The sequence below is a fragment of the Schistocerca piceifrons genome, chromosome X (assembly GCF_021461385.2).
Source record: "Schistocerca piceifrons isolate TAMUIC-IGC-003096 chromosome X, iqSchPice1.1, whole genome shotgun sequence".
In the NCBI taxonomy this organism is placed as follows: domain Eukaryota; kingdom Metazoa; phylum Arthropoda; class Insecta; order Orthoptera; family Acrididae; genus Schistocerca; species Schistocerca piceifrons.
The window spans coordinates 897,326,095-897,470,273 of NC_060149.1; the positions used below are offsets into that span (position 1 = coordinate 897,326,095).

At 41.7% G+C, this 144,179-nt stretch overlaps 1 protein-coding gene across 1 annotated transcript; it reads right to left on the bottom strand.

Moving 5' to 3' along the window:
* Positions 1-25,641: 25,641 nt before the first annotated feature.
* On the bottom strand, positions 25,642-77,786 carry LOC124722937 (delta-aminolevulinic acid dehydratase). The gene is made up of 8 exons (XM_047248098.1): positions 77,464-77,786; positions 74,685-74,829; positions 45,800-45,898; positions 45,556-45,673; positions 35,842-36,074; positions 35,571-35,687; positions 33,653-33,752; positions 25,642-25,836 (listed from the first exon to the last, which is right to left on the bottom strand). Exons 1-8 carry the CDS (start codon positions 77,586-77,588, stop codon positions 25,766-25,768), a joined length of 1,008 nt encoding a protein of 335 aa, XP_047104054.1. The 5' UTR covers positions 77,589-77,786; the 3' UTR covers positions 25,642-25,765.
* Positions 77,787-144,179: the final 66,393 nt, after the last annotated feature.

Genomic DNA, 144,179 nt, shown 5'->3' on the forward strand with positions numbered 1-144,179 from the left:
CCCTTCTACTTTGGCCATCATGTTATTTTACTGCCCAAATCGCAAAACTCATCTACTATTATTTGTGTTCTCATTTCCTAATATCACCTCCACAGCATCGCCTGATTTAATTCAACTACATTCTGTTACTGCTTATTTTACTTTTCTTGATGCTCATCTTATAACCTCTTTTCAAGACACTCTCTAATCCATTCAACTGTTCTTTGGCATCTCCGGCAAAACCTCAATTTTTTTTTATGTCTCCTCCCTCAACTGCAATTACTTTTCCCTATGTCTCCTTTACTAATTGTTGAATGTACAAATCAGGGATAGGCAACAACCCTTCTAAACTACTGCTTTCCTTTCGTGTCCTTCGACTCTCATAACTGCAATCTGGTTGTTGTACAAGCTATATATAACCAATCACTCCCTATGCTACCTTCAGAATTTCAAATATTGTTTTCCCATAAGCATTATCAAAAGTTTGCAAATGCTATAAACATGTTTGCTTTTCTCTAATCTGTCTTCTAATATAAGTTGTATGTTCAGTATTGACTCGCTTGTTCTTATATTTCTCCAGAACACAAACTGATCCCTGAAATTGGCTTCTATCAGTTTTCTCATTCTTCTGTAAATGATTGGTGTCAGTATTTTGCAATGATGACTCATTAAGATGATAGGTAATATTGACACCTGTCAGCACCTGCTTTCTTTGGAATGAGAATTACTACACTCTTCCTGTGGCCTGAGGGTATTTTGCCTAGTTAATGTATCTTGCACAGCAGGATAGCAATAATTATGAGCAAAAATTATCTACTCCGAGTGCCTTGTTGCCATTTTGTAGTTTCTGCCAATCTCATTTTTTACATCTTCATTCCATTTCACTTGCTTCATTTGTTCCATTTTCATCAGTTAAATTCAATATCTCCTGGGTTATCCAAGGCTTTCTATTAGCTCTTGTCTTTTTACCAATTTGATCATCAACTACTTTCATCGTTTCATCTCTCAAAGCTACTCATTCATCTTCTTCTGTATTTCTTTTCCCCGTTTTAGTGAATCAGTGCCTATCCCTAATTTCTTACCTTTCTGCAATGTATTAGGTTTTAATCTACGGTCCATGACCAATAAGTTGTGGCTGGAGTTCATATCTTCTCCTGCAAACATCTTACAGTTTAGAGTTTGGTTTCTAAATCTCTGCCTTACCATTATACACTGGTGCACAGAACTTAAGGGTGAAAGTAACATATGCATGATGTGTCACTACCAAGTAAATATGGCCAGTATCAGTAACATGGGAAAGGTGATTGCAGATTATTTCCATTTTGGGATGCCTAGCAAAAAAACTATCTGCCTGCAGGACATCACAGGTCCAATTTGAACCAGTGCATGCACACTACGAGTCTGACGAATATAGAAACAGTAAACAAAGCCAGAAATGACTTAAATTTATTCTTAAGGAAATTATATTTGGACATATTATTAGTTAGGCTGTTAAATAATTTAACTTATAACTACTCAGGAGAACGTCGTTATCAGGAGAAAGAAAACTGGCATTCTACGGATCGGAGCATGGAATGTCAGATCCCTTAATCGGGCAGGTAGGTTGGAAAATTTAAAAAGGGAAATGGATAGGTTAAAGTTAGATATAGTGGGAATTAGTGAAGTTCAGTGGCAGGAGGAACAAGACTTTTGGTCAGGTGAATACAGGGTTATAAATACAAAATCAAATAGGGGTAATGCAGCAGTAGGTTTAATAATGAATAAAAAAAAATAGGAGTTCGGGTAAGCTACTACAAACAACATAGTGAACGCATTATTGTGGCCAAGATAGACACGAAGACCATGCCTACAACAGTAGTACAAGTTTATATGCCAACTAGCTCTGCAGATGATGAAGAAATTGATGAAATGTATGATGAGATAAAAGAAATTATTCAGGTAGTGAAGGGAGATGAAAATTTAATAGTCACGGGTGACTGGAATTCGAGAGTAGGAAAAGGGAGAGAAGGAAACATAGTGGATGAATATGGATTGGGGGAGAGAAATGAAAGAGGAAGCCGTCTGGTAGAATTTTGCTCAGAGCATAACTTAATCATAGCTAACACTTGGTTCAAGAATCATAAAAGAAGGTTGTATACATGGAAGAATCCTGGAGATACTAGAAGGTATCAGATAGATTATATAACGGTAAGACAGAGATTTAGGAACCAGGTTTTAAATTGTAGGACATTTCCAGGGGCAGGTGTGGACTCTGACCACAGTCTATTGGTTATGAACTGTAGATTGAAACTGAAGAAACTGAGAAAGGTGGGAATTTGAGGAGATGGGACCTGGATAAACTAAACCAGAGGTTGTGCAGTGTTTCAGGGAGAGCATAAGGGAACAATTGACAGGAATGGGGGAAAGAAAAACAGTAGAAGAAGAATGGGTAGCTCTGAGGGATGAAGTAGTTAAGGCAGCAGAGGATCAAGTAGGTAAAAAGACGAGGGCTAGTATAAATCATTGGGTAACAGAAGAAATATTGAATTTAATTGATGAAAGGGGGAAGCATAAAAACACAGTAAATGAAGCAGGCAAAAAGGAATACAAACGTCTCAAAAATGAGATCGACAGGAAGTGCAAAATGGCTAAGCAGGGACGGCTAGAGGACAAATGTAAGGATGTAGAGGCTTATCTCACTAGGGGTAAGATAGATACAGCCTACAGGAAAATTAAAGAGACCTTTGGAGAAACGAGAGCCACTCGTATGAATATCAAGAGCTCAGATGGAAACCCAGTTCTAACCAAAGAAGGGAAAGCAGAAAGGTGGAAGGAGTATATAGAGGGTCTATACAAGGGCGGTGTACTTGAGGACAATATTATGGAAATGGAAGAGGATGTAGATGAAGATGAAATGGGAGATACGATACTGCATGATGAGTTTGACAGAGCACTGAAAGACCTGAGTCGAAACAAGGTCCCTGGAGTAGACAACATTCCATTGGAACTACTGATGGTCTTGGGAGAGCCAGCCCTGACAAAACTCTACCATCTGGTGAGCAAGATGTATGAGATAGGCAAAATACCCTCAGACTTCAAGAAGAATATAATAATTCCAATCCCAAAGAAAGCAGGTGTTGACAGATGTGAAAATTACCGAACTATCAGTTTAATAAGTCACAGCTGCAAAATACTAATGCGAATTCTTTACAGACGAATGGAAAAATTGGTAGAATCTGACCTCGGCGAAGATCAGTTTGGATTCCGCAGAAATGTTGGAACACGTGAGGCAATACTGACCCTATGACTTATCTTACAAAATAGATTAAGGAAAGGCAAACCTACATTTCTAGCATTTGTAGACTTAGAGAAAGCTTTTGACAATGTTGACTGGAATACTCTCTTTCAAATTCTAAGGGTGACTGGGGTAAAATACAGGGAGCGAAAGGCTATTTACAATTTGTACAGAAACCAGATGGCATTTATAAGAGTCGAGGGAGCATGAAAGGAAGCAGCGGTTGGGAAGGGAGTGAGACAGGGTTGTATCCTGTCCCCGATGTTATTCAATCTGTATATTGAGCAAGTAGTAAAGGAAACAAAAGAAAAATTCGGAGTAGGTATTAAAGTCCATGGAGAAGAAATAAAAATGTTGAGGTTCGCCGATGACATTGTAATTCTGTCAGAGACAGCAAAGGACTTGGAAGAGCAGTTGAATGGAATGGACAGTGTCTTGAAAGGAGGATATAAGATGAACATCAACAAAAGCAAAATGAGGATAATGGAATGCAGTCGAATTAAGTCGGGTGATGCTGAGGGAATTAGATTAGGAAATGAGACAATTACAGTTGTAAAGGAGTTTTGCTATTTGGGGAGCAAAATAACTGATGATGGTCGAAGTAGAGAGGATATAAAAATTAGACTGGCAATGGCAAGGAAAGCGTTTCTGAAGAAGAGGAATTTGTTAACATCAAGTATAGATTTAAGTGTCAGGAAGTCATTTTTGAAAGTATTTGTGTAGAGTGTAGCCATGTATGGAAGTGAAACATGGACGATAAATAGGTTGGACAAGAAGAGAATAGAAGCTTTCGAAATGTGGTGTTACAGAAGAATGCTGAAGATTAGATAGGTAGATAACATAACTAATATGAGGTATTGAATAGAATTGGGGAGAAGAGGAGTTTGTGGCACAACTTGACAAGAAGAAGGGACCGGTTGGTAGGACATGTTCTGAGGCATCAAGGGATCACAAATTTAGCATTGGAGGGCAGCGTGGAAGGTAAAAATCGTAGAGGGAGACCAAGAGATGAATACACCAAGCAGATTCAGAAGGATGTAGGCTGCAGTAGGTACTGGGAGATGAAGAAGCTTGCACAGGATAGAGTAGCATGGAAAGCTGCATCAAACCAGTCTCAGGACTGGAGACAACAACAACAACAACACCCACAACAACAACAACAACAACAACGGATGGAAAAACTTAAGCAATGCTGTTCTGTAATAAATAGTGTGGATATTACAGGTGTTTTATGGGTGTTAGCTGTGAGCATATTACAAGCAGACTAGAGGCCTTATTGGCCGCTATTGGTATGGTCAATGCATGACCTTAATTGTTGGCTTGACTCATTATCAGAGGGGTGGTACATGCACTGTAACTTTAAAGGCAACACTTGTAATGTACAATTAATTCTAAATCCTTTTAAGTAAATACACAAGTCACCGAATAATATTATATATTACTAAAATGGTTGGAAAAGTCCACAAGATTAATGATATTGATGAAACCAGAGCGTTATATTTTAAATCAAATACATATTTATTGAATGTTTGTCATTCAGGTGTGAATGGTGGGGGAAAAAAGCAGTTAAACAGTAATTACTATATGTAGTGTGAGCAGAGCACTGAATACAGAAACTTGGGCAAACAAAGTTCATTTAACTGCACATTAATTCACAAAACTGAAAAAACGCTCAAAGGCCGAAAGTGCAGATCCTCACTATCAGTCATGATTTTTGTTGTCCTGAATACACATTAATACAAATATGTAAATGATTATAGTTCACACAGTCAAATACTGTAAACAAAGTTCTTAAAGTCATGTAAAATCAGTCACTGAAAACACAGTCAAAGACTCTAAGTCCAGTGAAAAGTTCGAGTCTCACTCATGCTCCCAACAGTTATTCCAAGTCCAATGAAATCTACATGGTTACTCAACCATACAACCTCTCCACACACACACACACACACACACACACACACACACACAGATGCACAAAAGATAAAGATCTAATTCTCCCCCTACTCTCCCTCAAATACTCTGTGATGGCACACACCACTGAATGATAACCACCATATACATCTAAATATAATTATACATACATGTAAGATACTTAAAAACAGAAAATTATGTTTATTTAGTGACCTCTTGTTAAGATATGACACTACTGAACATGTGGTGGAAAAAAGGTTCACACAGCTTACTTTCATCTGGTTTTACAGTTGACAAAACTTGCGTAAAATTATAAATAAATATGAAATAGTAAATTGTGAGTACCAGTCCACTAGGAATAATAGTTAAGGATCTGGGAAACTCGTGCGGCCTTCATACTATCTGTAACTATGGACAATTTACAGTACTGTCACATTTGCAAGTAAACTTTTAATGAACTTGTCTAATTCCTTGTACTTGCGCACAATTTGTAAAGTGGCTTGTTGTGGTGTTTACATTTCATATGATCATATTGTTCCACTGGTTCACTTGTCACTAATTTTATAATCTATTGTAATTAAAATAATTTCAACGATCTTATTATTTATCCTAGAATTGTGCTCGAGGTTGCAATGAGTTTGTCTCATCACTTCAAGCTTTCTGGTGAACTTGTTTTTTTCTGAACCATGTTTGTCAGGTCAATAACATCCACTGTCTGACAAGGAAGTCAAGCACCTAGAAGACATGTTTGAATGTGAATGTAACTTCATACATGTACGCACCATTGTGGGTATATAAAAAATTAGTTTCAAATCTCTCCGACAGGAAAAACGACCATCAGAATGCATTAATGTTGTTCGTGCTCAATGTGCTTCACTTTTTTGTCAGGCAGTGTACTTTCACTAAAATTAAAATATGCATCTTTCATTTCATACATCTTAGTGACAGTTCTGCTGTGTCCGCCCCCAGTCAAGCAAACACACTCCAGCCTCGGGAAAATCTGCTTCTGACACTCAGACATCAGCTTACCTGCATGCCTTGTTTGTTCAGATAGCCACCGCAAGCTTTCAAAACACTCATCACCACCTCTCAAATGTCACAACATTTATTCATGCTTATTGTGTCACATTTCCAAGTGCAGTTTGCAAGGAAGTCATTAGCAAACAGGATGTTCTCACAAATATGAACACTGGGTAACTTTTTTAAACTGAATGGGAATATGACCTGATTTCTTCTAGCTACAAAAGTACTGGCAGCCTTTTTGGTGTGTCCTACAGAGTTTTTTGCTAGTGGTTGAATTTATTTGCTGGATTAATTCACATTCAATTACAGAACTGAAGTATGTAAAAAGCTCGACTCACTGTTGACATGTATGTAATTTGGTGAAGCTCACACAAAGCATAGCGGTCTTTTTTCAAGACCCAGTATTGCATCACATTCTTGCAAGGAGGGGGGTGCATTTCATAGTAACAGTTTCCTCTTTTCCTTATTTTGTGTAAAGCTCATAATCATATTTATTGAAGTATCTACTACTGAGACTTTGGACATTCTATTGGCATGTGTCATTAAAATGCTGGTGATATCTGCAAAATTAGCTCCCTTGGTCCTTCCCCTACTTTGTTGTAGGGTCATTCCATTTCGCTTTTGTTGAAATTTATAGAGAATGTACCTAATGGATCTGCATTAACTTCAGATCAACCTGTGACTTGGTGTAAGTACTAGAGCAGATTTTAAAAGGGCCACTTTCTTCAGAAATGTAAACACATGATAAAAAATCAAATCTGGCAAGCCACTGTTACTGATCTAACAGAGGTATGATCATGTAACTTCCCATGTTTATACCTTTTGTGCTTAACACAGAAATAACATTACTGAAGATCGGAAAGCAATGCCCATGGTACAATCTCTCTTCAAACTCACCAAAGAATTCTTCTGCAACAAATTTTTCCCCACATCTGAAAAAGGAATAGGTAGTGAATAAAATGCACTGGAACTGTACTTGTCAATGCATTGACTGTAAGCCTGTCAGAAAATTCCCACTCTAAAGTTATCAAAAGTACAAAATTTTGCATTTACTTGACAACATTTCTTAAAATGTCAATCATTTGTCATGAGGGTTGGAGACAGGCAACTCCACTAATGCACTGCAGATGGCATGATGTGCATATCGACACCCCTCGTGTAAATATCTATGACTACAGTCAGTCCATGTGTGGTCACCTAAGCCTAGTGTAATGGTATTGTACTGTTACTGAGTTGGCAGACATGGTTTTGTGTGTAGAAAAGCAAATGTAAACTACAGAATCTGATAGGCTACATCACGCCAAGTATCCACATATGAGACATCAAATGCACACCATGTTTCCAAGACAGTTAATAAATGCACACTGTGGTGTCACTGCCAGACACCACACTTGCTAGGTGGTAGCCTTTAAATCGGCCGCGGTCTGGTAGTATACGTCGGACCCGCGTGTCGCCACTGTCAGTGATTGCAGATCGAGCGCCGCCACACGGCAGGTCTAGAGAGACGTCCTAGCACTCACCCCAGATGTACAGCCGACTTTGCTAGCGATGGTTCACTGACAAATTACGCTCTCATTTGCCAAGACGATAGTTAGCATAGCCTTCAGCTACTTCATTTGCTACGACCTAGCAAGGCGCCATTATCATTTGCTATTTATCTTGTGATGCACGTACCGTCAGACCGATGTTCACCAATTGTGGATTAAAGTTAAGTATTCCAGCAGCTACGTACTTTTCTTGCTAGTATAACTCCTTTAACTGTTCCAGACCTCACGCCAGCCTGCGTGAGCTTAAACGCGTGCCTTTCGGCTACCCGTCACTGTGGATTGGCTGTCTTGCCAGTCCACAACACACACCATGTTTCCAAGACAGTTAACACACCTGTGTGATTCAACAGCACCCGTGTACACTGTATTTCTGAGAAACAAGCTGCTCATGTTAGTGGAAGATGTGCAACTTGATCTTCCTGTGTCTATGTCATTCCATTATGGAGCCTCAATTCACACACTGTTCGTTAAATGTTGGATTGAACATTTCCTAAAATATGTATAGGAAAAAGAGGACACCATTTTATGACCAGTTCGTTCATCCAGTCTGACATTTTATTCCCTCTAGTGTGATAAACCTTAAACAAGGCACATGAAAAGAATTCTCACTGCCCACGATATTGTTCAAACAGATACTATAGAACTTTGTGTAACAATGTCATGCCTGTGTATAATCTGGTGGATGCCACTTTGAACACTTTTGTGATTGTAACACCTAGTGCAGATCAATAAGTTTATTATAAAAAAACGTGATCACTTGAATAATAATAATAATTATTATTATTAAATTATCATCATCATCATCATCATCGTCATCATACTGTATAACTTGATGCTGGCGTGCAGAAGATATTAAAACTTTTTTTTTTGTATATTTACATTTTCCTACCATTTCATCATGTATCTACACTGAGGTGACAAGAGTTGTGGGATACCTCCTAATATCATGTCAGACCTGGCATAGTGCAGCAACTCGACATTGCATCGACTCAACAAGTCATTCGATGTCCTCTGCAGAAATATTGAGCCTGCTGCCTCTACAGCCATCCATGATTTTGCAAAAGGGCTGTGGGTGGAGGATTTTGTGCATGAACTGACTTCCAGATTACGTCTCATAAATGTTCAATGGTATTCATATGTCAGGTAATCTGAATGGCCAAATCATTTGTTCAAAATGTCCAGAATGTTCTTCAAACCAATCACAAACATCTGTGGCCCATTGACAGCCATAAACATTCCACCGCTGTTTGGGAACAAATGGTCTCCAAGTGATTGAACATAATTTCCAGCCAATGACTGGTTCAGTTGGACCAGAGGACCCAGTCCGTTCCATGTAAACACAGCCCACACCATTATTTGGAGCTACCGCCATCTTGCAAAGTGCTAGTTGATAACTTTGGTTCATGGCTTTGTGGCAGCTGCATTACATTCAGACCCCACCATCAGCTCTTACCAACTGAAATCAAGTCTCATCTGACCAGGCCATGGTTTTCCAGTTGTCCAGGGCAGAGAGAGAGAGAGAGAGAGAGAGAGAGAGAGAGAGAGAGAGAGAGAGAGAGAGAGAGAGAGAGAGCTCCTTGAAAGAAATGAGTGTACAACAGTTTTGTTAACTTATTCCTTTATTCTCATAACTATTTCTCACAATTTGGAAGATTGTAGGCAACATTCAGCCCCTACATCCCTAATCAAATTGGAGCACAGAAGGCACTAACAAAATTAACATCATGTCTACATAATTACTCTGCAAGCCGCCATGTGATGTCTGGCATAGGATTCTTTATACCAATACTAGTCATTTAATTTCTCTTATCTTCATGGTCCTTATGCGAAATGTGTATTGGTGGCAGCAGACACTTTCTACAGTCAGCTTCAAATGCCGGTTCTCTAATTTTCTCAATAATGTTCCTAAGAAAGAACTTCGCCTTCCTTTCATGGCTTCCTATTTGAGTTCCTGAAGTATCTCTGTAATACACTCTAAGACAAAGAAAACAATGCACCACAAAAAAATTTCCTGATGGGATGTAAATCAGTACGCATAAAAACAAAAGATTACAATTTCAGAAAATTTGGATGATTTATTCTAGTGAAAGAGCTTCACAAATTGAAAACATCAACATGTTGGTCCACTTCTGGTCCTTATGCAAACAGTTATTTGGCTTGGGATTGATTCATAGAGTTGTTTAATGTTTTCCTGAGGGATATTGTGCCAAATTCTTTCCAATTGGTGTGTTAGATCATCAAAATACCAAGATGGTTGGGAGAGAGATGATGGCCTTACTGGCCACAGTAGAATTTGGCAAGTACAAAGACAAGAAGTAGAAACAATCACCATGTGCGGGTGCACATTATTTTGCTGAAATGTTAACTCAGGATGGCTTGTCATGAGGGGCAACAAAATGAGACATAGAACATTGTTGACATACCGCTGAGCTGTAAGGGTGCAGCAGATGACAACCAAAGGGGTCTCGCTCTGAAAAGAAATGGCACCCGAGACTATTACTCTTGGGTGTCAGGCTGTATGGCAGGCGACAGTCAGTCAGGTTGCTACCCCACTGCTGCCTGGGGCATATGCAGACACATCTTCGCTGGTCATCAGTGCTCAATTCAAAGTGGGACTGACCAATTAAGACAATTTTACTCCAGTCCATGAGACTCCAGGCTGAAGACATGTCTGGGGACACCCAGGACCATTGTGGGATACCAACCTGACTACCTTGGCCAGCAAGGTCATCAGATCCCTCCCCAATTGATAATATATGGAGCATTATGGGCAACATCCTCCAACCATCTCAGGATTTTGATGATCTAATGCACCAACTGGACTGAATTTGGCCAATATGTCAGGAGGGCACCCAATATCTCTATCAATCAATGCCAAGCCAAAGAACTGCTTGCGTAACATGTTATTGACTTGCCCAATTTGTGAAGCTCTTTCTGTTGAATAAATCATCCAATTTTTTGAAACTGTAATCACTTGTTTGTCTGTAAATGTACATAACATCTACAGATTTCCATCCCATTTGGATAATTCCTTCCTGGTGTGTTATCTTTCTGTCTTAGAGTGTACTTGCATTTTGATCAAACTACCCAATAAAAAATCTAGCAGCTCACCTCTGCATTACTTTGATTCTTTCTTTAATGCAAGCTGGTGGAGAGTCCACTGGAGCAGTACTCAACAATAGGTCACTCTGGTCTGCCCGGTTAGCCGTTCGGTCTAACACACTGCTTTACGGGTGGGAAGGCGTGCCGGTCCCCAGCACGAATCCGCACGATGGATTAGTGTCGAGGTCCAGCGTGCCGGCCAGTCTGTGGGTGGTTTTCCATCTGCCTCGGCAAGTGCACACTGGTTCCCCTTATTCCACCTCAGTTACACTATTTTGGCAATTGCTGCACAAACATTGTCTCCACGTATGCGTACACCATAATTACTCTACCATGCTCACATTTGGCATTATACTCATCTGGTGTGAAACGTTCCTGGAGGGGGGGGGTCCACGGGGGGCTGAACTGCACAATAACCCTGGATTCTGTGTGGGGCGGCAGTGGGGTGAGTGGACTGCTGTAGCCTGTTGTGGGGTTATGAACCACTGAGGGCTACGGCGTGGACGAAGCCTCTCTGTCATTTCTAGGTCCCCAGTTCAATGCAATGCAATGCAATAGGCCACTCTAGTGTTTTATAGTTCGTCTCTATTACAGAAGAGCTACACTTTCCTAAAATTTTCTCAATAAACTGAAGTAAACCATTCACCTTCACTACTAACATCCTTACATGTTCATTCCCTTTTGTATTACTTTGCAATGTTATGCCTAGACATTTGTATCAAGCAGTGCACTACTAACACTGTATTTGAACATTATGGGAATTTTTTCCCCACTCATTTGCTTTAACTTACACTTGTTAACATTTGGAGCAAGATGCCATTCATACAAAAACTACAAGTCACCTCTTATCCTCCTACCCATTTAATGACAACATCTTCCCAAACACCACAGCCATAAATTGCTACTCACCATCTGTCAGATAATTTTTGTGTATAGATAACAATACCAGTTTTATCACACTTCCCTGGTGCACTCTTGTTGACGCCCTTGTCTCTGGTGAACACTTGCCATTGAGCAAACATATGGGTTTTATTACTTAAGAAGTCTTTCAGCACTCACATATCTGGGAACCTATTCCATATGCTTGTACTGTCATTAACAGTCTTCAGTGGGACACCTTGTCAAATGCTTTCCAGATATCTGGGAATACGCAATCTGTCTGTCACTCTTCATCCATGGTTCGCAGATTATTATGTGAGAAAAGAGCAAGCTAAGTTTTGCACAAGTGATGCATTCTAAATCCGTGTTTATTTGTGGACAAAAGCTTTCCTGTTTGAAGGAAATTTATTATACTCGCACTCAAAATATGTTTACGAATACTGTAGCAAAACAATGTTGTCGATACTGATCTGTAATTTTGTGTGTGTATTCTTTTATCCTTCTTATACAAAGGAGTCACCTACACTTTTTTCCAGTCACTTGGTATGACTGTGCTGGGAGAGAGATGAATCATAAATGCAAGCTAAGTAAATCACCAATACCATAGAGCATGCTCTTGATAACTCAATTGGGGTTTCGTTTGGTCCTGGTGACATTTGTTTCCAACTACTTCAGCTGCTTCTCTATGCCCAGGGTGCCTATTACTGTGCCCTTCATACAAGAGAGTGTGTGACCGTCAACTGTTTGTGTGTTTGTTCTCTCCTCCTGTGTGTGTATGATCTTAAATGTGAAATTTAAAACTTCAGCTTTCCTTTTGCTGTCTTCTATTGCCACATCAGCCTGGAAAACATGACCTGCACACAAGAAGAATGTCACTAATTGTAAATTTTTTTGTACCTGCATTATTTATCAGTTACAGTCATTCCATTATATTGTTGCTGACTGCCATCTGGAGATGTGAGACTGTATGAGCTTGTGATTGTGCACATTTGTCCACAAATGTTGTCTATATGTATTTGTTTTCATTACACAATAAAAAATAAACGTAGCAGTTAATCTATGCTATTTATGAAAAAAGTGACATCAATTTAAGTTATTGCCAGAATCCTCATCATTTTCTAGAATCATTAATTCCATTAGTTATGAGGTCAAAGCACTGATGACAAAGTTTGGTGTACTGCAAACCCTGCCTGCATCAAAGCACAAGACAGGGTCTACACATTACTTGGCATCATAATGTGATAACGGAACCACACTGAAGTTCTGTTAATTTCCTGTGGATAACAATCAATTTCAAACAGTCTTGGTATAATCAGATTGAGAAATGTTATGTAAAACGAGTAAAGGCATATTTTCTGAGGAAATAATGCCTCTGTTAGGATCCCTGTGCTCAAAGTAGCTTATGCCAGGATACAGTCATACAGCATATGACAACATACTGTGGTGCCACCAATAGGGTGCAATCTATGTTTTAAAGCCACAAAAAGCACAGTGTGAATAACACACAACATGGCACCCAGAGCTCATTGTGGACCCATCTTTTAAAAACCTTCAAATTATAACGCTGCCACAATTTATTCCATAGTTTGTGATGCCTGTCAAGGGAAACTATCACAGCTACCAATAGTATGATATGTGCTACAAGTAGAATACAGTAATTAACATGACCTACTAAAATAACATATAAGTGTTTTCTGTACTAACTGATTAAACTCTTCCATGTTATATTTCAGTTTACTGGAGAACCACCACTTCTAATAGAGAAATTCCAAATTTTGGAATTGCGTGCTTATGAAGCACATGGATTTTTAGTTGAGGCAAAGACAATGGTGTGACTGAAAATATGTACTGATGAAATTTAGGAATTGTGAGCATTAGAATAATCCATACAATACTTCAACAATTGTTAATTTGTTGTATTGTTTATACCAGTAGTGTATTTGCACTTTAAATGCCTCTGATAATCTTCGATGTTTCTATAAAGAGAAAAATTCATTCATTCAAAAAACCCACCATTTCTTGTTTTTTCTTTCAAATTTTTTATTTTCAGTACCAAGTAAACCTTGGCAAGTTCAAGTGTAGATCTCATGTTTATATGGATAAGAACCTACTTGTTCTTCAGTTCAGATTTAAAGTGCTTGAGTCATCTAATGAAATCAGTCTCTCATATTGTTCTGCAATGAGATCTGGAGCCAAGTCTGTAAAAAAGTAACTTGGGGTGGTACTTAGTTCACTGACGTGTTCCATGAAAGATAGTTGATTAAAGATTTATGTAAAACCTACAGGGTATTTATAATTAAACTTTTGCTAGTTAAGAGGACCTCCATGGTAAAAAAAATTATTGTAATCCAATGAAACTTCGTGAAAACATTTTTAAGGACATGTGGAAGAGAAATAAGCAATAAACTACTGAGAGAAACCCATTTTTATTTCCACATAGGAGGGTAGCATCTATTAATGGTGTACCATGTTTACATTCCAGGTTACAAACGTTGCTCAGTGTCACGACAGCCTGGAAGTTTGTACGGATACCAGTTCCAAATTGTTCACAGCATTTTTTGAATGGTTGACCATGGAATGTTCTACTGTCATGACACAGCTTGGGTACTGATTGGAGGTCACACAATCTGTGGCACAATTGGCTATTGGCCTCTCCCAGGATTAATTCCCAAATAGCCAGTTAATTCTAACTTCTGAATCCTGTTCTTCAACCCCGGTGCAGAAAGAGGACCTCTGCATATTCCTTTAACGTGTTCATTCCTTTCCTCCAGTCCATGTTCTCCTGCTATTTTTCCTTCTTTTCTACTATTGAATTCAAGTCTCACATCACAACATTTTCGTCTCCCTTAAATGAACAATTTCTTTTATCTCATACTTTTTCCAATTTCTTCCTCATCTGCAAAATTAGTAATCATGTACACTTTTACTATTGTGGTAGGTAGCCGATTTGTCTATGTTGACTATGATAATCCATTCACTACTGTACACATGGTAGGTTACTTGCAATTTCATTTCCTTGTTCTTTTTTAGATCAATTCCCGTATTTGGTTTTGTGTTGATAATACTGTACTCACAAACCAGACATTCTGTCCTTCCTACCATCATACTTTAACAATTCCCTCTACACCTAACCTCAACCTACCTTTTTCTCTTTTCAAGTTCCGTAACATAGCTACATGATTAAGGGATCTGACATTTCACCCACTGACCTATACAACACCAAATCCATTTTATTTCTGTAAATTTCCCCCATGACACCATCCTTTTGTAATTCCAATCTTGAGAATTCTCCAACAGCTTCTGCAATCTCTTTAGACCACTGATGCCTAGTTTTTCAAGTATAATGACCCTAAGAGAACGTAACTGTCTTCTGCTGCAAGTATAATAATCTTGGAGATCTTCCAAACAATATAAAATCCCAGTTCCTCAGTCAACTTTTGAAACAACTCTGAAGACAAAAGGTAGCCAACATACTCTACTGATCACTGTTAAGAAGAGAGAGGCTATTAGAAAACAGCCCCAGTCACAGTGTTCATCTAGGACAATCCACTGCAACAGGAGGAGAAAGAGGACAGTGGGAGCTCAACAACAGATTGTGAGGTCCATGTGAAAGTATGTACTGTGAGCTGTGCTGCTTAAATGCATTGGTTCTCCAACACTAAAAAGGAAACGGTCCAGTCCGGCATTTCGAAATCTGCCCTGGAAATTTTTATACAGGATGAATACACCAAAAGAGACACAATGTCAAAATTTTAGCTGCTAAGAAACACAAAATATTTTTTAAAAAGTCGAAAATTGCCAAACTGGTGGCTCACCTGATGGCTGGAGAAATGTATACCCGTGCTGTAGCTGTTGCAGGTAGGGAATAGACAACAAGGCGGGCACATATCCTTGGTTAAGGGCACACTGATTGTAGTTTCTCTTACACAAGTGTTCACAGTTGCCATTCGCTCAAATTTGCAACTCATTTAATATCCATAATAATTAGCAGTTGGCTTTGAGGTATTGCTAAATGTTATCGATGGAAATAAAACTGAATTAATTTTCTTTGTGATTTCTTCATATATGCTTCCTAATAGTGTCTGTGTGTGCATATTCCAGAGTTTCACAGTAATGTGGAATCTAATTAATTTTTTTAACCTTGGAAAAATAGAATATGAAGAACGTGGTGTGCCATCAAAATCATCTCGTGTTATTCATTAGTTAATTTCTTGGACATTCATTCAAATGCTGTTGACATTTTGTTAGAAATTGTTGAAATACAAATATTAGAAGACACAGGAAATAACTCTGATTCTGTGAATTTTGTTCAAACCATGATTGTTGAGATAATTAAAAATCTAGAACAAAAATAACTTACCTTCCAAGCCCAGAGAAAACATTGCATAATAGCTTTCAGTGACAAAGAAAAAGCTGTCAGTTTTTTTGTTGAATGAAGGGGGAAGAAAATGCTTGAAGTTAAGTAGTGTGCAAAGCTAGTTTCATTTCATAAAATCTGAACACGAATTGTGTAACTGGAAGATAGATTTATATGAAGTGCAAAAAATGCATCAAAATGAAACTCGAAAAAGTATGAAATAACAACTATTTGAAATGAAACTTCCTGGCAGATTAAAACTGTGTGCCCGACCGAGACTCGAACTCGGGACCTTTGCCTTTCGCGGGCAAGTGCTCTACCAACTGAGCTACCGAAGCACGACTCACGCCCGGTACTCACAGCTTTACTTCTGCCAGTACCTCGTCTCCTACCTTCCAAACTTTACAGAAGCTCTCCTGCGAAACTTGCAGAACTAGCACTCCTGAAAGAAAGGATACTGCAGACACATGGCTTAGCCACAGCCTGGGGGATGTTTCCAGAATGAGATTTTCACTCTGCAGTGGAGTGTGCGCTGATATGAAACTTCCTGGCAGATTAAAACTGTGTGCCCGACCGACACTCGAACTCGGGACCTTTGCCTTTCGCGGGCAAGTGCTCTACCGAGTTCGAGTCTCGGTCGGGTACACAGTTTTAATCTGCCAGGAAGTTTCATATCAGCGCACACTCCGCTGCAGAGTGAAAATCTCATTCTGGAACTATTTGAAAGATTTAGAACTACTTGTGAGAACCTGTGCACTGTTACCCACAGAGATCTATGAGATTGGGCACTCTGAATTACACGTGAGATGAACATTATCGATTTACAGGCTTCTTCAAGCTCGGTAAACACATTCAGGAAATTATATGAAAAGAAAGACACAAAATTACAAAGTGTATCTCACGAGGTCGTCAACAGGTAACTGTATCTGTATTCAGGAACCTCAAGGCAAATTAGGACCAATAATTAAAAAAATAGCCTTTAGTTGCAAAAATCTTAATTGATGTCGCAAAATCTGGAAAAAAGGGAGAGAATAATTTTCTGTGTTCCATCCAAAACACCTTCTTACCAGTTGTAGAAATTAATCTGTTGTTTTTGTTGGACTCTTCACCTGGGCATCATAACAGCTTTGTCTTTAGAAAGATGACAAAAAGACTGTTAATGTAATTCAGATTCCACCCAGAAATAATAGTGGAATTCAGCCTCCTGATAAAAAAGCATTTTTCAGAAAATGCTATTGAAAATGTGCACACAATATGAAAATGTAGAAGCTGTTGATCTCAGTGGTACAGGATGTAGATTTCACGCTAAACATGGACTACACTTAAATGGGCTAAAGGGGCAGCTTGTGGTGGAAAATATAAGCAGACATATCGTCAAGAAATGGGGGACTAGCCATACAATATTGAAGAAAATAGATCCACCTTCCCATTTTCTCTGTTCACCAAAACTTCAATCATCTCCCTCTTATGCAGAAGTGGTCCACAGCTCACTGAAAAACAAGATTCAGACTCCAATAACTCAAAAGACGACTTCAGGCTCCCATACAAATATTTTTATGGACAAATCCTTACCAAGCAAGAATGAGGTTAGTGAAGTAATAAAAACGCCTTTAGGGATCTGTAATATTAACATAAAAAAAAAAAAAATCAGTATTGGTAATCAAATTGCAGCAACAAAGGTCTTTCTGTTTGCCATCAAAATATTCAGTCAATACGAAACAACATTTTATATGTAGAGATTTCACTGAATACAGAACTCCACTTCATCAATGTTCTATGCATTACAGAGCACTGGCTAAATATGGACCAAATTGTCTTTGTATATACCAAGGCACATACTAGCAAATTATTTCTGTAGAAACAGTTATAAAAATGGATGTACTGTAATTTTTATCAAGCAAGGTCTAAAATATAAATCTATTAATGAGTTTCAGCATCTCAACACAAAATGGGACTTTGAGCTGGCACTCATCGAAGTCAGTGAGGCATATCAGTTGTAGCTTGTATTTATCACTCCCCAAATGGAAATCTGACTCATTCCTAAATAAGCTTAAATATGTGCTAAACAGAAGCCATCTAGAAAAGAAATCAGTAGTGCTGTGTAGGGACTTCAACAGATTTTCTTGGAACCAGCAGAAGAAAAGAGCTATTCCTCAACCTCGCAGATACTTTCAACTTAAAACAGGCTATGACAACCCCACCAAGAGCCACAAAAACTACCCTGGATCAGATATTTGTGAATACAAACTGTACTGCAAAATGTATAAGTACAAGACTTAGTGACCATGAAGCTCAAGTTGTTACCCTCCAAAGATACTTGTCCACAGCTCATGGTCAAACAACCGCCGCCGCCGCCGCCGCCGCCGCCGCCGCCGCCGCCGCCGCCGCCGCCGCCACCACCACCACACGCTACCTGCTGTCCACCCAGAACTACAAAAGAACTGTGACAGCAAGAAGTTTCAACACATATAATATTGAAACCTTCAATTCCCTACTATCAGGAGAAAGGTGGGAATAAATTTACAAATATGACACCAATAAAAAGTTCAACAAATTCTCTAGAATCTTCAGTGATTGCATCCTTCCTCAAAATATACGTAATAAGAGACACTACTCCAAAAGCAAAGAGTTGGATAACAACAGGCATCAAAATCTCAAGTATGAAGAAAAGAGAATTACTCATATACAGAAAAAACAATAACAACTAGATTCAGAAATATCTTCAAATCTGCAAAAGAGTTACATGCCAGAGGGGTAAAAACCTGATAAGGTCATAGCAGGGTCAGAAAATAAAATGCAAACAGTATGAAAAGTAATATACAGAAGGAAGTCAATAAAGTGTCCCCTAAAATGGAAAATACCACTCTGAACCATGAGAACAAGAGTGTAACTGATCCCCAACACATTTCAAATCTTTTCAGGTGTTACTATGTAGATATCACAAATAATTTAATAGTCAGTGACAAAAAGGATGCTAGAAAGAAACAGAAAAACAAAGTGCAGACATGTTTGTCTTCAATCTATGTTTGCCTAACAACTCCAGACGAAATTATTTGTGCTGCATCAACTTTTAAGAAAAATGTCATTAGGAATTGACAGTATTCCTGATTGCATCATAAGGCAATGTATTACAAGCATTTCTCTGGCTCTTGCACATATAGTCAAGTCATCTTTTCTGACAGGCACATTTCCAGACTGTTTAAAAATTGCTAAAGTGGTCCCTGTTCATAAGAAAGGAGACAAATCAAATATAGAAAACTATGGACCAGTTGCCTTACTATCGGGCTTTACTAAAATCATACAAAAAGTAATGTTTAATAGGTTAATGACATTTTTAAAAGAAAAAATTCTCACTGATACTCAGCATGTATTTAGGAAAAATAAATCAACAACTAGTGCCACCTATGATGTTATACACAATGCCTTGCAAACACTGGACAAAAATGTGCCCCTGGAATTTTTTTTAGGTTTAAATAAAGCTCTTAACATACTGGAGCACAACATACTGTTGGATAAACTCCAAGTATATGGGCATTACAGGAATTGCACTAAAACGGTTCACATTGTACCTGACATTGACAAACAGGAAACAGAAAATACAAATAAAACATGAACTAAAGGAAAATACTAGGCTATGTTTCTCTGATGCAGAAATTCTATTAAAAAAAAAAAAAAGGGTCCCTCTGGTATCCATTCTTCCATTCTTGGGCCAATCCTCATTCTCCCACATAGAAACAATTTAGACCTAAACATTGAGTTACAAACAAATACTTTTTTTGCAGATGACACGAGCATCCTGATTACAGGAAACACATCAAGTCAGCTTCAAGCAACTGTAAATAAAACTACAGCACAGCTAAACAGGTGGTTTGAAGGGAATAAACTACTGATAAAGACATACAAAAAAACCTAAATTTCTGTTTAAAAGGTGATTCAAACAATCTTTAACAAAATTTCATCTTCTATTGAAACAAAGTTTCTAGGCATATTGCTTCAAAATAACTTCAAGTAGCATGCACATAGACACAAAACAAATGGAACAGTAAATAAAATATGTTATAGTCTACAGATACTCTCTGTTAAAGCAAGTTTTATCACTGTCTGAATTACCTACATTGCTCAATTCCATAGCATCCTACTGTACAGAATTATATTCTGGGGTAAGACCATCTAGTTCACTCATTTTCCTAACCCAGAAAAGAACTGTAACAGCAATGCAACATGCTTGACAAACAAATTCTCACAAACCCCTCTCTCAAAAGTTGTCTGTCCTCCCTCTTCCCTGTATGTACATAGTTGAAATGTGTAAGTATGTTAGAAATAATTTAAAAGACAAATGAAAATTTTAACACCCATGGGCATGACAAAAGACAAAATGAAAAACTACATCTTCAGTCAGTAAGGACATCAACCTACAAAACTTCCACAATAAACAGTGATATATTAATTTATAATAGTCTTCCACATCATATCATCATTCATACTCTTTTGTAAAACCATAAGGATGTTCTTATTAGATGATTGCATTTATTCAATAGCAGAATTTTTAGAACATTTGAAATAAAAGACTGGAAACAAGACAATGCAACTGCTGCAAGTAGCACACGCTCTTTTGTGGATCAAGTTAAAATTTATGTATCTACTGAGATAATACCGTATTTCTACTGTGTTGTGTTGTGTTTGTTCTGTGTTCTACAATTTGGAAAGATGTTTTTGATGAATGAAAAAAATTGTCAAACAATATAATTTCCAATACCTCTTTGTTATTTCAGATTCATCAGTGGTTCAGTATTGTTCAACTTCAGTCATTTCTGCAATGTCAATCTGCATCACCACATGTCACAAATTTGATCAAGTATGCCTGGTATGTAGCAAATATGCAGAACAATTGTCACAACCATTTCTTACACCAGTTCAGTTCCATATAAATGAAACTAGTAATTACTGTGATGTTCCTCAATGAATTAATATTTCGTTAGTTGTGCCTAGTCTATGGAAAACATTTGTTTTCATCACCCAGTAGACAATGGACATTTTTGTGATTATTACAGGGAGTAAACAAGGAACTGTTTCATAGTTAGTAAAATATACATTATTCAAAAATCATAAGAACTGTGCTACAGGAATTGTTATAAGATACTTAATGTCAACAAATGAAAGTCCCAATTGATGGAAGCCATCTGTAATTTAACATCATACACTGCCTTTATTTTGTTTCCTCTGCTAATAACTTGTGTAACAAATACACTTGCAACTGTTTAACTGTCAATATGAACTGCAAGTTATTCAAAACACTAATGATTTGAGATATGTTTGGTATGGTTTAAGTGCTTCAAGTTTGTGTGTATGCAATGTGGACTTCACACTACATTGCATTATGTTCTTATTTCATGGCTGCATCTGCTTATTTGCCAATCCGCACTAGGAAGGAAGGGCTGTACAAACCACTGTTATAAGCAGTTCTTTGTATGGCAAAAGTGAGCAGCTTTAATACTATATCTTTGAACATTTGCAGTGCACCTTAGCAACTAAAATTTTGACAGTGCATTTTTTCATTGTATTCTTTCTGTGTGAAAAATTTCTGGATAGGTTTCGACATTTCAGACTGGACCATTCCCCTGTACTCAGAGAGAAGTTGAGCTCTGTTGTTAATCATCTACTGGACTTGTTTGTGCAGCACCAGAGCAGGTTGTGTACATTGAAGTCTCCCAATAGTTGAAAAAGGTGGAAGCAACTGGTCCACTGTTTGAACTAATTCTGGTAAATGTCTTGTGAGAAACTGATGTTGCATATTGTTACGAGTTTCTTATCAATACATGTTTTTATAGTATTAATGAATTCCTTTCAGAGGAGTAGAATACTTTTGTTTGCACAAATAGTATTTATATGTATTTGTAATCTATATATATTTTTGTTTACAATTTTTTGAACAAAGTTATGAGAGGAAGTGCAAAATATGTATACAATCCAACACAAATCCTTGTATTTGTCTATGGAGAATAAATATATTGGTACATAAACTGCAACTGGTTCTGATCAGTGTCTAGAAGAACATTTCACGTTAGACAGCGGCCTACCAGTGTGTAGGCATATCTACAGAGCTTGTAGTTTCTAATGGGAGAATGGTGATCTGGAAACTGTCTCCTGTAATACAACAAAGTCAACACGACAGGTTGCAGTCAGTCAGTTTAATTCTGGTAAGTGACAATAGTAGCTACTAAAGTTCCAGTGTAGTGTTGGCACTGTTTTGGCATATGGTCATTTGGATGAAACTGGGGAGAATATAGACTCTGGGAATATTTTATAGGCATTTTTATGCAACCTACATTGGAAGTGCAAAATTTGTTTGTTTCCTGGTTGTCAGGTGGGATAAGGTTGGAATTAGGTGATGGCCACTGAGGCAAATTTCAACTTGTGATTTTTCATTTTATTCTGGTATGGCACAGGCTCATAGGATACTCCTTCTGCCTTATGCTCAGGGACAGAAGATGTGCACATTGATTTGCATCCTGCAGACTGTGGCTCTTTTAGTCAGTTTGCCAGTCCATGTACATCTCTGCCACAAGCACTCGGCTGCCCACAGGCGGGCACTGGATGTGCAACACAGTGATATGAGGCATCCCTCCCCAGACAATCCACACTTCTATTAAATTTGGAAAAATACTGTGGTTCCACACTGAAGGGAACTATTGATGCTTTAAACTGAAAGACGTGTTGTGGTATTTTAGCCAAATCATAATGCCAACTTTGGGAGCCAGTTTTGGGTGGGACAATCCTCATGTCTAGTCGCCTTTTATGAGAAGCAAGAGTTACCACAGATTTATTGTAACCTTCAACTTCACAGGGAGATCTGCTGCAAAGTGGAAGTTCCATTCCATCAAACAAAATTTTAAGAGCCTTCTGCCAGCTAGCTACCATTATGGTGAAGCCTTTCAATACATCTGAGAGAGAGAGAGATAGAGAGAGAGAGAGAGAGAGAGAGAGAGAGAGAGAGAGAGAGAGAGAGAGAGAGAGAAGGTAGGTCCAGAAAGTTAAGAGTACTGAACCTCTGATGCTCAAAGGGATTTCTTTTCTGATAAAGTTGGCAGCACTGGACTCAAAGCCAAGGTGTTGGTAATAGAATGCATGTATATTTGTCTCAGTCAACTGGAAACTTTTGTTGTAATGTCGTGTTGAACTGAATGTGTGTATTCCAAATTCCACCAGCTAAGAGGTGAGGCACATAAACCCATTTCTTCTTACCAAGAGAAATGCACTGTGTAATGGGACACCCTTTTCTAACATTACCTTTATTTTTATAGAAATAACCTATTCCATTTATACTATCTATTCTTGTATAGGTGAACATTATCTCGATTGTTTAAATAAAAGAATTTCAAATTTCATATAATTTTATATACAATGTATTATATTTCAGGCTAAAATGTATAAAAAGAAATTAATTTGGCAGTACTATGTATGTACTCTTCTTTTAGAAATATTTGAAATTACAAAATATCAGGCATACTTAAAATTCATATTATTAATTGCACAATCTAACACTAATAATTAAATTTATTTCTGGATTCATTTATACGATAATGATATAACTTGGTTATGATTCTTCTTTCGTCAAGAAATTTTGTAAGCTCTTTTAATTTGTAAACTCTTTGGAATATTGTGAGTACTGCAGAATGTGAGGAGTAGTGGGCATGCCTCTGATGGAAACAGATGTATTTATATTGAAGTGTTGGCAGAAGAGCCAACACTGTGTTGCTAGAGGAGGCCGAAATGCACGCGTTTAATTACACGCTGACTGGCGTGAGGTCTGGAACAGTTAAGGGAATTAATAGTAGCAAATAAAGTATGTAGTTGACATACTACTTAACTTTAATCCACAATTGGTGTACATCGCTCTTGACGGTACATGTTATAATCTCAATATCAAATGCTATGGCGCCTTGCTAGGTCGTAGCAAATGACTGAGCTGAAGGCTATGTTAACTATCGTCTCGGCAAATGAGAGCGTAGTTGTCAGTGATCCATCTCTGGCTAAGTTGGCTGTACAACTGGGGTGAGTGTCAGGACGTCTCTCCAGACCTGCCGTGTGGTGGCGCTCGGTCTGCAATCACTGACAGTGGTGACACGCGGGCCCGACGTATACTAACGGACCGCGGCCGATTTAAAGGCTACCACCTAGCAAGTGTGGTGTCTGGCGGTGACACCACATATATGATCGACACTAACAATGTAATTTGTAATATTAAGTGGAAATTGTAAAGACAGTGTGATATTTAATAAACTGACAAAAAACAAAATTCAAGAAATATACACGCAAATCTTCATCAGTTATTTAGTCACGTTAAATCAAAATTTCAGTTGCCAGAATGTACCCCTACACGCAAAAAGTGGAGCCAACAATAACAATAGAAAATGAGGATAAATAAAAAGGTTTTCTTTTGTATATCTTAAGTCTCTCTAAGCTTTTGAAAATAGTGAAGAGACAAAGAATTTTAACGGTTATATGTGTGAGGGTAAGATTACAACTGTTCCAAATTTTTTACTAAATGAAAACTGTTTATGGGAATAGTGTGATTAAGCATACAGAAGTGCACGTGGGGTGTGTAGTTTACAGCAAACAGAATGAATGTTCATGATGAACACAAGAGCCAGTGTTCCTCATCATGACTCGTGAGATGGTGATGTTTCTTATTGATTTTTTGCTCCTTGTGGAAACAATTACTGCTGCAAGGTACTGTGAAGCCCTAAAGAAACTACAGAGGTAAGCACAGGACATAAGGGAAATTTTAAGGAAGGGCGTATGCTTCCTGCCTGACAATGCGAGTCCCTGCAGAGCCAGTATCGCAAATGTAACTCTGATTCATCCGGTTGGGACATCAACCACTCTGATCACAGCCGTAATCTGGCACCTTCAGAAAGTCGTCTTTTGAGTTCTCTGAATATGTTTATGGGTGGAAAAAGGCTTTTCACTGACAATAACATCCACAGGGCCATCAAACAAACTGTCAAAGAACCTGTCATCAGAAAGGTCATCCCTCGGCTCAAGAAGTGCACTGAGAACAAAAATGACGTAACTCCAAAAGTAATATTTGAAGTACATCTGTAAATTATAAATTACTCTTTAACTTATTGCCATTTTGAGTTTTAAACAACCGAGTACTCAATTTCTGGACATACCTCATACCATGGTTGACAGGAATGGAAATTGAGAACTTGTAACATTGCAGCATGTCAGCAATCATGCATAATTTAATGATTATAAAGAATTCGCCTCGATTGCAAATAGAAACTGGATGTTGACCTAGGTTTTGGCATGGTACACACGTACCATTTATTTTAAATTTTATGCGAGTCTTTTGCCCTTTTGAGTGTTCTCTATTAATGTTGGACCATGCCTCTTTAGGCAGTTTGTAGTTTTGGTGCGTTCCGAAGAAGGCATGGTTATCCATGTCGAAACCTAGGTCAACATCCGGTTTCTATTTGCAATTGAGGCAGATTCTTTATAATCATTACAACAATGGAAATCATCTAGTGACAATAGTTTTCAATGTAATTAATCAAATGCTCTGGTAACAACTTTTAAAATTCTTTAATAATCCAACACAATATAAAAACTGATTATCATAATGATAAAAATACCAAGTACCATACCAAAAAACATTCTTGTCTAATCCGACTATTTTTATATACTTTTTTAGTATTTGGACTTGGGAGCCAGCCAGTCCAATATTAATGGTGTGAAGTATGTGATAATACAATCAGCACCTAAAACAATTTAAAAAAAATATTAGTTTAACAGAAGTAATAACAGAAACAATATATAGGCCTACTACAGAGATCTGTGAAACACCACAGTTCTACGCAAGTTCTATCCCAGTCCACAACTAATGTCCCTTATGCCAGGAGACATACTGGTACTTACCATGGGCATATCCTAAGGGAATCCCATAGTCCATCCAAAGAAACTGTAACTTAATAGTTAATAGTAGGCTAAATAACACTATAAGATTTCAGTTTTTTTATGGAACATTTTTTTATAATATGAATACTTAACACCATATCAACATACTGCTAAAAATTTAATTTTGTCACTGGGAGAAAATCTAGTAATCGTGATTGTGATAATATAAGGAAATGACAAATACATTGATCAGCCAAAGCATTATGACCACTGCCCACCTTGAGATTGAATGCTACCAGGTGGCACTGTGGACACATGATCCAGTAAAGGAAATATATAAGTGGAGCAGATGCAAATGGTGAATCATTCTAGTGACAAAATGATGCACAAAAGGGAAAAACCACTAAAATAAGTGACTTTGACAAAAGGCCAATTGTTATTGCCCGGCACCTGAGAACAAGCACCTCGGAAACTGCAAAACTGGTTAGCTGTTCACATGCATCTACGGGAAGTTGTTGAAGGATGATGAAACCTCAAGTAGCCAACAAGGTGTTTGACATCCACATCTCATTACAGAATGAGGAGGTAGGACACTTGGCCACTCTGTGAAGCAGGATAAGCAGCAATCTGCGACAGATCTGTTGACACAGGAAAATGCTTGTGCAAGCACACCATATAGGCCTAAAGACATCGTCAGTTACAACTGCAGTGGGCACCAGATCATCCAGATTGGACCACGGATCAATGGCAATGTATCACCTGGTTTGATGACTCACATTTCTTGTTACACTAGGTCAATGGTTGTGTCCAGACACATGGCCATCCAGATGAATGCCTGCTCGATGCTTGCACTGCACCACTGATGCAGGGCATTGGGGGCAGTATTACACTATGGGGGACATTCACCTGGACTTCCATGATACTTGTGGTAGTATTCAAAGGCACCGTGATAGCTGTGGACTACACGAACATTATTGCATAATGCCTGTAACCCTCCATGCTTGATGTCTTCCCCAATGGTGATAGGATTTTCCAGCAGGATAACTGTAAACGTCGCAAGACTGGATTATGCTAAGGTGGTCTGAGGAGCCCTACAGAGAAATCACATTTGTGTCTGTCACCACATTTGTCAGATCTGAATCTGATCAAACACATCTGGGTCACTATGAGGTGCCATTTCTGTGCCCAAAAACCACCAGTTTGTAATTTATGGGAATTGTGTGACCTGTGTGTAGACATCTGGTACCACATAACTTCAGAAACCTACCAGGGACTTGCTGAATTCATGCCCTGAAGAATCGCTATTGTACTGCATGCTATTTAATGAGTGATCATAATCTCTTATTTCATCAGTAGTGTCGGGCTTACCCTTCTTAAGAACACTGTAAATTTATTCTTCTAGGTAAGGAAGAAAATTACAAGATTACTTTGGAAGGCTGCAGCTGTTTCAGTATCTTTATCATTACAAATACATACTACATGGTAGAATCATACATTATTCCATTAGTGTAAGAGTCTAACATCAGCAACTTCAAAAACTCGCGCGCCCACACACACACACACACACACACACACACACACACACACACACACACACACCAAAGATGTCTCAATAATTTCACTTGTCATTTAAAAACAAACAATAAGAACTCCAGGTTGGAATATCAACAATATTAGGGAAAGGATAGACTGTTTCTCACCATAAAGATGACCCACTGAGTTGCAGACCAGCATGTAACATGGGTAATAGTATTTTCATTGAGCACATCTGCAACTCAACAGGTCATCTTTATGGTGAGTAGCAAGCTATCTTTTTTCCTAATACTGCTGTTCATTTTCATTAATTTTGACAAAATTATAACAAACTACTAATTACTGCATTTCCTAGTTGCAGTAACACTTCACTTTTGTTTGATTAAAATGTTGTGTAGTATTTTCAACACTGCATGGGAGAAAACTATCCCTTGCACTAGTTTTCAATTATAAACTCCTTTGAAAAAAGGTTCTTCTTCAATGTGCAGTTGTATCATGGTTACAATACCACATAAAAATTCTATAAAGTTCAAAGAACACCATGTGGCCACTGGTATAGGAACTAGGCCTAAGCACAATGAGAAACTCAGGCAGGAGAGTACTGCAAATGTTAGAATAAGGAAAGGTTCTCATAAAAGTATAATTAAAAATAATGTAAGTATATTTCATCAAAATATTGGGAGTTTAAAGAATAAAATAGATGAGATTCTGATTTGTTTAGAAGATTTAGAAGCTGAGGATGAAATAGAAATACTATGCCTGTCTAAGCATCACATTGTTACTGATATGGATAAGGTAAATGTAAGTGGATATAAGCTCTGTGCACATGTAATTAGAGAAAATATGGAGAAAGGAGGAGTTGCCATATATGTCAAAAGTTATCATTGTACAGAAAGTATAGAAACAAAAAAGTTTTGTGTAGAGAAAAATATAGAAGCATGTTCCTGTGGGCTTAAATTAAATAAAGGCACATTTATAATTGTAACTGTATATAGGTCTCCAGCGGGAAATTTTCATCTATATCTGAAAAATTTGGACTCCTTGTTGTGCTATCTGTCAGACAGGGGGAAGCAAATTATTATTTGTGGGGACTTCAATGTAGATTCTCTGAAAGAGGGTAATAGGAAAAATGACATTGAAGTATTACTCGGTTCTTTCAATTTGACACCCGTTATTGATTTTCCTACTCAGGTGGTAAAGGATAGCAGCTCACTGATAGATAACTTCTTTATAGACCAAGATAAGTTTAACCAGATAAATGCTCAGCCTGTTGAGAATGGTCTTTCTGATCATGGTGCACAGCTGGTTACAATATATGACATAGCTCCATTCAGCAGTACTAAACAGTCCTCCAAAGTAGTACTTTCAGTCAACGATTTAACAATTGCAAATTTCCGGGAAAGCCTACAGCTGGGATGAGGTGTACCGTGAACCTGATGCCAATTTAAAATATAATTTATTTCATGACACTTTTGTAAATGCATTGGGAAACTGCTTCCCCAAGAAAATAGTTAAATATACTCTTAAGAAACCATGTAACAAACCATGGCTTACTAAGGGTATAAAAATATCTTGTAACCGGAAAAGGGAAATGTATCTGACAGCAAGAAAGAGTAGTGACCCAGAAACTATCAAACATTATAAAAACTACTGTGCTATATTAAGAAAAGTTGTTAAAAATCCAGAAGTATATGTATCATGTCTGAAATCAGCAACTCTGATAATAAAATTAAAACAATTTGGAATATTATTAAAAGAGAAACAGGTCAACCCAGAGCACAGGAAGACAGTATTACCATCAAATTGAATGAAAACTTTACAAACAAAAAGTCAGAAGTTGAAAATATTTTTAATAATCATTTTCTAAATGTTGTGGATATAGTAGGATCCAGGTGTTCATTAGAAGATGCTAGGCAGTTAATGGAAGAGGCCATACCTATGCAATTTGATACAATTGAAATCTCACCCACTTCTCCCTCTGAAATTAGGAATATAATAAACTAGCTTAAAAGCAAAAACTAACATGGAATTGATGGCATTTCCAGAAAAATACTAAAAGCTTGTTCTCAACAGATAAGTAAGATTCTCAGCCACCTGGAACAGGGCATTTTCCCTGATAGACTGAAATATGCTATTGTTATACCTTTGCATAAAAATGGGGGTAGATCTGATGTCAACAATTACCGTCCAATCTCCCTTCTAACAGCTCTATCCAAAATTTTTGAGAAAGTAATGTATTCAAGAGTAGCTTCACATATCTGTAAAAATGAAGTACTAACAAAATGTCAGTTTGGTTTCCAGAAAGGTTTTTCAACAGAATATGCCATATATGCTTTCACCAATCAAATTTTGAATGATCTGAATAACCGGACACCACCCATTGGGATTTTTTGTGCTCTCGCAAAGGCTTTTGGTTGTGTAAATCATGAAATTCTGCTAGACAAGCTCAAGTATTGTGGCATGAGTGGGACAGTGCACAAATGGTTTAATTCGTACCTAACTGGAAGAGTGCAGAAAGTTTAAATAAGCAGTTCTCATAATATGCAAAGATCAGCACATTCCTCAAACTGGGGAACTATCAAGAATGGGGTTCCACAAGGGTCGGTCTTGGGTCCTTTGTTGTTCTTAATATATATTAATGACTTGCCATTCTATATTCATGAAGAGGCAAATTTAGTTCTCTTTGCTGATGATACAAGTATAGTAATCACACCTGACAAACAAGAATTAACTGATGAAATTGTCAATAATGTCTTTCAGAAAATTACTAAGTGGTTCCTTGTAAACGGACTCTCACTGAATTTTGATAAGACACAGTACATACAGTTCCGTACAGTAAATGGTATGACGCCACTAATAAATATAGACCTTAATCAGAAGCATATAGCTAAGGTAGAATATTCAAAATTTTTAGGTGTGTCCATTGATGAGAGATTAAATTGGAAGAAACACATTGATGATCTGCTGAAACGTTTGAGTTCAGCTACTTATGCAATAAGGGTCATTGCAAATTTTGGTGATAAACATCTTAGTAAATTAGCTTACTACGCCTATTTTCACTCATTGCTTGCATATGGCATCATATTTTGGGGTAATTCATCACTGCGGAATAAAGTATTTATTGCACAAAAGCGTGTAATCAGAATAATAGCTGTAGTCCAGCCAAGATCATCCTGCAGACATTTATTTAAGGATCTAGGGATATTCACAGTAGCTTCTCAGTATATATACTCTCTTATGAAATTTGTTATTAACAACCAAACCCAATTCAAAAGTAATAGCAGTGTGCATAACTACAATACTAGGAGAAAGAATGATCTTCACTATTCAAGATTAAATCTAACTTTGGCACAGAAATGGGTGAATTATACTGCCACTAAAGTCTTTTTGTCTCTTACCAAATAGTATCAAAAGTCTGACAGATAACCAACAAGTATTTAAGAAGAAATTAAAAGAATTTCTGAATGACAACTTCTTCTACTCCATAGAGGAATTATTAGATATAAATTAAGAAAAAAAATAAAAATAAAAAAAAAATAAAAAAGTTGTTGTATTAACTTAATTATGTTGTTAAATTAACTTAATTATGTCGTGTATTGGAAAATTTGACTCGTTCAACATCATTATGAAATATCGTATTCATGATCCATGGAACTAGTATTAATCTAATCTGATCTAATCTAATCTGGCATTTAGGCATTTCACTGTTGTGGGGAAAACTACTGTTTGATCACTATCATGCTGAACATAGTTTAAAAAATGTAAATATCGTTTTCCAAAATATAACTATAGATGATTTGCTTTTTTTCCCTCAAGGTCTTCCTCAGTTTTATACAGCAGATATTCTGCTCCTACAAAATGAGAATTTTTATGAACACTGACTCATTTACTGCCTCTGAAAATCTCACTGAACTATTTCTGGTGACAGCCAGCCATTGCTTGTGAATGCTCACATTTCTTCTTCTAACTCTAAACAACTGTTCTCAGGTAATTCACTCTACACCACAAAATATAATCTAAATCAAATCTATTTTCAATTGACTTCACTCTCAATTAATGCAAGTAGTCCATTATTTATGAAATTTAAAATGTTCAAATGTGTGTGAATTCCTAAGGGACCACACACACACACACACACACACACACACACACACACACACACACAAGGAATAGAAGCTCCGGCAGGAGGAGCCGCGCAGGCAGTGACATGGCACCTCAAACCGCTCGGCCACTCCGCGCGGCATGAAGTTTAAAAATTACAGAAAATACAACTCTGTGCATCATACAAAACTTCATCAGAATGATTATAGGGGAGGGAGCAAGAACACTTAAAAAATAGAATAGGTTGTTGTTAATCACAGCTACTTTATGAGCAACATTTATCCTCGCACTGTCTTCTCTTAAAATTACACTGCTAGAAAGTAAGATTTACTGCAAATTTTATCAAAAGCTACAGAGAACATTATTTTAAATAACTATGACTTTTTTGCACTGGTGACTGTGCGTCTCTAGTTAAAAAAGTGCTATCCTGACATTTGTTATTGGCCTTTTGACACTGATTTAATTTGGGTATCAGCTGATGTGTCACCCCTGTGGCTAACACTGTAAAATTATAGCACATCATATATAAAGTGCTCAACTATGAATAAAGCTTAAGCTTACTTATGTTGCTTTAAAGGTCATACTGCAGTTTCTGATTGCCACTGTTTTAATCCTACAATGTTCTTTGTGGTTTTAACACTATGCTTTATCTATGTAGGAGATGCCTGCCACTGAAGTCCCACAGCTTGCAAACATTTGTACAGTACACTTAACTGAATCTTCATGCTCCTATAAATTTCAGTACTTTTTAAATCTTGTGTCTAGAAACTAAATTTGTACCTGTCTGACAAGACTTTTACAAAGAGAGAATTTTTATGCTGCTGTTCCAATGGTATTTGCATGTTTGTACACTGTTGTCTACATTCTGAACACTAACAACGTTTACAGTTTACAGGACAGTAACACAATATTAAACATTTTATTAACAATTTAAGGTTTGCCACTTTCATACTTTTAAATCATAACTGGGTAGCCATATGCTCAAAGTATCTCCGATTTCTTGAAGAAGATGACTTCTCTCTCCCTCTCTCTCAACTACACTATACATTTTCCATCTTTTCATCTATTTTTAATCATCATCTATGGACTGAAGTAGACACACTGCTTACTAGTGTATTATATTTGATCTCCCCCACCTTTCTGCAAACCCCCCCGTATCATTGCGTCACCTTGTCCTCAACATGTGGGCCCTCTCAATGAGTTACCTGCCCTTACTTTTTCACATTCCCAACCTATCCCTCTCTCCTCCCCAATGAAGGAACTGTTAGCTCAAAAAGCTAGGGCGGTATATCTGCATTTATGTCTACCTATCAGCAGTACTGACAATATGTCTCCTAAAGGAAAATACTGGCCTGTAATTCTGTCTTAGCCATTTTACAGTTTTCTCACATGAATCTCCCTTTTGATATGAAACATTACACCTGAATTTAAAAAACAAAAGACAGAAAAATGTCTCGCATATCATTCTCAGTCTGACATAATAGCAGAAAAGCAAGAAGTCAGAACTTTTCAACATCCACCTCACCTTTATGAAAGAGTTGATATTTTTAAACTAGCTACCTTCTGGTACAGATTCTAAGTATAATATTAGCTTACGCACAACTACTTAATTTTTTGTTAAAATAATAACAATAACATTATTAAAAATAATAATATTTTGTATGAGCTTCACTAATATTATTACACATTACGAGGAAGGTTATTTGGAACTGCTCATTTTAGTGGATGGGGGTGGGGCAGGTTGGTTTTGTAGCACATCAGACAGCATCCTATTAGGTGAAACTCAACCGTTTGAACAAACTAAGAATAAAATATGTCCATGGCATATTTGAAAATAAAATCAACTGTGAATAAAGAGAGTTTGTCATTGTAAATTATTATTGAACATACATAATTCCTGAACAACAACAACAACAACGACAACAGCAACAGCAACTACAAACCACCACTATTTTGAGAGTTAGCCTCAGTAGTCTCTTGATTTTTTTTTTTTACTCACAATTCATATTTATAACGTTAAAATGTTGTATATCCAAAGCAACATACCTGCTCTTCTCATTGCAAGTAATACCTCTTCTAATGCTTGTTTCAAATCCAACGCACCAGCCTTTGCAGCATGATACAGCATTGCATATTCTCCTGATACCTATAAAGGAGGAATCTGAGAGAACATATTTCAATAGAGGAAAGGAAACTAGGATAAAGAAACATACAAAGGGGAACCCAGAAGTAAAGATAATTATCATCCTGCAAGCAGAGGATCAGAAGAGCAGAAGTGGGAGACTATTCTGCTACAGATCTCCACAATACACTGTTTTTAATTACTGGCAAACAAATTTCTGTGGAAGTATCTGTAAGGTACAAGTACTTGCCTAGTTTTACTGCTGTAGAAATGACAAAACTACATCCTAACATCCAATTTTATCAAAAAATTTTATAAGCAATGAGACCTAATCTAATACGTGTGACCCAGAGATTGAGGAACAATCACACCTGAGGAAGACTACTTCATACTGTGTCCAACGGTAACTGATGCGGGATTGATGAGCTGCTCCGTGCTCATGTGATATACTTGCAAATGCACTGTGCATGAATTCTGGCATTATATTCCGGTCATTAGGTTTGTGGGGAATAAATGGAGAATAAATAGTATTCATTTTTTGCCATGCAAAACTGGTAAGAATCAATGTAGAAACCATATTCTTTTTCTTACATAAAAGGAATAGTCCACCATGATTTCTTCCCCCCAAGATACCACAATTACACAGCTTTACACCTTTCAAATGTTAAAATGGTTTTATGGGACACTGCAGAAGCAAATGGCCTGCATTGTGGTGCATTAAGGATTGACTGCTACTTTACAGCAATACTTCTGCTCACTCAGCATTTGTCCCTAGCTGTTTTTGGCCAAAACTAAAATCACAACTGTTTTAGACCCGTTCTAATCACCATATATGGCTCCCTGCATGTTTCCCTATTTGTTAGAAGAAAAAATAAGTCTCAAATGGGAATTGTTTTCATGACATAGATGTTGTGAAACAAGATCCACCAAACATTTTAAAAAGCATTATGAAAATTAGCACCTAGTGCATAGCACAAGTTCCTTCCAGCAGAATCTGTCAGTACCACCCACCCCCAAGCAGGAAAGGAACTACTGGGCTCAATCATAACAGAATAACAATATATTTCTCCAGCAACATATTGTCTGTGACCCATTTAGCATACATCAATATTGTAAACGAGGTATTCAAAAATTTACCCACTAATTTAACTTCTTTTGAAACTAACCAGATGGCAGATTTCACATGATCATTAATAGTGTGAAGTATCACATAATCATAAGGAGTCACTTGTAAACAGCTACAGGAGTATGAACAGTATTTCTGCAGTATGGGAACAGGTGAAAGAAGAATGCTGTTTATCATAGCAAAAGACAGTTGAATTTATTGGGCCTGTTCACGGCAGCAGTTCACATTATGCTGCAGTTTTTTGAAGTGCGAAAGCTTTGTTCTTCATGAGTTTCTCACCACTAAATGAGTAGGTGATACATTGTGTCTAATAATTAATAAAGCTTGGTTATGATCCTAAGATTTGAAAGTCGCATGTAGTGCCACATGAAAGGCATTGTTACGAATAATGAAACCTATTTTTATCATAATAATGTTACAACCTCAGCAGAAAACAGGTTGCTCTATTGTCCTCTATTTTAACTGTGTGATTAGCATTACGGCTTTTACCAAGAGAAATATTTTAGAAACAAAAAGCTACATAAATATACATGTTAACCTGACTGTAAACCACTAGAAAATTTTAGTAATTTAAGTGAACTTGAGACAACACAAATTAAGTTGAATAAATAGTAATATTAATTCCCTGCATAATTAAAGCATAAAAATGTAAAAAAAAGAACCAATTAGAAAACTTCCAACAAATTTCTACAATAGGTGAAACTGACTTTCCTCACCTGGAAAACGAACAATGGGTATTCCGGATGGTTCTCTTTTGTCTTCTTGACGATGTCCAAATATGGTAGCCCTGGTTTGACCATTAACATGTCACATCCTTCTTCTACATCACGTGACTTCAGGCACAAAAATAGTGAAAGACATTCAGTAACAAATAGAACAGTGAATACAATAAAAAACATAGTAAATTTACTATTCTTGATTATGCGTAAGGTTGTTTTCACAGGATATATCAAACTGATATAAAACTGCAACAAATGTGTTACATACACAGGCCCTTGCTGCTAATCCTTGACTGCCAGGTGGCAACTGGTAGCATTTTCTGTCACTGAACACAGGAGCTGATTTTGTAACAGAACGGAATGGTCCATAAAACCCTGATGCAAATTTGGCAGAATATGATAGAACAGCAACCCGATTACCAAATCCAGCTTTGATAAGATACTCCTTAATAGCACCAACACGGCCATCCATCATGTCAGATGGTGCAATTATATGTGCACCTGCAGATCAATAGAAAAATTGGAATTGCAGTCTTTTGAATCTGTCACATTTGATACTGTTAAGTAATAATGATAGCCTTATGTAAACTTCAAATAAAATAAATATAACTCACAGTCCTTACCATCACCATCTCAAGCTAAACATCTGCTTGACACTGAGGATACTTGACAAGTACTTGCTCTCTTTGACAAAGGTAGGAGAAGGAATCTGCTGTGGCTTTTCATAAGGAACTATCATTTTGTTCACCGAGTGTAGTGATATATCGAAAACAAAGTCTACATCTGTGTGGTCACACCAAGATTGAAACCATGGTTCTCCAATTATGAATCCTGTGTTTCATCGCTGTACCATCTCTCACAGTGCCATGATATCTGGAGGAAAAAAGCTGCTGGCAGCAGTAGCCTTCACAAGATGAACAAATAAAATATTACAATTTAAGATGAAGTCTACTTTGGGTTAAATGGGTTAATTTACTAGCTACAAGCAACAGTATGGGCTACTGCTTGCTGCCAACAAAGCAAAACATAGTTCCATGAAGTCAGAATGTAAGCAGTGTTTCATAACATACGAAATGTTTCTGAGCAGCTGCCAGTGAATTCAGCAATTGCTGATACAAAGAAATAGCTTATACTCATTTGTATTATGCTTTGAGGGACTGATATATCATTTGGTGCAAATGCAAAGAACAAGAAATCAACACAAATTATCCATAGAGAATTTAAAAAAAAATCTTTAGAAAGCTGGACTAAAATTTTTATGTGCTTTGAATGTGACCCAAAAGCTGACAAACTGGTTGAACTAAGAGGTACCAACTCCCACTTACAATGTTTCCCTCCCAATGTGCCAATGTCAGACAATAGCATTTCATCATACATTACAATCTATAATGGACATCGGCTCTTTTCCTTTACACACCTGCCATTAAATCTAGCTTTGTATGACAGTTAAAATCTAACAGTTTACTAATAAATATACCTGATTGCTGTTCAACCTCTCCTTCATGATATGAGGGGCAATCTGTCCTAAGAGTCATATTGTAATTTAATCCTTGATTTTTCATTGTTCAGCAAACATGTATGTTAGTGAAGTGTATTTAAAGAGCTTTTTGGTACAGTTTTTGTTAATGGGAAAGGAAATAAAAATGTCAAGCCCTCATGAAGATGATATTCAGTAAATAAAATAATTTTAACCATTTTCTCCTCTGGTCATTGCAAGTAACAACCACTTAAACCTTCACTCTTAAGAAAAGGAGAACCATTTCTTATAAGGATTTGGAACTTCTAAATTATGAATAAGATCTATTAAGATTAGTAAATGCAATATGTGCTGCATAAATTACTGTCTATATATCAGTACCAGAACCTTGAATACCACCCTACTACCAACTGACTGTTCATACCTTGCATACTACTGTCTCCAGGCACTATTCTAGAATCTGTGTATGAATGCTGTTGCACTATGTGGTAATCAATGTGTAAAATTCTTTGCTGCTAGTCATCTATGGAGATGTTTATTTGCTGACGTATTCTCCAGAACTTTGGAGTGATACATGGAAACAGATTCCCACAATTATCTGAAACACGAACGACACTACAATGGTCAGTACTACATTATCAGTGTAAAGTCTTAATTACATTCATTAATGTAGAATCAGAAACAGAATTATAAACAGGCACTGGGTCCACTTGAAACTGTTGCATGTGTTCCTGCATGCTTGCATAGAAACTTCACACAGTCACTGGACCTCTTTTCAGACACTAATGTGAAGTGTTCAAGAAAGACCTGAGAAACAAACCTGCTGGCAATAAGCAGACCTCAGACCTCTGTCTATTTTCCAATGGAAACTGCTGTAATAATTTAAGAATTTTACAGTATAACGCAGTTCTTCTTATACCCTGCACATATAAAAGCTTTTACAATCTAATGTTCTTTATATTTGTTTGTAGGACAGCACTATTACCCTCTGTGCATGGGTAGCTCTTTGTACAAGGGAATGCAAGAGTAGATTTATAGGCCTGCTCACTACTTACATTTTCCAGGAATATTTACAGGCACATTTATTTTGCAGTCATCAATTACTTTTTCCAATGGTTTCCTATTTGATGACTTCAATGGATGCAATGCTATGTCACAGTAACAGTGCAGTTACAGTGTCTGCAGCTGTTGTGCTGTGTGCCAACATTGGTAATAAATTGCATGATGACAATGGGAACTGAACACAATGAATCAAAAATCAGTTGTCGGCAAGGCCATTCCATGTCACGACAAAGTTTAGAAAAAGTTCCTGAATGACCATCGTGGATTTTCCTGAAATTTTGTATGAACATTCACACATGTTCCCAATGAAAATTGGTACAGTTTACTTTCATCAATGTAATACTTGCAGAGATATAGTCATTTGTTTGGCCTCCATAGTACAGCTATCAACAGTGCACACGAGTTTTCAGAACTTTGACACAAATAATATCCCCAGCAATATTTTCTTGAAAGGAAATAAACTACGCCATCTTGTACAACTTTTTGCGTTCTCTTAAATGAAATAATAAAAAAAGATTTACCTAGCAATTTGCATGTGGATAATTTGAAGCAAAGTCTGCTGAAAAAATAGCTCCTTGAAAAAATGAGAAGTTTAGCTTTTCATATATTTGGAAGTAATTGCGGGGTACACCTGAAACTTTGCACATAATAACTTACCAATACAATGTTTAAAATTTCATTCTCCTACTGCTTTCCAATAGTTTACAAATTGAGGGAAAAATTGTCAATTTTTCAAAACACCAAAAATGGCTTTTTTGGGCCACTTTTAGAAAAAAAAGTCTTCTGTAAACTTTTTTAAAGCCTTTTCATTAGAAAGACCATGTTATACACCACCTAAATGACTATTTGGTTTTGTAATGTGGGCAAACAAGAACCTAAAAAAAGTCTGTAAAGATGGTGGTTCACTGAAAATGGGCCCATATTCTGCTGGTACTCAAATCTGACATCTCTTACTATGTTCTGCAATTGTTTACTATCCTCAGTGGAAGATACTATCAAAAGTCCTGGCGACTATGAAATGAATTCGAGTCAGAAAAACTGCATGTAAGCAGGCCTTTTTTTTTTTTGACATTTCTACAGCATTCAGCTCTCCAGATTTTGTTTTATAAAAAATGAAATGGAATAAGGAAACCAATAAAAAGAATATTTTCTCTTTCTTGTGGCTCTAATAGTCTGAGGTAATCATATTTGAAAAGTGTAATTTTTTTGATTCTGTCTAATCAAAATGTCTTCCCAAACAATCCCATCAGTGACATCATCTGCCCTGGCTGTATTCTTCAGTAAATTAATGAAACCCATAAAAAAAAAAAATCAAGCACCCTGATGCAAGCATACGCTTAGAGAGGCCTTTCTAGCTTCTGACACTTATAGAAATCCATCATCAGTTTTGGGTTCTATGTAAAAAAAAAAAAAAAACAACCTTGTCAGGTCTGGGAACCTGTGGTAAAGAAACTCACCTGTGGCTGCTGTTGCACAGCTATTGGGTGTGGCCCCTGCAGTGATGGGGTTATGGGTTTTCTCACTTTAAAAGGAACCAGCAGTGGTTAAACCAATATGGACCAAATAAACACACTTTTGTACTATGATCAGCCAAAACACTGACCACTGTCCATTGTTATGTCTGATGCCACCTGGTGGCGTTGTGGGCTCGTGAAACGCTAATAAAAGAATGTAAGTGGAGCAGACACAGATAGGGGATCACCCTAGTAAAGATATGTGCTGCAAACGGGGTAACCCATTGAGATAAGTGACTTTCTCAAAGAGTATAGCCTGTGAACCAGTATCTCTAAAACAGCAAAGCTGGTAGAATTTTCATTCCTACTCTTGTGAGCATCTGCAGAAAGAGGTTGAAGGATTACTACCACTAGGTGCAAATGGTTTGATGTCCATGAGCCTTCACAAACCATGTGGTTTGGAAGCTTGTTTGTTCTTAAAGTAGGATAGATGGTGATCTGTGGCATCTCTGCCAAAACAGCACAATGCTAGTGCACAAAAAAGTGTTTCTGAGCACACTGTTAATTGTACATTTTTCAACATGGAGCTCTGCAGCAGATGACCCCAACATGTTCACATGTTGACCCAAAGATTACAGTGGGCACAGGACCATCGAGATTCGACTGTTGATTGACGGAAATGTGTCGGCTCTTTGCATAAATCACATTTTTGCTACACTAGGTTGGTGGTCGTCGCCACAAGTGCCGCCACTGAGGTGAAAGGTGGCTCGAAATATGCAGTGTGCCATGGATGTGGGCTGGTGGAAGCAGCATTATGCTATGGGAGACATTCTCCTGTGCTTGCATGGGACCTATGGTAGTAACCGAAAACATGCTGACAGCCGTGAACCATATTCATCCCTTCACATTTGATGTCTTCCCCCATAGTGATGTGCTCTTTCAGCGGTATAATTGTATGTGTCTCTGAGCCAGAACCATGCTACAGTGGTCTGAGAAGCACTATAGTGAACTCACGTTGATGTCTCTGTGCCCAAATTCGCCTGATGTAAATCCTAGGGAACCCATATGGGTCACTATCAGGCACCATCACCACGTACACATACCAGCGGCTCATTATTTACGTGAATTGCATGACCTGTGCATAGACATCTAATGCCACATTCCTCCACAAACCTACCAACAATCTGTCAGATCTCTGATATGCAGAATCAGAGATGTATATTATTCCAAAGATGGACAAACATGCTATTAAGGAAATGGTCATAATGTTTTGGCTCATCAGTGTACAATTTTCCATGTGTACACTGATACTCCACATTAACTTAACTATGCTAACACAATGTACGCTATACTTTAGACCAGAATTAAACTAGCCCTTCAGCAGCATTACACAATAGAAAACACATACTAATAATTCTCTACAACTTGAATCCATTCCAAAAAGAAGTCGGGAAGACTGCTGTGAACTTCACCTGCAGTCTATTTACACACTGTGTACTGCAGTTGTTCTGCAACAATTACTACCATAATCTCCACTACTTCCATAATACACAGTTAAATTGTGAAGTTTATAACCAGTTTGATTTTGTAGTTATAGAATAAAGACATACTGAAATATGTCATGACAAGTTGTGAAAAAATAAACCCCTCTTTTGAAATTTTGAGTCATTTGGACTTTATCTCACTTCCTCCTCACTGCTTTTAATATTGCCCGTCCCAGAAAGCACTAAATAACTGTAGAACATAGTAAAAGATGTCAGATTTGAGTACTAGCAGAATATGGGCCTATTTTCAGTGCACTTCCACTCTGCCCTGCCACTTTTAAGAAAAAATTGCCAGAGGTATTGTGTCTCAAATTGCTGAAAACTCATGTGCACTGTTGACAGCAGCACTATGGGGTCAAACAAATGACTACATCTCTGGAAGTATTGAATTAATGATTATGAAACTTTACCAATGTTCACTGGGAACATATGTGATTGTTCATAAAAAATTTAATCAAAACTCATGAGGGTCATGTGTGAACCTCTGAACCTCTTAGCATGAAATGACGCAGTACCCAATCAGAATGTTTGTTCATAAATAAAGGTAGCTTGTATTCTGTTCTATAAGATTAGAATTTACCAACACTGACAAAATTTTTTGGTGGAATAAGATATACAAGTAGCTTATTGCAATGACGAACATGTATCTGGGGCTATGTTAAATGTCAATTTATTGTGGCAATAACATTTTTCCGCTGAGATTCATTCTCTTCAGCAACACACAACCAAATTGTAATATTGCAACTTAACCTATGACAGACTACATTATAGATCAGTTTGTCAGCACACATGGTCTTTTTCCAGATCTCCGCATTAAAAGGAAAAGTAATTAATTGGTATCTTCTGCCAAAAGTAATCATCAGATTCGATGATTCTGACTAGCTACTGTATACTATCACCTGATTGACCACGATCAACATCAGCACGCAACTCAATGAGTGCACTTCAGTCCCCATCACCCTACCAGTTCAGATAGCAATCAACAGCTGCATATAGTATCTGTCTTAAACTTTAACATAATTATTACTAAAATCATGCTAAAAATATTGGCACAGATCAACTAAATTTTCCTTCTTTCATAGAAATGTATCAGACTTGCCAATATGCCCACGTATATCTCATTAAAAAATAAATAAATTAATCAATTAATTAAAAAATAAAATAATAATAATAATAATAATAATGCTTAATGCACCAAAATAATGTTAATTGAGCAAATGAAGCAACAAATTCAAATACTTGAAAGTAATGTTAGCAGCCAACTAAGTTTATTTTCTTCAGGTAATTGAGTTAATAACACACATCCACATCTGGTTTAAGGTCCAAGCAGCACAAGCAGCTGCATGGGACACCAAGCTAAGAGGGGTGCCAAAGGTGCCCCTAGCACATCATTTGTACAGGGGCATTCCATAATTAGCAGCAAAAACCACCCACTTTAACACTTGATGGATTTAGATTTATTTTTAAAGACATTACCAAAATCCCAAGTAACAGCAACTAATGTTTAAGGAAGAGAGGGAAGGGTGTCAAGGGCAAATAATATATCATTCATATGGAAAAATATGAGGCAGCAGGATGCAGAACTATGTTGCTTGTCTACATCTACATCTACATGATTACTCTGCAATTCACATTTCAGTGCTTGGCAGAGGGTTCATTGAACCACAATCATACTATCTCCCTACCATTCCACTCCCAAACAGCGCGCGGGAAAAACCAACACCTAAACCTTTCTGTTCGAGCTCTGAATTCTCTTATTTTATTTTGATGATCATTCCTACCTACGTAGGTTGGGCTCAACAAAATATTTTCACATTCGGAAGAGAAAGTTGGTGACTGAAATTTCGTAAATAGATCTCGCCGCGACGAAAAACGTCTTTGCTTTAATGACTTCCATCCCAACTCGCGTATCATATCTGCCACACTCTCTCCCCTATTATGTGATAATACAAAACGAGCTGCCCTTTTTTCCACCCTTTTGATGTCCTCCGTCAATCCCACCTGGTAAGGATCCCACACCACGCAGCAATACTCTAACAGAAGACGAACAAGTGTAATGTAAGCTGTCTCTTTAGTGGACTTGTTGCATCTTCTAAGTGTCCTGCCAATGAAACGCAACCTTTGGCTCGCCTTCCCCACAATATTATCTGTGTGGTCATTCCAACTGAAGTTGTTTGTAATTTTTACACCCAGGTACTTAGTTGAATTGACAGCCTTGAGAATTGTACTATTTATCGAGTAATCGAATTCCAACGGATTTCTTTTGGAACTCATGTGGATCACCTCACACTTTTCGTTATTTAGCGTCAACTGCCACCTGCCACACCATACAGCAATCTTTTCTAAATCGCTTTGCAACTGATACTGGTCTTCAGATGACCTTACTAGATGGTAAATTACAGCATCATCTGCGAACAATGTTAAGAACTGCTCAGATTGTCACCCAGGTCATTTATATAGATCAGGAACAGCAGAGGTCCCAGGACGTTTCCCTGGGGAACACCTGATATCACTTCAGTTTTTCTCGATGATTTGCCGTCTATTACTACGAACTGCGACCTTCCTGACAGGAAATCATGAATCCAGTCGCACAACTGAGACGAAACCCCATAGGCCCGCAGCTTTATTAGAAGTCGCTTGTGAGGAACGGTGTCAAAAGCTTTCCGGAAATCTAGAAATACGGAATAAACTGTCGATAGCGGCCATTACTTCATGCGAATAAAGAGCTAGCTGCGTTGCACAAGGACAATGTTTTCTGAAACCATGCTGATTACGTATCAATAGATCGTTCCCTTCGAGGTGATTCATAATGTTTGAATACAGTATATGCTCCAAAACCCTACTGCAAACCGACATCAATGATATAGGTCTGTAGTTCGATGGATTACTCCTACTACCCTTCTTAAACACTGGTGTGACCGGCGCAATTTTCCAATCTGTAGGTACAGATCTATCGGTGAGCGAGCAGTTGTATATGATTGCTAAGTAGGGAGCTATTTGTTGTGACAGTGCCACGAGATTTAAAAGTGCCGCCACGTCAGTACGCGAACACGGCGATAGAGGCGCTCCGCAGCTCGGCCGAGCGCAGGAGTGCCACCTGGCTATGAACGGTGCCGGCCGCATGTCACGGCACGGCAGTCGAATGACAGATACGGAGTTAGTAGCATGTAACCCGCTATTGTTTCTACTTTGGTGTATCCACGCAATTTATTAGTGATTAAAGGTTATAACACTATTGTATCAGTGTAATCTGAAAGGAACCTAATCTGTATACAATCTGGACCTGAAGATTTAGACTTGCCCGTATCAAGCGATTTGAGTTGCTTTGCAACCCCTAAGGTATCTACTTCTAAAGAAACTCATGCTAGCAGCTGTTTGTGTTTCAAATTCTGGAATATTCCATTCGTCTTCCCTGGTGAAGGAATTTCAAAAAACTGTGTTCAATAACTCCGCATTAGCGGCACAGTCGTCGGTAACAATACCATCGGCACTGTGCAGCGAAGGTATTGACTGCGTCTTGCCGCTTGTGTACTTTACCTACGACCAGAATTTCTTCAGATTTTCTACCAGATTTCGAGACAATGTTTCGTTGTGGAACCTATTAAAGGCATCTCCCATTGAAGTCCGTGCCAAATTTCGCGCGTCTGTAAATTTTAGCCAATCTTCGGGATTTCGCATTCTGAACTTCGCATGCTTTTTCTGTTGCCTCTGCAACAGCGTTCGGACCTGTTTTGTGTACCATGGGGTATCAGTTCCATCCAATTTATGAGGTATGAATCTCTCAATTGCTGTTGCTATTATATCTTTGAATTTGAGCCACATCTCGTCTACATTTGCATAGTCAGTTCGGAAGGAATGGAGATTGTCTCCTAGGAAGGCTTCTAGTGACGCTTTATCCGCTTTTTTAAATAAAATTATTTTGCGTTTGTTTCTGGTGGATTTGGAAGAAACGGTATTGAGCCTAGCTACAACGACCTTGTGATCACTAATCCCTGTATCAGTCATGATGCTCTCTATTAGCTCTGGAGTGTTTGTGGCTAAGAGGTCAAGTGTGTTTTCGCAACCATTTTGTGTGAAAAAATATTCTTGAACTGGCCCTATACACATGCTACTGTATGGTACCTTTGCTCCATTGAATGTAACTGTACATCTTCATATAAAATGACAATATCACTTATCAAAATGTACATAAAAGCTTATAAAGCTACTCAAATTAAATACTACCTCTTGGTTTCATGCACACGAGACGGTTCTGCTGTATATAAATTTCTTAATTAGGCCTACGCCATTATGTGGGTGGAAAAGCAGGGGGAAAAACTTAGCAGACTCCAAAGCAGCACAACAACCAACAAATTACTTAAACTGTGAAAAGCTTTTCACATACTTTCTGGAAGAAACACCTAAATATCATACTTACAGATTGTCTGGTTAAACAGTTCACTTACCAGCATTCGCGTATGATACTGCAACTTCTGCAATTCTTGCAATACTTGCTTCATTAGCAAGGACACCATCCTTCATGAGCCCACAATGTCCATGACTAGTATAGGAACAAAGACAGACCTATTAAAAGAGAACACCACTGAAACATAGAAGTTGTTGTATTTCAACTGTTGCATCACACACAACTGTTGCGTGATGCATTGCACTTTCAATGAGGAACTCAACAAATAACTTCAAGGTACTTACATCACAAGCTATGACCAAATTTGGAAACCAGTTCCTCAGTCTTGGTAAAGCCATCATCACTGGATTCTTTACTGAGTCTGCATGACTTGCTTTTTCATCCTGAAAATGTTAACCAAAAGGCGCTTATATTTGAACTGTGCCTGGGTGAGCATGATAGATCTAATTACATTACAAAGGCCACACAAAACTAATAAGGAATATTCAGTACAAAAATCCACAATAAGTTAGCAAATAAATGAAGCCACTGGATAAAACACATCAAGCAAGATGGCTACGGGATTAAGGCACTTTACTCATTTTAGAGGACCCAGGCTCTAATTCCTATTTTGTTATCCAGGCTTATATTTTCCACAGTTTCCTAAAATCAGTTAAGGTGAATTCCAGAACAGCTCCTTTCAAAAGGACATATACAGTTTCTTTCCCTGTCCAAGTAGGTTGGGGGAGATGGAGAGGAGGTGGTAATAATGTTTGATTCAGGACAATCAACAGCATTGTTATCAATGGCCTGATGAATATAAATACATGGATTTTTTGTGAACTGAGCAAAGAAGTCCCTTCTTACAAATAACATTACTGTAATTACCATGGAAATATAGGAGCAATTTTTTCATAATGTGTGACAATGTTAACATTTGGGAGAGAATGAGTAGAAGCCCCTTTAGGTCGACCTATGGAGTAACGATGCACCACACCACACACTTATGTCCATGCAGCCAAACTCTATACAGTCTCAACTTGGGTGCATTTCACAGCATTCCCTCCACCATTCTGAATCTAATATTAAAAGTGGAGTAATATTATAAAAAAAGAAAATTTACACATATTTTGTCGTTATAAAAACTGACAATCATGATACTCTGCGAACTATGGATGAAGAGTAACAAGCAGGTTCCATTTTCCTAGATTCCAAAAAGCATTCGACATGATATCCCACTTCAGACTTAACGAAGGTAACAGCATATGGAATAGGTTCCCAGATAACTGAGTGGCTCGAAGACATCTTAAGTAACAGAAGCCAGTGTGTTCTCATCAGCATATGCTCATCAGAGACAAGGGTATCATTGGGAGTGCCTCAGGTGTTGTGACTCGCCGATCTTTCAAAGTGTCACTGAGCAGTTACGCGCGTCCTCTACATGCGGCGCTGTCTGCCAGCCAAGCAGCAGCAGCGCCACCTAAGTGGCCAGCTAGCCAGCGGCCGCTAGCCTCGGACTCAGTTATGATTTGACTGTTAAAGTGTACACACGTCATACTCTGTTTACTTGATCTGTGACTTTCATGTATTGCGTCTTCCTTGAAATATATTTGTTCAACTTGAAGTTATAACAATTGGCAACGAGGATGGGATTTTTCTTTTCCATCGTTGACCCACATGTTTCCATGGCTACTTTAGAGCACCTATTGCAAGGTCTCATAGAAAAGCAAACGCTTCTCACAAATGCGATTCGTGATTTCGTCGCGGCATCAAATGTGGGGCGTCTCTCGTCGTCGTCTCTACCTACTTTTCCTCCTTATGACATGAAATGCCAAGAAGTGCTGTCGAAGAAGTTTTTCATAATCATACGAGTCTTCCGCCATCTCGTCGCAGACGAACAAACATGTAAGTTTCTGTTCCTTTCATGCTGCCACTATCATCAATTCTCAGACGTATCTTCAGTTGGGTTCTCCAATCCTGTCACCTGTCACTAGGCAATTACGGACTTACAATAAACAGAAGATTTCTCTCTTGGGACAATTTGAAGCTGAGGTATCTTACAAATCTGTCGTTCGCACTGTTCCCGTATTTGTGGTCGACCATAGTAATGCAGAGAATCTTTCTGGTTTCGATGCCTTTTGCGTTTTTGGGTTCTCCATAGATGACTGCCAATAATGTCTCTCATGCTATTCCTTATGCTCAACTGGATTCCTTGTCGACGACATTTTTGTCCTTTTTTTCTCCTGGGTTAGGCCGTGCAAATCAATACCAATGATTGCCATTCGGGGTCACCAGCACCCCTGCTCTCTTTCAGTGATTCTTGGAACAATTATTGCTCACTGTCCCTGGGTGTATAAATTACCAGGATGACATTGTTGTCACTGGCTCCACCACTGACGAACATCTTCAAAATCTCCGCACACTATTTCATGTCTTACAGACTGCTAGTCTTAAGTGTAATCATCAGAAATCAAAATTTTTTCAGGCATTTATCACGTACTTGGGGTTTCAACTCTCTCGGGATGGTATTCGTCCGCTTCAGCAAACTGTCGCTGCGATCGATGCAGACACCTTTGAGCCAAATAAAACTGAAGACCCTGAGTAGATGTAGCCTTTGAGTAAGATTTAGATTTTTAGGTTTTGGAACATATGGTTATGAACTGAATCAGGGCCTGGAGCCATATCGTGAGATGGGGCAAGACCCATAAGCCCTTAAGCAGTTCCTAGTCAGTGAAAGGTTCATTATATAATTTGGCTTTGTGTTGAGTGAAACATTGGGGGATGTCTTCAACGTTATGTTCCTGCAAAAAAATAGGTAGTCACGTAAGAAGAGGATGCCAATGTTGTCACGAACTGTACTGCAAGGTGTATAGCAAGAACCGAAGCATCAGTACAATGACTATCCTGAAGAATAAGACCTGGAACAATTGTCGATCTTAGGTTGGCGTGAAAAAATGTTTATCTAATTTTTAAAGACATGTATTTTGCACTTATTTTTGGTAGATTTGGATGTTACAATATTTAATCTTACTACAATAACCCTGTGGTCACTAATTCCTGTATTCATCATGAAGTTTGGTATTTGATCAGGAGTGAGTGTCGCTGAGAGGTCTAATATGTTCTTATGACCATTTACATTTTATGCAAGTTCCTGAAGTGACCACTCAAAATAAACTAGCAGCAGGAATGGCTAAAATCTTCCGTGCCAGCCTACAAAGATTTGGAAAGCCATTGTATGATTTGCCTGTCATTAGGTACAAGCTCATGTCTGAAAATACATTCAGACATTCTCAGGTGTGTAAGCCTCAGAAGACCTGTCTTCAAATCGCTTTTCTTGGACCATGGACTTTTATTCATTTAAAGACATTGTTTCATTTTGTGCAACTAGAAACAGAATCAGATAGGTATATTTAATAAAAATCACGGTCACATGACTTATAATAATTAAAATGTCAAAGCTGAGTACTTTTCCCCCTCTGCTATCTAAAAGTGCACTAGTTGGCACATTAACATAGACTTAGTACCTCCTATTTACATTATTTGAGACAGAAACATGTTCACAGTGTTCATACATTACCACATTACTTCTCAGCAATTACAGAAGCTCTTGCCAGATAACGTCCACATCAAACCAAACCAAATTAAACAATATCAACAAAAACACACCATGAATATTGTTTCCCTTCATTCAGTGGTACTACATACATAGCTGTATCAATGATATTCTTCACTCAACACACAAAACCTCTGTGGGCATACTGTCATCTCTGTGGATTGTGCTCACCATGCACATATTCACAAAAGAGTCTTGAGCCCCCTGAGGGGAAGTGGGTGAAATGTGATTTTTTTGTTTTGTTTTTTCTCTCATTCATTATTTACAGTGCTTTTGCCACCATGACTCTGGAAGCATCCAGGACGTCTCCTGCGGTTTTCCAGGCTGTGATGGCAATGCGGTATTCATTGTTTCACCCAAGATTGGTTGGTTGGTTTGATTTTTAAAGGGACCAAACTGCATGGTCATTGGTCTCTTGTTCCATTGAACCAAGTCCATGGGATAAAACGGAAAACCAACAGGACACACCACAGGAATTCAAGATGGACGAAAAAAATCACACGAATCTGAACACTCTGGGGGCAACAGAAGACAAGAGAAGCACATACACACAAGAAACACGCAGAAGAGCTTGAAACAGTAGAGCCGATGTCTTGGGCTGGCCAATTACGAGGATAAAAAAGGATGAGCCAGCCACTCTCCAACACATTAAAATCTCTTACCTAAAAGTTCTAGGTTAGAAAGCACAGGGAGACAAAGGACAGGAACTAAAGCTTCAACCGAAGAATAAAAACCAGCATCACGTAAAACCAAGTTAGCCGTGGAGGCATTGTCTCCTAAAATTGAAGGAAGTGTGTCAGAAAGATTAAAATTCCATCTCAGAACATGTAGATGTGGACAGTCCAACAAAATCTGGACTACTGTGAAATGGGAACCGCAGCGACAACATGGTGGGGCCTCATGCCAGAGAAGATAGCCATGCGTCAGCCAAGTGTGACAAATGCAAAGGCGGCAGAGGACCACAGAGTTCCTGCGAGAAGCCCACAGAGAAGACTTCCACTCATGTGTGCTCTCCTTGAGAGCGGAGTTTATTGAGTGTAATTACGTTGCGCCATTCAGTATCCCAAATCCTGAAAACTTGCACCGAGCTTCCGGCCGCTTCAGCCACAGTGTGTTCCAGGTAGCATGCTTTCCCTCCATTGTGTGCTTCCATCTTTGCGCTCACTATACGAATGGATATTTGACACCCAAAATCCAGCACAGTAGCTGAGGTCAGGCTTGGGTATAGCAATCTCCAGAAGTGGCTTATGAGTGGCCTGTTTGGCCAGCCTGTCAATGAGCTCATTTCCCAGAATTCCAACATGCCCCAGGGTCCATACAAAGACCACTGAATGACCAGACCGTTCAAGGGCATAAACCAACTCCTGGATAGTTGCTACCAGAGGAAGGCGTGGGTAGTACTGATCAATGGCCTGCAAACCACTCAACAAATCACTGCAGACCAGGTAGGACACACTGGGGCAGGAACAAATATCTTCAAGGGCACGAGAGATGGCCACCAGCTAGGCAGTGAAGACAATGCAGCCATCCGGCAAAGAGAGCTGTTTGATATGTGCCGAGTGTGCATAGGCAAAGCCTACGCGACTATCAACCAGTGAGCCATCAGTATAGATGACTTCAGAACTCTGGGACGTGTCAAGAATCGATAGGAAGTGACTGCAGAATGCCTCAGGAGGAACGGAGTCCTTATGGAAACACAATAGGTCCAGCCGTATTTTTGGTCGAGGCATACACCACGGAGGTGAATGTTTATGGACCCACACAAGACGCTGTAAAGGACAGGACTCGAATTCAGACAATAGGGAGCGGACACATACAGCGATCGTTATCCCTGACTGAGGTCGCCGTTTCAGGACATGAGCCACCGTGTTTGCGAATAAAAGGTGGTAATTCGGATGCTGAGGCAAACTATGGATGTGCGCTTCATAGTTGGCGAGCAGTTGGCGGCACCTGATGTGCAATGGAGGAACTCCAGCCTCCACTAGAAGACTGGCCACTGGACTCGTTCGAAAAGTGCCCGTCACTAGACTAACCCCACAGTGGTGCACAGGATCAAACAACTTCAATGCTGCAGGCGCTGACGAACCATACGCTACACTCCCATAGTCAAGTCATGACTGAACTAGGGCTTTGTAGAGCCACAGCAGCATAGAGCCATCGGCCCCCCAAGTGGTGTTGCTCAGGCAGCGGAGGGCATTAAGATGCCGCCAGCACTTTCACTTAAGCTGACGAATGTAGGGGAGATGTTAGCTGGACGTCGAAAACCAGTCCTAAAAAGCAATACGTTTTGACTACACGTAGTGGATGGCCATCAAGAAAAAGTGCAGGGTCAGGATGGACTGTCCGTCGCCGATAGAAGTGCAAAACGCAGGTCTTGTCGGCAGAGAAGTGAAACCCATGGGCAAGAGCCCATGGCTGCGCAGCGTTGTGTCGGTATCTGGGCCGACACCGTGAAGTTGAGATGGCTGAAAAGGCAAGCTAGACTAACGCAGACGGGCGTGAAGTACTGGAACAGGATACGTAATTAATGTTAGGAAGAAAAGTACGGAGCAGGTTTAATACTTAACTTTACTCATTCCTTGTGGTACATCGATCTTGACGATACACAGAAGACTTTAAGTACAATCACTGTATGGCTAATGGCGCCTTGCTAGTTCGTAGCCATTAACTTAGCTGATGGCTATTCTGTCTCTCGGCTAATGAGAGAGAAAGGCTTCGTACATCTGGTCGGTAGCTAGGTTCTCGTACAACTGGGGCGACTGCTCTCTCGTATCACGAGACCTGCCTTGGTGGTGGCGCTAGGTCTGCGATTACACAGTGGCGACACGCGGGTCCGACATGTACTAAATGGACCGCGGCCGATTTAAGCTACCACCTAGCAAGTGTGGTGTCTGGCGGTGACACCACACGCAGTCCGAATGGCTCCCTGGAGTCGGCGTTCAGCAACACCAATGGCTGAGGAACTGAAGTAAAGGCAGAAATCGTCAGCATATAAGGAGGGCAATACTGATGGCCCTACAGCTACTGCTAGGCCATTTATAGCGACTAAAAATAGTGGAACGCTCAATACAGAGCCCTGCGAGATACCATTCTCTTGGATATGGGAGGAGCTAAAGGAGCCTCCAACTTGAACACGGAAGGTACGGAGGGTGAGAAAGTTCCACAGAAAAATTGGGAGTGAGCTATGGAGGCCCCACACATGCAGCGTGTCAAGGATGTGGTGGTGCCAGATCGTGTCATAGGCCCTTCGTAAGTCAAAAAAGATGGCTACGAGATGTTGGCGCCTGGAAAAAGCTGTTCAGACAGTAGACTCCAGGCACATGGAGGCTAAGCGCAAAATCACCCTGGGATGGAGCCAGAATGCCCCAAGACTCCAGGAGCCAACACAACCTCTGGCTCACCATTCATTCGAGTAATTTGCAGAGAATGTTAATGAGGCTAATGTGGCGGAAGCTGTCCAATGCAGCAGGGTTCTTCCCAGGTTTCAACACTGGGACAATGATACTATCTTGCCACTGGGACGGGAACAATCCCACAGCCCAGATGCGATTCGAGAGAGAGAGAGAGAGAGAGAGAGAGAGAGAGAGAGAGAGAGAGAATCTGACTCAGTGAGGCCACAGACAGATGTTTGAGAAATTGAGAGTGAATTTGGTCAGGGCCTGGAGCTGTGTCAGGGCAATGGGCATGGGCACTGAGGAATTCCCACTCAGTAACAGGAGCATTGTATGGCTCAAGGCGGCATGACACAAAAGACAAATGCTGTTGTTCTACTCACTCTTTCAAGGAATGAAAATCTTGTTGATAGTGTTCAGATGCAGGTGGGGGAAAAAAACTCCTGAACAGGCCATGAAGGCCCAACAGTACTGACTGGCCTCTGTGTCATCCTCAGCTCATAGGCATCACTGGATATGGAGGAGCATGTGGTCAGTACACCGCTCTCCCGGCCGTACGTCAGTTTCCGAGACCAGAGCCACTACTTCTCAATCAAGTAGCTCCTCAGTTTGCCTCACAAAGGCAGAGTGCATCCCGCTTGCCAACAGCACTTGGCAGACTGGATGGTCACCCATCCAAGTGCTAGCCCAGCCCGAGAACCGGTGTTAGCACTGCGACAAGGCCGTTGGCCTTGCAGATGCAGAACTCCGAGCAAAATACTCAGTGATTTCACTGGAGTAGGTGCACACTACCCCATTTACTGAAATCTGAGCAGGGTCAGGTAACCATAAAGGCGGTGAATCCGAGTCCACACCTGAGAGACAGGGGTACAAGAACCAATGGAGAAAACATATCTTTCCCAACACTCTTGCTTCTGTCTTTGTATCAGGTGGCAGGCATGGGCTCGGAGCCGCTTAAAAAAGAATGAGAGTCTCCAATGATGAATGCCCCTTATGTCATTTGAGGGCCCACCTACGCTCTTTGATGGCCTCATCAATTTACGGCAACGACCAAGGCACAGTTTTACACCGAGGGCACCCAGGAGAAAGAGGAACTGCCTGTTCTGCAGCTGATACGATCAACACAGTGACTCGCTCGACCACCACATTAATAGCGCCATGTGCGGGAGTGTCAACAGTGACAGCAGATGTGAAAGCCAGCCAATCGGCCCTGTTAAGGGCCCATCGTGGCAGACATCCAGAAGTGTGATACTGGGGTAGTGACAGGAAGATTGGAAAGTGGTCACTACCACACAAGTCGTCGTGAACCCTCCAGCAGACAGATGGTGAAAGTCCTGGGCTGCAAAGCAATAGGTCAATGGCCGAAATAAGTGCCATGAACCACACTGAAGTGTGTGGGGTCTCCTGTATTTAAGAGGCAGAGGTCGAGCTGAGAGAGAAGGTTCTCGACATCTCTACCCCGGCCAGTAATCACGGAGCCACCCCACAAGGGCTTATGGACATTGAAGTCCCCCAAAAGTAGGAATGGTGGGGGAGTTGGGAGATCAGATCCGCCACTCCGTTAAGAGGTACTTCTCCATCCGGAGGAAGGTAGACATTGCAGACTGTAATATCCAAGGTCATCCTTATCCTCACAGCAACAGCCTCTAAAGCTGTATGAAGAGGCACTGATTCAGAATATACAGGGTCAGCTGCTGCCACCGGCAGAGGGCTAATGGCTAGGAACATTGCTTCGGAGGCATCGGCAAGAGCTAGGTCCTCAGGTGACACTAGAAGCTCCACCTAGTCATCAGACGCAGAGCTTGTAGGTAGCGGTGGTGCGGGTGCCACCACAATTTCCTTGGTCTTAGGGGTTGTCAGTTTCGATTTCTCGCGCTGTTCCTTGGGTTGCTCTAGCTGGGAGGGCTTCTTTGAATCAGTCTCTGGGACTGACAGGACCACGAAGCCCTACGACCAGCGACCTATGGTTTCTTCAGCCACTGGTGGATATCTGCTTTGCCACTGGTAGGAACCTGGGAAGGGAGTGACTCAAGGGTCCCCTTTTCTAGCGAGAGAAGCCGAAGAAGACTTACGTTTCTCTGGCTTAGAAGTGGGGACTGATGTCCCTGATGGTTGGGGAAGGGGGGTGGGGGGAAGGTGCTGCTCCCAGAGAGGGAAGTGCCCTCCCACCATCAAGGGGGCAGGAGTGGTTTTATGGCTTTGAGAGCTGACTGCAGTTGGTTCAACGGATGGGGCTGTAACACTAGTGACAGTGGCGGCATAAGATGTTGCCATGCACATGGGATGGAGCCTTTCAAATTTTCTTTTAGCCTCAGTATAGGTCAGTCGGTCCAGGGACTTCTATTCCATTATTTTCCTTTCCTTCTGTAGAATCCTACAGTCTGGCAAGCAAGGGGGATGGTGCTCTCCGTAGTTAACACAGATAGTAGGTGGGGCGCGTGGATTATTGGGATGGGATGGAAGCTCACAATCTCAACATATGAGGCTGGAAGCACAGCAGGAAAACATAAGGCCGAACTTCCAACAGTTAAAGCACCGCATCGTGGGAGGGATGTATGGCTTGACATCACAGTGGTAGACCATCACCTTCACCTACTCGGGTAACGTGTCACCTGCGAAGGCCAAGATGAAGGCACTGGTGGCAACCTGATTATTTCTCGGACTCCGTTGGATGCACCTCGTTGTTCTAAGTTGGCGTGCAGCTCGTCATCGGACTGTAAAAGAAGATCCCTGTGGAAGATAATGCACAGGATCATATTTAAGCTTTTATGGGGTGTGATAGTAACAGAAACATCCCCCAATTTCTTACAAGTGAGTAGTGCCCGTGACTGAGCAGAGGATGTTGTTTTTATCAAGACTGACCCTGTCCACATTTTTGGACAATCCCTCCACCTCCTCAAACTGGTCCTCTAAATGCTCTACAAAGAACTGAGGCTTCATGGACACAAAGGATCCCCCATCAGCTCTCGTACATACTAGATACCGTGGCGAATAAGTCTCACTGCCATTCTTAGCCTGTCGTTCCTCCAATGGTGTGGCTAGGGAGGAGAACAATTTGGGGTCATATGTATTTGCATTAAATTGAGCCATTGAACACTTAGACTGCTGGCGGCTGGCCACCAGCAATAGATGACGTACCACACTTCACTGCGGGTCATCCGCCATGATGCCACCCACTCCAACCAGGGGCTCTCCCCATGGGCACCACCCAGCCACACCGAAGACCACCTGGCAGGATGGTCTTTGCTGGGAGTCCTGATGCCCCAGGTAGATGGGCATCTACCCCTCGGCATACGTGGGGAGTTAGCAGCTCAGGCATCAGCAGTGCGATCCCTGTGTTGTCAGGGGGCTACCACCGGCTGGCTACTGTACTGGATTTTGGGTGTCGAATATCCATTCGTATAGTGAGCGCAAAGATGGAAGCACACAATGGAGGGAAAGCATGCTACCTGGAACACACTGTGGCTGAAGCGGCCGGAAGTTCGGTGCAAGTCCGATTGCATGACGATAGTGAGTGTGCCAGATCTTAGGGCATGATGGATTTATGATGCATCACATAGGGCGTCCTACCCCAAATGGTACGCACTATCAGAAAATTTTGAAAAATGGAGGTCAAACCCTTTAGGGGACCATCACATTAAGGCTGAAACGTTTGAGACTCATTTTAGTTGCCTCTTACAACAGGCAGGAACAACTTGGACCTATTCTAACCCCCGAACCCGCAGGGGTAGTGTCACCAAGAAACAGGCTGTTTGTTTGAGTGCTTCAAGGTCTCTGGTGCCACAGCATCGTGCTGCATTAAACCTTCAGTATGACTTACACAGCCCGATTGCCGTCTCTATGTTCAAACCTAACTAATGGAGCATGTGGTATACATATCGTTCTAATGAGCACCTACTTCAGAAGCTTCCTTTAGGGGTCTCTTCCATGTAATCAGTTAGGGAAGTGGACATTTGAGTACAGATCAGTGTCCACTTCCCACTCTGCAATAGCTGTGGTGGCAGATAAAACAGAAGGAAAGGTCCATGGTGACAAATGACTGTGGCTGGGATGAAATGCACTGCTCAACATCTGTTCAGAAGACAGGTGTTTTCTGGTACAAGAAACCCCCAAGAGCACCACTCCTGGAGCAGCTGTTGTTGAAAGCCCAAAGAACATTATATGCATTAAAATCCTCCCTCACTCCTTCCCCCTCCCCCATCAGGAACGAGCAGATGAGATGCTTATGAGAGCCTTCGTATCAAATGGGCTACTCATTTGGCCACCATGTACACTGTGCAACACATTTTCGAAACCCAATAACTATCTTTCATTACAAGGCAGATGTTTGAAATTTGCTCAAAGGGCCTACAATCTTCCTCTGTAATGGTGCAAAGGCTTGGTGCCCTTTGATGTTGCCCTCGGGCTTGGCAATGCTTTAAACAGCAAGGACTCACAGAGGAGGAGGAGGAGGAGGAGGAGGAGAAGAAGAAGAAAGCTCAGAAGTTGATGTGAGGTGTAAGATAGGTTAATGATGTCACATTGGCACCAAATTTCACCACAATTGTACCCAATGACACTGAACATCTCACGTGATGGGAAGGTCGCCACACTCCTCCTTACCCACATTTCAGCCCTTCCTTTCATGCCTCTGTGACAGAAGTCAGAACCACCATGGCTAGTGATTAAATACATGGTTTCATTATGGGTGGCCACAAAAAACATTTCAGACACACCACTGCTCAGAAGTCATGGAAAAGGCCTCAGTGGGTGGCATAAAGTGCATCAATGAAACCACCCCTGCCCTTGGGGTGCTGATTCCTTCACATTTTGTAGTTCAAAATAACAGTTCACAGTGAATGAGCAACAGGACAATGTTTTTGACAACCTTAGACACTGCTGACTATCCTTGGCAATTCAACCTTCTCTAAGGACAGTGTGAGGCTGCAAACCCATTGAACATAGTCTGCCCCCTTTGGAATGTGCCGTGGCGTGACGTGGCTGTAATGCCATAGCATACAGGGTGGAACCACTAGGGACCTTTCAAAATCTTTTTCTGATAGCTGAATGTAATCTGAAGCAGCAAAAAGTGCTTTTTCAGCACTAATGTTTTGCGGCCTCTTGTGATGTGATCGCTGGGAGCAGGAGAGAGACCTGGCATTGATGTGTGAATAAAAGGGGATAGGGTCCCTCTAAGACTTCCAGTTCAGCAACACCTCTGTACCGTCTGTGCACTCTTGTTGGCACTTTAAAAATGAGCGTGTCCAGAGGCAGTCATTCACTGTTTCCTTGGCAGTGGTGCGACAGGAGGGCTGAAAAGCATAAACACTCTTTGCTGCTTCAGATCACATTTCATCAAATGGTTTTGAAAGGTCCCTTGTGGTTCAACCCTGTACGCCACAATTGTGCCCAGTAACACTGTGGACTAAAAATGATTATCGGGCTACACTCCAAAGGGGTAAATTACATCCAATAGGGTTGCAGAACCGCAATATCCTTTGAGACAGGTTGAACTGTCCAGGGGTTGCCAGCAGTGTCAAAGGTTGTCAAGAACACCATCTTGTTGTTCGCCATACTGTGAACTGTTGTTTTCCTCTGCGAAATGTGTGGGTCACTGCCCCAAGGGAAGTGTGGTTTCCTTGATACCATTTATTCCATCCCAAGGCCTTATTATGTAGATTCTGAGTGGTGGTGTGTGGAAATGTTTTCCTTGGCCACCCTTATGGAAACCACATGATTTTGATCTCCATCATATGGGCATCAAGAGGAAGAGTGAAATGTATGTAAGAGGGGGTGTGACAACCTTTCCATTGTCTGATATGTCTACAATGGTGTTGGACAGAATTGTGGTGAAATTTGGTGCAAATGTGATATCATTAACTCGTCTTACAACCCACATGAACTTCTGAGCTCTACTTCGACCATCATCAGTTATTTTGCTCCCCAAATAGCAAAACTCCTTTACTACTTTAAGTGTCTCATTTCCTAATCTAATTCCCTCAGCATCACCCGACTTAATTAGACTACATTCCATTATCCTCATTTTGCTTTTGTTGATGTTCATCTTATATCCTCCTTTCAAGACACTGTCCATTCCATTCAACTGCTCTTCCAAGTCCTTTGCTGTCTCTGACAGAATTACAATGTCATCGGCGAACCTCAAAGTTTTTATTTCTTCTCCATGAATTTTAATACCTACTCCGAATTTTTCTTTTGTTTCCTTTACTACTTGCTCAATATACAGATTGAATAACATCAGGGACGGGCTACAACCCTGTCTCACTCCCTTCCCAACCGCTGCCTCCCTTTCATGCCCCTCGACTCTTATAACTGCCATCTGGTTTCTGTACAAATTGTAAATAGCCTTTCGCTCCCTGTATTTTACCCCTGACACCTTTAGAATTTGAAAGAGTATTCCAGTCAACATTGTCAAAAGCTTTCTCCAAGTCTACAAATGCTAGAAACGTAGGTTTGGCTTTCCTTAATCTTTCTTCTAAGATAAGTCATAAGGTCAGTATTGCCTCACGTGTTCCAGTATTTCTACAGAATCCAAACTGATCTACCCCGAGGTCGGCTTCTACCAGTTTTTCCATTCGTCTGTAAAGAATTCGCGTTAGTATTTTGCAGCTGTGACTTATTAAACTGATAGTTCGGTAATTTTCACATCTGTCAACACCTACTTTCTTTGGGATTGGAATTATTATATTCTTCTTGAAGTCTGAGGGTACTTCACCTGTCTCATACATCTTGCTCACCAGATGGTAGAGTTTTGTCAGGACTGGCTCTCCCAAGGCCGTCAGTAGTTCTAATGGAATGTTGTCTACTCCTGGGGCCTTGTTTCGGCTCAGGTCTTTCAGTGCTCTGTCAAACTCTTCACGCAGTATCACATCTCCCATTCCATCTTCATCTACATTCTCTTCCATTTCTATAATATCGTCCTCAAGTACATCGCCCTTGTATAGACCCTCTATATACTCCTTCCACCTTTCTGCTTTCCCTTCTTTGGTTAGGACTGGGTTTCCATCTGAGCTCTTGATATTCATACAAGTGGTTCTCTTTTCTCCAAAGGTCTCTCTAATTTTCCTGTAGGCAGTATCTATTTTACCTCTAGTGAGATAAGCCTCTACATCCCTACATTTGTCCTCTAGCCATCCCTGCTTAGCCATTTTGCACTTCCTGTCGATCTCATTTTTGAGACGTTTGTATTCCTTTTTGCCTGCTTCATTTACTGTGTTTTTATGCTTCCCCCTTTCATCAGTTAAATTCAATATTTCTTCTGTTATCCAAGGATTTCTACTAGCCCTCGTCTTTGTACCTACTTGATCCTCTGCTGCCTTCACTACTTCATCCCTCAGAGCTACCCATTCTTCTTCTACTGTACTTCTTTCCCCCACTGCTGTCAATTGTTCCCTTATGCTCTCCCTGAAACTCTCTACAACCTCTGGTTCTTTCAGTTTATCCAGGTCCCATCTCCTTAAATTCCCGCCTTTTTGCAGTTTCTTCAGTTTCAATCTGCAGTTCATAACCAATAGAGTGTGGTCAGAATCCACATCTGCCCCAGGAAATGTCTTACAATTTAAAACCTGGTTCCTAAATCTCTGTCTTACCATTATATAATCTATCTGATACCTTTTAGTATCTCCGGGATTCTTCCATGTATACAACCTTCTTTTATGATTCTTGAACCAAGTGTTAGCTATGATTAAGTTATGCTCTGTGCAAAATTCTAACAGACCGCTTCCTCTTTCATTTCTTACCCCCAATCCATATTCTCCTACTAGGTTTCCTTCTCTCCCTTTTCCTACACTCTAATTCCAGTCACCCATGGTTATTAAATTTTCATCTCCCTTCACTATCTAAATAATTTCTTTTATATCATCATACATTTCATCAATTTCTTCATCATCTGCAGAGCTAGTTGGCATATAAACTTGTACTACTGTAGTAGGCGTGGGCTTCATGTCTATCTTGGCCACAATAATGCGTTCACTATGCTGTTTCTAGTAGCTTACCCGCACTCCTATTTTTTTATTCATTATTAAACCTACTCCTGCATTACCCCTATTTGATTTTGTATTTATAACCCTGTAATCACCTGACCAAAAGTCTTGTTCCTCCTGCCACTGAACTTCACTAATTCCCACTATATCTAACTTTAACCTATCCATTTCCCTTTTTAAATTTTCCAACCTACCTGCTCGATTAAGGGATCTGACATTCCACGCTCCAATCCATAGAACGCCAGTTTTCTTTCTCCTGATAACAACGTCCTCTTGAGTAGTCCCCGCCCGGAGATCTGAATGGGGGACTATTTTACCTCTGGAATATTTTACCCAAGAGGACGCCATCATCATTTAACCATACAGTAAAGCTGCATGATGCCCTCGGGAAAAATTATGGCTGTAGTTTCCCCTTGCTTTCAGCCATTTGCAGTACCAGTGATAAACATAGGTCAAAATTAAAATTTATATTAAATAGAGAATGAAGATAGAAAGTGAAAGGATGGGTGGGCATTTGTGGTTGGTTGGTTTGTTTAAAAAGAGCGGGCGGGGGGGGGGGGGGGGGGGGCGGAAGGTATTGGAGGGGGGGGGGGGGGGGGGCGGGCGGAAGGGACCAAACTGCTAGGTCATCGGCCACTGGGAATTTGTGACTTCCAGGTTTGCAGGGCATTGTGGAAATGCAATTGTGAAAGTTAAAAACTTGTGCTGGACCAGGACTCTAACCCGGATTTACTACTTCTCATGAGCAGTTGCCTTAACCTCTTTGGTCATTTGAACATGGTTCCTGACCGACTCAAATTTCCAACTTATCGCATGCTTTAAGGAAGTGTCCCTCAACCATCACCTTCCTACTCGTAAATTACTGCATGTTTAGAGCTTATGGACACTCAACGGCAAGTCACCAGTGCACAAATTACTGATTCCCATAGGAGTTCAGATGATATTAGTGTATAGATCAATACCATTGTTACATGTGTTTTCAAATTGTTGCAAAAAGGCAATGGTCAGTACAATAGCTACCCCTTTCTTAGAGCACAAATTATCAAAAATTCCAAGTGTGTTTTCATGAATGGCTTTTCATTTGACTGGGCAATACATTATTTGTTTCAAGAGATTGTGGAAGGTATTCATGTGCGCAGCTTGTGGTCGTGCGGTATTCTTGCTTCCCACGCCCGGGTTCGATTCCTGGCGGAGTCAGGAATTTTCTCTGCCTCGTGATGACTGGGTGTTGTGTGATGTCCTTAGGTTAGTTAGGTTTAAGTAGTTCTAAGTTCTAGGGGACTGATGACCATAGATGTTAAGTCCCATAGTGCTCAGAGCCATTTGAAAGTATTCATAAAAACTATTGGTGACGAGAAGACTCTGTGAAAAAGGCTTTTTACTGAGGAGACCATGGTATATTGCTAACTCTGAAGGCGTTCGATACAGTTCCGCACTGTCGCCTGATAAACAAAGTAAGAGCCTACGGAATATCAGACCAGCTGTGTGGCTGGATTGAAGAGTTTTTAGCAAACAGAACACAGCATGTTGTTATCAATGGAGAGACGTCTACAGACAAAGTAACCTCAGGCGTGCCACAGGGGAGTGTTATGGGACCATTGCTTTTCACAATATATATAAATGACCTAGTAGATAGTGTCGGAAGTTCCATGTGGCTTTTCGCGGATGATGCTGTAGTATACAGAGTAGTTGCAGCATTAGAAAATTGTAGCGAAATGCAGGAAAATCTGCAGCAGATAAGCACTTGGTGCAGGGAGTGGCAACTGACCCTTAACATAGACAAATTTAATGTATTCCGAATACATAGAAAGAAGGATCCTTTATTGTATGATTATATGATAGCGGAACAAACACTGGTAGCAGTTACTTCTGTAAAATACCTGGGAGTATGCGTGCGGAACGATTTGAAGTGGAATGATCATATAAAATTAATTGTTGGTAAGGCGGGTACCAGGTTGAGATTCATTGGGAGAGTCCTTAGAAAATGTAGTCCATCAACAAAGGAGGTGACTTACAAAACACTCGTTCGACCTATACTTTAGTATTGCTCATCAGTGTGGTATCCGTACCAGATCGGGTTGACGGAGGAGATAGAGAAGACCCAGAGAACAGCGGTGCGTTTCGTCACAGGGTTATTTGGTAACCGTGATTGCGTTACGGAGATGTTTAACAAACTCAAGTGGCAGACTCTGCAAGAGAGGCGCTCTGCATCGCGGTGTAGCTTGCTCGCCAGGTTTCGAGAGGGTGCGTTTCTGGATGAGGTATCGAATATATTGCTTCCCCCTACTTATACCTCCTGAGGAGATCACGAATGTAAAATTAGAGAGATTAGAGCGCGCACGGAGGCTTTCAGACAGTCGTTCTTCCCGCGAACCATACGCGACTGGAACAGGAAAGGGAGGTAATGACAGTGGCACGTATAGTGCCCTCCGCCACACACCGTTGGGTGGCTTGCGGAGTATAAATGTAGATGTAGATGTAGAATTAAATTAGAGCAGCATGGAATTTATTTGGAGTTATTCCAGAGCTCTCCCTCCTATTTGAGCTTTTTTAGGGTCAAAGTGACACCACCTGCCAACAGACGGCAAAAAGAGGATCATACGAAGGAATGGAAGAGCTAGCAGGCTGAGGCAGGAGGATGGCAGCCTTGGCAGCAGTGTCAGCAGCCTCATTCCCCTTCAGATCGACATGACCAAGAACCCACATGAACATCACAGTGGCTCCCTCAACAGTGAGCAAGTGGAAGCTTTCTTGGACCTGTTGCACTAAGGGATGAACTGTTTACAATACACAGAGGCTCTGAAGGGCACTGTGAGAATCTGGGCATATGACAATCAAAAAGCCTGTGTCACTGGATGTATTAGGTGGCCTGAAAGAGGATGAAGAGCTCTGCTTTAAATCTTGAGCAGTGTTCCGAAAGCAGACACCAATTACAAAGGCAAACCTGACACAATGGTCAGTTGGTTGTTTTCGGGTATAAAGGGACCAAACTAGAGTGTCATCAGTCCCTTTTTCCTGACGCAAGCAAGGCTCAAGGTACAAAAACACCAAAGTACGTTTGAGAACGTAAAAGGGGGAAAAGGAATGGGGAACCACACCTAAAATGAAAACGAGTGGTATGAACAAAAAACGGGCAAAACATACATCACAAGGAGAAGTAGAAGAGGCTATTAAAGCCATAGAGCAGATGATCTGGGCTGGCTGATCACAATAATAAAAGAGGATGACCCAGCCACTCTACAACACATTGAAACGTCCACCCCAAAAAGGCAAGGCGAGATGAGCACATGTAGGGAAAAGACTAGCACCAATGCAAACAAATGCAAAGAAAGTGCGACATAGTTAAAATGGAGGGAGGGTGGTGGCCTTGGAGAGAAAGCTAAATGCCCACCCTTAGATGGTATAACACCCCTCCCCCCCCCCCCCCCCCCCCCACGAATAAAATGTAAAACTAAATCTGCTGTTGAGGCATTTGCACCCAACACTGAAGGCAGGGTGCTGGGAAGGTTAAAAATACACCGCAGAGGGGCTAAAAGTGGGCAGCCCAACAAGATATGGACGACAGTCATATGTGAGGCACAGTGACAGTGAGGTGGGTCCACACAATGGGGGAGGTAGCCATTTGTTAGCCACGTATGGCCAATGCGGAGTCGACAGAGAACCACAGAGTCCCTGTAGTCTCCTTAATGGCATGTAGTTTGTTGTACATACCGAGATTATGCCATTCCGTCTCCCAAAGCTGAAAAACCTGGCGGCATAACAATGATCGCAGGTCAGTTATGGGAATGCCAATCTCCAGAAGTGGTTTCCGTGTAGCTTGTCGGCAAGTTCATTTCCTAGGATTCTGACATGGCCTGGGGTCCACACAAACACCACAGAACAACTGGACTGTTCCAGGGCATAGATAGACTCCTTGATGGTTGCTACCAAAGGATGGCAGGGGTGGCACTGGTTGATAGCTTGTAGGATGCTGAAGGAGTCAGTACAGAGTCCCGGTCCCGGTACATGTCAAGAATCGAGAGGAAGTGATGGCCGTGAGCTGCAGGGTTAACTGAGTCCTTAGAATCATGTGAAAGGTTCAGACGAAGCTTCGGCCTAGGTGTACATGAATGAGCCTTGCGTATAAGTGGTAAAGGCAAGGACTCCACTTCAGACAGAAGAGATCGGGGAGATGAACCGCCATGGGTGGGAAAAGGAGACAGTAATTCAGATGCTCAGGAGAACTACGGATGTGTGCAACGTAACTGGCAAGCAGTTGTGCATGCCTAACCTTCAACGGAGATACTCTGGCCTCCACCAGAACACTGGTCACCGGATGTGGTGTCACCGCCAGACACCACACTTGCTAGGTGGTAGCCTTTAAATCGGCCGCGGTCCGTTAGTATACGTTGGACCCGCGTGTCACCACTGTCAGTGATTGCAGACCGAGCGCCACCACACGGCAGGTCTGGAGAGACGTCCTGGCACTCGCCCCAGTTGTACAGCCGAATTAGCCAGAGATGGATCACTGACAACTACGCTCTCATTTGCCGAGACGATAGTTAGCATAGCCTTCAGCTACGTCATTTGCTACGACCTAGCAAGGCGCCATAGCATTTGATAATTAATATTGTGAAGCATGTACCGTAATGAGAGATGTTCTGTAATTGTGGATTAAAGTTAAGTATTATATCAACTACGTACTTTATTTGCTACTATTAATTCCCTTAACTGTTCCAGACCTCACGCCAGTCAGCGTGTAATTAAACGCGTGCATTTCGGCCTCCTCTAGCAACACAGTGTTGGCTCTTCTGCCAACACATCACCGGACTCATCCTGAAAGCTCCCGTTGCCAGTCAAATGCCACAGTGGTGCACTGGGTCAAGTAAACGCAATGCCGAGGGTGCCGCCGAACTATAAACCAGACTCCCATAGTCAAGGCGGGATTGAATAAGGGTCTGTACAGCAGCAGCAGCGTAGAGCAAGCTGCATCCCTGTTGGTGTTGCTCAGGCAGCGGAGGGCACTGAGGTGCTGCCAGCACTTCCGCTTTAGCTGATGAAAATGAGAAAGTCACATCAATTGGGCATTGAAAACCAGTCCTAAGAATCAGTATATCTCCACTACAGTGAGTGGATTGTCATTAAGGTAAAGTTCTGGCTCTGGATGAATGGTACGACACCGACAGAAGTGCATGACACACTACTTCGCGGCTGAAAACTGGAAGCTGTGGGCTAGAGCCCATGACAGCGCCTTGTGAATGGCTCCCTGTAGGCACCGCTCAGCAACACCGGTACTGGAGGAGCAGTACGAAATGCAGAAGCCATCTGCATACAGAGAAGATGTGAGAGACGGCCCGACAGCTGCTGATAGAGCAATAATGGCCACTAAAAATAGTGATACACTAAATACAGAGTCCTTTGCGACCCCATTTTCCTGGATATGCGAGGAACTTTGGGAGGCACTAACTTGGACATGAAAAGTATGGAGGGATAGGAAATTTCAGATAAAAACTGGGAGCGAGCCCCGGAGACCACACTCATATAATGTGGCAAGGATATGTTGTCTAAAGATCATGTCGTAAGCTTTTCGTTAATCAAAAAAGACGGCAACTAGGTGTTAGCACCTGGGAAAGGCTGTTGGGATGGCAGACTTGAGGGAAACTAGGTTATCAGTGGTAGAGCGACCCTGGCAGAAACCGCCCTGGCATGGAGCCAATAGGACACGTGACTCCAGGACCCAACCCAACCGCCGACTTACCATACATTCTAACAGCTTACAAAGAACATTGGTGAGGCTGATGGGCCGATAGCTATCCACATCTACGATCAGATCTAACAGTCACTTTGCTGGTTAAGAATCATGTCAAGTCGCCGTTGTGTAACCTCAACCATGCTTTCACAGTTGGGAGGAATTGTATCTGTTTACAGAAAAAGATGGTATTGCAAAATGTTTAGTATGTCACAAAACGCTGAATTCTTTTAGGAAATTTAATTTGCAGCGACATTATATGTCGTACCACGCGAAAGACTACGGAAGTGGAAAATATGATGGACCAGATCGTGCACAGGAAGTTATTAAACTTAAAAGAAAGCTATCTGAAGAAGACCTGGATGACGAAGAAAAATAAACTGAGGCAGCTCTCAGAGTGAGTTACAAAATTGATTTGCTTTTAGCAAAATCCCTGCGCCCCTTCACTGATGGCGATTTAATAAAAGAATGTTTGGTAGTTGCAGCGGAACATTTGTGTCCATCTCAAGTTGAACAGTTTCGGATTGTGCCATTATCTAACATGACCATTATGCGTTGCATACAGAACATGACAGACGACGTCCAGAGCAAGCTTGCAAATATCTGTAAAGATTTTATGGCTTATTCTTTAGCTCTGGATGAAAGTGTTGATATCACTGGAACAGCGCAGCTTGCCATATTTATTAGAGGTGTTAAAAGAGATCTTCAGGTGAGGGAGGAGCTCCTCGGTGTAGTAGCCATGAAGAACACTACAACCGGAGGTGATATTTTAAGTAGTATTGAAGAAAGTGTTGAAAATATAGGATTGTTGTGGAATTCTTTAGTTTCAGTGTCTACAGACGGTGCACCAGTGATGACAGGGAAATAATCAGGTTTCGTTGCGCTGTTGAAGGAGAAAATGCAAAAACTGACCATGCCGAATGAAATATGGGGCGTTTACTGTGTGATCCACCAGGAAAACTTATGTGCAAAGAGTATCACTCTAAAAAATGTAATGAGTGTTGTTGTTCGTACAACCAATTATATAAGGAAGCATGGGCTACAACACAGGCAATTTAAAAGCTTTCTTGAGGATGTAGAAAGCCAGTGTGGCAGCCTGCCTTATTACAGCGAGGTCCACTGGCTTAGTCGTGGCGAATTATTAAATCGATTTTTTTGCCTATTAGATGAGATAAATATGTTCATGGAAATAAATAACATGTGTGTTCCTGAATTGAAAGAGCCTTCATGGAAATGTGATCTCGCATTCTTAGGAGATTTAACTAGCCATCTGAGTGCTTTGAACATTCCACTACAAGGTAAAGATCTGCTAATTACTCGTTTCATAGATCGAATACAAGCTTTTAAAATGAAACTGACACTTTGGGTGAGTCAGCTGGAAACAGGAAATCTAGCTCATTTTCCTAAATTATCATCCATGCAAGATGTTCACAAAGACTGTGAACGTTATTCCCATAGTTTAGTTGCCCTTAAGGAAGAATTTGATCAATGCTTTCACGATCTGACAGCAATAGACAGTGATTTTGATCTGTTCTACTCTCCATATTCAGCGAATATTGAAGAGATTCGTCCTGAGCTGCAACTAGAAATTATTGACCTGCAGTGTGACAGAGAATACAGAGAAATTTCAGAACAAGAAAAACATTTTGGAATTCTACAGACACTTTCCTCAGGATAGATTTCCTCGTTTGCACAAACTGGCGGCTACAATAATATCAATGTTCGGTTCCACGTATGTTTGTGAACAACTGTTCCCTGCAATGAAATGTAACAAGACGCGCCTGAGAAACGCATTGTCTGATCGAAATTTAAACTGCACGCTGCGCCTACGATGCACAAGAACAATTACTCCGAACATAGACGCAATTGTAAAGGGCAAAAGTACAAGATAACCGAGAATCTCACACTTCAGTGACACCTTTTATTGTGTAACAGTTCACAAATTAATACGAATGTAGAGGCATACACTAAGCTAATAAAATTATGTGGCACATGTACATTCTCCTTTATTTGTTTCAATTGTCGCAGTAATAATTCGTGAGTGATATCCCTGCAAATGGCCGCGAATTTACATTGACTGTTGGCAGCTGTTGTGTGCCCCACGTGACTCTCCCCACTCTCAGCTCTGGTCCGGTAGTGGGGGTAGCATTGCTCGTGCTGCTCCGTGCTCGCGCCTTGCTGCTCACAGCTTGCTCTGTGAGCACGTATGTTGTGAAGCCCTGGTATAGAGGATACCAGACCTTCAACAGGTGCCACAGACTTTCTTCAAGTAAAAATATATGGACAGCCTAGTATTTCCACAAAAAACTGTTCATGACATGGGTCGTCAAAGTGATGAGACAGTCAACTGCAGAATGGCATGCTCTAAATCCACACTGTGCAGTGGTTACTAGATTGCGAGACTCGAGTCACCATACCAGCTCGCCATGAATTATACATGCCATCACCTTGCACACACAGCTGGTGAGAGAAATGTATTAGTAGCTAGAAGGAAGGTGTTTGCCCTTACTGGTCTTAGGTATGGGTATGACACTGGCTTCATGCCAGCATCTGGGTAATGTGCCATCTGACCAAATGCAATTGTGTGTATGAAGGAGAAAGTGCTTGTCCACAGGAGCTGGAACATCTGAATGTGAACAAGTCCGGTCCTGGAGTGGAAGATTGAGATGAAGTGAGAGCACAGTCTAGGTCCCTCACAGTAAAGACAGAATTGTAGCATTCACAATTCTGAGAGGAGAAGGGTATTACTCGATCTAACTCCATACAGTGCCAAGGAGGGAACGTGGGTTGATAAAGAATGGAGCTCAAAATCTCCACGAAACAGTGGTCTAATGTGTTGGAGTTAGCAATAAGGTCCACAATGACATCACCTGCTAAGGTCAGGCCAGTAATTGGGGAATGGGCCTTGGTCCCAGAGGGCCAATAGGGGTTGGGTCACATGATGGAAGATTGAGTGAAATCTTAAAAGAACTAGTAAATTAAATCCAGCTAGCTTTTTTGCTATCCCGAAGAATGCAACAACAGTTTGCAATTGTAGGATGATGGTTAAAAACTCAGATGGCACATCTCAGTGCATAAATAATGTTGCAGAATACCTCAGTCCACCAGGAGACACAGTGTGGTAAAGATTATGTTCTGCAGCAGTAAGGATAATGTTAGTAAGGTATTCTCTCTGGTCATACCAACTGGGGAAATGTTGTATGTCAAAGGTCACCAGTGAAGAGTAAAGCCTCTAGTTGGCCTTAGAAAGCTGCCAATTGGATTTACACGTAGGTGGGGTTGGAGTCAGCAAATGGATAGCACATGGGAAATGGTAGCTTGGGTACTCGTCAGAGAGAATGAACCACTAGAGACAAAGGGCAAGGTGGACATTGGAGAATGAGAGATCCAAATAGGAATAGCTGTGTGTAGAGTCTTAGTGGGTGCTTTAGTGTAAAGACAGAGGTTGAGTTGATTGAGAAGGTCAGCTAAGATGGCACCTCTCAGACAGGTTCTTGAAGAGTCTGGTGCACATTAAAGTCACTGAGCAGCAAAGAGGGGCTCGGGAGTTTACCAGCAAGCTGGAGAAAGTCTACTCTAGTGACAGCAGATTATGGAGGGATGTATAAGTTACAAAGAGAAAAGGTGAAATGATGAAGGAAAATTCCTTGCAGCGGGGTGTTCAGTGAGAGGGTCTGGCTATGAACGTCATCCCGAATGAGCAGTATGACTCCCCCATGAGATGGAATGCCATCCTTGGAAGATGGGGGGAGGCATCAGGTGGGGGTAGGGGCAGTGTGGGAGGAATGTGGCAGGGGGGGGGGGGGGGGCAGACAGGAAGGAAATGTGAGAGGTTAAAGTGGTTGCGAGCTCGCAATTTTGTTTCTTGGAGATAGCAAACAACCACACACCGTGATGGCAAGAGCAGCCAAATTTCTCCTTGTTGGGTCTAAAGCTATGAATGTTCCATTGGAAAAGAGTCATAGGAAGGGTTGTCACCTTGGTGGCTGCCAAGTGCCAGCTTTCGAAGGCTCATTGCTACAGGGGCCAGAGACTGGAGGATCCTGTTCCACGAAATCTACAGAGGCATCGGCATTATCCCTGGTTCAGCCTGTGGATTCCAGGGTAGAAAAACAGTAGGCAGTGCACACCTGCAAAATGGAGGTCACATGGGTGAGGCTACCACACAGCGACACCATTGAATCGCATCTCCGAGTTACGGAAGGAGAAGGCTATTTGCCTTTATTCAATTTCTTAGAGCCTTTATGGTTGGCGGACAAAGACTCAGATGGTTGTTGGCTGGCGGTATGTAGAAAGTCTTTGTCCTTTCATCCTGCCAGTTGTGTAGCATGTGATTTCACCACCAAGGGCGAAGATCTGGTGGCTTCTTGTACAGCTGTAGAAGAAGGAGACAGGGATGCTACCATGATACTGGGCAATTTTACAACTGCAGCGCTGAATTGGATGCAAGTCTGCATGGTCATGTCCTTTATGGAGCAATGCACTGCAAGAACGGTATTAAAAGTGCTGGATGGTAAAATGTAGGACTTTCAACTAGCCAACAACTTGCCAGCGACAGGGTAAGATACTTTTTCCTTTACCTGGGTCTCCTGGATGGTCCTCTCATCAAGAAACGAGGGACATTCATGGCTGAGGCAGTATAGTCATCATTACAATTGATACAGCAGGAGTAACAAGGGCAATCACCCTCGTGACCACCCCTATCACAAGTAACACATATGGCTGTGCTTTTACAGGACATGTGAGGGTGGTTGTAATGCTGACACTGATAGCAACATATTGTGTTTGGAATGTGAGGTCAGACCGTGATAACTTCATAGACTGCTTTGATCTTCAATGGAAGCACTACTTGATCAAACATGACAAAGAGTGCATGCAGGCACTAAGGTCGCATCAACCTTCTCCATTACCCGATGGCCGACAGTGACGTACTGATCAGAGGTAAGTTTGAATATCTCCCTCAGTCAGACCATTAAGCAGCTGAATGTAAGTAGCCATGTGAAGAATTCAGCTTTTGATGGACCTTGACACAAACAGGATAGCTGTGGAGGAGCGAAGCTGTAAGCAGTTTTTGAGCCTGAAAATCACAATTGGCCTCCAGAAGCAAAATCCCATTACGTGAATGAGAGCAGGATTTCACAGGGCCTGCAATTGCATCAGCACATTTCTGAATAATAAACGGAGGATCACCCACCTTAGGTCATTGTTCACACCTCATGACTTGCCTCCCACACTCCTGAAAGAGGGACCAATTGGCAATCACCCCTCCCTGGGCCTGGCTTGTACCGGGGGTATGTGCGAAACCTGTCGACCCGAGCCTGGGAATTACACATTACCAAATCATCTGTTACGTGTCAAACATTTGGGCCAGCCTTCAGTAGCTCACAAGGAGGAAGAAGAAAAAGAGAAACCTCAAACACCGAAGCAGAGGAATGGGAGGTGATGGAGAATGAAGAAAGAAAGAAAAACAGATGAGGGACCATTAAGATGTTGAGCCATTGGAACTGCAACATGCTCCCCCGAAAATATCTAAGGAGGGGAAAAAGAATAGGAGGAGGAAAGACATGCAGCATGGAAAGGGAAGAGGTACTGCAAAGTGTGAGGCCCCACGATAGCCAAGCATGGATTCACCAAAGAGCAGTGAGCCCCCTGGGGTGTTCCTATTTGAGTGGAAGGAAACAGAAAGCTGTTTTACACTATCACTTAACAGGAATTTAGCCAGCTTATTTGGGGTACAATAATACAAGTTGCTCCTTGAGGTTCTATGCTAATACAACTTTTCACAATACACATTAGAGACTTTCCTTCATTTTCAGCAGATAACTCTGAAGATGCTTTGGTTGCTCCAGTATACTGAGTTTATGATATACAATTTTTTTCGTGCTGATATTTGCCTCCCTTACAACAGTCACGCAACTTGGGAAGCAGAAGTATAACAGATTTCTGGTACATAGGGTTGATAGTATTCCCTTGTGGAAGGCACATACTCATGTCCCTTCAGAAGCTGCTTACGGTTACATCTCTGATTATAATATTGCTTACCAGCACCATCATGAATTTCTTGATGTCATACAGGATGATATCTCAGGAGAACTCAGTTCAGACACAAATAATATTTTTAATCAAGAAGCTAGACTGAGATCTTTATTTGGGCATCACAGTACATTACTAACTTATGAGATCTGTAGCAAACTATATTAACTTGTTTAAAGTTAACTGTACCATCCATTTAGTCTATGTAACACAGTGGAACAATCTTTATTATGCAAGCACACCATAATGGTTTGAAATTCATGTCAAAGCCAAAAGACCATGCAGAAGGTCCATGAAATGTTGGATAGATACACTGAAATCAGATGCGAAAGGGAGAGGATTTCAGTGGGAAGATGTCCAGGAACAGAAGATCTACAATGATAGGAGGAAATGTCAAGCACTTTTACACTACGTCAGGGACACTGGAGTTGGGAAATAATAATTATGATCCATAAACAATATCCAAAACATATGTTCAGCATTTGCAGCATAAACTTTGAACTTGCTTCCAAGGGAGTTTCAGGTTGTTAAACCAAACCACAGTTTTTTAGGCTGAGGTTAAAGGATTTTCTTCAGGAAAAGTTCTGTTCCCCTAAAAACAGTTAATTATATTTGATAATTAATTTCTTGAGATGAATGGAATAGTTGACAGTACTAATCATATAAAAGTATTCTAGGTTCACTTGACTGCATTATCATCATTGTGCCACTGAAATAAACATGTGACTTTGACAAACTGTTGATGTAAGACTTGTTTACCCAGTACAGTCGTACTGATTTGGGTTTTCTCAAGCCATTCCAGGCAAATACCAGTATGGTTACTGCTTATAGATTGTTTGGGTTTTGTAAAGAAGAGAACTTCTATACCATGTACTCAGTAAATAGGATTTCATTTTGAAATATCTTGGCTCAGTGTATTGTTGTCCTGATTTTTTTCTTTGTAATAAATTCTCTATACATTTTGGTGTACCTACCTCCTAGCAACATTGGAACATAGAACCAATGAAATAAAATAAAGAAAAAGCATGTAAATAGAATGTTAGCTAACCTGTATTTAAAATACTGATATTTTTTTCTTGTCATTACAAGTAACTCTCAAGCAAAATGGGTGATTAACATCATCCCTAATGGACAATGTTTGCATTTACCATCCTAGTTGCTCAAAACATTTGTCCGCATAATTTGCGATGGTTCATTTGTCATATATGGTTCTGACACAGCACACATGGACAGCAACAAGACTGGTGATGGAACAAGATCTGTATTCTTACTGTTTTCACATCTGATGCTAGATTTAGGCAGTGGACCCAGTGTGCTGGAGCATTGCTTTAACTCTTCAAGGAAGATAACCTCTGATAACTTGTGGCTTTAAATAGTTTGACACTCTTGACCCGACCCTCTCAGCACCCTCCTAGGAAGAGAGAGGGTCTGGTGCAGTTGAGTTTACTGATATGATGTTTCTTCAAACTGAGTGCCCTTCAAAGATCTGTGAGCAATGACAGAAATGCCCTTTAAGCCAGTGATATGGAAAATATATGAAAAGAAAGGTACCTCCACCAACATGTCCTTTATTCCCACAGATTAATGGAGTTTCAAAGTTGGGTATCTACATGTGGTACAATGTGAAAAATCAACACTGTATAATTTAACAAATAGAAAAGCAATAAAAATCATCCAACACATCTTACATAAATGGAAAACATTATAAATGTAGTTCAACAAGGATTAATGTAATATTGAGGTTTTAATCAAGTGAGGCTCAAAAGAATCTCTTGGCAGTGCCTCGCTTCTAAACTAAATAACCAACCGACCATTTGGGTACATTATATTATCAAATACGAGTAAATAAAGAGAAATAATGCAATCTCTGACTGGAGGCACTCTCACTGAATATGAATATTAATTCAATTTAGGGATGAAACATACTACTACTGACAGAATTAAGTGCCTTAACCACTTAAGCCATTTTGCTTTATAATTAAAAGACAATGGAAATTTAAAAAAATATTATGATGAACTAATACAAAAAAAAAAAATTTAAAAACTTGCAATTACACAAAGTGTGTGATAAAGGTGCAGAAAGTTAACAGTATGTGGTAGAGAATATATGTGGCAATATTGAGTGGGAGAAAGAGGCAGGGACATCAGAGTGAAATATGAGAATACGAAAGGTAGTACTATGTCAGAGAAAAGTTTGGCAGAAGTGATGTGACATCAGTATTAACCTAATGACAAATTGGTCAAGGAAAATAAAATACAATGGTTTATAACAGACAATAGATATTGATGGCAACCAGAAATTATCAAACAGCTGAATCAAAAGTAGGAGAGTAAACGAAGAGTATTACATTATTTAACTGGTGATATGGCTAATCATTAATGAGGAATATTCTCAGTTTTTTTGTTTTCAGTGGACAAGTTATCTTTAGATCACTTCTAAATTATTACCTTAGGTAGGTGCGATAAAACTCCAAATAATAAAACTGACTTCAACCCTTTATCCACAAGAGGTTGAAGGGCATCTTTTAAATTTGAACAGCCATACCTAAATACTCCAGGCATGCTGGGCAATGGCACAACACCTTGCTCTTCTCTGAAAAATAAGAGTTACAGGTAATAACAGCTTGTATACACCAGGTTATTAAGTTTCCTGATAATTAAAATTGGTTGCGATATCACACAACACACCCATTGAAAAACACAACTGTTTACAGATGAAGTGTACGTAAGTCAACAAATCCACACTGGGCATCTGTTCCACACAGCAGGAAACTGACATTCTCTGGAACACTGCTGCAATATTTGAAGCAACTATCACATTACCACAACTTTTTGTAGCCCTTTGATGTCTTGAATGACAAGCTGCTCGTAAAATTTATGTACTGGACCCATCTCCATGCATTGTTCATAGTTTATTTATGATAATGTACAATATATGCATCAATACACTAGTCAGACTTGTCCATTATCTAATATATGCCTCTCTGAATTTACGTTGCAGTTTTAACTTTTTATGAAGAAAGGTGTGTTAAATATGGTAAATTGAATTTAAAAATGACATTATTGTACACTTTAGGCTAAGCTAGAAGTCAAACTGTTACTGCAATCTTTATTTGGCATTCACATTCATTGGCTCTGCCAACTCTTAACTAAATTATCAGCTTTCAACCTAACTTTCGCCTCAGGCTATGCTACAGATCACTGTCATCACAATAAAGATTTCAAGGGTGGGAGGACAGTCCAATCTCACACTCAACCCAACTTGTTTCTCAACAAAATACAGTTTCTAAAAATAAAGTCAGAGTTGGGTTTCTTTGTATTTAGTGAACCCAAAGTAAAAAATGGTTATATGTAATTCTGGCAAGAAATTCCTCTCTGATCAGAAAAAGAAAATGAGGCATTTTCTTATTCCAATATTAGGGACAACTATTTTTGTGTAGTATACACACTGCGTCACCAGATTTGGTCCAACACCACCTCTTGGCAGCTGATTCAACACTTAATGTCTGCCATAAAACTGCTGAATAGATAATCAGTAACATAGAAAAATACAAACACGGTTTATCAATATGAAGTTGGAATACAATTTTGAGAAATTAAAAATTTTCAGTGCAAAACAATCTATAAGGCATACAACTGAACTGAGATATATGGATAGATATGTCTCATGTGCACTGTGAGCATCTTAAAATAATATTGCCAGTTTATCTGTGAAAGAGAAAAAGTAGCAAATTAAGCGAGGTAATTTAGTATAACATAGCTTTCTGGGTGGGCGAGGAAAAAAATAATATCTAAAAGCTTTTAGAAAACAGGAGGTCACCTCAGCTTTCTTGTGAGATAAAAAACAGCATCACTGACCCTAATTATAAAAGAAAGTTAATTAGGATTAAAAGTACAAGTTCATTCACATATGCTACACACCTTTTTACAAACAGAAATCTGCAATATTTTGAGCACATCTACTTTTCTCCAGTTGGGTAACACTAAACATAGATCAAGTTGCATGTTACTCAGGCATTGACGGATTGTATGATAGGGCTCAACACTATCAGTTAGACAATGTGTAAACAAAATCTGTTAATGGAAACCTGACAAATGTAAAACATACAGAAGAAGACCTGGATATACATTTAATAAGATGTATACCAAGCTGGTGAACGCCCAAAATAGCTACCAATACTTTTGATCTAGCCTACTTAAGCAGATCATGTGAAAGCACCTATGCAGTGTACAAATTTAAAACTAGCTCCACAAAATAGATGCAAGGTGGAGTATTTTCCTCTAGTCAGAACTGCCAGGGAAGAGTGGCAAATGGCCTACATATTTATACTACTGAACTACAGGTAAACAATAGACTATTACATAATTTTAATTCTTACAGTTTGGATACTTTACATTATTTTCTTATGTTTATTAACATTTACTAGTATTTATTTAGTTATTGGATGGCTGCATAGAAAAAAGATCTAAAATGCTGTTATGTTTAAATCAGCTTCAGATGTGCACTAGTAACTGTTCACACTGCAGTACCATTCTAAATAACCAACTATCGGAATGACACAGCCAACTCAATGCCTAAGACATGCAAAACAACTCGTACTAACACGTTATAACTTAGTGTGTACGAAGTTTAGGAAAACCTCTATGGGTTGAGGGAAACTGAGGTTTAAATTTGAACTTCAAGTGCGTGTAAAAACAAGCTTGGAGAATACTGGTCGCTTGCAAAATCAACAGCGAAAGACAGGAAAGAGGAAAGGTGTCACACAAACGATCATCTGCGCTCTATGTTCAGATTCAAAGTGTTGCCAGTGTAAAGGAACGCAGACTACGGTACCGTAGGCCTAATCGTGGAAAAGTGAAAGCTCTCGCGACTACTGGTATAATGTAAGATAAACAGAATTAAAGTACCAATTACTACTACGCGCAGAACCGCCACATACGTCTCGTATGGCAGGTATACATAAATTTTTTTCTTGTACACACTTCTAATTTAAACCATGAAGTCCAAACAAACGCTTCTATCCACATCTTGCGAGTACTGGCCGACGACACTGCTGTAATGTTGAACAACGGTAGATATTCTCCACAAAAAATAAAACCACTGAATATTAACACGTTCACGATTCGTAACACTGCCGATGTCTGTTAATGATAATTCGTTAGTCGAAGGGAGTCATACGGAAATGTTAATGGTAAACTAGAAACTGATTCACTTTAAATAACTTACCCAATAAACAATGGAAACATTAAATTATTCGGCGTCAGTTCCACATTTGGTGCTTGCCAGCTTCGTAACACCGGGTGAAAAAATCCACTGTGTAATATATGACTAGGCAATGTCGATTTGCTCATTTCTGACAGTTAACAAGAATGCCACGTTTAATGAAATTAGTAATGTCGAAAAGAACCGGTCTGCCTAACAGCTGACCGAAGCGCGTCCACTTGAATGCTTTGTCACTCAGAGATAAAGACTACGGTTTGTTTTATCTACTAAAAAGAAACAAGACAAGCATTTCTCAATTTCACGACAAACAAATCATTCAGCCAAGGATTCTACACTATCAATATTAGGTGTTGCAGTAGCATTCCGTTATCCTTTTCAGCTCCATCGATGATGTGCAGCATTATTGCATTTTTCACGCTTAAATTACTGTTTCTTAGATATAATGCGTCATATCTATTTCATAAGCGTTAAATATTCAGTGAACGCTACATAATACACCAGGATTATGAAAACAACTTTGCCTGATCCGTTCCAGCATATTTCCTGATTGTGCACAGCAGAAATCATTCTCATATGTCATCGGCACGCACTCCTATCTCGAATGACATGTTGTCGCCCAGCTGGCTTCTCATTCAGGCTGATAAATATAACCGCGGGCTTTTGTTGTTATTAGTACTGGAAAGAGAGATTTAGTCTCGTACTGTGTATCAGGGTCCTTTCGAAGTCCTACTTTCAGCCATATTTTGTTTTTTGAGTACCTTCAGAGTTAGGTAATTTTGATGTACATTTTCAGTTTGGTTTAAAGTTCTCTTCCATCAGTCTAAAAGCTGAAACTATAGCTTTCGTTGTACATATTTGTGCAATTACTTTGCTGTAGATGCGCTCTATCGATATCGCAATCTAGGACGTGCGTTGGCTACGCGCACCTCGGATACGCACTTGCGTAGTCGTCCGAAATCGCACTACATCGTATAATCGATTTCAGCACAATCATGTGGATGGGCAAAATCACGGTCTAACATTTAAACTGTGGGCATCCACTTTACGTAGTTAAAACGAGAATGTGTACGTTCCAGATGCTATATCCCTATTGCTATAAACAAGATTGAAATCGTACTTCATTAGAAATTGTGCGAGAAAAAGATAAATCACAATCCATCTGTGTCCGCATCACTACAAACAGTCTGTACTGTATACAATATGTTTTACAGTTCAAACTAATTCCAAATGCAGCGCATATTTCTCATTGAAAAGTCTGTGTTTGTACCATGATTCCGCTGTCATCAAAACTGTGAATTGCACTGTCAATAAATTACAGCCGATTTCCTGTAATCACTCTCATTAAAAAATTGAAGATAATACATGAGGTATTCGTACAGAACTTGGTTCTAGTTAATAAAGATTATATTCAATTATGTTTGTATGTGTAGGCCGACTGAAAGATGAATGATTTTTCAGAAAATTATGGGGTGAAAAAGTTTTGCATGTCAGTTCCTCATACAATATTTTAAAGCGTTATGTCCGTTTGTAAGTGTTTAGAGAATGTTCTACTCTATTAAACTTCGAGATAAATGTTATCACTCGGCCTAGGGGCCCCAAAAATTGTGGCTTTCACACTAACATCGATTGTTTTCGACACATCCTTTCCTACTGTCCTCCTAAGAGTTCCAGGGAAAACTCATTCTCATACTATATTTGTTCAGATTAGTAGACTGTCTGGCTAATACTGCTCCAAGCCTTCCAGAGATATGCAAAATATACATCAGTACATATGAATCTCCTCATTGTTGCGAAATTACACATGACAAATTATGCATTATCTCCATCAAAACATGTTTTTGCATACAAACAACACATCGAATTGAAATTGCCGTTGGGTGATACTATCATTCTGATCCATGCAAAGGAAGTACTCAGCAACAGCACACACCAGACTCGAAATCGTAACCTCTCCTTCACCGGTTCCTGACGTTATCTCAAGACTGGTGGGTTATCGTACCTGGGCAGACCACAACCTAATCACCATGACGTTTTCTGGGGGCATGCACTCGTGTTTCTGAGGCGCTCACACACATTGTTGTCGCTTCCCATACCAACAACGCTTAAACAACTTCATTATTTTCATCAGAACTAGCTTTCAAAATATTCTACCATCTTCCATTTTCATCATCATTTTTCGAAGTTGGTGGAGTATTTCATGGTATAGTACTAAAATTCAGTCCAATTCAAGTCAAACTCTTTATCTACCTGTCAAAAATATACATTGTATGGATGTAGTAAATTCACAACCAGGGCTATTTACAATAAAATTATTAAATTTAGAATGCTTACAAACTTACATGTAAATAGAATCATCTTACATCAATATATGTAAATAATTTTACTTTATCATTTTGCTTTTTTATTTTCAGATATTCTTAAATGTTATAGGTGTTATTATAATCTGTATTAGCTCTGCTTTGAATTTATGAAATTCTTTAATTTTCTTTCTTGTGGCAGGCAATGAAACCTTCCAATTTGCTTAACAAGTGAACAAATCAATTACACCTGAATTCCTGTAATAAGAGCAGGAAAAAATGGAAACAAACACAAATTTGAGAAATTTTGCCTCATTTCGATCACTGGAAACAAATACACAACCAAGAAATGAAAAGCTAGCAAAAAGAACCAAGAATCTAGAAGTGAAGACTGCGAATTGAGAACTGAGGTTGGTTCTTGAGCAGAACAAAAATTCATTGGAATCGAGAACTTCACAGTTCTCAGTTTCCATACTGTCTCTCACTAAGTGCTCACACTAGATAAAAATTTGTCATATGATTACATATAACAAGATGTGATTTTTTTGAGATTTTTGAAGATGGTCCTGAGACCACTCAGTTATGTGAGATGACAATGGAAACTTTCATTAGCATAACTTACAAATGCAAGTCATTATAGGACCAGAATGATCCAGAAATTCACTGCTGTGACTGACAGTGCACAGAATGGTTGGAGATATAATCTGAAATGAGCGTGGCCAGTATGTATTATTGGCGTACCCATCAAACTGGCACAATTATACAACTGTTTTGAAAGTTAATTTTGCTACATGGTATTAACTTGTAGACCGATTTCAGTAAAATGATGATGTTATAAATGATCTGCAGCGTTTTTAACATCTCAACAGTACTGAAAATTTGCTGTAACATGCCACAAAGCTTTATGTTTATTTTGGTGTTATGTCACTCACAGAAAATTTTAAATTTTCGCTTTTACATAAGAGTCACTGTACGTAATATTCATGTAGACATCCTTACAGGTCGCCAGTGCTGTATAATTGCATCATTTATCAGGACTAAAATAATATTTGAAAACGTCTTCTGTAACATATGCCCTCACAACACTCAATTTCTCACATAAATTAGGTAGCTTTCCAAAGTACCCTATCAGCAGTATTTTTTGTAGTGTGCAATACATTCTGTTTATTAATTATTATGTTATAAAGGAAACACATACACTTTATAATGTAATTAGAACAATCACTGTTTTCTTCAATTATACCTAGCATTTTCTTCACTTTATGCCAAATGTAAACTCTAGAACTTGTCTAACCAGGTCCTGAATACCTTTGTGGGTTTTTGAAGACTGGAGACACGTGACATGGTTAATGCACAATATGAACAGTTGTACTGTCAGAAATTCTGAAAGAAAATCCTAAGTGTTTGAAGTTAACCTGTTGTCAAGTACCTGAAATCGCAAAAAAAAAGACTGAATATGCAAGTTTTGGTTTCTAGTAAGTGCTAGCACAATAAATTGACATAAAAGTTTGGAATTTGATTCAGCTGACAATGTGAAATGAAATGGAGAGGACTGGCAAACACACCTAGATTAACACTTATGAGATCAAACAGTTACAAGGCTGGAGAGTCAGTAAGTACTCAAACTGTTAAATGTGGCCTTTATTTAAAAGGTGTAGCTGTTCCTAAAATATTATTTAACAACAACAGAAGCGAAGAGTAAATTCTCTAGAACCAAGTCGTAGCTTCTTGACACAGAATATGAAGCCCTAGAGTCTTTAAAACATGTGAATTGAGACAAAGTTGCTGAGAGAAAAATAGAAGGAAGTGAAAGGCCACACACTGGATGAAAGGCCGTTGGAAATATAAGGAATAATAATAATAACAACTTAACTTCACCTCCTGCGCATTTTGTGAAATGACACAGACACATCACTTTCAAAGAGGAATACTATACACAGAATGTAGAGAAACTTCACATGGAAACAAAGATATGTCTTATTTATGTGCAATAACTATGAAGCTCATACATTAGAAATCTCTCAACTTCTCTCATAATATTGTTCTTGTTCTTCACAAGGCTCACTTCATCAGTTTTCTGGCTACCCAACTGCAGTGAAACAGTTAAGACAGAGCACCAACAGAGGAAATCCATGCAAATACATGAAGGGAAATTGTCAATAGCAAAAATCACAAAAAGTTCTTAATGATTTACTTCAGATTTTTAAGTAATATTCTAATAAACATTCAGACTTTCATAGGCTACATATTTTTTAAAAAACAATGTTTTCTCTTAAAACTGACTGTGAGAAAGAAAATGCTGTTCTGTGAAGATGTGTGGTTTCTTTTTCTACCTCATAGCTGGATTTTGTATCGATGCCAGGGGATTTACACCACTAGACAAATTGTTTCCCACATATGCATTGTTTCTCTGTATACATAATTTCAAACAAAAACTGTATACACAACAATGTGCAGTTTTGTTTTCTTCTTTGGTGTCTGTTTTAATATAAAATCTTTGTAGGAGGAAATCTGAATCACCTGAAACTTTTTATTCTACCTGTTCACAGATTAAAACAATGTGAAATAATGTCATTCAAAGTCAATTCCATAAAATATCAATTTTGTTTTAATATCCACTAAAACTCTACTCGCCCCATCCAAGTCGATATCGCGTTTTTGTAAAATTTTGGCTTCATAATTGATGTCATTCAATATTTGCTGCATGAATTCGCAAATGAATATGAAATCTAAATTAAGCATTTTTGTTTTGATATTTTTTGCTTCGCTACAGTTATCTTTACTGGAACTCTTCAGCACTATTTCTGATACTGCCTCTTCTGTATAAAAAAAAACGAAGTTTTATTGGAGATATTGTATTAACTCTACTAGACAATCTTGTCGGATTTAATTTTTTATAGTGGTTTCTGATTCGCCAGTGAATTTCGACAGTTGATCCCAACACTTCATTCTATTTCCGATAAAATTATATAAGTCTTGCATTGCTGTGAAAAAAATCTGTACTTCCACACACCTGCTAACGCCCTCATTTATCAATAAATTCAAATTATGTCTGGCGCAACGTACATTCTCCGCATCTGACTGAATATTCTTTATCTGTTTTTATGTACACCATTATAAACACCACTCATCATACTGGCCCCATCACAACCTTGACCCACGCATTTTTTTAAATCAATATGTTTGTCAATAAAAAATAACTAGTAACTTGCTTCACTAACTCTGCTGCACCATGTTTGATGACCGCATAAAAGCCTAGAAGTAATTCTCTTACTTCTGCATCGATTGGTTGCCCATTTTCCGATCTGGTTATTATCGTATGTCTGAGACCAATGCTTAGCTGATCTACCTTAGATATATCCTGTGTAGTGCCCATTATGACGACGGAAAAAGAGATGCTCTAATTTGTTCTAGTAGCTTATTTCCAAGTTTGTTCCCTAAGGACCCAGTCATTTCATTGTGAATTGTTGGACTCAGATACCTTTTATATCCTAAAAACAAGTAGGCTTGATTTTAAAAACCTTTCTGAATGTAAACAACTGAAAAAATAAATAAAACACAAAATGCTAAAAAAAATTCTTAGATGTGAAAATGATTACCTTTGGGAATATCCAAAACTTGCTGCAAAATGTCATCATACTGGGCGAGAATCTCTACAATGGACAGAAAATTGCCGTGATAGCCTTCCACCTGACTTAAGTTCTCTCGATGTTCTCTGAAAGCCAATAGGCTTCTTGCTAAAGTATAATATCGATATCGAACAACCTTGTAAGAATCATTTTCCAAAATGACAATTCTTTATGAATTTCATTTTCAAGTTCCTTGTCGATACTATCATTCTTTCTCGAAAGTTTGTACACACCACATGCTTCCGTGTGGCAACTCGAGAAACTGTGTTATTTAATTCTTTCCGATAAGTGCTCCCAGTCCCGATTACCTACACAGCACACATTATTCCTTTGCGAAGCAAACAACCAGCAAGATTGAAAATAAGCAGCATCTAGAATTCTGGAATAACACAGTCAGAGACGATTAACGTGAAACTGAAACATACTCCGATGTTGAAAAACACCTTTTTCGGGGGCTAGATCTTTAGGAAATGGTCTTGGAGGCTGTAACAGTCCCATATCAAGAATTAGACGTTTTTCTTTACCACTCAATGTCCTGTTCGTTAAGTTTCCCAAGTCATAAGAACTTTTATTTACGTTTTAGAAGAGTATAAATCGACGGTTTTTTCCCTGTTTCCTATGCCATGCAAATGGAGTCGACATGATCGGTGGCGTCGTCATGGTCGGCGGTATTTTTAACTGCAGTTATTGTCGGTTTTTCTTCAATAGGCTCCCCAACAGATACCACATTATCTGAGCTACAATCAACACAACTGTTTGGGCCGGAAGTACTTGTACAAGGCTGAGTAAAAATTTTGTCAATTTTTGTTTACTCTTTCCCTTGGTTCAAATGGTTCAAATGGCTCTGAGCACTATGGGACTTAACATCTGAGGTCATCAGTCCCCTAGAACTTAGAACTACTTAAACCTAACTAACCTAAGGACATCACACACATCCATGCCCGAGGCAGGATTCGAACCTGCGACCGTAGCGGCCCGCGGTTCCAGACTGTAGCGCCTAGAACCGCACGGCTACACAGGCCGGCACTCTTTCCCTTTTCTTGACTTTGTTTTCGCTTAAACGCACCACTGGAGTTCTTATTTTTGTCCATGATTTTAGTTCACTTCAACAAAAACTTTGCAAAACCAAGAAAATAGTCCTAATGCTTGGTTACCTGTATGTACTCGAGTCGAATACTTGCTATACTACACGGACTTTTTACATTGTTAAGAATAAACCTGATGTGAACACTGCGCTATGTATACTTCCGCTTTTGCTGTTACCTCATTGGCCTTTCGTTTGCGTGGGGCTTAACGCACGTCCTCTCGAGTACAGTCAAGTAAGATGATAATAAGACAAGTTGCTCTGCAGTGTCGCCGATAAGACCGAAAAAAATCTCACAACAGCACAAACATTATCGGCACATGTGTGCTGACTGGCCAGCTGTGGCAGCTAACTCATAATTATATGAACACCTGCAGATGATTAATTTTGTAGAAACAACGATCGACAGAGAAACAACAAAATAGCAAATGCTAGTTGATTTTAGGACAATGAATTAAAATACGGTAAAATTTCGGAAATACGTCCTTTAACAGTCAGGTGTAAAGCATATGTCACTCCAGAAAAAGTGAAGCCACTGAAGGCAGCACTTACCGTCATTAACTCATCCGACAATCTTTTAACTCCCTCGATATCTGAATCCGATTGATAGAGCCATACGGCTAACAACTGGAGTTGTTATTTGCTACTCTGATGACAACCCAATTACTAACACAATCCACAAAACAATCTAAGACCAAGATCCACATTTTCTCTTTTTATTTTATGAAATTCAGAGTGCAATTGGTTACAACACTTCTTCGGGACCTATGATAAAGAATCATTCGCTTAGGAGAATTCCCTACACAAACAGTTGAGTTGTCATACTTAATGCCATATTAATGCTTGCCCGCTACGACGTGGGCCCTCGCTGCTGCGGAGAATTCTGGGATCGTGCGGAGCAAGGCCTTGCCAGACGCGGGGAGAAAACGTCAGTGATTTGCAGGGCCTACAATTCCGCGCGCGATACCTATCGTTTTCGACGTTGGAAATGACACGTGGCAGCAACAATGTTCTCAATAATAGATTGTGAAGACTTCATATTCAAATGTGGTCACGCACTGTATTGTCAAACAGCCAGTAATTCAGAGCCAGTCACCATTAGTTTGTAAAGACTGGCAGACATAGCAACTCTGACTTTAACCGTCAACACCCGAGACGCGGCAGGGTCCACGTCTTAGCGTACAAGCAACACACGCTATTATGTTTGCGTTTTGGAGGTGGGAGAAATTTTAGTGATTTCAGTTCGTGCCGATCGAAGTTAGTTGGTCAGTGTCCAAAAAGTTAAAATTCGAAAATTCTTGACTCAATTAAGATATTTAACTTTTTTGAAAGTCTTTCATGGAGGTAGAGGGGCCCCTTGAACTTGGGTGGCCCGGGGCACTGCCCTGCTTAGCCCTATAGCAACTACGTCACTGTGTAGAACACAAGTTGCAGAGACTACAACCCTTGATTTTCAGATTAGGCACATTTTTATTTGGACGGTGTGGTTAGTGAAAAAAGGAAAATGTGCACTTTTCTGCTACTTAAAATCCGCAAGTCCTTCGCGAACGACGTCATGCTTTGAGGGTTACACTGTGAGTCGCAATTTCTAGTCACAGACTTACTGACCTTACTCTTCGAAGAAACTGTGAGAAGTGAGCGCCCTTCAGGATGGCAACATTGAGTATACAGGGTGGTCCATTGATCGTGACCGGGCCAAATATCTCACGAAATAAGCGTCAAACGAAAAAACTACAAAGAACGAAACTTGTCTATCTTGAAGGGGGAAACCAGATGGCGCTATTGTTGGCCCGCTAGCTGTAATAGTCACAAACGTATAAGTACGTGGTATCACGTAACATTCCGCCAGTGCGGACGGTATTTGCTTGTGATACATTACCCGTGTTAAAATGGATCTTTACCAATTGCGGAAAAGGTCGATATCGTGTTTATGTATGGCTATTTGTGATCAAAATGCCCAACGGGCGTATGCTATGTATGCTGCTCGGTATCCTGGACATCATCCAAGTGTCCGGACCGTTCGCCGGATAGTTACGTTATTTAAGGGAACAGGAAATGTTCAGCCACATGTGAAACGCCAACCACGACCTGCAACAAATGATGATGCCCAAGTAGGTGTTTTAGCTGCTGTCGCGGCTAATCCGCACATCAGTGGCTGACAAATTGCGCGAGAATCGGGAATCTCAAAAACGTCGGTGTTGAGAATGGTACATCAACATCGATTGCATCCGTACCATATTTCTATGCACCAGGAATTGCATGGCGACGACTTTGAACGTCGTGTACAGTTCTGCCGCTAGGCGCAAGAGAAATTACGGGACGATGACAGATTTTTTGCACGCGTTCTACTTATCGACGAAGCGTCGTTCACCAACAGCGGTAACGTAAACCGGCATAATATGCACTATTGGGCAACGGAAAATCCACGATGGCTGCGACGAGTGGAACATCAGCGAGCTTGGCGGGTTAACGTATGGTGTGGCATTATGGGAGGAAGGATAATTGGCCCCCATTTTATCGATGGCAATCTAAATGGTGCAATGTATGCTGATTTCCTACGCAATGTTCGACCGATGTTACTACAAGATGTTTCACTGCATGACAGAATGCCGATGTACTTCCAACATGATGGATTCCGGCACATACCTCGCTTGCGGTTGAAGCAGTATTGAATAGCATATTTCATGACATGTGGATTGGTCGTCGAAGCACCATACCATGGCCCGCACGTTCCCCGGATCTGACGTCCCCGGATTTCTTTCTGCGGGGAAAGTTGAAGGATATTTGATATCGTGATCCACCGACAACGCCTGACAATATGCGTCAGCGCCTTGTCAATGCATGTGCGAACATTACGGAGGGCGAACTACTCGCTGTTGAGAGGAATGTCGTTACACGTATTGCGAAATGCATTGAGATTGACAGACATCATTTTGAGCATCTATTGCATTAACGTGGTATTTACAGGTAATCACTCTGTAACAGCACGCGTTCTCAGAAATGATAAGTTAACAAAGGTACATGTATCACATTGGAACAACCGAAATAAAATGTTCAAACGTGCCTACATTCTGTATTTTAATTTAAAAAACCTACCTGTTACCAACTGTTCGTCTAAAATTGTGAGCCATATGTTTGTGACTATTACAGTGCCATCTATCACAAAGCGAAAAAAGTGGTCCAACTAAAACATTCATATTTCTTTACGTACTACACGAACATGTAATAAAAATGGCGGTTCATATTTTAAAAAACGCAGTTGATATCCGTTTCACCTATGGCAGCGCCATCTAGCGGGCCAACTATAGTGCCATCTGGTTTCCCCCTTCAAGCTAGCCGAGTTTCGTGTTTTGTAGTTTTTTTGTTTGATGCTTATTTCGTGAGATATTTGGCCTGGTCACTATCAATGGACCACCCTGTATATGGCTGACCCATAATTTGATAGACTGTGAGGTCGAAGGGCCCCAGAATGATGGCGCCATGCCTCTGCACCACACAGAAGAGGTGATGCCAGCTGGTGCAGATGAGGTGAGATTTCCACTGCATGCTGTTCACATTGAAGTCGCCTGCAATGGAAAGCTGACCCCCTCCCCCCCCCCCCCCCCACCGCCTCTCCAGGGTCAGCAGCAGTGTGTTGTCGGAGTCCGCCTCCTGGAGCAGTCCTCTGGATGGCTGGCAAGCTGCAATGAATGTGATCTTACTGACCAATCTGATGACCACAATGCCTGTCGCCTCTGGGAGGTCCAGCTGCAGCAGGTGGACCTGGTAGTGGCATAGCGACATCCTAATTTAGACGGCTGCCCTACCGCCTGCAATCGGCTTGTCTGTACGGTACGAGCCAAAGTTGGCCACTCACATGGAGATTCCCGACTTGGGGCGAGTCTCGCAGATGAGGCAGATGTCAAATGCCTTGTCATGGAGAAACTGGTGAAACTCACCTGTTGTGGCCACAGACTGTTGGCATTGTAGATGCAGACAGAAAGGCCACGAATATGGTTGTTATCCACGGTATTACTGTCTGGAAAGAACGACGGCCTGGAGGGTCAACGTGATAGCGGTGACCAGCACCGGGAGTTGGTTCGGGAGCGACTGTGTCGACCCTAAGGGCTGCGGCAGCAGTGGCCGTAGGTGCCTGTGAGGCTGGGACGGCAAGCTGCACCCGGGCAGCAGGCACCGGCCTGCGAGAAGCACACAGAGCGGTCTGCCAGACTGTGGTGGTCGGGGGGCGGTCGAGAGGAGGAGTGGTGCTGGAGGCACCTGTCTGACTCCACGATTTTGGTGGTCCAGTCGCCATAGCCCTTTGCCACCAGTTCGTCTTTGAGATGGTCCATGTCTGTCTCGAGTGGGAGGTGGCAAAAGATCATCTTCAGCAGACGGAGAGGCTCCACGTTATGCGGGAAGCAGTGGTACCCCTCGGTGCGTACCTATGTCGTGAGCTCGGTGTAGGCATTGGTGGTCGCCGCGTAGACCTTATAAATGTCGTCACTGGCAATGTGGATCGATGTGATGTACGCCATCCTCTGGATCATCAACTGGAAACCTTTGTAGACTTCCTGCCACTGGATGACGATCTGTGGGGTGGGGGGGGGGAGGAGGTTTCCTCGCTGGTGGCGTTCTGTCGTTGCCGCCTAGAGCCACTTTGGACATCGTCTCAAAGCAGTTGCCCGCCTGGAACGGTTGTGGTCGCACTTGCTCGAGGACTTGGACCCAGGCAGTGTGTTTCCACTTCAGGACTACAAAGCCGTCCATTATCCTACTGTGGAGGATGAGCAAAAGCAACTTTCTGTGCCCTCCTCTTCGACTGCCGTGTGGCAGAGGTGGACAGAGACGAGGAGTCGTTCTCGTCCATCACTGCAGGCCTCATGCGCGAGGACTGCGAAACTTCCATGTGGTTGTCTTAGTGGGACGCGCTGGTCAGGAGAATATCCACTGGGAGCGCCAGGCTTGTCTCAGATGAGTGTATGGCATCTTCCTTTGCCATGACTGGTTAGGCAGCAGCTGACACACCCTCTTGTGGAGTCGCAGCTGGCGGAGCTGATTGTGGCAGCACAGTGGCTTCTTCGTGACTATCTACCACTGGCAGACAGTGACTACTTGAGTAGCCGCGACTGGCAGCACAGCCACGACCGCGTGGGCAGTGCAGCGGCCTCTTGGAAATTCAAGCCTGCCGTCCGTGAGTTTTCATCGCACGCTGATGTCGAACATAGTCGCTGGTCACATGAATATCACTGGACCGTGTATGTGGTCGTTTACCATCTGACGAAATGTGCTCTCTGTAATATACTCAGTTTTCTTCACTGAGCGTACCACGGCCATACTCATATGCTTATCAAACGACTGCGTCATTTTTTCCACTTTGGCTATTGTTTACGAAAACTTTTCTTTCGTTTCACAATCGGTTTCGGATTTGTAAGTAATTGTCCAATGTTTATCTAGAAAAGTTGCTACATGTATAAAAAATTACAGCGGCTTTACATTTTGTGCGCTGCTGGCCCAATCTCATAAACTGCTTATCCATACAGAGAATGTTAGTGGTTCTCTTACGCTTCAGCGTTTCTGTACCGATCACATGCTACATTCATAAGCATGAAAACCATTGGTTATTTTCCTTTTTGTATAGAAATGATATGGACTAACACCACAGTATTAGAACTTTTCCTGCGGTATCATAGTGACCCGATAAAACTGAAGACAGCTTTACCCAACCATAGAGACTGTACATTTCCCGCCTTACATGCACGAACTAACTGTCAAAATACCAAGAAAAGTTAAATTTTTGTAAACCATAACGAACGGAATACAAAATGTTACGACGCTGCAATTTTTATACCTTTGGCACCGTATATATATAATCACTGGACGATGGCATAAAAATAGGGAACTATTTGTGAAACGGCCGGTCGAAGTGGCCGTGCGGTTAAAGGCGCTGCAGTCTGGAACCGCAAGACCGCTACGGTCGCAGGTTCGAATCCTACCTCGGGCATGGATGTTTGTGATGTCCTTAGGTTAGTTAGGTTTAACTAGTTCTAAGTTCTAGGGGACTAATGACCTCAGCAGTTGAGTCCCATAGTGCTCAGAGCCATTTGAACCACTTTTTTGTTTGTGAAACGGAAGAAAAGTTTAAATAAATAACAGACCAGTGGGAAAAATCCCGCATTCAGTCACCGTTCAATCTTCTTCGCGATAAAATGCTACGCGCGGTATAGCGGAGATACTAAGTCGCGGAGAAGGACAACAAAAAACTGTCAGAAAAAAGAGCTTTCGGCCAACAAGACTTTCGCCGAAATCACGAAAGGCATGAAACGAAAGAAGTGACGGAAACAAGATGAAATCGGAGGGAGTAGGCCGGTAGTGAAAGGCGAAATCCAAATGAAATTGGCGTGAAGACACAATGAGATCAAAGAAAAAAAAATAAAAAACGTTGTAACGTGGGTTGCAGGTCTGTGGATGGATAAGTGTGAATAGATTAGGTGAAGTTAGTAGGTGCGAACTGGAATAGAGAGGAGAAGGAGTGAGTGTTGGGGAGGAGTCGGTAGGATGAGATACAAGTACGCGTGGCACAGGAAAGGTACAAGAAATAACACACGAAAATAAGCGAATGTGGCGTAGGAAGAGTGATCAATTTTAAGGTATAGGATTAACGATACTGGCGGGAGTAATGTTGGACATGAGATGCTGCACCACGATTAGCCCGGTCTTGTAGGCTGTTGTGTGCTGCCGAGACCGTTGATACAGTGCGGCTCGTAAGTAGAGCTTGCAGTGCCGTTTGTAAAGTGACATGAGAAACACAGGAAAGAAGAGAAAAAAGGACGGACACTGAATATAGTAATCCATAAGAAAATACTAGCAAAGGAAAACGGCATGGAAGAAAAGTCGTCAGACAAAATCAAACAGTGGAAAATCCAGGACGGAATGTAACAATTTTATGAAGATTATCGTTGCTACTTACCATATAGCGGAGATGCTGAGTCGCAGACAGGCACAAGAAAATGAGCTTTCGGCCAACAAGGCCTTTGTCGAAAATTTGTGTGATTTATCGTGAAAATGAAATTTAACGGATTTAGTTTACTACTCATGTGGATGAGTATTTAGGGTTATTGTCACCTTTTGCACCATACAAATATCTTGTCTAGATCATTTTGCACTTGGTTTTGAACTTCTGATGACTACTAGAAGGTAAATAAAAGCATCATCTGTAAACAGTCTAAGAGGCCTTCTCAGATTTTCTCCTAAATATTTTATACGAGGTCTATTCAAAAAGTTCTGGAACATTCGTAATTTCGCGGCAGTGGTGTGTTGGAGCGTAATGCGGCTGGCATCCCTGCAAAAGCCTGTGTTTAATGTGTAACTGCCAGAAGTTTCATTGTTGTATGTCAGTTAGTTATTGTTCAGCGCTGTATTAAGTAGAACTTTGTATCGCACAGTTTGCGAATTTCGAGATGGCAGAGTTAGAGGAGCAACGCGTCTGCATTAAATTTTGCGTGAAAGTCAAGAAAACCTTTACATAGACACACCAAGTGATGCAGGAAGCCTGCGGTGATGAGTGCTTAAGCCGTACTCAGTGTTGCGAATGGTTCACGCGGTTTGAAAGTGGCCGCGGGAAGTTAAAGATGACTCTCATTCAGTGCGCTCTTCGACGTCTACCAACGACGCTCGTATCAGGAGCGTCAACGGAACAGTGCATGGCAATCGAAGACTAACTGCCAGAGAGATTGCAGAAGAATGTAACGTTTCAGTTGGATCGTGTCATGAAATCCTGACACAGCATCTTAGAATGAGTCGTGTTGCCGCCAAGTTGGTCCCACAGCTCATGAGTCGAGACCAGAAAGACCTTCGCCTCGCAATGTGTTAAGAGCTTATGGATAGCGCAAATGAAAACGAGATGTTTCTTAAGAAAATCATAACTGCTGATGAGCCGTGGGTCAACGGTTATGATGCTGAGACCAAGGTTCAGTCTTCACAATGGATCGGGAAAGGTTCTCCAAGACCAAAAAAGCTCGTCAGGTCAGGTCAAATGTCAATGCCATGCTGATAGTTTCCTTTGACTTTGAAGGATTAGTTCAAAAAATGGTTCAAATGGCTCTGAGCACTATGGGACTCACCATCTGAGGTCATCAGTTCCCTAGAACTTAGAACTACTTAAACCTAACTAACCTAAGGACATCACACACATCCATGCCCGAGGCAGAATTCGAACCTGCGAGCGTAGCGGTCGCGCGGTTCCAGACTGAAGCGCCTAGAAACCGCTCGGCCACACAGCCGGCAAGGATTAGTTCATCATGAATTCGTGCTACAGGGACAAACTCTTAATTGATGGTACTATCGGGACGTGTTGCGACGCCTGCGAGAAAATGTGAGAAGAAAACGGCCTGTAATGCGGCGAGACAATTCATGGCTCTCGCATCACGGTAACGCACCCGTACATTCATTCCTGTTGGTGCGTGACTATGGCACAAAAAACGAAGTCACTGTGCTGCCTCACTCTCGATCCTTTCCAGACCTCGCCTCTGTGGACTTTTTTTATTTCCAAAGTTGAAAACCTCGTGAAAAGACGAAGATTTGCGACGATAGACGAGATAAAAGAGAATTCACAGACGGCGCTTCGCGCGATCCAGCAAGAGGCTACCAAGACTGCTTCTAGAAGTGGAAACGGCGTTGGGAGCGATGTATCAACTGTGGAGGAGAGTATTTCGAAGAAGACCATGCGCAATAAGTAAAAGGTAAGCACAGAAAAATTTTGTAGACAAAATTTTGAAATTTTTTGATCAGACCTAATATAGCTTATGAATAGCTGAGGCCTATTATACTTCCTCGGGAAACACCAGATATCACTTCTGTTCATTCGGCGACTTTCCATCAATTTACTATGAACTGTGACCTTTCCAACAGGAAATCACCAATTTCATGTTTTAAAACATATCCTCCAACACACTTTCCACACAAATGAAGCAAAACCACTCATCTACAGCATTTGTAAACATGAGTAGTATTTTTGTTGCCTTTCCGCGTCTTTCTGCTTATTCCTGTTGAGGTTCCAGGCTCATTAGTTGATCTCGTGTACCGTGCTCTTAATGTGCTTGAGGTCAACAGTTCAGCTTTCTGAACACCTTTATTTAGCCATCTTCTTTGGTTGATAACCGATTTTTGCAAAGTGCTTATTTCATGGACACTCACAGCGATATTTCTGGAAGGGCTAATTTGTAGTGGTTGTGATACCTTTGTACTCGTATCTACTCGGTTAGAGAGGCCAACTTCTATTTCTTGACGTGCATTCTCAGCACTGGCATTGGAAAGATGCAAGCGTACTGACGGCTCTTCAGGTGTTTCTTTTCTATGAATGTGTAATGGCTGTCAGCATCGGGAAATACATTTGTATCCATGGGTCAAATTCCAGTGTTTCTCAAACCATTCGAGGAATTTCCGAAGGTCGATGTTCGGTTGTAAACTTCGGAAAACAGACAACAAACCATGAACTGTGTCACTGGTGACTCATTTGCTCGCAGCCATTTACACAGTGCTTCGTCATAATAGGTTTGCAATGGCTCGAATATTGCTACATCTAGGAGCTGCAAACGGTGTGTTGTGTCCCCGCAAGTTGTAAAAGTAAAACACCATGAAGTCTTGCAGTTCTAATAGATACAAGATTCTCGGAGAGTGTCGATTGGCCACCCAAAACAAGAACTTTTTCTCTGCTGATGGTTTGACATTAGTAACAAAATGTTCGAAGCATTTAATGAAGAGATCAGTATTACTGTAACCAGTGTCTGAAATCTCCACAAGAACTCACGGTGGAGCCCCAGTAGGGAAGCGGGGGAGGGGGGGGGGGAGGGGGGAGAGGGGCCACATGATTACCTCTAGAACTCGTACAACAGTACAGCAGACAACTGCGGTGTCAGTTCCTGCTTCGGTACTAGAAACACTACCCACTTGATGTTCGCCTTCTGTGTCACTATCTTTGGCGATTTACTTTGTACGGTTGAGAATCCCCATTCGTCAATATTGAAAACACTCATTGTATTTAGTTTACGCTCATCTACGATTTTTTTTCCAGAATATCAAAAGCCTTGATCATATTTTCATTATTAAAATCTTAAACCGTAACCCACGGAATCCAGAGCGGTGCTGGGCGGGGCTTCCCGCGTGGCGACTAGGGGCGCCCTTGCAGGCGAAGCATGTCGCACAGGAGCCCCGGTACCCGAGCCACGGCGTATTGCGTGAATTGTTCCCCTGACGTAGCCGCAGTAGAACAACGAAAAAGAAAAATTGAATACAACGTCCTAGACATCACCTGCCGCTGCTGCTGCAAGCAAAGAAAGAATACTGATTACTTGTAAGCAGAACGAGTATGTATTACCTATTTCGCTGTGGCTCTTTGGCGTCTCCCTAATCTCCTCACGATGGGGAGGCTCTTCCTCCAACTCCTCCACCCACTGTAGCATTTCGCCCTGGCCTGAATTGGAGAAGATCCACCTGTCCAGATCCCCTATATCGCCTACAACATAGTGATCTAATAATAAATTGATAGAAATGTTATGTTACTGCTTGAACGTAAAGATACTATAGCTTATTTTGTGGGAAGTAATCAGGTTACTATTTATGTAAAAAAATTACGATGTCTAATCGTACAGGAAGGATAGATCTGATGTGGTGAATTGTGTTCTCGAGGCATTGAGGGGTATATCCGAACGGAAGGGGTGATATATTCATTTTGTAAACAGCTGTACAATTTACTGTGCGAGAATTCAACTGGATCTACTATAGCGTACAAACAGGACGGGCAATAGGGCTATAACAAAATAAAGAGACAGAACGTACCCCCATCGGCTCCCCTAAGCAGATACTCACGTTTTCTTTGTTGCACTATCGACTCTGACGGTGATTATAGTACACTAATTTGTACTGGTGAGGTGATGTCTTCCGAACCCTTCCATCCTCAGGAGCGCTGTTGATTACCATATAGCGCCGGACATCTGTGCTATACAATACTTGTTTCAGACAGTCTTTGCAGGGTGCAGCACCTTTCAAAAGCACTGACAGGAAGACATAGCCGGCTGGAGTGGCCGAGCGGTTCTAAGCGCTACAGTCTGGAACCGCACGACTGCTACGGTCGCAGGTTCGAATCCTGCCTCGGGCATGGATGTGTGTGATGTCCTTAGGTTAGTTAGGTTTAAGTAGTTCTAATGTCTAGGGGACTGATGACCACAGCAGTTCAAATGGTGCAAATGGCTCTGAGCACTATGGGACTCAACTGCTGAGGTCATTAGTCCCCTAGAACTTAGAACTAGTTAAACCTAACTAACCTAAGGACATCACAAACATCCATGCCCGAGGCAGGATTCGAACCTGCGACCGTAGCGGTCTTGCGGTTCCAGACTGCAGCGCCTTTAACCGCACGGCCACTTCGGCCGGCGACCACAGCAGTTAAGTCCCATAGTGCTCAGAGCCATTTGAACCATTTTTGAAGACATAAACGTCTGTAATCTCCTAGAACTGAGGAGAATCGACACATGTGTGAGCGTGAGTATTCGGACGAGGGGGTATGAGCCCATTCTGCAATGTTGCCAGATGTATCCAAGATGGCGGCGTTTGCATCATCCAAGATGGCTGCGATGACGTCATCCAAGATGGCGGATTTTAGCGGGCAGTTTGAATTTCGATGGGTGAAGTGCGACGCCCCCTCCCCCAGAAAAATGGCGGGAAGTTCAAATTCCAAGAGGATAATGCACCACACCCCGGTTATCTCTACTAAGCATAGAAAATCACGGGAAGATAGCTCACTTGGGGTACCTCCACTAACCTAAGTCAACCGACCGCCAATTCCTCCTATGAACTTGCGCCAAGTATGAATTTTGGCAGTAAACAAAACTCACTTGGGTTTCGCTGATAATCTTCTTAGAATGGCGCGAAAGAAAGGACACTTGCACTAACCACAGTCGCCCTACCGCCACTTCCTCCAAAGGATTTGTGGGAAAAGGACTTAGACATAAGTCTTTATTATTTAACCAATTTCATGCAGGTGTGTTCACCATGAGGTCCATAGCCAACTGACTTAGTACACATCGCCACCACCAGAGGGCGCTCTAACCTGTGATGTAATCCAAGACGGTGGCAAAAAGTGTGTTCACCATGAGATCTGGACTCAAATTGACTTAGTACATATCGTCACCGCCAGAGGGTGCTAAGATGACATCAGGTGATGATGCAAGTACCGTTACCTAAGATGGAGGAATACAATGTGTTCACCACGATGCCTAGTACATATTAACAGCACCAGAGTGCACTATTGTGTACTTGGAATGAATTTTCGCGAGTACCACACCCACCTGGACTTCGAAGGAAATAGTTAAAAGTCTCCACCACGATCCTCAACTGACCGACACGTCCCCTTACCAACCCATGATGTCAGGCTAACATGCACTAACGTGTACTAACGTGCACAGTACATAACGTCATCCAAGATGGTGGGGCAAAATGACGGGAAGACGACTTTGCAAGCAATGTCTCCACCACAAGATCTAGGGTCCAACTGACATAGTACACATTACTGCCACCAGAGGGTATGGTCATCCCTCCTATGGCCTAATGCCAGATGGTGGTCTGTAGGGGGAAAATGATGCGAAAATCACTCAGGCTGCCCTGGGCTGCTGGGGAGAGTAAGGAAGGAGTGTACTCTATTTAGTTTGGAACATTTTCTTTAGAAATTGGGTGTTTTTATCACACTGATACAAAACACACACTCTCACATGTTTGGGGCCATCTCACACAGCCCACAGACCTGCAAACTACTTCCAAATAACACTCTCCAGACATGCAAACAACTCCTAATTTACCCAAATAATTTAAGTGCAGACATACAGACTCCTCCTAAATAATGCAGCACACTCATGTATAGACATGCTCAGTATTCGTAAACTGTCCATATAACGCATAGCGTAGCCTACAGACATGCTCGCAAAATAATACAACAGACATGCAAACAACATATGGAGACACCGCAACCTGTCAACTAGAGCGCATAGGAGGTTAGTGGCAACCGCTGCCAAGTGATTGGCCATCAGCTGTCAAACCACACACAGGTGCCCTCAGGCATGAGGCTGCCACATCCCTTTCATACTTGATTTGTGAGAAATTCCTATCCAAATTCGTGTTCACCTAGACACACATGCTGACGTGATCGGGTGGGAGCGCAGTCGCGAGCCACCAAACGCAGGTGAATGTTGCATGTAGTCGCCGTCGATGACGCAGTCGGACGGGAGTGAAGACTTATTTACAGAGGGCAGACACTCCAAGCTTGGCCACATGCACGGGTTCGTCGGTACCCCCGCTCTAACTGCGGTCAGGCGAAGACCCTGCAGAAATCCATTCCACAATAGCTCAAGATCCTTTCTCCTTAGCCATTCTAACGGACCATGCGTGACGTGTCGTTGACGCTTCACCACGCATAGCTACTTACCATCGCAAGCGCATCTAGCAACGTTCTCAATGTTATATGAATCCACATTACTATCTAAAATAATAACCAAGTCGAAATCTAGAAAACTGCATAGTCCCCCCAGAAGTATTTAACGTGCGCTTTTGTAGTAGTTTCGTGTTGTCTCAGCTTGTATGCACGAAAATTCTTGCCCTAACAGAACCTGTTTTCGAAAATAACGCACAATAACGTCGAATGCAGTCTTCCTCGCGGACCTAACGTGGTACCCACTCCATCACATGCTACCCTTCCTGCTCCCAACATACACAAATGTTCTCACAGCTATGTAGAGGCTCCTCTATCCCAGCACAAAGGATCTGAATGAATGGAGCATTATGATTGGCTCTTATCGAATTTACTCGCCGAATTACAGATGCCACTGATATCCAAGCACCATCCACCTCTTCTTTCTGGGACTTTCGGCTGTAAAATTATTTTGCACAGATCGCTAAAGTGCATTGATAGTTAAACCCATAAACTTGTCTATAAATCATCAAATACATACCAGACCCACAAGGATATTGGAAGCCAGGAACATATCTACCATTGTAACTACAATTAACGATTACCATTGCTGCAACAGTCTGACACCGATCATTGTACAGTTAATGTCTCCTCTTGACGGCTGTACTTCTGGAACCAATCTCACTGTTTATAGTGCACATAATCTTCAACATAAAAAATCTCTCGTCGTTATCGATGTTTTCAATCTATACGTCCCTCACGATAGGACACACAGTCGTCCTCTCTAGTCATGTCACAACATAAACCACATTAAGTTTACAATGCAATATACACACATTTTACACAAACAGTGCAGTTATCTTTCATATCTGTATAGCACCCAAAAAAATTATCTTATGCCTACACTCACACTGACTTTGTCACAATGCACCTCCTCTGTCCTAGCGAAGCACCATCGACCTCTTCTTTCTTTCTACAGATGTGACATTCACCCGCAATAAACTATTTTACACTGATCGCCATATTGCACCGACAACTAACCCTCGCAAGGTGCCATACATATCGTCAAATACGCTTACCATGTCGAAGTACTAAACATACAATTCCTATCCTATGCCATACAAAATCACCCCTTTTACATCAGAACTCACAGTACTTCTTGATATCAAGCACATAGCAGTAGCCTCCCGATCGCTCGTGCAACTGGAAATTATTTCTCTACAAACCCGAAACTTTGGCTACATGGAGCGTGCTGTAGACCACTGAGTAACTACAAAAAAAAAAAAAAAAAAAAACCACATGAAAAATCATATTTACATCCGCGAATACCGGTCCCACTGATTTAACATACTTCAAATCATCTCTATAATTTACAAGCCAACTAAGGTCTTTTCCATGTCTAGAGAACAGGCAATCGTATCTTCCACATCCCAAATGGTTCAAATGGCTCTGAGCACTATGGGACTCAACTGCTGTAGTCATCAGTCCCCTAGAACTTAGAACTACTTAAACCTAACTAACCTAAGGACATCACACACATCCATGCCCGAGGCAGGATTGGAACCTACGACCGTAGCAGTCGCACGGTTCCGGACTGCGCGCCTAGAACCGCGAGACCACCGCGGCCGGCTCCACATCCCAGTTGCACACACCACAATCGATCTTATCTCAACTAATTAAAGGCGTGAAATATTCAGAAGCAGTCAACTGAACAATTTACATGGGAGGGAGTAACGGTCCAGCGCAAACGCACCTCCATACACAATCTTCTCAAATTTCCACATGATCACGAAAGCCGCCCGTCTTACGATCGAGGTCTCAATTGAACGTCATTCAACAATGACCGAAGTATCGGAAATACACCATGCCGTCGGCAGTGGTTCTGGAAATAAAAAAAATCACATTACCTTCCTTATGAGTCGATATAGTCTTCCGTTGCTATCACATTACTCCAAGTCAAATCCATACCCTCCTTCCGACTCGACATAGTCATTTCCTTTACACAAACACATACTTTATTAACCTGATGCTCAAATGCGAACGTATCACGCATTCCCTACTACTACTAATTACAATACTTCATCAATGGATGATTGCCTACTATACGAAATAATACTGACCGAAAATCAGCGATCCGTGTGCATGTATATTAGGTTTTTCTTGCGAGTCCTACCACCCTGTCCTAGAAAGAGAGACGTAATCGGTGAGATGTTAAAGAAAATCCGATTGCAGCAGCTAGCGTATGTTACTATCATGAGGGATCTTGGTCCTACGGGTGCACACAAGTATCTAGGTTAAAAGCTATACCCGCTTTACGAATCTAGACGCGACATTACTTCTCAATGAGGAGTTTCTTTTTCCAAAGCAAACCTTAATGGTGATCGTTGGAATGTGTATTACCAGCCCACGATGCACCCTCGGGTTAAAATTACCGCATTTTGGAAGTGATTCGGCTAAGGAACGTAGTATGTAAGCTGTATTTGCACTCCCTCACACCACCCCAACTAGATAATTCTATAGTATTTTTAGCGCATTCTGTCTCGATACCATATCAGAGGTTCTGCGATATATCCACTGAGTTATAGGCGATGACTGATTGAGAAGGAACACAAATAGTAGTAGCAGATGACGTACCGATTGAGGTCGTAAGAAAGATACACTAATTTTTTCAGACCTCTTGTGTTACGCTATCTTCCTGAAATGATGTCTCAGATTTGGAAACAGCTCTTTACTTTCAAGCCCATACCTGCGTTGTATCCTATTGACAAATTCTTTAATGATTATAACCGCTACTCAATCATATTTCTGGTACTCCCATATCTCGAAACGAGTCACCTTTTCCAAACCTAGCTGCTACAGTAAAATTCCAACTTGGTTTCAGCCAGCCCATATGGATCTTGCAACTGCTCCCATTTCTACAGCTCTCCGCATGTGATCGTTCCAATTTGAGTCGGAACTGAGCAGAAGTCGGAGAAAGACGTACCCACCACCTTATGCAACTAGTGTAGAAACAGAATGATCTGAGATAGTGCAACAGGACAGTGTTTTGACCATTCAGTGGAAATGCGAGCACGTCCCCAAACCACATACAAGTACTACAAATCCACGTCCATTCAAATCAATCAGCCCAACATGCTATCATCGCTATTCTCTACCCCCAACAGAGAAAAATTACGAACTATAAAAGCTCATCCGATTTAGAAGTCACGTAGGCACTGATGCTGGTGTAATGACGCAAAGCTGTGATGCGGTCCAGCACGAAGAAAGAGATTTCGCAATGCTTCCCCAGAATAGCGAAGTGTACAGCCCTCCAAGCATTCCTAACGGTATAACCAGTCCCTCACCGAATTCACATCTCAAAATGTTACTGCCGCCTATTAAGTACACAGGCGCTGCAGAGGCCACTTTTAAAGTTTGACCATCTATACTATAGGTGAATGATCGTATCCCGCAGACTATATTAAATCCCTCTGATCCTGTTTCAAACACTATTTTCTAACACGCTTTTGTACAATGCGAAAAATGTCGTATTTTTTTCTGTGACGACTTTGAGGCCTGTGCTAGGTTCTAAACTGACGTTAAGAAGTTCGGATCCACGGCCTTTCGCAGGAAACTAGACTTTGCACCTTGTAAGTCGTATTCTTACGGCGGATAGCATAACACTGGATCATTTAAATAAAAGATAGTTACAACATAAACAAACTGGAAGAGTTTTACAGCGTTGGCGTAGGTCTTCAAACTATAGTCCGAATGTCATTCACAAGCTCTACATTTAGACTCGTCTCTCACACTGATGGGATAGCCGACGACTCTGCATTCCCTTTCAACTGATTTCTCATACTGCACTCATGTACGCGATCACTGTTTCACTGCTAGCTACGCCCAGAAGTTGCTGTCCAACTTTTTCCCCAACTCAGACAAGCCATATCAATCAATCATTATGTGGTAACCATTGCACGGATGGGATAGAAAAGATACTATCGATGTACTCTAATAATAAACATCACAGTTGATAGTGCGAAGAATTTTACAGTAACTTCAACACTGGCCAATGATGTGACAGCATATTTCCCCAATTTCAGTATCATAGCTAAACCATCCACTCTCCACTTTGCGAGTATCATTGCGGACATGGATAGATGACTGTGTAGTGTGCCCATTCAGTGTTAATTCTCGAACACATAAATCATCAAAGTATTCCAGACAACGCTCCACATATTTCTATCACCTCGAGCATAGTGTTTAATTTATGATCTGTCTCTATGCGTATGAGAGTCACAGAGCAATCTCACTGTCTCAGGGTAAAATTAGAGAGTGAAAGATCCTCCTCACACTGTCTTCGACCAACAGACCCTGCAGCACCATTAGTGAATTAATCTGCAACCGACATTCCACCGGCCGAAGTGGCCGTGCGGTTCTAGGAGCTACAGTCTGGAACCGCGAGACCGCTACGGTCGCTCGTTCGAATCCTGCCTCAGGCATGGATGTGTGTGATGTCCTTAGGTTAGTTAGGTTTAACTAGTTCTAAGTTCTAGGGGACTAATGACCTCAGAAGTCCCATAGTGCTCAGAGCCATTTTTGAACCGACATTCCACCTCTCATGAATGAATAGAGCTTTCCGAGTCCTCACCCATCTCAAGATACGTCCATGTCGAGGAGCTTAGCACTCCTTATCGATGTATAGCAACAGATTTCAAAGTGCCCTCATGTAATAGCAGACAGATAAGAAGAACAAGAACGGAATGATTTTTATAGGCGATGGAGCTCCAGACGGATTCATTTCGACGCATTTTTACGTCAATCAACCAAGCTATCAACTCTAAAGTACTGTTATAGAGTCCAGGATCGGTACCTGGAAGGTATTGGTAAGAGAGAACATAAACACATGCACTCCTAAGGCTACAATGTTTTACACTTAAAATGGGCTATAATCTTAGTTCACCTACGTTTCCAACCTATCAGACGTATCGAATGCAGCGTATTCCTTTGTGAGACATATACACTGCTGGCCACCGTAAATGCAACACTCTGAAGGAAGCATCCGAATCAAGTGAAATTTACACCATGGGTTTGCAGCGATGGGATATGCAACTGATTAGAATTTCAGCGCAGACGCACATCACGCGCGCCTGTGGCGCCACCTCATAGCGCCATTTAAGGCTTGGCGATTTCGACGAGTGTACGTTCGGCACGTGTGGTTGTTTCACAAGACGATCAGTTATACCTCGTAGACAACAGCGAACATCGTTTGATCAAGTATCCGAGTTCGACAGAGGAAGGATAGTGGCTTACCGAGATTGTGGATTATCATACAGAGAAATCGCTAGTCGTGTTGGACGAAACCAAACAACTGTAATGCGGATATGTGACCGTTGGATGCAGGAGGGTACGACGGACCGACGTGGTCGATCGCATTCACCTCGGTGCACCACTGCACGTGCTGATAGGCAAATTGGGCGCATGGCAGTGACGGATCGCTCAGTAACGTCCCGAACCATAGCACAGCACATTGCGTCTGTAACGCATCATCCAGTTTCTGCGCGTACCATTCGACGCCGTTTACAGAAGAGTGGTTTGTCCGCAAGACGTCCATTGCTTCGTCTACCATTGACGCAGAACTACAGACGTCTCCGTCGCCAATGGTGTGATGACAGACGGATGTGGACGGCAGAATGGAATGACGTTGTCTTTACTGACGAGGCACGCTTCTGTCTGCAGCACCACGATGGTCGGATTCGAGTGTGGAGACACCGTGGAGAGAGGATGCTGGACAGCTGCATTATGCACCGCCACACTGGTCTTGCACCGGGTATTATGGTATGGGGCGGTATTGGATATTACTCTCGCACGCCTCTAGTACGCATTGCTGGTACTTTAATAGCCGGCGCTACATATCCGAGGTGGTGGAGCCAGTTGTCCTTCCTTACCTTCAGGGCTCGGCCACAGCCATATTTCAACAGGATAATGCGCGACCACACGTGGCACGCATTGTCCAAAGGTTCTTCGTCAATAACCAGATTGAAGTGCTTCCCTGGCCGGCTCGCTCTCCGGATCTTTCGCCGATAGAAAACATGTGGTCCATGGTTGCTCAACGAGTGACCCAGATTACATCCCCAGCTGCCACACCAGATGATCTTTGGCAACGTGTGGAAGCTGCTTGGGCTGCTGTACCCCAGGAACACATCCAACGTCTCATTGACTCAATGCCGAGACGTGTGGCAGCGGTGATCTCCAACAATGGCGGCTACTCTGGCTACTGATTCTGGCAGGAACCACATGTCACAGACGTCTGTAAACGTAATCATTTGATACTTGGTCAACATGTTATCTACAAAATAAATTTTGTTGTGCTACCTCTTGTTTTTTTTTTTTTTTTTTTTTTTTTTTTTTTTTTTTTTTGGTGTTGCATTTACAGTGGCCAGCAGTGTATTTCAAGCGCATGACATATATCGTCCTTCCCAGATTCTCCACGGAAAACTATGTCATTGAACCGCAAAACACTTGCTCTTCGTGATATGAGCACAATATAGCCTTCCGGAGATGTATAGTGTCCACTGTTCAAAACTGAACACTGTTCAGAAAATATACAATGCCTGCATCAGACCTATATAAAACGATCGTTAGTAGCGGCGGATACGTCCTACAAGGAAACAAATAAACGCATAGCAGCGGCGACCGACATGTGGGAATAACAAGTCATTCCATCACTAACTCTGTAAACAGCACATTTGTCAGGCAAATGTGTACACAGGGATTGCAACGCCTCACAAGCTCCTATCGCTAACTTCGTTATGACGCTGAAGTCTCGATTTTACACCTAAAATGCGATAGGGGGGATGGAATACATCACATAAATCAAAGCTCATTTAGAAGAATGTGTCAAGATTCATCACACATGAGATGGAAGTCCTCTGATGAGCGAAAGGTTTACTGTTAACGATCGCAAGTAGACAGTGCTTTAAACCGCATACAGAACACGTGGCTGTATACACGTAGAACGCAGGCTATGTCACGCGACTGACCTGCAGCAACTTCTGCTTCTCTAGAATGCAACAGTCAACCATTAAATCGTACCTCATTATAGCTCTGTCTCACTCATCGCCCCATCCACTCTTTGTTATACTTTAATGCAGATGCAAGTAAGTTTAGAGGTGAATGGTTCTCTGTACTCCTGGAAAGCATCAAATACAGTAGTCAACTCGTGTGTATCACTAGTACCTCAGCAGACATTCAGTATAATACTGCCTCAGTGGAATAAAATTGACTACCTCCCTGTTTCCATTCGTTTGGATGTTGACGTTTCCTGTTGTTGCCGCAAGTAGTAGGACTACCTGTGTTCTGTTCCACTCTGCATTGTTGCCAGATTTATCCAAGATGGTGGCGGTGACGTCATCCAAGATGGCGGCGTATAGATTTGGCAAAACAGCGCATAACGTCATACAATATGGCGGATTTTGGCGAGAAAATAGGTCAATTGTGCTAATGCCACTGACCTAACCCCCAGAAAAATGGCGGGAAATTTGAATTTTGGCGGGAAAATAGGTCAATTGGGCTATGCCCACTAACCAAACACTGCAGAAGAAATAAGCGCGAAATTCAAATTCCAACAGGATAATGCCAACAAAATCTTACTTGTCTTTATTTTTATTCATTATTATTCATTATCATTTATTATCATTGATTATCATTTATCATTATTTGTTATTATTTATTGTTCTTATTATTTATTATTATTGGCCTACCTCCACTAGAAAATTGCGCCAAATTCAAATTACAACACGATAATGGCTGCAAAACTGTACTGGTATTTATTATTATACATTATCATTTATTATTATTTATTATTATTGGCCTACCTCTATTAGAAAACTTGCCAAATTCAAATTCCAACATGATAATGTCTCGAAAACTGTACTTTAATTTATTATTATTATTATTATCATTTATTATTTATCCAAGGTGTCTGATTTTGGCGGGAAGAAAGCCATTTGCGTTACATGCATAACAAAAATCTGTCACAAGTTCAAATTCCAACACCATAATCCATCACACCTACGAAATAGTCCACATCCTACGAACTTTGAGTGTCACTTATGTTTTTTCGCTGCTAATCTATCAAAATGCGTCAAATAATAAACTGCACTTGTACTAACGTAATTCACATCCTCTGATTTTGGAGGGAAAAACGACTGAAGTCTTTATTTCAAGCAGTACCATCATCACTTGTTCTTCAACAGACTTAGTACAGATCTTCGAGATGGCGACACCAAGTGCACTCGCCACTAAGTCCAGACTCCAACTTACTTAGTTCAAATCGTCACCAGCAGAGGAGGCTGCCCCTGGCCGGCTGGGTCGACTTGTTTGTGTGTCGGCCGGCGCGCACTCCCCTGGACCACGTCACAGCTCCCCGGCCCGCAGGCGCCAGCCTGCGCTACCAGCTGGACCCTGTAAACATGTTTTCTCTGGACACACTGCAACCTACCGATGCCGACATCACACAACGGTCAGTTGTCCATTCGCCACGTGGTCGACATAGCATGCACTGCCACACATTTGACGCGATAGTTGTTTTCCTGGATAGGTTCGAACGTGCCGATGCTGATGTCAGACAACGGTCGGTCAGTTTCCGATCCTGCACATGGTCAACATAGAATGCACACGTTCGTCATAAGCAGGTTTTGCTGCACAGGTTGGTACCAGCCGATACCTACATTACAACAGGCGGTCCAGCACATGTGTTTGCCACGCAGTCCATCTCTAAGTTAACAGATCACGCGATCTCATTATTCAATCGACATAATGCTATTACCTAATCCAAATTCGTCCCAAAAACACGCAAGTGTATGTGTGAACCATCACTCGCCCCAACCTACATACCTCCGCAATTTAACCTAACACAAAGTTCACATCACTACTGAATTAAATTGCTCAATTAATTAACCTCGCTGCTGCAGAAAGCGCCATGTCCACCTGGACTTGGAATGAATTTTCGCGAGTGCCACACCCACCTGGACTTCGAATTAGATAGTTAAAAGTCTCTACCACGATCCTCAACCGACTGCCACATCCCCTTGCCAACCCATGTTCATGCACCAAAGAGCTGTATTAACGTTTAGTAACTTATATGACATTTTCTCTATAGAGATAAGTGAACTTTGAATTTTGGTAGTCACTTTGTGTTTCGCTACCAACATAAGAAAATTGTTGCAAACAAAGCTCATCTCCACTAACCTGTCACCCGACCGGCACCTCCTCCTAGGGGCTGGTGGTAAAACGACTCAGCTAGCACTAGACTGATCGAGAGAAGAAGGACTTTATTTTATTTGCCAGCACTTTATTTTTCGATTAATTATATTTATCACGAAATACACGCTCTGACGTGTCCTACAGCATACAGACCTGCAAACTACTCCTACGTAACTCCTCGTATAAGCCTCTACACACACGCTTGCTAATTGTAAACCGTCAAAAAAGTCGCTGCACAGCCTACAGTCATGTGAAGCACACATAAATAATTCAAAACATTTACGCCCATAGAACCTAACAACTCTTAATTTGTCTAAATAATAATTCATCTAAAATACCCTGCTCGGTAATCGTCAACTTTTCAAAATCATACACCAGTCTTTATTTAAACAATTAGAGAGAGACAGCACCACCACCCTCTGCATTTGCCACTCAGTCCACGGTCCAACTGACTTAGTACACAGAACCATCGACACAGGACACCCCCCTGACATCAGATCATTACCCAAGTACAGTTATCCGTGATGTAGGCAAACAGCGTGTTCTCCACTAGGCCTAGCACTCAGTTCCACCACCAGACTACTCTTTCATCCTTTTCTTGACGTAAACCAAGATCCTCTGCTTTAAAATTCCGCAAAACCTACTCAGACTGCGCTGTGCTGCTCGGGGAAGTAAGGAAGGACTGCACTCTATTTATTTTGAGCCCTTTTACTTAGGCATCGAGTATATTTGTCACACAGTCACAAAACACCCGCACTAATCTACCTGTGGTCATGTGACACAGCCCACAAACACGTAAACAACTCCTAATTTCACCACACAATAGCAAACTGCTCTTAAGTAATGCAGTACACAATATCCGCAGACGAACTCTGTACTCTTAAACTCTCCAAATAACGCACAGCACAGTCCACAGACCTGCTCGCAAAATAGTGCAACAGACGCGCCCAAACACCCTCACCCAATGCCCTGCCCCCAGCTGCCAAACCGACAAAAAGTCTCTGCTCGGCCACCCCCAAAACATGACCTCGTCATTTTTTCGTATGTTTTTTTATAGTTAGTGAGTGGTTTACAGCATGCTGCACATCGATAAAGTTCGGGGTTTGTAGAGAATTAATTTGAAGTATACAGGGTGATTCACCTAACGTTACCGCTGGATATATTTCGTAAACCACATCAAATACTGACGAATCGATTCCACAGACCGAACATGAGGAGAGGGGCTAGTGTAACTGGTTAATACAAACCATAAAAAAATGCACGGAAGTATGTTTTTTAACACAAACCTACGTTTTTTTTTAAATGGAACCCCGTTAGTTTTGTTAGCACATCTGAACATATAAACAAATACGTAATCAGTGCCGTTTGTTGCATTGTAAAATGTTAATTACATCCGGAGATATTGTAACCTGAAGTTGACGCTTGAGTACCACTCCTCCGCTGTTCGATCGTGTGTATCGGAGAGCCCCGAATTACGTAGGGATCCAAAGGGAACGGTGATGGACCTTAGGTACAGAAGAGACTGGAACAGCACATTACGTCCACATGCTAACACCTTTTTATTGGTCTTTTTCACTGACGCACATGTACATTACCATGAGGGGTGAGGTACACGTACACACGTGGTTTCCAAAAAACGTAGGTTTGTGTTAAAAAACATACTTCCGTGCATTTTTTTATGGTTTGTATTAACCAATTACACTAGCCCCTCTCCTCACGTTCGGTCTGTGGAATCGATTCGTCAGTATTTGATGTGGTTTACAAAATATATCTAGCGGTAACGTTAGGTGAATCACCCTGTATACTTCAAATTAATTCTCTACAAACCCCGAACTTTATCGATGTGCAGCATGCTGTAAACCACTCACTAACTATAAAAAAACATACGAAAAAATGACGAGGTCATGTTTTGGGGGTGGCCGAGCAGAGACTTTTTGTCGGTTTGGCAGCTGGGGGCAGGGCATTGGGTGAGGGTGTTTGGGCGCGTCTGTTGCACTATTTTGCGAGCAGGTCTGTGGACTGTGCTGTGCGTTATTTGGAGAGTTTAAGAGTACAGAGTTCGTCTGCGGATATTGTGTACTGCATTACTTAAGAGCAGTTTGCTATTGTGTGGTGAAATTAGGAGTTGTTTACGTGTTTGTGGGCTGTGTCACATGACCACAGGTAGATTAGTGCGGGTGTTTTGTGACTGTGTGACAAATATACTCGATGCCTAAGTAAAAGGGCTCAAAATAAATAGAGTGCAGTCCTTCCTTACTTCCCCGAGCAGCACAGCGCAGTCTGAGTAGGTTTTGCGGAATTTTAAAGCAGAGGATCTTGGTTTACGTCAAGAAAAGGATGAAAGAGTAGTCTGGTGGTGGAACTGAGTGCTAGGCCTAGTGGAGAACACGCTGTTTGCCTACATCACGGATAACTGTACTTGGGTAATGATCTGATGTCAGGGGGGTGTCCTGTGTCGATGGTTCTGTGTACTAAGTCAGTTGGACCGTGGACTGAGTGGCAAATGCAGAGGGTGGTGGTGCTGTCTCTCTCTAATTGTTTAAATAAAGACTGGTGTATGATTTTGAAAAGTTGACGATTACCGAGCAGGGTATTTTAGATGAATTATTATTTAGACAAATTAAGAGTTGTTAGGTTCTATGGGCGTAAATGTTTTGAATTATTTATGTGTGCTTCACATGACTGTAGGCTGTGCAGCGACTTTTTTGACGGTTTACAATTAGCAAGCGTGTGTGTAGAGGCTTATACGAGGAGTTACGTAGGAGTAGTTTGCAGGTCTGTATGCTGTAGGACACGTCAGAGCGTGTATTTCGTGATAAATATAATTAATCGAAAAATAAAGTGCTGGCAAATAAAATAAAGTCCTTCTTCTCTCGATCAGTCTAGTGCTAGCTGAGTCGTTTTACCACCAGCCCCTAGGAGGAGGTGCCGGTCGGGTGACAGGTTAGTGGAGATGAGCTTTGTTTGCAACAATTTTCTTATGTTGGTAGCGAAACACAAAGTGACTACCAAAATTCAAAGTTCACTTATCTCTATAGAGAAAATGTCATATAAGTTACTAAACGTTAATACAGCTCTTTGGTGCATGAACATGGGTTGGCAAGGGGATGTGGCAGTCGGTTGAGGATCGTGGTAGAGACTTTTAACTATCTAATTTGAAGTCCAGGTGGGTGTGGCACTTGCGAAAATTCATTCCAAGTCCAGGTGGACATGGCGCTTTCTGCAGCAGCGAGGTTAATTAATTGAGCAATTTAATTCAGTAGTGATGTGAACTTTGTGTTAGGTTAAATTGCGGAGGTATGTAGGTTGGGGCGAGCGATGGTTCACACATACGCTTGTGTGTTTTTGGGACGAATTTGGATTAGGCAATAGCATTATGTCGATTGAATAATGAGATCGCGTGATCTGTTAACTTAGAGATGGACTGCGTGGCAAACACATGTGCTGGACCGCCTGTTGTGACGTAGGTATCGGCTGGTACCAACCTGTGCAGCAAAACATGTTTACGACGAACGTGTGCATTCTATGTCGACCATGTGCAGGATCGGAAACTGACCGACCGTTGTCTGACATCAGCATCGGCACATTCGAACCTGTCCAGGAAAACAAGTATCACATCAAATGTGTGGCAGTGCATTCTATGTCGACCACGTGGTGAATGGACAACTGACCGTTGTGTGATGTCGGCATCGGTAGGTTGCAGTGTGTCCAGAGAAAACATGTTTACAGGGTCCAGCTGATAGCGCAGGCTGGCGCCTGCGGGCCGGGGAGCTGTGACGTGGACCAGGGGAGTGCGCGCCGGCCGACACACAAACAAGTCGACCCAGTCGGCCAGGGGCAGCCTCCTCTGCTGGCGACGATTTGAACTAAGTAAGTTGGAGTCTGGACTTAGTGGCGAGTGCACTTGGTGTCGCCATCTCGAAGATCTGTACTAAGTCTGTTGAAGAACAAGTGATGATGGTACTGCTTGAAATAAAGACTTCAGTCGTTTTTCCCACCAAAATCAGAGGATGTGAATTACGTTAGTACAAGTGCAGTTTATTATTTGACGCATTTTGATAGATTAGCAGCGAAAAAACATAAGTAACAGTCAAAGTTCGTAGGATGTGAACTATTTCGTAGGTGTGATGGATTATGGTGTTGGAATTTGAACTTGTGACAGATTTTTGTTATGCATGTAACGCAAATGGCTTTCTTCCCGCCAAAATCGGACACCTTGGATAAATAATAAATGATAATAATAATAATAATAAATTAAAGTACAGTTTTCGAGACATTATCATGTTGGAATTTGAATTTGGCAAGTTTTCTAATAGAGGTAGGCCAATAATAATAAATAATAATAAATGATAATGTATAATAATAAATACCAGTACAGTTTTGCAGCCATTATCGTGTTGTAATTTGAATTTGGCGCAATTTTCTAGTGGAGGTAGGCCAATAATAATAAATAATAAGAACAATAAATAATAATAAATAATGATAAATGTTAATGAATGATAATGAATGATAATGAATAATAATGAATAAAAATAAAGACAAGTAAGATTTTGTTGGCATTATCCTGTTGGAATTTGAATTTCGTGTTTATTTCTTCTGCAGGGTTAGGTTAGTGGACATAGCCCAATTGACCTAATTTCCCGCCAAAATTCAAATTTCCCGCCATTTTTCTGGGGATCAGGTCAGTGGCTTTAGCACAATTGACCTATTTCCCTGCCAAAATCCGCCATATTGTATGATGTCTTGTTCTGTTGCCAAGTCTACCTGCCGCCATCTTGGATGACGTCATCGCCTCCATCTTGAATTAATTTGGCAACAGTGCAGAGTGGAACAGAACACAGGTAGTCCTACTACTGCCACATACTAGTTTCCATGTACAAATTGTTCAGTGCGAACCAGAAGATACGCAAGTACTTCCTCAATTTCACAGAATTTAGTTCTATATTCTGTTCTTTTTATACCTATTCCCTTGTCATTTCTCGCAATTCCATCGGTTTTAGGTCAGATCTATCCATCACGATATAACATCTCGTTCTGTGTTCTAAAATTGCCTGTAAATGTAGCACAGCTGCCGACACCTAGCCCAAATGCACTGATCAGTACGTGTAATATGGCACTGTACTCGACTGTATCCAGTCACCTCCACATTCGGAGAGTGTTTGCTCTGTTTTCTGTATGTCTGTGGACATGCACACCTCGCAGACGGCTCCCAGGACCCGCAGAAGACCCGAGTTAACGTTTGAATGTGGATCCGTGTTGGCAATGGGGAGGGGATGGTCTAGCTATGACTCTGAAACTGGGGAAAGATGCTGTCACATCATTGCCCAGTGTTAAAGTTACTGTAAAATTATTCGCACTATCAATTGTGATAATTATTATTAGAGTACATCGATAGTGTCTTTTCCATGCCATTTGTGCACTGGTTACCACATAATGACAGACTGATATGGCTTGTTTGAGTTGGGGAAAAAGTTTTGGTTGATGGACAGCAACTTCTGGGAGTTGCTAGCAGCGAAACAGTGATCGCGTACTTGAGTGCAATATGAGAAATCAGTCGAAAGGGAATGTAGAGTAGTCAGCTATTCCGTCAGTGTGAGAGACGAGTCTAAATGTAGAGCTTGTGAATGACATTCGGACTGTAGTTTGGAGACCTACGCCAACGCCGTAAAACTCTTCTAGTTTGCTTATGTTGTAACTCTCCTTTATTTAAATAATCCAGTGTTATGCTATCCGCCGTAAGAATATGACTTACAAGGTGCAAAGTCTAGTTTCCTGCGAAAGGCCGTGGATCAGAACTTCTTAACGTCAGTTTAGAACCTGGCATAGGCTTCAAAGTCGTCGCAGGAAAAAAACGACATTTTTCGCATTGTACAAAAGCGTGTTAGAAAATAGTGTTTGAAACAGGATCAGAGGGATTTAATATAGTCTGCGGGATACGATCATTTGCCTAGTATAGCTAGTCAAACTTCAAAGTGGCCTCTGCAGCGCCTGTGTATTTAATAGGCGGCAATAGCATTTTGAGATGTGAATTCGGTGAGGGACTGGTTATACCGTTAGGAATGCTTTGAGGGCTGCATGCTTCGCTATTCTGGGGAAGCATTGCGAAATCTCTTTCTTCGTGCTGGACCGCATCACAGCTTTGCGTCATTACACCAGCATCAGTGCCTACGTGACTTCTAAATCGGATGAGCTTTTATAGTTCGTAATTTTTCTCTGTTGGGGGTAGAGAATAGCGATGATAGCATGTTGGGCTGATTGATTTGAATGGACGTGGATCTGTAGTACTTGTATGTAGTTTGAGGACGTGCTCGCATTTCCACTGAATGGTCAAAACACTGTCCTGTTGCACTATCTCAGATCATTGTGTTTCTACACTAGTTGCAGAAGGTGGTGGGTATGTCTTTCTCCGACTTCTGCTCAGTTCCGACTTAAATCGGAGCGATCACATGCGGAAAGCTGTAGAATTGGAAGCAGTTGTAAGATGCATATGGGGTGACTAAAACCACGTTGCAATTTTACTGTAGCAGCTAGGTTCGGGAAAGGCGAATCGTTTCGAGATTTGGGAGTGCCAGAAATATGATTGAGTAGCGGTTATAATCATTAAAGGAATTGTCAATAGGATCCAACGCAGGTATGGGCTTGAATGGAGACACCTGATTCCAAATGATGGACATCATTTCTAGCAGGTAACATAACACTAGAGATTTGAAAAAGCTAGAGTATATTTCATACAACCTCAATCGGCACATCTACTACTACTTCTGTTTGTGTTCCTTCTCAATCAGTCATCGCCTATAATTCAGTGGATATATCGCAGAACTTCTGATACGGTATCGAGACAGAATGCGTTAAAAATACTATAGAATTATCTAGTTGGGGTGGTGTGAAGGAATGCAAATACAGCTTACATACTACATTCCTTAGCCGAATCACTTTCAAAATGAGCTAATTTTATCCCGAGGGTGCATCGTGGGCCGGTAATACGCATTCCTATGATCACCATCAAGGTTTTCTCTGAAAAAAACACCTAATTCAGAGGTAATGTATCTAAATTCGTAAAGCGGGTATAGCTTTTAACCTAGATACTTGTGTGCACCTGTAGAACCACGACAGCTTGTGATAGTAACATACGGTAGTTGCTGCGATCGGGTTTTTCTTTAACATCTCACCGATTACGTCACTCTTTCTAGGACAGGGTGGTGGGACTTGCAAGAAAAACCTAAGAGACATGCACACGGATCGTTGATTTTCGGCCAGTATTATTTCGTATCTTAGGCAATCATCTATTCATGAAGTATTATAATTAGTAGTAGTAGGGAATACATGATATGTTCTCATTGGAGCATTAGGTTTATAAAGTATGTGTTTGTGTAAAGGAAATGACTATGCCGAGTCGTAAGGAGGGTATGGATTTGACTTGGAGTACTGTGATAGCAATGGGAAGACTATATCAAGTCATAAGAAAGGAAATGATATTTATATTTCCAGAGCCACTGCCGACAGCATGGTGTATTTCTGATACTTCGCTCATTGTCAAATGACGTTCAATTGAGACCACGATCGTAAGATAGGCGGCTTTCGTGATCATGCGGAAATTTGAGAAGGTTGTGTATGGAGGTGCGTTTGCGCTGGACCGTTACTCCCTCCCATGTAAATTGTTCAGTTGAGTGCTTCTGAATATTTCACGCATTTAATTAGCTGAGATAAGATCGATTGTGGTGTGTGCAACTGGGATGTGGAAGATACGATTGCCTGTTCTCTAGACATGGAAAAGACCTTAGTTGGCTTGTAAATTATAGAGATGATTTGGAGTATGTTAAATCAGTGGGACCGGTATTCGCGGGTGTAAATATGATTTTTCATGTGTTTTTTTTTTAGTTACTCAGTGGTCTACAGCACGCTCCATGTAGCCAAAGTTTCGGGTTTGTAGAGAAATAATTTCCAGTCTATATCTTCGGAATTTTGTTGCGTGAGCGATCGGGAGGCTACTGCTGTGTGCTTGATATCTAGAACTATTGTGAAAATGATATAATATTATGGCAGACGATGCGGAAATATGAATGTTCTTGTAATCTCCGGTCTGGAGGTGTCTATAGAAACGCAAGCAAGCAGATAGGTCCAGACCAGAAGGAGAAGCAGTAACACGTTTGTACGGAGGGGGTAATGAGCCTTTCTTTGCACATGAGTTCTGAGAGTGGCTTCGATTCAGTGAGGGCATTCTGATGTAAAAGAGGTGATTTTGTATGATGTAGGATAGGAATTGTATGTTTAGTACATCGAAATGGTATACATTGATATAATGGTGAGTTGGAGATCGCTTTCATGCACTAATATTCTAACTTCTGGCCCCAGTGGGAGGAGAGTGTAAATAAGAAGGTGTCTTTATGTATTTGACGATATGTACGGCACATTGCGAGAATTAGTTGTCGGTGCAATATGGCGATTAGTGTAAAATAGTTTACTGTGGGTGAATGTCACGTCTGTAGAAAGAAAGAAGAGATCAATGGTGCTTCGCTAGGACAGAGGAGGTGCATTGTGACAAAGTCAGTGTGAGTGTAGGCATAAGATAATTTTTTTGGGTGCTGTACAGATATGAAAGATAACTGCACTGTTTGTGTAAAATGTGTACATATTGCATTGTAAAGTTATTGTGGCTTATGTTGTGTAAAATGTATATATATATATATATATATATATATATATATATATATACTCCTGGAAATGGAAAAAAGAACACATTGACACCGGTGTGTCAGACCCACCATACTTGCTCCGGACACTGCGAGAGGGCTGTACAAGCAATGATCACACGCACGGCACAGCGGACACACCAGGAACCGCGGTGTTGGCCGTCGAATGGCGCTAGCTGCGCAGCATTTGTGCACCGCCGCCGTCAGTGTCAGCCAGTTTGCCGTGGCATACGGAGCTCCATCGCAGTCTTTAACACTAGTAGCATGCCGCGACAGCGTGAACGTGAACCGTATGTGCAGTTGACGGACTTTGAGCGAGGGCGCATAGTGGGCATGCGGGAGGCCGGGTGGACGTACCGCCGAATTGCTCAACACGTGGGGCGTGAGGTCTCCACAGTACATCGATGTTGTCGCCAGTGGTCGGCAGAAGGTGCACGTGCCCGTCGACCTGGGACCGGACCGCAGCGACGCACGGATGCACGCCAAGACCGTAGGATCCTATGCAGTGCCGTAGGGGACCGCACCGCCACTTCCCAGCAAATTAGGGACACTGTTGCTCCTGGGGTATCGGCGAGGACCATTCGCAACCGTCTCCATGAAGCTGGGCTACGGTCCCGCACACCGTTAGGCCGTCTTCCGCTCACGCCCCAACATCGTGCAGCCCGCCTCCAGTGGTGTCGCGACAGGCGTGAATGGAGGGACGAATGGAGACTTGTCGTCTTCAGCGATGAGAGTCGCTTCTGCCTTGGTGCCAATGATGGTCGTATGCGTGTTTGGCGCCGTGCAGGTGAGCGCCACAATCAGGACTGCATACGACCGAGGCACACAGGGCCAACACCCGGCATCATGGTGTGGGGAGCGATCTCCTACACTGGCCGTACACCACTGGTGATCGTCGAGGGGACACTGAATAGTGCACGGTACATCCAAACCGTCATCGAACCCATCGTTCTACCATTCCTAGACCGGCAAGGGAACTTGCTGTTCCAACAGGACAATGCACGTCCGCATGTATCCCGTGCCACCCAACGTGCTCTAGAAGGTGTAAGTCAACTACCCTGGCCAGCAAGATCTCCGGATCGGTCCCACATTGAGCATGTTTGGGACTGGATGAAGCGTCTTCTCACGCGGTCTGCACGTCCAGCACGAACGCTGGTCCAACTGAGGCGCCAGGTGGAAATGGCATGGCAAGCCGTTCCACAGGACTACATCCAGCATCTCTACGATCGTCTCCATGGGAGAATAGCAGCCTGCATTGCTGCGAAAGGTGGATATACACTGTACTAGTGCCGACATTGTGCATGCTCTGTTGCCTGTGTCTATGTGCCTGTGGTTCTGTCAGTGTGATCATGTGATGTATCTGACCCCAGGAATGTGTCAATAAAGTTTCCCCTTCCTGGGACAATGAATTCACGGTGTTCTAATTTCAATTTCCAGGAGTGTATATATATATATAGCATTGTAAACTTAATGTGGTTTATGTTGTGACATGACTAGAGAGGACGACTGTGTGTCCCATCGTGAGGGACGTATAGATTGAACACATCGATAACGGAGAGAGATTTTTTATGTTGAAAATTATGTGCACTATAAATAGTGAGATTGGTTCCAGAAGTACAGCCGTCAAGAGGAGTCATTAACTGTACAATGATCGGTGTCAGACTGTTGCTGCAGTGGTAATCGTTAATTGTAGTTACAATGGTAGATATGTTCCTGGCTTCCAATATCCTTGTGGGTCTGGTATGTATTTGATGATTTATAGACAAATTTATGGGTTTAACTATCAATGCACTTAGGGCGATCTGTGAAAAATAAATTTACAGCTGGAAATCCCAGAAAGAAGAGGTGGATGGTGCTTGGATACCGGCTGCATCAGTAATGCGGCGAGTAAATTCGATAAGAGCCAATCATAATGCTCCATTCATTCAGATCCTTTGTGCTGGGATAGAGGAGCCTCTACATAGCTGTGAGAACAATTGCGTATGTTGGGAGCAGGCAGGGTAGCATGTGATGGAGTGGGTACCACGTTAGGTCCGCGAGGAAGACTGCATTCGACGTTATTGTGCGTTATTTTCGAAAACAGGTTCTGTTAGGGCAAGAATTTTCGTGCATACAAGCTGAGACAACACGAAACTACTACAAAAGCGCACGTTAAATACTTCTGGGGGGACTATGCAGTTTTCTAGATTTCGACTTGGTTATTATTTTAGATAGTAATGTGGATTCATATAACATTGAGAACGTTGCTAGATGCGCTTGCGATGGTAAGTAGCTATGCGTGGTGAAGCGTCAACGACACGTCACGCATGGTCCGTTAGAATGGCTAAGGAGAAAGGATCTTGAGCTATTGTGGAATGGATTTCTGCAGGGTCTTCGCCTGACCGCAGTTAGAGCGGGGGTACCGACGAACCCGTGCATGTGGCCAAGCTTGGAGTGTCTGCCCTCTGTAAATAAGTCTTCACTCCCGTCCGACTGCGTCATCGACGGCGACTACATGCAACATTCACCTGCGTTTGGTGGCTCGCGACTGCGCTCCCACCCGATCACGTCAGCATGTGTGTCTAGGTGAACACGAATTTGGATAGGAATTTCTCACAAATCAAGTATGAAAGGGATGTGGCAGCCTCATGCCTGAGGGCGCCTGTGTGTGGTTTGACAGCTGATGGCCAATCACTTGGCAGCGGTTGCCACTAACCTCCTATGCACTCTAGTTGACAGGGAGCATGTCTGTAGGCTACGCTATGCATTATATGGACAGTTTACGAGTACTGAGCATGTCTATACATGAGTGTGCTGCATTATTTAGGAGGAGTCTGTATGTCTGTACTTAAATTATTTGGGTAAATTAGGAGTTGTTTGCATGTCTGGAGAGTGTTATTTGGAAGTAGTTTGCAGGTCTGTGGGCTGTGTGAGATGGCCCCAAACATGTGAGAGTGTGTGTTTTGTATCAGTGTGATAAATATACTCAGTTTCTAAATAAAATGTTCCAAACTAAACAGAGTACACTCCTTCCTTACTCTCCCCAGCAGCCCAGAGCAGCCTGAGTGATTTTCGCACCATTTTCCCCCTACAGACCACCATCTGGCATTAGGCCATAGGAGGGATGACCATACCCTCTGGTGGCAGTAATGTGTACTATGTCAGTTGGAGCCTAGATCTTGTGGTGGAGACATTGCTTGCAAAGTCGTTTTCCCATCATTTCGCCCCACTATCTTGGATGACGTTATGTGCTGTGCACGTTAGTACATGTTAGTGCATGTTAGCCTGACATCATGGGTTGGTAAGGGGACGTGTCGGTCGGTTGAGGATCGTAGTGGAGACTTTTAACTATTTCCTTCGATGTCCAGGTGTTGTGTACATATTTCCGCGTAGTCTGCGCGTACACAACTTTCCCACTAGAGGGCGCCCCGCTAAGCACAACAGCGCAGGCGCGCGCCCTCGTCCATCTCCGCACTACGAGATGGAGCTGTCTTAGAGACGGACCAATTTCTGCTTCCGCCAGTCCGCATATTAATATGTAATGCAGCCAGTGAGATTGCTGCTAACGTAGAACCTTTTCTTCTTGCGGATCACACTCGTGCAGTGATACCTGAATGCACGAGGTATTATAATGAGTGTACAGACCTCCGATTAATCAGTCTGCATCAGTCTGTAGTCAAGTTTCAGTCTTTGCCTAATAAGATTATCATATTCCTGTACATAGTCATGAAGATAAATGAACAGACACTTTGTCAAGTATCAGAGATATGTGAGAATAAGGTTAACGTCCCAACACCAAAGGAACTTCAGATTGTCAATTGTAAATAGCATCTAGAACCAAGTTAAGTTATTTTCATGCTTGTTATTATTTTAATAAATGTGTGTGAAAATTAATCAAGTTCTGTTTAAAGTTGGTCACCATCAATCTGCTACTCTAAGCGTGCAAGTGGCATTTCTATCGTCTGACCTAACGGCAGAAGATAAACACGCCACGATAAGACCACAAGACCTATTGCTGACACTCGCCTACTTCGTTAGAGCGACAAGTCAAATAATCTGATGGTGTGTGTACCGAAGGTCTTACAGTGCGCACACCACACCAGGTGGGTGTGGTATTTGCGAAAATTCATTCCAAGTACACAATAGCGCACTCTGGTGTTGTCAATATGTACTAGGCATCGTGGTGAACACATTGTATGCCTCTATCTTAGATAACGGTAGTTGCATCATCACCTGATGTCATCTTAGCACCCTCTGGCGGTGGCGATATGTACTAAGTCAGTTTGTCCAGATCTCATGGTGAACACACCGTTTGCCACCATCTTGGATTACATCACAGACTAGAGCGCCCTCTGGCGGTGGCGATGTGTACTAAGTCAGTTGGGCTATGGACCTCATGGTGAACACACCTGCATGAAATTGGTTAAATAATAAAGACCTATGTTTAAGTCCTTTTCCCACAAATCCTTTGGGGGAGGTGGCAGTAGGACGACTGTGGTTAGTGCAAGTGTCCTTTCTTTCACGCCATTTTCTTAGATTAGCAGCGAAATCCAAGTGAGCTTTATTTACCGCCAAACTTCATACTTGGCGCCAGTTCATAGGAGGGATTGGCGTTAGGTTGACTTAGGTTAGTGGAGGTACCCCAAGTGAGCTATCTTCCCGCGATTTTCTTTGCTTAGTAGAGATAACCGGGGTGTGGTGCATTATCCTCGTGGAATTTGAACTTCCCACTAGTTTTCTGGGGGAGAGGAGTGTGGCACTTTCCTGTCAAAATCCGCCATATTTGATGACGTCATCGCCACCATCTTGGTTGTCGTCATTTCCGCCATCTTTTATGTCCTCATGCACTGTTGCCAAGCCTACACGCCGCCATCTTGGATGATGTCATCGCCGCCAACTTGGATGACGTCATCGCCGCGATCTTAGGTACATCTGGCAACAATGCAGAGTGGGCTCATAGCCCCCTTGTCCCAATACTAGTGTGGACATACCATAATTTCTTCGGGTGCTCTACACATGTAAACGATAACTGCACTGCTTGTGTGAAATGTGTATATGTTGCAGTGTAAACCTACTGTGGCTAATGTTCCGAGATGTCCAGAGAAAACGAGTGTGTGTCCTAACGTGAGGGAGGTATAGATTCACCACATGAATAGCCATAACGTTATGAGAGAGATTTTATGTGGGAAATTCTGTGCGCTATAGCTACTGAGATATGTTCCAGAATTACAGCCATCGAGAGGTGACATTTCCAATCTGGACAGGTGAATAGTGAACAAATACTCAGTTTGTGTTGAGCTGGCTTTAGAACCACATGTGTCACATGTATACTCCATGGAAATTTGAGAAGATTCAATACGACGAGTGCTTGTGCCAGGAGTATCGATAGCATTCGAACTCCTACCACTCAGATCCTCCTGGGCTGGGGGCTGTCCACGGCCGATGGTCTCTCTCTGGCTGACACACACTTCTGCAGCTGCGGTCCTGGGCCGCGTACACGGCAGTAGCGCTGGCGCTGTACTGCGTTAGGGTACGTGAGAGTGTCCGGAAGGTGGGTATGTGGGGTGAAAGAGTGTTTTGAACGATCTCAGTCATCTAGCTGTGAACGGATCGTGTTTCTCAATATATCGCAGCAGTATTTGTTGTTGTTACTATCCTATCACGTTATAGACTCTTTTCTCCCTCCTTCTTCGTCCTGGTGTAGCTGAGAGAATCAGGCAACTTAGGAATTCTATAGTACTTTTAAAAAGAAATACACTTATCGGATCTGTAGTGGTCAGGAAATCTGTAACCATGACAGTATAAATTCACCCCGAAATCTGAAATTCCAACTATTATTTCATACATCAGGGCCTCCAATCCTGATATCAAATAAAAATAAGTTTCGATTATTTAATGAATTTTCTCGTCAACACTGTTGCATGCACGCAGTGCAGAGTAGGTCTTTTTTTATTTCGAGTAGTTTTAAACTGTGTCAAGCAAATTGTTTAAACGCCTATATTAACAATTAAATTAATATTTCCTGTGGCACATCTACTGAAGCAACATTTGTGACATCTTCAGTAAGTGATATTCCGCACCGGATTTAATAATAACTCCTGTAGCAGCCAATGAAATGCAACACAGGAAAGTGTGCTAGGAAGGCTGGGGAAATATAGAGCCCATTGGGGAATGAAACATCTCGTGCTAGTTCCAACATCATCAGCAAAGCAAACTACAACTCTCTCTCTCTCTTTGGATGCAATGATTTTTTTAAAACTGTATTTCGAGTCAGCCTGCTTTCAATTTTGTGACATCGTCAATTTGTGTGTGTGTGTGTGTGTGTGTGTGTGTGTGTGTGTGTGTGAAATAGGGGCTACGTCTGCCTTTTATCCCATACATTATGATCATGTGACAGGAAATTGTTTATTTATTAACTTCAACAGTATTTCTGGATTGATTCCCAGTCATGCATTTGGTTTGGATGGAAGGCGTCTCTTGTGTGCGCCGGTATCAACAGGCTGGTTCATGCATTCAGACCACTTGAGATGGCTGTGGATGCGTACAGGAAGTGTGCTTAGGATTGGCGCATGCCCGAGCCCTGTTGCTTCTCAGGCTCTCACCGTCATGGCGAGATGTGAGAAAGTTGTTGAGATATGTTTAAGCGATCTGTGACAATGCAATTACTTGTTTCTTTTCACAATCGGAATGCAAAAAGCGCCACACTTGTTTAAGTATTCCGCACACTGCACTCGATTTCATGACAAATTCTGTAAATAAACTATGTTCCATACCACTAATTTTTTTAAATAAACAATACCAACCATTGTCTAAATTGTTTTCCAGAAGTGGTGGCGGGTTTCCAAGAGGGTGGGAGGGGTAGGGATGACAGGGAGAACCACTTAACCAAACAATAGGTTAAGGACCTGTCAATCAGAAGAATGGATTATCCCCAGGAGGTTTTAATCCTCTTAGCAGAACAATAACTTAAGGACCTGTCAGTGAAAAGTGAACAATAGGTTTGCCCCTGATTGTATGCTTGCCCCTGATGAAAGAAACCCAAAATGTGTGCTGATGTCTGCTTTGGCCTCCTACTCCTGATCTCTCCCCAGGCGATTTCTATATTTTTGGGGCTCGAATAAGGACATTCGTGACTGTCGATTAGCATCGGACAAAGAGGTGCTCTCCTGGGTACAATCATAATTCCGTAAAGAACTGCAAACATTTTTTCTATGAAGGCACTGACCATCTTGTCTCGCAATGGGATAAGAATTAACAGTTATGGCGATAACTTTGTTTCCATGTGAGTCATATTCATATGACAGCCTTTTATGGAGTGACAGAAAAAAATCGCAACTCCAAAAAGTAATTACCCTAGGGTAATGAAATTTCTTGAATACATTTATCTAGGTGTCATATTTAAGTGATTAACATACCAACATCACAGGCAAAAGTAAGTGCGAGATAAGCCATTGCAAATGTAAAATGCTGGTACTTTTATTACCAGTGTAACAGCCAGAATAATGAATGCAAGCATGTAGATGTACATGCATTGTGTTGTGCAGGTTTTGGATGTATGTGCAACATGCTGGGTTACAACAATGGGATGTGGCAAATTTTCCTGTTGGGAAACTACCCTGGAATGCTGTTCATGAATGGAAGCCCAACATGTCGAATCGCCAGACTGATGCCAAATTATTATACGAAATCATGTCCCAAACCATAACTCCAGGTGTGTGTGCCTACCATGCACACAAGTTGATTGCAGGCCCTTAACTGGCATTCTTCTACCAACACACGGTCATAACTGGCACCGAGGCAGATCCAGCTCTCATCAGAAGACACAACAGACGTCCAGCCTGCCCTCCAATATGCTTTCGTTTTAGACCACTGAAGTCTCAAGTGACGGTGGTTGGGGGTCAATGGAATGCACGCTATAAGGCGCGTGGCTCGGAGCTGTCCTTGAAGTAACAGATTTGAAACACTTCGTTGTGTCACTGTGGTGCCAACTGCTGCTCAAATTGCTGCTGCAGATGCAGTACGACGCGCCAGAGCCATACACCAAACACGATGCTCTTCCCTCTCGGTAGCGCTAGTGGCCATCCGGAGCTCGGTCTTCTAGCCACCGTATATTCTTGTGACCACCGCTACCAGCAATCATGTACTGTGACTACATTCCTGCCAAGTCTTCCTGCAATATTGCAGAAGGACCATCCAGATTCTCGTAGCCCTATTATACGACCTCGTTCAAACTCAGGAGATGTTAATAATGACGTCTTTGTCGCCTTAAAGGCATTCTTGAGTAGTATCAAGTCAAGTAAGTTAATCGAGGCTCATGATCGTTACAGCGCGTATTGAAAGCAAACCTGATTCGCATCTTCATAGTGGCGCTATTTGAGCCACTCTTATGCGACTGGCGCGAAATTTGAATAGCCATAATCTTTCAGGTATAGAAACACACCTACCAACTTTCGTTTATGTCTAACAACTCGTTATTAATGTTGCAATATTTTTCCGTCAGTGTATATAGGAAGAAACACACAACCTGTACAATTGCAAATTTATCTTCGACGCGAAAAGAGAAAACGAGAATAAAAGAAAAAGTATATCAGGTTGTAGTAGTATCTTTACAGCACGACACTAAACTGCAAACGTACAATGCAAGTAGGAGCCAAATAAACTGACGACTGAAGGTACTTTAAAATAAAATGGAACGCGCCTGGTCTAAATGAGATCTTTATTACAGTTGCAGAAGACGGAATATATCCCGCATTAGTCTACAATATGTTTGAGGAACTTTGACTACATCGTCAGCGTTGTGCCGACTAAAGCAGTAATAATTGTTTTTGCATCTCTCACATTATGTAGTCTTAAATAAAGACAATACTGAATTTTCCGTTGTGTGGAGGTCGCACCGCCTCAATACCACTGAATACATCAAAATTATGTTAAACCGTGAATACTTGATCAAAGTTTCTGACGTGCTGGTTAGTGTGCTCTACCACAGGCAGGAAGGGCAGAGTTAACTTAAGAGACTCGAAATTCAAAAATTTGATACACATGTGTTCAAGGCACAAAGTTCAAAGTGGATTGGATAAACGGATCGAGTGGCAGTCTAATTTGTGAGTATTCTGTGAGAAAGTTTCACAAAATCTTATGGAGAGGGTTTGCCTGGTTTCCCCATCGAATGAAGTAGGATAGCAGCGCCACTTCAAGCCAGGGGCATGGGGATGGGCAACCCACACATCCAGTGACATAATAACTCTGTAAATGATTAGCAATAGGTTACCAGTGCTGATTCAAGCAGAGATAACGAACTTATATCAAGGTCACTTCTGGTGTTACACATCCAGTTTCAGGTTACACATTCATGCTATGAGTTCATTAATGTGAACCCCTCCCCTGCACTAAGCAAAAACCTTAGGCAACTGTGCAAGGTATATTAAGGTCATGACATAACTCAGTACTGGTCCTGTGATATTAAATACGTCAGAAACCCCTGGACCAATTGGAGCACACTAAAATGGTGGAAAATCCCTCCCCTATCCCTTGGACCAAGAATATTCAAGCTCTCCCTCCCCTTTATAATCCTTTACAATTAGTTCAATTGCTTCATTTGAGCTCTGTGAGTAATGGGGAGAGGCTCAGGATTGTTATAAACAAATCATTATCAGAAATAATACTAAAGTGCAAAGGTATGGAAATGATAACAGTGATATAATAAATTATCTAACAGTTTATTATTAAAAGTTTCTGTTTTGTAATATAATTTTTACAATAATTTTTGTTGTTGTTTATGAACAACTTTTTCTTTTATTCACAAAACTATTTGCTTCTGATGATATATATACAGTGTTTTTTTTACAAAGATATTTTTTATTATATAAAATAAATTGCAAATCTAATTTTTTACAATTTTTTGTTGGTATATTTACACAGCCATTTTTTCCATTCATTTATACATTGGTTTCATTTACAAAGTTGCTTTTTTGTGATGACTTGTGACTGTCAGGTACATTTATTTGTACTAAAGATAGTATAGAGAAGAGGAACTAAAATACTACATTTCCAGTTTCGTTTCTATGTGCAGCTGTTACTCTCTTATACAATATTTACATTTTCCTTCATTGTATATACAGTATTTACAGTTTTATCATTTTTTTCTGATCATTTTTTCTATATACACTTTATGGGAAATTGGGACTGTCAACAGCAGGTGAACAAAAACCACACACAAACAAATATATAGATTATTTACACATGTACAGGTAGTGGGAACACAAGGTATAAGCACCAGGCATGCATACACATACACACACACACACACACACACACACACACACACACACACACACACACACACGCACACAACTACGACATGTAGTTCATACAACTATTCCACACACACATGCACCATCTGCAAATAAATTAACCAGCCACAGTCTCAATAGTCTCAATCACTCAATGAATAGTGTGAGTATAAGAGGGTGCCGCTCTCATCCCCTTAAGATGAACCATTTGTCATCATCATGTGACAGTCATATTTTCAGTTGCAGTGCAGTGTGTACCTCATGACATCTCGATAGAAAGACGACTTGGCGCACCATATGTGGAGCAACACATAGGTACTCAAGTAAGCATCTCTTGTAATCCTCTACTAAGATAGCCTTTGAGGGTACACAATGTACATCCTTAGCACGCCTTTATGTGGCACCTGCATTTATGCGGTATGTGTACATTTTCGTCCTCAGCCCTACAAACTTCATAATCTGCAAACTATTCGCCTCATCTTTCATCAGTCAGATAATCTTCTTGTTTTCTGGTGTTATTCCAAAAGCAATACCGATCACATACCCAGAAGTGTCGAATTCTTCATGGTTACACCTAATTACTTCAAACAGATCACAACCTTTCATTCAGTAGATAAAACTGTCTGTATCCATATAAAGTAACTTGGGATTGGCGAAGTTCGGCTTCACAAAGTCATAATGGAATAGGTACATGTGGAGTTTGGAGAGGTCCAGAACATACTTACCGACACAGACAGGCTTCGTGAAATGCACTCAAAGCTTAGTCATCTCCACAGCGGCTAGTCCTTAATTGAATATGGTGAACAGTTCGTCAGGTGGTATGCGGAGTATGGATGTAGATGTAGAAATTTGGTCTGGTGGTGCAACCCCTTTCGCCATAGTGCCCATCTAATAGGTAAATTAAATGAATTTCACGGCATTCTCCAATATTTACCATGAGTTTTCCGGCAGTTAAATTATACATTAACTTGAAAATTATTTTTCAAAGATGAATATAGCTAGAGAGCACACCAATGTACTCTTTCAACCAGCAACATTCCTTGAAGGAAATGCTGTGAGTGATACAAGTTTCATCCCCAATCTAAGATTTGCAGGAGTTTTTGTAGTGCAGAATATGTCTCTGCTTATTCCTCAGCATCGTTAACAACTTTGGGACAGAGCCATTTTGCGGGACTAGGCGCTCCATACACAGCAGCAAGTCACTGTGCTCGTCGTAAAAATGAGAGGGCAATGCCAGTTTTACCTCCAGAACATATCCCTCACCAGTATCTGTAACCACAGCATGGGTCTCATCCTTCAGTCTGACGATTTCCCTTTGGACATCCTTCGGAACCCTCCCAACAGCCGGTCGCGGTGGTCTAGCGGTTCTAGGCGCACAGTCCGGAACCGCGCGACTGCTACGGTCGCAGGTTCGAATCCTGCCTCGGGCATGGATGTGTGTGATGTCCTTATGTTAGTTAGGTTTAAGTAGTTCTAAGTTCTAGGGGACTGACGACCTCAGAAGTTAAGTCCCATAGTGCTCAGAGCCATTTGAACCAACCCTCCCAACAGCAGACTTCGTTGCATGCTGTATCTGTAGAGGTTTTTTACATCCAAGTAAAGAATGTAACGTAAATCGTCAGATGGCCTGTACTCTTCCTCGCTTCTTTTTTTTTTTTGGGAGGGGGGGATTCAGCCTGGTGTACCTACGCACACACTGGCAAAGATCACCTGGCTCCTGCATTCGATGAAGAGCAGCATGTCGACATTGGTCAACAGTTTGATGCAGATATACGTTCTTCTTAACATTGTGTTCCACAAAATTACTAGCATGGTAAAATTGAAGGCAGGGTCCAGAAAGTATGTGCCAAGGCATACAAGTCAGGATCTGTCGAAAATGTCCACAAGCATGTGTACATCATTGTTCATGTGTAATTTTGTGTGTTCTCCTAAGTCAGGGATGCTGAACTCCTGCCATACTTCACATCTATTATGGCAGTGCCTGTTAGTTTACTGATGAATGCGGTTATGTAAGGCTATGTCATCTCGTTGAGTCTTTCGATTTAATCCACTTATTCATATGGAAAGACCCCCTTCTTTATCACAAGCTGAACTTTGAAGCATCAGGATATGCAGCTCTGGTGATAGGCATATCCTCCTCGTGTATTGTCTCAGCAAGTTTCTGAAGAGATGCCTGCTTGAAACATAATGTATCTAGGACGTGGAGCGTATTCTTGACGTGATCCTCTTGGGAACAGAATGTACTATTCAACAGTGTCAGAAGTGACACTGACCTTATCCCCCTTCAAACCAAAATCACCCAAATGCTGAATGAGAAAGTCGGCATGATGCCCACTCAAATTTGAAAGGAGAACAGTATGTGCCGTGATAGTCAGTACTCAAAGTTGCATGCATTTTGGGCTGCAATATGAAAGTCCCCCATTAGATGACAATTATCTCTACGCCGACTTTCTTGTTCTCTATCCCATGGCAGCCCACAAATATGACAATCAACTCAGTGTACACTACAAGGCATCACTCTCCTGGGAGTCGGTCATGGGAAGGCTGTTGCGATAAATCCTATAAACATCACATGCAAGTTTTTGGAATTCACCAAGCAACTATCTTGCAGGGTTATCGCCAACATATGATTCGAATTTATTGCAAGTGGAGTCACACAAGCATACAATAGCATGATGTCTCATACGATATGTGCCATTGTATGAAGATAGTATGGGAGTCTGTGTGGTCGCTTTCATAACACACTATAGAACCTGGGAGGCACTTGAAGTTGGCATATATGACGAAGGTGCATCACTCCTGGTAGTGACGTTATTAAACTTTTAAGAATTTTTTATCCTGGATAGGCATTTCCACACATGCTGGTTCCTGGTTCGAGCAGTCAATGAGGTGCCTTTCAAGATACTCATTCTTTGTCAAGACCTGAGGAACCAAGGAAAAAATACCGTTTATGTGTTTTTACTCAGTTGGTTGGAAAGTAAGTGGGGCATGCTTTTGATCCGTAAGTAGTGTTGCTTCTCGCCTTCGGAAAATAGCAACAGATCTACATGTCTGGGGCACTGGCTTCCTAATTTTAAAAAGTGGAGGGTTCCACTACTTTATGCTTAACTTGTTTGTTCTGTACACGCTGGTTCATCATGTTGTTAGGGCATCCGCTATTTAAAGAGAAGAATAATTTGCTGGCGCTTTGAGAGCCGCTGCTGCCATGGCCAGTATGCATCAGACGCCACTGTCGACTCTGTTCAAAGAATGCCATAAGTGTTTTAGTAATGAACCTTTTGCAGGTGTCCACTAGCGTAGAAACTACTGATGTAAGCATGAAAAATCACTCATAGTCCGAGAGGATAATTTTTTACTGGTGTACCATCTGTGAGGCAACACATTAGAGCTGCACAGCGTTAACTAGCAGCAGGCATTCGCTGTCGCATAGACCATAGAGCATGCCCACGCCCCTGCGGGTGGCCGCTATCTGGCAAGACAACCAGACGTCTGTATCAAGCTCTTACTTACTTCTACCATATATTTAAAAAAAAATTGAAAAAAATCCGAATGTTTTTACCCATAGAACTCCATGGGCGGTGTTTATATATCGTTTTGTGGTACTTTATACGAGCACACCAACAGCATGGGTTTGTCTAATGGATTTCCATGTTAAATAATGAGAATTATACATAGGCATATAACATTTTGCATTAGACTTCCACCTGTCAAACGCAGTTTGGTCGGTTATTCGCACTGGTAGCAAAAACCTCTGTGTACAGACGAAGATGTCAATCCTTTCGGTCATATCCTCTAAGTGTGGAAGTATTTATTTTGTGTGTGTATGCTGTGACGTGGATGCCCTAGGGCCTGGGGAGGGGTGGATATGACTTTTTTGTATGCATAGTGTTAGGCAGCACACTAAAAGGCAATACTAATGGAGGAAATTCTCTTTAACGCCGCCCATATCCACCCTATAGTAAGAGTGTAATCGCTTATTTAAAAAAAAAACAATAATGCAAAACGGGAAAATGTTAACTATTAAAATCGCAGGATACTGACAGGAGTTCACAGGCTGGCAGAGACAGATATTTGAATACCCTGGCAGTTCAACTGTGACTGACGTAACCTGCCATGCAGCAGCGATGAGATATGAAACAGTCATCATGCTGACACTACCTCTGGGCTCCTCTGTCTCCAGTATGAGTTAATTCTCCTCCAAAACAATCAATTGTATATGTGTCAAGAGCAGTAAATTTCCCACAACTGATACTGCTTGAGAGAGAAATAAAAAAAAAGCTTAAAAGTAAGACAAATAGTTTTCAAAAAATTAGGATAAACACCGAGTAATACTACTAGGTGCTAATTTAAATCATTTAGAAAAAATATGTGGAACCTCTGATCAGCAAATTTGTCAGGATTTCATGTGTTGTAGCGTCAGTATGTGCTCCACATGTATCACTTATTGTTTATGAAGTCAAACCATCTTACATTGCAACCCAGTATTTTTATGATTCTACACTCCTGGAAATTGAAATAAGAACACCGTGAATTCATTGTCCCAGGAAGGGGAAACTTTATTGATACATTCCTGGGGTCAGATACATCACATGAACACACTGACAGAACCACAGGCACATAGACACAGGCAACAGAGCATGCACAATGTCGGCACTAGTACAGTGTATATCCACCTTTCGCAGCAATGCAGGCTGCTATTCTCCCATGGAGACGATCGTAGAGATGCTGGATGTAGTCCTGTGGAACGGCTTGCCATGCCATTTCCACCTGGCGCCTCAGTTGGACCAGCGTTCGTGCTGGACGTGCAGACCGCGTGAGACGACGCTTCATCCAGTCCCAAACATGCTCAATGGGGGACCGATCCGGAGATCTTGCTGGCCAGGGTAGTTGACTTACACCTTCTAGAGCACGTTGGGTGGCACGGGATACATGCGGACGTGCATTGTCCTGTTGGAACAGCAAGTTCCCTTGCCGGTCTAGGAATGGTAGAACGATGGGTTCGATGACGGTTTGGATGTACCGTGCACTATTCAGTGTCCCCTCGACGATCACCAGTGGTGTACGGCCAGTGTAGGAGATCGCTCCCCACACCATGATGCCGGGTGTTGGCCCTGTGTGCCTCGGTCGTATGCAGTCCTGATTGTGGCGCTCACCTGCACGGCGCCAAACACGCATACGACCATCATTGGCACCAAGGCAGAAGCGACTCTCATCGCTGAAGACGACAAGTCTCCATTCGTCCCTCCATTCACGCCTGTCGCGACACCACTGGAGGCGGGCTGCACGATGTTGGGGCGTGAGCGGAAGACGGCCTAACGGTGTGCGGGACCGTAGCCCAGCTTCATGGAGACGGTTGCGAATGGTCCTCGCCGATACCCCAGGAGCAACAGTGTCCCTAATTTGCTGGGAAGTGGCGGTGCGGTCCCCTACGGCACTGCATAGGCTCCTACGGTCTTGGCGTGCATCCGTGCGTCGCTGCGGTCCGGTCCCAGGTCGACGGGCACGTGCACCTTCTGCCGACCACTGGCGACAACATCGATGTACTGTGGAGACCTCACGCCCCACGTGTTGAGCAATTCGGCGGTACGTCCACCCGGCCTCCCGCATGCCCACTATGCGCCCTCGCTCAAAGTCCGTCAACTGCACATACGGTTCACGTTCACGCTGTCGCGGCATGCTACTAGTGTTAAAGACTGCGATGGAGCTCCGTATGCCACGGCAAACTGGCTGACACTGACGGCGGCGGTGCACAAATGCTGCGCAGCTAGCGCCATTCGACGGCCAACACCGCGGTTCCTGGTGTGTCCGCTGTGCCGTGCGTGTGATCATTGCTTGTACAGCCCTCTCGCAGTGTCCGGAGCAAGTATGGTGGGTCTGACACACCGGTGTCAATGTGTTCTTTTTTCCATTTCCAGGAGTGTAGATACATACGACTTACAACTCACATGTATTAGGAGAGACCACAGCATTCAGAACCCAAATAAAAAAAATATTACCGTTTCCTTACGTTCAGTGAGAGGATGACAATTTCGTCTTGTCACCAGGTCTCACTAGAATGCACGGTCTTTCCATTATTAAAATGTATGTGGTGTCAATCCTTCTCTAATATCTAGTTATTATCTTAAGGGCCTACAGCCCCACTCTAACTATTACTCCTTTGGTATAATGCTTTTTTACTTCTATGTGCATGTGTGACATTATGTCTCTCCCTCACTCTGTATAAAAACAAACTCCATATATTTTGCTCAAGAGGTCTGCGATCTGTCTCAACCTTTAATGCAGATCTCTCAGTCATTTTGGGAGCAGATGGTGCTGTGATTCTACTAGTTCTCTTCTTTGGTACGAACTGGTATCCTTCCAGGATAATATTCAAGATATCTCCACACACGTTGATCTAGTGCTTATGACACAAATTGCAACTACTTCCTAAGTATATATTCACATACTCTGTACGACAACACTGTATCCGAATTTTACTTTACTTTTGACATTTTTTACCATTTTCACACTCTTCCATTTCTTCCTGTTTTTCTATATTTTCCCACTTTCTATATGTAAATCTACAAGTGTCTATATACACCCTTGTTGTCTAAATTACCATGTGTGACTGTGAGTTACTGTTTTTACTGTCCAGCTGTGAGACTGAGTCCCAATGCAGCCATGGTATTTACAAAGCATATTTCTTCCAAATTTCAGCACAGATATGACTAAGCGCCAAAGCCAATGCTAAAACACATGCACATACATGTAGTGCTGAAGACACAAAAGTGTTGATTTTGTTCTGTTGTAAAATCACACATAGGTTGGTTACACTATTTTGTGTGTTGGCTTCTTGCTGGGGCTCCCACCCTGCCTCCCAGGCATACTATCAGTCGATCCATTTCTGGACACTATCCCATATCATATATCAGAGGATTCACACCAAACATTATCTCAAAAGTTTTGCACAGATGGATCCGCCCTAAATATAATCCTGGAATTTGTGTAGATAAATCTATCCCAGTCATTATCCATGACTTTGTACAGTTGGATCTGAAAAACATTCATGGATGTAGCGGCTTGAGGATCCATCACAAACAATATTCTGTACCTCAATGCAGGTGAATTCATCTTTCGAACACTAATCTGAACCAACCCAGGACAGTGGCGGCCTCCATGGGAAGCTGACACCTAATAGTGAAAGTGAGCTCTGTGTGTGTTTACAACAGAATAACGTCAATACTTTACTTCTGCAGTAATATATGATGTATGTTTGGTGTGTTCTAGTATTGTATTTGACATTCAATGTTATGTGTGTTAACATTTTGAATGAGTTACGTCTGTCACAGGTGAATCACCAGGATCGCCCAGTGGCTCTGTCTGCCAGTCTGTGACTTCCTGTTATCATTCTATGTTTTTCAAAATGGCTCTGAGCACAATGGCACTTAACTTCTGAGGTCATCAGTCCCCTAGAACTTAGAACTACTTAAACCTAACTAACCTAAGGACATCACACACATCCATGCCAGAGACAGGATTCGAACTTACGACCGTAGCGGTCGCGCGGTTCCAGACTAGCGCCTAGAACCGCTCGGCCACTCCGGCCAGCATTCTATGTTTTCAATGTACAATATTTTACCGTTATGCATGGTTATTTTCTTAAAAATATGCGATTCACTCTTGCTATAAAGTGGATCTGATTGACTTTAAAGTGAATTTCCTCCATTAGTATGCCTTTTTGAGTGTTGACTAATACCATGCATACAAAAAAACTACGTCCACTATACCCCTGGCCCTGGAGCATCAGCGTCACAGCACACACACACACACACACACACACACACACACACACACACACACACAATAATGTAATTACATCTACAGTTAGAGGTTCGGACCGAAAGCATTGCCATCTTGGACCTTTACACAGATATTTTTGCTATCAATATGGATAACTGACTAAACTGTGTTAGACAGGTACGAGTCTAAGCCTTACCTATGTACAGCCTTGAGCTGGTGCTAACCTGCCTAAAATCACGTGACTGGAGACAATCATACTCGTTTTCAATCGCTTGAAACAAACAAAGGATTGTGGTTTTCAGCTATATGTATGAGTGTCGTTCCGGAAGTAACGCCTCCTATTTTTATTCACAAAAACTACAGGAGATACACAAATCACAATATCACAGCTAAATAGAGCAATACTTCACCTGCAGACTGTCATTTTTCCATATAGTCACCACAACTGGCTCTTTTGCCAATAATGAACCAGAGCCTGCATGCTGCGCTTGTAAAAATCTGAACCAGCTCAGGCTAACCATTTTCTTACAGATTTAACAACAGCACACGAGTCTTGAAAACGTTCACCATGTAGCCCATATTTCAGAGGCCCAAAGAGATGGAAGCCTGAATGCACTAAACTGGGACTGTGTTGCGGATTTTGTAAGACAGTCCAGTCTAATTTTGCAATGAGCTGTGTGGTAGCAAAACTGGTGGGGGGCCTGGTGTTATCATGTTGTAGGTGAAAGTAGGCGTGCTGAATTGACAGTTTCTCCAGGCTCCAGGACATCCAAAAGAACCACACCCAGGATATCCCAGAAGATTGTACACATCACTTTGCCTGTAGATGGCTGTGTCTTAAACTACTTCTCTGATAGAGGATTTGCATGTCGCCATTCCATGAACTGTCTTTCGGATTCCGGCTCATAGTGGTGACACCACGTCTCATCTCCGGTGCCGATGCTATTCAGAAAATTGTCACCTTCAGCTTGATATTGGTCCTGCAAAATTTCCATTCAATGAGTTTGTTGTTCTTCTGCAAGCATCCGTGGCACACATTTCGCACTGACTTTGCGATAACCAAGATGTTCCAACATTGTTTCCAAGGCATTACAGCCGACGTTCAGCTTTGTACGTAATTCGCTGGTCGTTATCCGCCGAACAGCAGGGATGAATTGATCAAGACGCTCTTCATTGCGAGGGATGACAGCTGTGTGGGGTCGACTGGGCCGTTGCTTGTCGTACACACCCTCTTCAACACCTTGAAAATGCCGAACCCATCGCCTCATGTTGCTCACGTCTATTGTGTCTCCAAACACCTTCAGCAAGCGTCGATGGATTCAATCGGCGCAATGTCTTCAGCAGTGAAGAATTCGATCACAAATCGCTGTTTTATATTCGTGGCCGTATCAGACTCCATTTTGGAACACTCCTCTGCAGCACTGTGTAGCCGCACGGTCTAAGGCGCCTTGTCATGGTTTGCACGGCTCCCCCATTGGAGGTTAGAGTCCTCTTTCGGGCATGGGTGTGTATGTGTTGTCCTTAGCGTAAGTTAGTTTAAGTTAGATTAAGTAGTGTATACACCTAGGGACCGACGACCTCAGCGGTTTGGTCCCATCGGAACTCACCACCTCTCCTCCGCTGGCGCCAACTACCACAGAAGAACGGAACCACCTGCAAATGAAAGAGGAAGGTTCAAGCATTAGCACTACACCAACGACATCTGGCTCGGACATCCAATGTCACCACGAAAAATATGAGGTATTAATTTCGGAACGCCCCTCATATGTGTCTCGGTGCGAGAAGTCATTCCCATCTAAGACTTGTTAGCAGCTACATCAAGAGCGCCGACAGACTCAACAGAGATGAGTCTCCATGATAGAAATAATGGTTCATTAGGGACTAATAAGCAATCCCAATTTGCCTCCAGTGAGTCTACAGCTATGCACTGAAGATTATTTTTTTATTTATTTTCATGGTTTTTGTATGCTCACTACAGCTGCAATTTGATGATGAAAATCTTCTTCTTCTTCTGTTGCAAATGTATTGTATGTGTGCAGACTCGAGGTTGTGCCTGCAACAATTACTCCACGAACTGACAAAACGATGATGCATTCACCGACCAAGCCCAATTTGTCGACGATATGTTCGCCACACCTACAAAAGTCGTTACAACCTGGTCCATCATCATCACTGTAGTATGTACTGATGACACCAGCTTGTTTTCCAACGCAGCAGTACCCTGAATATCTCGTAACCGTTATGGACCCGATGACCTCGCTGTTTGGTCTCTTCCGACAAATCAACCAACCAACCTTATGGACCTAGCTTTCTACGTATGTTCGATGGTAGTATTGCGATGGATTGGAAGGATATGATATTGAAAGACACTGCTGAAAATAACAATGTGTTAAGGGGGTCGTGGACTTATCTGGACGCTGCTAATTGTGCATATTAAAACCATTATACTCTCATGCATATATCATTTTCTCAGTTGCACGTGATAATTATTAAATTGATTTCTTGCTTTCAGATGAGATGGATGCCATATGTGAACATGGGTTCACACCTGAAACTACTCCACCACCTCACCTGACGATGAGGTATTTGTCAATCCAGCTTGGTTTGTAGACGATGTGTTTGCTGCACCCATAAACTACACCACAGCTGGGTCTTTCATCATCAGTGCAGTACTGGTAGATGACATCAGCTCGTTTGCTAAGGCATCTTTGCCCTGTACCATTTCACAATTGTCATGGCCCTTCCTGGTATCGGACATCACCTAGACACCACTCTGGGCTTGACAGCAGCTGGTCTGCCCGCTTTGTTACGAGTTACTGAGTAGGTCCTGCAGCTACATCGGCCAACTGTGGGGTTACTGAAGCTTTTGGGGAAAGAAAATCACAAGCCAGTATTGATAACACAGATGTGGGCTACCAATATCCTGAAAATTTTCTTAGTGCCAGACAATGCGTTTTGTAAAGAAAGCTCCCCAAAATCGTCAGTGATCCGTGATAGCTCGTCATTAAGTGTAACACAACTCTATACTTTGAGTTTATGCACCCACCAAAAGATGGCAGTGATGCTGGTGAGGAAAAGAGCATCATCCAAATTTTGGGAAGAACTTGCATGATGTCACAGGGCGAATCATTTGCAATACTATGCAACTTTCGTCAAGAGTATCATACTAGGCCATTTTTCCGAAATACGCGAAAGATGGTTGGGTAAGGCTTTCAGCCATGTACTCCACCTTGATATATACTCGGCGGTCTGTGATCCACTTAATGGGAGATCAAATCTCATCCCTCTTCTGGAAGATATTGCCGCTAAACATGTTTGTCTTAATGTCAAAAATCTAGATGCGAAGTATAAATGTTGCTTTGCATGGTAACTTCTGACTAGCGACAGAAAGTACTCGAAACATGCCCAGCTTAGAAGAAAATCCCAAACATCTGATGTCCATGAGCGTTATAATTTCAAAGGCATCTCGTTCCCCATAACACCACAGAACCTACCAAAGTCTGAGAGGCAGGACACTGATTATTCAATTCACGTATATACCCTAGATGTTAATTATAGCAAGCCAGAAAATGATCATGAGCACACTGCACAGAACAAATGAGCTAAGCGAAAACTAGTTGAACCCCTCTACTTTTGAAAGTTAGCTGGTCAGTGCTCCACACATGTAGATTTGTTGCTATACTTCATTGGCGAAAAGCAACAGTATGTGTGGATCAAAAGCATGTCCTGCCTACTTTCCACCAAAAAAAAGAACATAAATGGTATTTTTCACATAGATGCCTCAACTCTTTACCAAAGAGTAAGTACCTTGAAGCCACTGCTCGAGCCAGGAACCAGTACACAAGAAAATGCCTACCCAGGATAAAAAATGTTTAAAGTTTAACAATGGCCACCACCATGAGTAATGTCCCTTCATTGTGTACACTGAATCTGAGTACCTCCTAGCTTGTGTAGCGCATTGTGAAGGCGACCCCATGCCTCCCATACTAGTTTCACAGAACGGCACGTGCCATATTTGGCGTTGTATCAAGTTGTGCACTCATATGACTCCAGTCACTACAAATGTGAATCATACGTTGGCGAGGAACCTGTGAGATGTTTTTTAAATCCGTGTTGACTGAGTGTCAATAGACCGTTCTCTTATAGATAATTCGTAATCTTCGAACACAATATACGTTTCAAAATCATGCTGGAACTCGAAGTTTATCGTCTGGGCCTGCGATTTAATGGATTACTCCTACTATCTTTCTTGAATATTGGTGTGACATGTGCTGCTTTCCAGTCTTTGGGTACAGATTTTTCGTCTGTCGAGCAGTTGTATTTGATTGTTAAGTATGAAGCTATTTCATCAGCATATTCTGAAAGGAACCTAATTTGTATACAGTCTGAACTGGAAGACATGCTTTTATTAAGTGGTTTAACTTACTTCACTGCTTCGAGAATATCTGCTTTTAAGTTACTCATGTCGGCAGTTGTTCTTGATTCGAATTCTAGAACAATTACTTCGTCTTCTTTGGTGAAGGAATTTTGGAAGGCTGTGTTCAGTAACTCTGCTTTAGCAGTACTATAGTCGATAGTATTTCCATTGCTATCGCGCAGAGAAGGCATACATTGTGTCTTGGTTAGTTGGCTGGGTGGAGAAGTGACCAAACTACGCGGTCATCAGTCCCTCTGACCTTAGATTAACTAAAATCAACAAAATCCCACATTAGAAGAGGGAACTACAATGTCCATAAAATGATAAATTAATGACAGGGAAGTAAGGAAAAGGGCGGGAGAAGGGGCGAGGGAAAGAAAGTGACTAATGACGGGAGCAGGAAGGAAGAAGCACAGGAGACAAGAGAGATGCTCAAGACATAACAGAACCCATAAGGAAAGGAGTTGGAAGGCAGAGGGCCGGGGTGAACCACCAAGCCCAGTTGAAGCCAATCCAGTCGGGGCGAAAGGGGGGAGCAAGAGGGCCTGCCATCCCCTCCACTCACCGATAAGGTGGAAGGTCCCTCCCTTAAATAAAGCAATAAAAACCCCCATCACGAATAAAAGGGAAAACGAGATCCGCCACTGAGGCATTGTCAGCCAACACCAGGGGTAGCGAGTCTGGAAAGCTAAAACTCTGTTGCAGGGTGGCTAAGTTGGGGCAGTCCAATAAGATGTGAGCCACAGTCAACATTGATCCACAACGACAGAGAGGGGGGTCCTCACAAAGGAGGAGATAACAGAGTCAAAAAAAGTACAGCCGGTGCGGAGCTGGCATAGGACGACAGGGGCCTTATGAGAGACCTGTAAGGAGGACCGCCATGGAGTTGTAGAATCCTTAATTGCCCTGAGCTGGTTCGGCGAAGAAAGAGTGTGCCATTCTGCATCCCAAAGCCCCAAAACCTGACGATGTAATGCCAAGCGAAGATCTATTTCCGGAATGCCAATAGCAAGAGATGGCCTGGTAGTAGCTAATTTAGCCAGTTGAACGGTAAGTTCATTGCCAGGAATCCCAACATGTCCTGGGGTCCAAATGAAAACCACTGAACATCCACATTGAACAAGGAGAGAAAGGGAGTCCTGGATAGTGATGACCAATGGGTGGCGAGGAAAGCACTGGCCGATAGCATGCAAACCACTCCATGAGTCACTATAGATAGTGAAGGATAGTCCTGAGCAGAAGCGGATATGGTCCAATGCACGCAAGATGGCTACCAATTCTGCAGTAAAAATACTACAGCCATCTGGCAAGGAACGAAGTTCCGTGCATCGTGCTTAGGTGTAAGCCAAACCAGTACAGCTAGCAACCATGGAGCTATCAGTATAGATCACTTCTGAACCCTGAAAAAAGAACTGAGGAGACAGGAGAACTGGTGGCGAAGAGCCATCAGAGGGACAGGATCCTTTGAATAGATTGAGAGATCAAGACAGATCTGCGGCTGAGAGAAGAGAGGTGGTAAAGGAAATTGCTGGAGAGCGATTGAATGCGGACAGCCATGGTAAACCCACATCGTGGCCGCCACTGCGGCAGGGTGATCTCAGTGTCTGGATAAAGGAGACCATAATTAGGGTGCTTTGGGGCGCAGCGAATGCAGAGCGCATAAGATATCAGCTGTTGTTGGAGGGCCTCGCTGCACATGGCGGATAAAACGAACCCCTCGCCTCTCGAGGTTCGCACAGAGCTTCTCGTCAGTTTGCACAAGGAGATCTCTGTGGAAAATAGTGCCCTGTACCTAGTTTAAATATTGGTAGGGCATGACAGAGACTGGGACATCACTGAGATGGTCACAGGCACGCAGGGCGTCAAATTGGGCAGCAGAAGATGTCTTGATGAGCAAAGCACTGGACCGCATTTTACTCATCGATTCCACTTCGCCATACTTATCTTCAATCGTCTCCACGAAAAACAAAGGCTTCGTCGTAGCAAAACTTCCGCCATCTGTCCTGGTACAAACCAGGTACCGAGGGAAAGGTTTCAACCCAAGCCGGCGAGCTTGACCCTCCTCCCAGGGGGTGGCCAGGGAGGGTGAAGTTGAAGGATCGGAAGGAGTGTAACGTCTGCTACCACTCTTAGAGACGGCCACAGAATGGCCAGGATGATGAAGCACAAGACGTCTGCCCCAGTACCACCCATTCCAATCAGGGGCTCGCCCCGTGTGCGCCACCCAGCCACAGCAAGAGCCGTCTGGCACGGCGGCCATTGCTAGGAGCTCTGGGCCCCAACGTGATGAGCATTGACTCCTGGGCATACATGGGGCGTTAACAGCTCAGGTACTAGCAGTGTGATCCCTGTGGTTTCAGGGGGCTCAGCCAAGTGGGTACTTAACAGCCCCAACACACAGGCAGGGTACCATACTGGTGACCTAGCAGGAGGGGGGCAGGGTGCAAAGGGAAAGGGGAGGGGAGGGGGAGAGGAACCTGCACCATGGAAGCTAGGTAGGGAGTTCATCCCCAAATGGCTCGGAAAATTTTGAAAATGCAGGTCAAACCCCAAGGGGACCAAAAACGCCGAAAAGGAGATGGAAACAGCAAACTAAACAATATCACATACCCAAAAAAAGGCAGGGGGATAGCCAGGTCGACATAAAGAAGCGCACTAAGAGGGAAAAGAGGGGGTAGGGACAAAGGAGCAACGATAGGGAGGGAGAAGAACAGGGATGGTAATGCAGCCTGGAAAGAAAAGGAAAGGAGACTGCAATAGCTCAGGGCCCTGTGCGCGCCACACATGTACCCACAAAAGGACTGTGGGCCCCCTGAGGGGGGGCATTGTGTCTTGCTGATAGCATATTTTACATACAACAAGAATGTCTTTAGATTTTTTTGCCAGGATTCGACACAAAGTTTCGTTGTGAAAACTATTATAAGCATCTTCATTAATGTCTATGCTAAATTTCGAGCTTCTGCAAAAGATAGACAATGTTGGCGATTTTGGGTTCGTTTAAATTTGGCATGCATTCTTTGTTGTTTCTGCAACGATTTTCAGACCCGTTTTGTGTACCAAGAGGATCAGCTCCGTCGTTGGGTTATTTATTTCATATAAATCTCTCAGTTGCTGCTGATACTATTTTTTTTTTAAATCAAGCCACATCGGTCTACACTTACATTGTTAATTTGCTAGGAGTGCCTGGTTAATTTATTTGTAAATAGTGGATGTGCGTACAGAATGAACCACTAGTCAAAGTTGTGTGTGTGTGTGTGTGTGTGTGTGTGTGTGTGTGTGTGTGTGTGCGTGCGTGCGTGTGTGAGAATATGCATGCCTGACTGAACACTAGGTGTGCGTATACTTAGTGTGACCACTATACATTCACACGCATGTTTAACTATTCTGTATATTTGTGTGTGTGCGTGTGTGTGTGTGTGTGTGTGTGTGTGTTTGTGTGTTGGTTTTTCTTCACCTACTGTTGGTAGCTCCGTTTTCCTATATACTGTATACAGAAAAAAATGATCAGAAAGAAATAATTAAAATGTAATACTGGATACAGAATGATCAGGAGAAAGGGTAAGTATTGTATAAAAGAATAACAAGAGTACATAGAAACAAAATAGGAGATGTAGCATTTAAGTTCTTCTTCTCTGTACTAGTTTTACTGTGAGTAAATGTTCTTGACAGTCATAAGTCACCATAAAAAATTTACTTTGTAAATAAAACCAATGTATATACACTGATAAGCCAAAACATTATGATCACTGTCAACCATGACATTGGATTCCGTCTAGTGGCGTTGCAGGCACATAACATGGTAACAAAAGTATGTAAGTCGAGCAGGCATGGACGAGGGATCACCCTAGCGAAGATATGGGCTGCAAATGGGGAAATCCTTTGAGGTAAGCGGCTTTGGCAAAGAGCAGAATATTATTACCCAGAACCTGTGAACGAGTACTTCTAAAATGGCGGAAATGGTCGTATGTTCACATGCTACTGTTGTGAGCATCTACGGAAGGAGGTACAAGGACAATGAAACTACCACTAGGTGCTAAATGGTTGGACGTCCACGACAAAGATCGTGGCGTTTGGAGGCTTGACTGCTCTGTAAAGTAGGGTAGATTGTGGTCTGTGACATCTCTGCCGAAAGAGAACAACGGTGGGTCATGCACCAGTGTTTTGGAGCGCATCGTTCATCGTACATTGTTGAACATGGAGCTCTGCAGCAGACCACCCCTTCGTGTTCACATGTTGACCCAACGTCATCGTCAATTACGACTGCATGGACATGGGATCATCGGGATTCGACCATCGATCCATGGAAACGTGTCGGCTGTTCGGATGAAACACATTTTTGCTACACTAGGTCGACGGTCGTCTCCATAAACGCCGGCATCAAGGTGAATGGAGGCTCCAAATGTGCACCACGCCAGGGGTGCAGTTTGGTGGGAGTAATATTATAGAGACATTCTCCTGTGCTTGCATGGGACCTATGGTAGTAATCAAAGACATGCTGACAGCTGCGAGTCAGCTGCACTCACTTCATGCTTAATGTCTTCCCCGATGCTGATCTCATCTTTCAGCAGCATAATTGTCTTGAAGTCTGAACCGTGTTACAGTGGTTTGAGGAGCTTTATAGTGAACTCACAGTGATGTCTCAGCGACCAGATTCGCCTGAGGTATTCCTATGGAACCCATCTCGGTCGCTATCGGGTGCCATCACCGCATATGCAAATCAGTGGCCCATTATTTACACCAATTATAAGACATGTGTGAAGACATCTAAATGCCACATACCTCCACAAACCTACCAACAAACTGTTGGAGCCATGATATGCAGAATCAGTGATGTATTTAGTTCCAAAGATGGACAGAGAAGCTATTAAGAAGGTAGTCATAATGTTTTGACTCATCAGTGTACAAATACGAAAAAAAATGGCTGAGTAAACACACCAACCAAAAATCTGAAAAATAGCTTTTGTAAATTATTGTTATAGTTAAAAATTTCTTTGGTGAAAAAATTCCTGTGCATGTCATCAGAAACAAATAGCTTTGTAAACAGAGAAAAAGTTTTTAAAAATAACAACAAAAATTATTGAAAAAATTCATTGCAAAGAAGGAATTGTTAACAATAAACCATTAGTTAATTTGTTATATCATTATCATTATTTCCAGATCCTTTCACTGTTTAATTATTGTTAGTAGTAATTTGTTTATCACATACCTGAACCTCTTATGCACAGACTTTGAATGAAGAGGCCTACGCAGTTGAACTACTGTAGTTACAATGGATGACAAATTCAAGGGGGAACTGGAGTTGTATTGATCCATGTTGGTGGCAGGAGGGGGGGGGGAAGGTTTCCAACCACTTTAATGTGCTCCAATCCATCCATGGGTTTCCTGCTGATTTATATCATGTGAATGGTATCTTGTTACATCATGACCTTGAATATACCTTGCAATATTTTCTAAGGTGTGTGTGTAGTGTGGAGATTCTCCTGGATGTCCTTGTACAATTGCCAAGAGGGAGGGGAGTGGTGGTGCCTTTGAATATATGTAATAGAAATGTGTAATCTGAAACTAGATGTATAACACCAGAAGTGACTTTGAGATAAGATCGTTGTCTGCACTTGAATTGGCTCTGATAACCTACTGCTTATCAGATACAGAGTTACCATATGACTGAATGTGTTGGTCGCCTACCCCTCTTGTTCCTGGGATTGAACTGACCCTGCTGTCCTAATTCAGTCGATGAGGAAATCTGGAAAACCTTTTCCATAAAATTCTGTGAACTCTTCCCACAGAATATTTACAAATTAGACTTTGTGGCTCGCACACAAATGCATCAAATTTTTAAAGGCCGAGTCTTGTAAGTGTGGATACTGACTACTA

What these genes read in the sequence shown, in the direction of transcription:
- LOC124722937 (XM_047248098.1), bottom strand. Translation starts at nt 77,588, where the DNA reads ATGAGCAAATCGACATTGCCTAGTCATATATTACACAGTGGATTTTTT. An exon ending in AGTATCATACGCGAATGCTG is followed by an intron (nt 36,075 to 45,555) that starts GTAAGTGAACTG and finishes ATTGATCTGCAG; the next exon opens with GTGCACATATAATTGCACCA. An exon ending in ACTTGCAATGAGAAGAGCAG is followed by an intron (nt 25,837 to 33,652) that starts GTATGTTGCTTT and finishes AAATTGTTTTAG; the next exon opens with GTGCTGATTGTATTATCACA.